The sequence below is a fragment of the Eumetopias jubatus genome, unplaced genomic scaffold (assembly GCF_037043125.1).
Source record: "Eumetopias jubatus isolate StellerSeaLion01/CBP00866 unplaced genomic scaffold, mEumJub1_p1.0 scaffold_10, whole genome shotgun sequence".
In the NCBI taxonomy this organism is placed as follows: domain Eukaryota; kingdom Metazoa; phylum Chordata; class Mammalia; order Carnivora; family Otariidae; genus Eumetopias; species Eumetopias jubatus.
The window spans coordinates 81,779,263-81,909,948 of NW_028274816.1; the positions used below are offsets into that span (position 1 = coordinate 81,779,263).

The 130,686-nt window shown below is 59.8% G+C and overlaps 13 protein-coding genes across 32 annotated transcripts; 10 read left to right on the forward strand and 3 right to left on the reverse strand.

The window, feature by feature from the left end:
• Window positions 1-2,639: 2,639 nt before the first annotated feature.
• MYADML2 (myeloid associated differentiation marker like 2) lies at window positions 2,640-4,781 on the forward strand. Its single transcript, XM_028112713.1, has one exon. It carries the CDS (start codon window positions 2,733-2,735, stop codon window positions 3,654-3,656), a length of 924 nt encoding a protein of 307 aa, XP_027968514.1. The 5' UTR covers window positions 2,640-2,732; the 3' UTR covers window positions 3,657-4,781.
• A 2,616-nt stretch (window positions 4,782-7,397) lies between these two features.
• Window positions 7,398-11,425, forward strand: PYCR1 (pyrroline-5-carboxylate reductase 1). 4 transcript variants are annotated; one of them, XM_028112584.2, is made up of 9 exons: window positions 7,398-7,465; window positions 7,856-7,988; window positions 8,237-8,307; window positions 9,035-9,214; window positions 9,402-9,623; window positions 9,797-9,889; window positions 10,055-10,218; window positions 10,871-10,940; window positions 11,312-11,425. In XM_028112584.2, exons 2-9 carry the CDS (start codon window positions 7,922-7,924, stop codon window positions 11,399-11,401), a joined length of 957 nt encoding a protein of 318 aa, XP_027968385.1. In that variant the 5' UTR covers window positions 7,398-7,465; window positions 7,856-7,921; the 3' UTR covers window positions 11,402-11,425. The 4 variants fall into 4 exon arrangements, with proteins under 4 accessions (XP_027968385.1, XP_027968383.1, XP_027968384.1 ...); XM_028112582.1 differs by having other exon boundaries at window positions 10,871-11,404; XM_028112583.2 differs by having other exon boundaries at window positions 7,410-7,457; window positions 10,871-11,404.
• Window positions 11,426-16,687: 5,262 nt separating this feature from the next.
• Window positions 16,688-25,925, forward strand: MAFG (MAF bZIP transcription factor G). Of its 10 annotated transcripts, none has more exons than XM_028112377.2 (3): window positions 16,688-16,723; window positions 20,900-20,962; window positions 21,067-25,925. In XM_028112377.2, exons 2-3 carry the CDS (start codon window positions 20,927-20,929, stop codon window positions 21,517-21,519), a joined length of 489 nt encoding a protein of 162 aa, XP_027968178.1. In that variant the 5' UTR covers window positions 16,688-16,723; window positions 20,900-20,926; the 3' UTR covers window positions 21,520-25,925. The 10 variants fall into 10 exon arrangements, with proteins under 10 accessions (XP_027968178.1, XP_087884216.1, XP_027968181.1 ...); XM_088028090.1 differs by having other exon boundaries at window positions 16,699-16,719; XM_028112380.2 differs by lacking the exon at window positions 16,688-16,723 and adding an exon at window positions 17,214-17,282.
• A 30-nt stretch (window positions 25,926-25,955) lies between these two features.
• Window positions 25,956-32,269, forward strand: SIRT7 (sirtuin 7). 3 transcript variants are annotated; one of them, XR_003610700.2, is made up of 11 exons: window positions 25,956-26,141; window positions 26,212-26,349; window positions 26,474-26,578; window positions 28,645-28,715; window positions 28,814-28,886; window positions 29,563-29,661; window positions 29,733-29,969; window positions 30,111-30,191; window positions 30,357-30,463; window positions 30,914-30,999; window positions 31,616-31,734. XR_003610700.2 is itself a non-coding variant. In XM_028112373.1 (10 exons), exons 1-10 carry the CDS (start codon window positions 26,049-26,051, stop codon window positions 30,620-30,622), a joined length of 1,056 nt encoding a protein of 351 aa, XP_027968174.1. In that variant the 5' UTR covers window positions 25,956-26,048; the 3' UTR covers window positions 30,623-30,856. The 3 variants fall into 3 exon arrangements, 2 of the variants coding, with proteins under 2 accessions (XP_027968174.1, XP_027968173.1); XM_028112373.1 differs by lacking the exons at window positions 30,914-30,999; window positions 31,616-31,734 and adding an exon at window positions 30,571-30,856; XM_028112372.2 differs by lacking the exon at window positions 30,914-30,999 and having other exon boundaries at window positions 26,000-26,141; window positions 31,616-32,269.
• Window positions 32,270-32,551: 282 nt separating this feature from the next.
• On the forward strand, window positions 32,552-39,344 carry PCYT2 (phosphate cytidylyltransferase 2, ethanolamine). Of its 2 annotated transcripts, none has more exons than XM_028112877.2 (13): window positions 32,552-32,703; window positions 34,474-34,562; window positions 35,085-35,246; window positions 35,495-35,561; window positions 36,148-36,232; window positions 36,423-36,467; window positions 37,074-37,212; window positions 37,382-37,464; window positions 37,712-37,789; window positions 38,012-38,077; window positions 38,161-38,226; window positions 38,503-38,591; window positions 38,686-39,344. In XM_028112877.2, the coding sequence occupies exons 1-13, from the start codon at window positions 32,615-32,617 to the stop codon at window positions 38,795-38,797; spliced, it is 1,170 nt and encodes a 389-aa protein (XP_027968678.1). In that variant the 5' UTR covers window positions 32,552-32,614; the 3' UTR covers window positions 38,798-39,344. The 2 variants fall into 2 exon arrangements, with proteins under 2 accessions (XP_027968678.1, XP_087884217.1); XM_088028091.1 differs by lacking the exon at window positions 32,552-32,703 and adding an exon at window positions 33,422-33,743.
• Window positions 39,345-41,385: 2,041 nt separating this feature from the next.
• Window positions 41,386-41,862, reverse strand: NPB (neuropeptide B). Its single transcript, XM_028112410.1, has 2 exons — window positions 41,620-41,862; window positions 41,386-41,514 (listed from the first exon to the last, which is right to left on the reverse strand). The coding sequence occupies exons 1-2, from the start codon at window positions 41,860-41,862 to the stop codon at window positions 41,386-41,388; spliced, it is 372 nt and encodes a 123-aa protein (XP_027968211.1).
• A 2,776-nt stretch (window positions 41,863-44,638) lies between these two features.
• ANAPC11 (anaphase promoting complex subunit 11) lies at window positions 44,639-50,288 on the reverse strand. Its single transcript, XM_028112776.2, has 3 exons — window positions 50,167-50,288; window positions 49,146-49,265; window positions 44,639-44,956 (listed from the first exon to the last, which is right to left on the reverse strand). The coding sequence occupies exons 2-3, from the start codon at window positions 49,252-49,254 to the stop codon at window positions 44,811-44,813; spliced, it is 255 nt and encodes an 84-aa protein (XP_027968577.1). The 5' UTR covers window positions 49,255-49,265; window positions 50,167-50,288; the 3' UTR covers window positions 44,639-44,810.
• A 90-nt stretch (window positions 50,289-50,378) lies between these two features.
• On the forward strand, window positions 50,379-54,223 carry ALYREF (Aly/REF export factor). The gene is made up of 6 exons (XM_088028092.1): window positions 50,379-50,665; window positions 51,096-51,227; window positions 52,711-52,858; window positions 53,468-53,531; window positions 53,626-53,800; window positions 53,895-54,223. The coding sequence occupies exons 1-6, from the start codon at window positions 50,429-50,431 to the stop codon at window positions 53,907-53,909; spliced, it is 771 nt and encodes a 256-aa protein (XP_087884218.1). The 5' UTR covers window positions 50,379-50,428; the 3' UTR covers window positions 53,910-54,223.
• Window positions 54,224-67,651: 13,428 nt separating this feature from the next.
• ARHGDIA (Rho GDP dissociation inhibitor alpha) lies at window positions 67,652-70,606 on the forward strand. Of its 2 annotated transcripts, none has more exons than XM_028112631.2 (6): window positions 67,652-67,738; window positions 69,222-69,437; window positions 69,540-69,623; window positions 69,878-69,954; window positions 70,039-70,102; window positions 70,309-70,605. In XM_028112631.2, the coding sequence occupies exons 2-6, from the start codon at window positions 69,248-69,250 to the stop codon at window positions 70,506-70,508; spliced, it is 615 nt and encodes a 204-aa protein (XP_027968432.1). In that variant the 5' UTR covers window positions 67,652-67,738; window positions 69,222-69,247; the 3' UTR covers window positions 70,509-70,605. The 2 variants fall into 2 exon arrangements, with proteins under 2 accessions (XP_027968432.1, XP_027968433.1); XM_028112632.2 differs by lacking the exon at window positions 67,652-67,738 and adding an exon at window positions 68,321-69,132 and having other exon boundaries at window positions 70,309-70,606.
• A 6,263-nt stretch (window positions 70,607-76,869) lies between these two features.
• P4HB (prolyl 4-hydroxylase subunit beta) lies at window positions 76,870-87,533 on the forward strand. The gene is made up of 11 exons (XM_028112560.2): window positions 76,870-77,068; window positions 77,915-78,121; window positions 79,895-80,028; window positions 80,200-80,337; window positions 84,376-84,480; window positions 84,664-84,789; window positions 84,943-85,143; window positions 85,416-85,536; window positions 85,645-85,826; window positions 85,901-85,987; window positions 86,620-87,533. The coding sequence occupies exons 1-11, from the start codon at window positions 76,918-76,920 to the stop codon at window positions 86,698-86,700; spliced, it is 1,533 nt and encodes a 510-aa protein (XP_027968361.1). The 5' UTR covers window positions 76,870-76,917; the 3' UTR covers window positions 86,701-87,533.
• Window positions 87,534-92,033: 4,500 nt separating this feature from the next.
• PPP1R27 (protein phosphatase 1 regulatory subunit 27) lies at window positions 92,034-93,230 on the forward strand. Of its 3 annotated transcripts, none has more exons than XM_088027254.1 (3): window positions 92,034-92,297; window positions 92,448-92,598; window positions 92,916-93,230. In XM_088027254.1, the coding sequence occupies exons 1-3, from the start codon at window positions 92,081-92,083 to the stop codon at window positions 93,037-93,039; spliced, it is 492 nt and encodes a 163-aa protein (XP_087883380.1). In that variant the 5' UTR covers window positions 92,034-92,080; the 3' UTR covers window positions 93,040-93,230. The 3 variants fall into 3 exon arrangements, with proteins under 3 accessions (XP_087883380.1, XP_087883381.1, XP_027968564.1); XM_088027255.1 differs by lacking the exon at window positions 92,916-93,230 and adding an exon at window positions 92,746-92,904; XM_028112763.2 differs by having other exon boundaries at window positions 92,070-92,352.
• A 503-nt stretch (window positions 93,231-93,733) lies between these two features.
• On the forward strand, window positions 93,734-102,276 carry MCRIP1 (MAPK regulated corepressor interacting protein 1). Of its 2 annotated transcripts, none has more exons than XM_028112787.1 (5): window positions 93,734-93,782; window positions 100,150-100,205; window positions 100,301-100,419; window positions 101,077-101,178; window positions 101,361-102,276. In XM_028112787.1, the coding sequence occupies exons 2-5, from the start codon at window positions 100,198-100,200 to the stop codon at window positions 101,423-101,425; spliced, it is 294 nt and encodes a 97-aa protein (XP_027968588.1). In that variant the 5' UTR covers window positions 93,734-93,782; window positions 100,150-100,197; the 3' UTR covers window positions 101,426-102,276. The 2 variants fall into 2 exon arrangements, with proteins under 2 accessions (XP_027968588.1, XP_027968587.1); XM_028112786.2 differs by lacking the exon at window positions 93,734-93,782 and adding an exon at window positions 96,108-96,312.
• Window positions 102,277-107,185: 4,909 nt separating this feature from the next.
• On the reverse strand, window positions 107,186-110,627 carry GCGR (glucagon receptor). The gene is made up of 13 exons (XM_088027049.1): window positions 110,571-110,627; window positions 110,389-110,491; window positions 109,874-109,981; window positions 109,670-109,791; window positions 109,473-109,579; window positions 109,236-109,392; window positions 108,988-109,147; window positions 108,857-108,917; window positions 108,501-108,570; window positions 108,117-108,205; window positions 107,855-107,993; window positions 107,736-107,777; window positions 107,186-107,395 (listed from the first exon to the last, which is right to left on the reverse strand). Exons 1-13 carry the CDS (start codon window positions 110,625-110,627, stop codon window positions 107,186-107,188), a joined length of 1,425 nt encoding a protein of 474 aa, XP_087883175.1.
• Between the last annotated feature and the right edge of the window lie 20,059 nt (window positions 110,628-130,686).

The window sequence follows — 130,686 nt, forward strand, 5'->3', positions numbered from 1 at the left end:
TGGACACGTGAAGTGGGGACACCACTCCACGCAGACGGCCCAGCTCCCATGCTCTGGACCCTCCCTGTCACGATTCTCCCGACAGATACCCTGGTTTTCCTGCCGAGAGCATTTAGCAGAATCTAACCGCGGGGGGCGCCTGGGTGGCTCAGTTGGTTAAGCGACTGCCTTCGGCTCAGGTCATGATCCCGGAGTCCTGGGATCGAGTCCCACATCGGGCTCCCGGCTCGGTGGGGAGCCTGCTTCTCCCTCTGACCCTCTTCCCTCTCCTGCTGTTTCCCCCCCCTCTCAAATAAATAAATAAACAAATAAAATCTTAAAAAAAAAAGAATCTAACCGTGGGGAAACAGGCAGACAGACAATACACACTGAAAGACAGCCTATGAAGACACTGGCCTGAAGTCTTCAAAAAGACAGTGTGTATGGGGGCGTTGAGACTATTCTGGAATAAAGGAAACTGAGAGACATGACAGACCGATGCAATGCATACTCCCAATCAGATTCTGATGCAAACGTTTTAAAAGGTATAGAGCGCAGGGCCTCTGGGTAGTTCAGTTGGTTGAGTGTCTGACACTTGATCTCAACTCAGGTCTTGATCTCAGGGTCCTGAGTTCAGGCCCCGCACTTGGCTCCATGCTGGGTGTGGAGCCTACTTAAAAATAATAATAATAAAATTAATTAATTAAATTAATAAAAGTTACAAAGTATATTTTGGGGATAGATTGAGAAAATTGAGTAAGGACCATGTATCAAGTGATCATTCTTTAATTTCCCAATTGTGGGGGCACCTGGGTGGCTCAGTTGGTCTGCCTTTGGCTCAAGTCATGATCTCAAAGTCCTGGGAGAGAGCTGCCCCCCCACCTAGTTGGACACCTTGCTCAGCGGGGAGCCTGCTTCTCCCTCTCCCTCTGCTGCTCCCCCTGCTTGTGCTCTCTCTCTCTCACTCTCTCTGTGTCAAATAAATAAATAAATAAATAAATAATAGAGGCGCCTGGGTGGCTCAGTCGTTAGGCGTCTGCCTTCGGCTCAGGTCACGATCCCAGGGTCCTGGGATCGAGCCCCGCATCAGGCTCCCTGCTCCGCGGGGAAGCCCGCTTCTCCCTCTGCCACTCCCCCTGCTTGTGTTCCCTCTCTCACTGTGTCTCTCTCTCTGTCAAGTGAATAAATAAAATCTTAAAATAAATAAATAAATAAATAAAATCTTTTAAAGAAATTTCCCAACTGTGGGAGAATGGCTTTGTTCTTAAGAGGTGTCTATAGAAGGATCTAGTGGCAAATCATCATATCTGCAGAATTAACTAGTATTTTTTTAACGATTTTATTTATTTATTTACAGAGGGAGACACAGCAAGAGAGGGAACACAAGCAGGGGGAGTGGGAGAGGGAGAAGGAGGCTTCCCGCGGAGCCCGATGCGGGGCTCGATCCCAGGACCCTGGGATCGTGACCTGAGCCAAAGGCAGATGCTTAACCGACTGAGCCACCCAGGTGCCCCCAGAATTAATTAGCATTATTAATTATTAATTGTGTGGGGGAGAGAGAACACAAATAGAGCAAAATATTAATAATTCTTGAATCTACAGTTAATTCTTGACACCTCGGTGGCTCGGTTGGCGAAGCTTCTGCCTTCGGCTCAGGTCACGATCCCGGGGCCCTGGGGTTGAGTCCCGTGTCGGGCTCCCTGCAGGGAGCCTGCTTGTGCGCACTCTCACTCTCTCTCTGACAAATAAATAAATAAAATCTTTAAAAACAATAATAATTTTTGAATCTAGGCAAAAGATATCTGAGTGTTCACTGTATTATCTTGCAACTCTTCTGTAACTTTGAAATTTTTCTAAATGAAAAGTCAAGAGAAATATGCATAAGGCTGTATATTGTACACAGGATGGTCCCAGTGGCTGAGCTGGGCAACAGAAACACAGGGGATTTTTCTTTGTCTTTTCCTGTATTGACAGAACCTTCACATGGACAACCTTTACAGTCAGAAAATTGTTCTTCGTTTTCAAAATCATTTCATATACTGTTAATACTTCAGCCTGAAGAGGGGAGACCTGAATTTTTTCTAGGCGTTATTATAAGTTGAGGAAAGACAAGTGAAGAATTCCATAACGAACCCCCAAATAATAACTAAAGCTCTGTGCCCCGGGGTCAGTCCCAACACCTCCAGGAGATCAGGCTGAGCGAGAGCCCCAGGGACTTGGACGGCAGGGTCCTGAAACCATCCCAGCCCCCACTGCTCCCCCTGGCCTCCCGGACATCGTCCTCCCTCCTCACAGGGGTGACCCTGGAGGCTTCCGAGCCCACCTTCCCTGTCTGCTGCTCTCCCTCCCCGTCCCCTGCAGGCCGTGGAGCCAACTGACCGACAGAGGCAGGTGCTTCGGAGGTGGGCCGGTGCCAGCAGCCAAGGGGTTAATGGTCCTGGCAGGGGCTTCGCGGCGGGACGCGGAGGGGGGCGTCAGATGACCCTGGGGGTTGGGGACAGACACACCCTGCTGCTATTCCGGGGCTCAAATCGTGACCACCTATTTATAGTGCGGGGGGGCGGGGTGCTCGGCCCGCCCCACTCAGGCGGCGGAGAGGCCGCCCTCTGCTGCAATGTCAGGCGGCGTCCTCATCACCGCCACTGCAGGCTGCCGGCACCTGTCTCCGCGGGCACAGTGGAAAGCCGGGCCGCGGCCAGGCCGGGACGCCAGGGCCACCGGGCAGCCAGCGAGGGGAGGACCAGGCCGGCCAGATGGGCAGCACCATGGAGCCCCCCGGGGGTGGGTACCTGCACCTGGGCGCTGTGACGTCCCCCGTGGGCACGGCCCGAGTACTGCAGCTGGCCTTTGGCTGCACCACCTTCAGCTTGGTGGCCCACCGGGGCGGCTTCGCGGGCGTCCAGGGCACCTTCTGCATGGCTGCATGGGGCTTCTGCTTCGCCCTCTCTGGCCTCGTGGTGGCCTGTGAGTTCACCCGGCTGCACAGCTGCCTGCACCTGTCCTGGGGCAACTTCACCGCAGCCTTCGCCATGCTGGCCACACTGCTGTCCGCCACGGCCGCGGTCATCTACCCCCTGTACTTCACCCGGCTGGAGTGCCCCCCCGAGCCCGCGGGCTGCGCAGCCAGGGACTTCCGCCTGGCCGCCAGCGTCTTTGCGGGGCTCCTCTTCCTGGCCTACGCTGCGGAGGTAGCCCTGACACGGGCCCGGCCGGGCCAGGTGGCTAGCTACATGGCCACGGTCTCGGGGCTCCTCAAGATCGTCCAGGCCTTCGTGGCCTGCATCATCTTCGGGGCGCTCGTCCACGACAGCCATTACGGGCGCTACGTGGCCACCCAGTGGTGCGTGGCCGTCTACAGCCTGTGCTTCCTGGCCACGGTGGCCGTGGTGGCCCTGAGCGTGACAGGCCGCACAGGGGGCCTGGGCTGCCCCTTCGACCGTGTGGTGGTGGTGTACACCTTCCTGGCCGTGCTCCTGTACCTCAGCGCAGCTGTGATCTGGCCCGTCTTCTGTTTCGACCCCAAGTACGGTGAGCCTGGGCGGCCCCCCGACTGCCCCCGAGGCAGCTGCTCCTGGGACAGCCAGCTGGTGGTAGCCACCTTCACCTACGTCAACCTGCTCCTCTACATCGCTGACCTCGCCTACTCCCAGAGGATCCGCTTCGTGCCCACCTTGTAGCTGCCTGCCCACCAGGGCTCTCCAGGGGCCGCAGGCACCGTGAGGGCCACCAGGGTGAACCCAGATGCCCAGGGAGCAAGCCCGAGGGAGGCAACCACCAGAGCCACTCCTGGATTTCTGGCCAGGCTGGGGGCGGGGGGAGGGGAGACAGAGGGGCAGAAGGCCCTGAGCAGGACACAGGCAAGCACCCTCCTCCCCCAGGCAGCTCCCAGCCCTTCTCTCTGTCTCTTGGTCTATCTCTCTGTGTATCTCTTATCTCTGTCTGTATCTCTCTCTCTCTCTCTTGCTCCATTTCCTGGCCCTCCCTGGCTCAGTGCTACCCACTGCAACATGAGAAACCTTTGAAGCAGATGCTGTTGTGACCCACTTTATAGATAAGGACATCGAGGCTAGGGTTTGGAGGCAGCCCCGTGTGCCCACCAGTGTCTGGAGACCACATTCAGGCCGTGACCTAAGTAGAGTTGAAAAGGGGACAGCTCCTGGGGGTGTGGGAAGGACAGCGCTCTCAGCAGGGCACTGCTGGGGGGCTCTGTACCAGCTCAAGGAGCAGGAGCCTGGCATGGGGACCCCTCCCTGCCCACCTTGGAGTGGCTGTAAGAAGAACAGGAATCATGGTGTGGTCACACACTGCAGCTTCAGCAGGCTGGAGACAGTGCCAGGGGCCTGCAGGGGCCCACAGGGGGTTGGCAGGACCACAGTGAGCGCAGAATGCCGAGGGGAAGCTGGGTTCCCGCCCGGGGAGGGAGTGCCCACCAGGCACCCACCATCAGCCCCCGTGCAGCAGCTTCTGCAGTGCCTACTGTGGGCCCCAGACAGGCGAGTCTGGGGCAGCCCTGACCCAGGGGGAGAGCTCAGCCTGGGGCAGCCACTGGGTCACAGAGCCTGGGCGCTGGGCACCTCCCTAGTGCTCACAGGCCCACGACCTCCGCTCAAGTATCCTTTCACCTGGCCGCTGGGCACCAGAGCCCACCGGGGCTGCCCCCCGCTGCACTCCAGCCAGCTTCCCCTGCTCAGGAGCCCGGACTGGGCCGCCCCAGATCAAGCTGCTGGCTGCCCCTGAGTACAGCAGCCCTGTGGCCCGTCCTGGGGCCTTGAGCAGGAAATAAAGGCCAATGTTGACACGCATCCTGGCTCTGGTGAGCAGTCTCTGCCCAGGGGGCGATGGCCAGGGGCACCTCCTGGGCCATCCCCCCAGTGTGACCCAGTGTGAGCACGGAGACTGGCCGAGACTGGGCCCGACTGAGGGAGGAGGTGCCCCCTGCGCTGAGGGGCAGCCTCCTGAGGAAGAAACGGGCATTGTCCTCTCCCTCTGTGGGCAATGGGGGTGGGGAGGTGAGGGCGATGCCGAGCTGGTCTCCCCCCTTCCAGTGATGTTCACCAGCACCCCACACTCCTGCAGGGGCTTGCCGGGAGGGGCATAGCCATGGGTTCCATGGGCTCCCTTGTGCTGGCACCATGCAGAGCACGAGGGGGGCGACTCGCCTGCCTGGTAGGGACGGTGCACTGACAGGGGTCCTTTATCTGGAGGGGGGCAGGTGTTATTGGCTCAACAGTCGATCCCCAAAGGGACCAGGAGCCGGTGTGTCCTGAGGTGTCCTGACGGCCCTCACTGGTCGGGGGAGAGTGGAGGCCAGGGGGTCCATCTCCAGGTGACAGATGAGCATACGCGCCGTGTCCTTCCTAACTCACAGGGAGGCCTGCACGCCGACCAGTCTTCCTCCTTTTCTAGCCAAACTTCTGAAATGGTCAGCAGCTCCCCAGTCTCCTCGTTGCCCAGTGGCCTTGTGCCCCCCGTGCTCCACCTACCCTAAATGTTAAAGGGCCTGTGGGGGAGACAAAGGAGGAGGGGACCCAGGGCTCAAGATAAACATGGCAGAAGTCCTCCAGGAGGCTTGCCTTAGGTTGTTCCTGCCCACAGTCACTCCCTGAGTGGGAGGATCTTTTCTTTTTGGAGGAGGGAGTTATTTGTCCTTATCACTGAAAAACAGTACTTTTTAAAGGAAGGGGTTCTGTCTTTTGATTATGTCCAATGAGGCAATACTCAGGGGGGCTGTTGGATTTATGCCTATGCATTTGAGTTTGGACCACTCCCCAGACAGTCCACTTCGGACAAGTAGGGTGGGGTCAGGGGGCAGATGTTGGTGGGCTGGAGTCTCAGGGAGCACTCGGGTCGTGAGGTTTGATGGGCATGGATCCTGGGGGTGCCAACTGGAGAAGGGCCTCTTGCTATGGCCCCTCCCTCAGAAGGTAAGGACTAAATGTTCAGATGCACCCATGTGGTGGATGCCAGGAAATCCACCTTGCATGCACCATCACTACCCACTGCTCTGTTGGTGTTGGTGGCCACCACTGTGTCCACAAGAGCTCACAGCCCTGCTTCTGGGGCACAAACATCAGGGTAATGCTGGATCATGTTTGAGGACAGCTTGTTACCATTTAAGATACAGAACTGAAAACATAAAGCGGGTCACCCCTTCCCCTGGGGCTGGGCGGGGATGGTGGTGGTGGTTGGATTGCCAATGACTATTACTTCTCACTTTGCCCTTAACCCTTCTGCTGACCGGGACCCTGGACTGTCCTAAAACCCAAATAAACTCAACTCACTTGAGCCCTGAGCACATCCTCAGGGAAAAAACGACTTGTTCTCCAAATGCAGGGGCAAAAATTTCCATGGACACTGCAGACAAGATGTCAGGAGACATGGGGGTGCTCCACAGGAGCTGGGGGCACTATGGGATCTCATCTTCTGTTGACTGGTTGATCACTACCCACCCCAAGCACCTCTTTGGGGAGGTTTACATGTAAACCTCCTACGGACTATGGCCTCCGTCATGCCTGAGCCGGGTTGGAGGGGGGGTGGGGGGGGTGAAGACTTGCAGAGAAAACCCCAGTTGGGAAAAAGAGGGTCTGGATCTCAAAGGGATTGACCTAGACCTCCCAGGGGGCCCCCAATTTTGAGATTCTGAAAAGGCTTAGGCTATCCTCTCCAATGTCCAAGCTTCTCGGTACAATAAACACATTTTAAAGTGAGAAAACAGTATCAAAATAGTGTTATATTTGGGCGCCTGGGTGGCTCAGTTGGTTAAGCGACTGCCTTTGGCTCAGGTCATGATCCTGGAGTCCCAGAATCGAGTCCCGCATCGGGTTCCCTGCTCGGTGAGGAGCCTGCTCCTCCCTCTAACTCTCCCGCCTCTCATGTACTCTCTCTCTCTCTCTCTCTCTCATTCTCACTCTCTCAAAATAAATAAGTAAATCTTTAAAAAAAATAGTGTTATATTTTAAAATGTTTCCATTCTGCAAATTGTTTTCAAGCCTCCCACAAAGAAAAAAAAAAAGGAAAAGAAAAAAAAAAAAGAAAAGCAAGCAAGCAAAAATATTATACAGTTTGGGCTTCTCCAAACAGTTTGATCAAGTAACAGCTAGCACGGGCCACGCGATTGAGGACACCACCTGGCGTGCCCGTGTGCGCGTGGCCCACTACCAGGCCCCGCGCGGGCAGCCGCCGCCCCGGCCGCTCCTCGAAGGCCCGCGCCAGCCGCAGCCCCGGCGAGCTCAGTCCCCACGCGCGGTCGCGGGGGCGCGGACCCGGGGCGGGGGCGCAGGGAGGCTGGGCCGGGGCGGCGGGGGCGTGAGCGCCGGGCGAGAGGATGATGCAACCGCCCCGGCGCCTCCCGCGCCCCTCGATTGGCCGGCGCCTGGCGGCCGCGCCGCCCATTGGTTGAACAGGCAGGGGCGGGGCCGACGAGGCTCGGGTGCCGCGTGGCGGGCGCGGCTCCGCGGTTCCCGGGCGACCTGCGCGCAGTGAGTGGGTGAGTGGGCGCCGAGCTGGGGTCAGGTGTGGGTGGGGGCGGTGCACTGGGGGAGGCGCATCCGCACACCGGCTCCGGCCTGGGGGTGAGGTGGGGGGCTCGGACGTGGGGGGGGCCTCCGGGCTCCGAGCCGTCGCCCCCCGCGGCCGTCCGACCCCTTCCGGAGGCCGGCACGCCCCTCCCTGTGTCCTCTGTCCCGGACCGTCGGGGGCAAACTGTGAACGGGGAGACTGGAGTGATTGCCACGTCGGAGCGGGCGGGCGGCGTCAGGGAAAGTTGAACCGGCTGGGATGGCGGTGGGAGCGCGGAGATGGGCGCGGGGCCAGCGGCTAGGCCTGGCGCTGCCCGCCCAGCTTCTTGCTCTGGATCCTGCCCCATCTCGCCCCGCAGCTGCCCCTCCAGCGTCCCCCAGCGCCCGCGCCAGCTGCGAGGGTTGTGGGCGGGGCCCCAGACAGCATGAGCGTGGGCTTTATCGGAGCTGGCCAGCTGGCCTTTGCCTTGGCCAAGGGCTTCACAGCCGCAGGTAGGCCCTGCAGCCGGGAGGCCGTGGAGTGGGCAGGGGTGGGCCATTACCCTTCTACCGGCTGTGGGTGAGGGACGGGTCTGGAAAACTTGCCCTGTTTCAGTCCTGTGGGAAATGGCAGCCTTGGGATGTTTGGGGTGGGGTAGGAACTGCTCTCACTCTGGGTGGCGGGATTTCCACTCTCCGTCCTGGGGCTGTGATGGGGGAGACCAGGAGAGGCCTTGAGGAAGGATCTCTGTTACCCACAGGCATCCTGGCTGCCCACAAGATCATGGCCAGCTCCCCAGACATGGACCTGGCCACCGTTTCTGCCCTCAGGGTAGGTGCAGAGTGGAGGGGGACAGGGAGGCAGTCCCTGAAGGGGCTAGTTGGTGTGTCCGGGGAGAGTGTGTGATAGCCTTGACCCTGAGGGCCCCAGGTGTAAAGGGCCAGTGGGAGACACCATGCGACCCCCCGCCATGAGATGCTGTAGCGTCCTGCAGACCCTGCCTCCTGGCCTGCTGGTGGCTCCCCTTGCTCGGCTCTTGGGCCCCGGGTGACAGGCACACGTGCAGCTGGTGGGGAGGGTGTGCCGGACTGGAGTGGGGTTCCCCGAACGGAGCCTCCACAGGGGCTGTGGGAGCCAGGCAGCTGGGACCACAGTGTCAGGGCCAGGTTGAACACATCTGGGGACTGAATACAGCTTTGGTTTGCCACAGCTGAATCAGGGCTCCAGATGTCAAGCTGGGAACCTGCCACCCATAACACCACTCACCCCTGGAGGACGGTCGCCCATGGTGGGGTGGATCAGGGCCGTGGCATGGATACATACCCCTTTTCTGTTTGCAAAAGGGACGTATTCCGGAGCGGAGAGCTTCTTCCACCTCAGGGTGGGAGGGGTGGCTGGGGGCTGTCAGAGCTCCATGCCCTGAGCCCCCTCTCCTGACTGTGCACGTTCTCAGCAACCTCTGTGCTCTTCTACGTGTGGGGTTCTTAGCTTGGAGAGGATACTAGGGGGGCCAGCCAGCAACGCCGGCAGGCTGAGCCCACGTTGGTGCTCCCTGCAGAAGTTGGGAGTGAACCTGACACCCCACAACAAGGAGACCGTGCGGCACAGTGATGTGCTCTTCCTGGCCGTGAAGCCACACATCATCCCCTTTATCCTGGACGAGATTGGCGCTGACATTGAGGATCGTCACATCGTGGTGTCCTGCGCCGCTGGGGTCACCATCAGCTCCATCGAGAAGGTGAGCACTGTGGGTCCAGGCCAGTATGCTGCACAGTGGTCAGGAGCTCTGGCTGTGAAATGGGCACATTGGCCCAGACCACAGCAAGAAGCCAGGAAATGCTCAGTTGCGCGAGTGCGTTCAGTCATGCCTCACACACTCTGCTGGGCAAGGGGCAGTACAGAGACACAGCTGGTTTCTCCTCCAGAAGCTGACGGCGTTCCAGCCAGCCCCCAAAGTCATCCGCTGCATGACCAACACACCGGTCGTGGTGCGAGAGGGAGCCACCGTGTATGCCACGGGCACCCACGCCCAGGTGGAGGACGGGAGGCTCCTGGAGCAGCTCATGGGTAGCGTGGGCTTCTGCACGGAGGTGGAGGAGGACCTGATTGATGCCGTCACGGGGCTCAGTGGCAGCGGCCCAGCCTACGTGAGGACTGGGGATGGGCGGCCACTGGTGGTGGTGGACAGTTCCCAGGCCCTTGGGGCACATCCTCACCCTGCTCCCTGCTCTGGCCGCTGTGGGCAGAGCTGCTGGACCCACTGTTGCTTGGAGAAGGAGGAAGGGCCTAGGGCCGGGGCTTAGCTGCCTTCTCCCTGCAGGCATTCACAGCCCTGGAGGCCCTGGCTGACGGGGGAGTGAAGATGGGGCTTCCCAGGCGCCTGGCGGTCCGCCTCGGGGCCCAGGCTCTGCTGGTCAGTGTTTTTCCCGGTCCTTTGGTGGGAGCCACTCCTTGCCGGGCCGGATGCTGTTGTAGTGGGGGCGGATGGGTGGAGAATCAGCGGGTGCACGGGGGCTGGGGCTGGGGGCAGTGGCCTGCAGGCCGGAGAGGTACCCTGCAGCTGTTCGCTCGGCTCTAGGGGGCCTCCAAGATGCTACTGGACTCGGAGAAGCACCCAGGCCAGCTCAAGGACAACGTCTGCTCTCCTGGCGGGGCCACCATCCACGCCTTGCATGTCCTGGAGAGTGGGGGTTTCCGCGCCCTCCTCATCAACGCCGTGGAGGCCTCCTGCATCCGCACACGGTGGGCCCCCAGTGCTGCCTCGCACATTCTGCTCAGCCGTTCCCTGAGCAGACGTTTACCGAGGCCTGGCAGGGGCGCCCCCAGGGTCATAGCTTATAGCCCCCCCCCAGCCATTGTCCCATGGGGACGGGCTGCCCTGTGGGCCCACGCTGTGCTTCCCACAGAGTGTCACCCCCTGCAGCCCGCATACCAGGGTGACCATCCAGGCCGGGGAGGCAGGCCAGTGGGAAGCAGAGAGAACCCCTGTGGGCTGGGTCACCCCTTCCTCCCTGCCCTCCTCCTGGGGAGATTCGCCAGTCAGCCGGCAGGAGGCTCCGCTGTGTGCGTGCGCTCGCCCCAGCTCTGGGACAGCAGAAAGGAATTGAAGAGGCCGGTCGGACAGCAGGGTTTGGTGGCTCGGCTTGGAGCCGTCGTCCCGTGAAGGGTTCAGGGGCTGGGGCAGCCAGTAGATTTGGTGGCCCTGAGCTGATCTGAATGAGGTGAGGGGCGGACAGAGGGCCGTGTTGGGGAAGGGTGGCTAGCAGAGGGAGCTGTGGTGGGAGGGACAGCAGAGTAGCACCCAGGCCAGCAGGCGCTCCTCCTTCCCTGGTGGACAGATGGGCCCAGGAGGGAGGCAGAGCCCGGGAGCCAGCCCTCTTCACTGCCTCCCCAGGGAGCTGCAGTCCATGGCTGACCGGGAGAAGGTCTCGCCCGCCTCCATCAAGAAGACCATCCTGGACAAGGTGAAACTGGAGTCCTCTGCAGGGCCCTCACTGACCCCTTCTGGCCACTCCAAGCCAGTCCCCCAAAGCCTGGCCCCAGCAGGCAAGGAGAACTGAGGTGTCCAACATGCTCGCCAGGCTGCTCCCCACCTCCTCCTCCCTGCTGGGCTTGGGACGCTTCTGTGCTGGCCGTCCTTAGCCCCAGGCCACACAGGGTGTCCCCACAGCAGCCCGCTGCCCGCCACGCTGGTCAACTCAGGGGTCAGCAGGGGTTGTAACCAGGGAGGGGCCACATCACTGCCCAGCAGGAATTTGTGCAGTCACTGACTGCTTCCTGGCCCAGAACACAGATGGATTCTCCGACCTCAGCGACCCCCTTTCTCTGCCCCCAGACCAGGTCAGGATCTCTTCTTCTGGAGTTCAGGAGGCCTGGGGGTCTTAACTCCCCATGGTCAGCTGGCTTGGGGCTTGGCCCCTCCTGAGTACAAAGGTCAAGTTTCCCTCCCCTGCCCCCCCCCCCCCCCCGCCAGGAAGGCCAGCCAATGAGGAAACCCCATCCCACCCCGGCCTTTTTTCCAATCTCCACTTGGGGGTATGCCGCCTCAGTGTGAGAAGGACCAGAGGGTCCCAAGTGTCCTGAGTCCGGTGGGCAGGGCCACGGCCGTCAACTCCGCCTTATCCCCGTTTGGCATTTGAGAAAAGGGCTCTTTGGATAGTCTCAACTTCTGAGGTCCATATCTCCCATTCCCCACCCAGCTTACAGAACCTGTCACTTCTCTCCCTAGACTTTTAGATGAAATACATTGGTTTCCAACCCAGTGCCTTGTTTTGAACTTCCATCACCCCGTGTGGAGGGAGGGCCCCAGCGGCCCTAGAGGGTCCTTGTTGAGTGTCATCTTAGACACAGCCAACAGGTCCTAGAGCCCTTTATTGCAAGGCATCCTGGCTGCGGGGGACTGAGTCTCAGTGAGCACAGGTAGAGAGAGCTTCTGGGGAAGAGTGTGGTGCTTTGGGCCTCAGTCACGAGGCGGGACCCGAAGCTGGCTCCGGAGGCTGGGCTTCGCATGCCCTGCTGTGTGAGGGGCCCAGCCTCTGTGCCCTCCACACCTCCAAGCTTAGCGGGGGCAGATGTCCCCTCCACTCCCATGGGCAAGGGCAGGTGAGGAAGGAGCCCCCTAGGGAGGTATATTAGGGCTCTCCAGAGACACAGAACCAGCAGATGTGTATATATCTGGGCCTGGAGGGCCTGTGTCCCCCCTGTGTGTGCAGAAGTGGGCATGAGGGTGGGCAGTGAGCAGCCAGAATCACCCCTCTCGGACAGAGCCTTGGCAGCCTCTCTCTGGGGAAAAAAATGTTCCCAGAAGAGGTCGGGCCACAGGCCTGGCCAGGACCAAGGCTGGCCTCCAGACACCCCGTTCAAGTCAAGGCTAGTCTCGCTGAGCACTCGCTGTTGATAGGACAAGGGGGCATGTGGCCCCCACACGCTCTGGGTCTGAGGGAAGTGAGCAGGTGGATCTGAAGTGTGAAAAAGGCACGTCATGGTGTTGGAGGAAGCACAGGGGTCCAGACAAGCTTTGCAAGGAGGCTTTACTCTGACCCACGAAGAATGTACTGGGTTCCAGCAGACGGGACCTGTGAGCTTTCAAGCTGTGGTTTCAGCTCAAGCCAGAGTTCCACAGGTGGGGAAGCAGGAGAGCCTGATGGAGCCTGAGGAAGGGGAGTGAGCTCGGCAAGAAGGCTGCAGAGGTGAACGAGGCCTGAGTGTCCCACGGGGACAGACATCCAGGGCCGCCACTGTAAGCATGAGCACAGACTGCCCTGTGGGAGGAGCAGGGACCTGTTTCACATGGGTGCAGGGCAGGCTGAGAACAGAGATGGGCCTCAAGGGCCAGGGGCCGCAGGATGCCAGCTGGGAAGCATTGCGATGCGACCATCTAGAGAAGCCACCACAGGGGTCCCAGTGAGGAGGGTCAGTTTGGCATGCCTTCCTGGCTGCCGTCGCTGCCAGTTCTGACACCTACCAAGTGGGGCATGAAGGAACTTCCTGCCCTTTGCCCAGTGGGCCGGGTGAGGCAGGTGGAAGAACCAGCTCCCTCTGCTTGGTCCAGCTTCTGCCTCAGTTTTCTAGTTGGAATTTTGCCCTAGGCTCCTGCCTGCCTGGATGGGACCCTTGCCCTGCTTCTCTCTGCCAGTCCTTTCCTGTACCAGGCTGACCCCTGTCCTGTGGCCCTCATGAGAGCTGGGCTCAGGCTCTGGAACAAACAGGTCGGCAGCCCTTGGCCAGACAGAGAAGGGAAAAGTCCATCCTAGGGGGACCCTGGCATGGGCCTCTCTCTGCCTGGACCCCTGTGGGAGTAAGGCTAGTCAGTCCGTTTGGACACCAACCACATCCCCTTGTGCCCTGAGCCTCCTTGCGATGTCAGTTTGGGGGCTGGCTGAACTCCAGGAGAAGCCAGCGGGGCCCCCAGATCTGCCCGTGGAGGGTGCAAGCTGAAGAGGGACATCTGGGAGGTGCCAGCAGGAGGGCAGTGGCCAGCTGCAGTGGGAAGCAGTGCACTGGAGGCCCAGGGAAGGCCAGGCCGGACCAGAAAGCCAGGTCTTGGTGTCTCCTCCCAAGAGGCAGCTCAGAAGCTGGTCATGGTGATGCTGCATGGACCAGCAGGGATGCTGAAACCTGTGGGCCTCTTTCCTTGCAGTATCACTCCCAAGCAAGGCTGCAGTGCTGTTCCTGGGTGGGGGCCAGCCAGACTTAGGGCAGGTGAGACCAACCACGGACTCTCTTGGGCTCTCCAGCTGGACCCAGAGACAGATGCCGGAGGCTTGGCTATCTTGGGTGTTTCAACATGGCACGTCCTCTTTCCTGATGGCCTCCCCCAGACATGCCAACAAACCAGCTACCTGTTACTCTGCAGGTGATCAGGACCCTGTTCACATACTCTTCCCATGCCTCTGAAGAAGAGTCTGGGGTGATGGGGCAGCAAAGGAGCCTGGGTGGTCTGGAACATTGCCCTCCCCACAGGTCCCAGAGATTAGAAGGTGGGCAGCCCTGCACCCCCATCACATGTCTGGAGGGCTGACCTTAGGGCCCAGGGCCATCTGTTTGTAGGAGGCAGCCCTCACACCCACACAGTGTCACTGGCCTCCAGGTGAGTTGGGCCCTAATTCACTTCCCACAGACCTCTCTGGTGGCCCTGGGTGGGCGCAGCCTCACGCCTGCCTGTCCCCTCTTCCAAGATGGAAGAAGTGGCCGGGTGTGTACCCCGTGGGGGGGAGGAGAACAGCAGCCTGACATAAATCAGCCTCTCAGTCACCTCCCATGTATGAGTGGCAGCCAGACCCCATCCTGTGAGGGTTGAGGAGTTAGGGGTGTTGGGGGCATGAGGGGACTAGCCAGTGAGCTTCCACCCATGGTGGCTCCCAGCCCCAGGGCCAATCACCTATGTTTCCTGATGGCGGTGTGGTTCCGGCCTGAGCTGGGTAGCACCAAGTCAACCCCATGTGGCCTGCCAGGGTCCTGCTGTGTGGAGCGGCTCTTGAGGCCCAGCAGTAGCTCAGGCCCTACATCCCTATCAAGTGTGATCAGGAGAACAGAGCTGGTGGTGCTGGTGAGGAGGCTGGAGAAGCTGGAGCCCACAGGACTGCATTTTTGTCCTCGGGCAAGCCTCTGTAGTTCTTTATATTTGGTTGACTTTAAAAGTCATGCCCCTGGGGCACCTGGCTGGCTCAGTGGGTACAGCATGCAACCTTGAGGTTGTGAGCTCAAGCCCCACCTTGGTTATAAAGATTACTTACAAATAAAATCTTTATTTTTTTATTTTTATTTTTTTAAAAGATTTTATTTATTTGATAGAGACACAGTGAGAGAGGGAACACAAGCAGGCAGTGGGAGAGGGAGAAGCAGGCCTCCTGCTGAGTGGGGAGCCTGATGCGGGGCTCCATCCCAGGACCCCGGGACCATGACCTGAGCTGAAGACAGACGCCTTACGACTGAGCCACCCAGGCGCCCAAATATTTATTTTTTTATAGCTTTTATTTATTTGAGAGAGAGAATGAGCGAGCGAGAGAGAGAGTGAGCACAGGCAGGGGGAGTGGCAAAGGGAGAAGCAGACTCCCTACTGAGCAGAGAGTCCAATGTGGGGCTCTATCCCAGGACCTGGGATCATGACCTGAGCGGAAGGCAGACGTGTCACCGACTAAGCCACCCAGGTGCCCCTACAAATAAAATCTTTTTTTTTTTTTTAAGATTTTATTTATTTGACAGAGAGAGACACAGCAAAATAGGGAACACAAGCAGGGGGAGTGGGAGAGGGAGAAGCAGGCCCTCCAGCAGAGCAGAGACCCCGATGCGGGGCTCGATCCCAGGAACCTGGGATCATGACCCGAGCCGAAGGCAAACGCTTAACGACTGAGCCACCCAGGCGTCCCCCTACAAATAAAATCTTAAAAAAAAAAAAGTCATGCCCCAGATATATTAAGGCCCTGGAGTACAATGTCATGCCCTGCCCTTAAAGAGCACCTTGGGATAGACAACCACACACAACCCTACAAAGCAGGGTACAAGGCACGGTGGGATGGAGAGGGACGTTCCTGGAGGCAGGCAGCGGGTCCTGCCGGGGCCCTTATGCCCCTGGCTTTGGGGGCCTCCGTGGATGGCCTTCATCAGTCAGTGGCACTGAATTCCCACAAAGACCCGGCCGCCGCCTGTCCCTCACTGCTCCCTCTGCCAGCTCACCTTGAGTCACACTGCCCTGCCTCGCGGGGTGACACCCTTCCTGGCTCTACACCGGAGAAGGGAAGTCCAGGACTTGGGAGTGGGAATGGGATAGCTCCAGTGCCCCCATCTCCCCCTGGTTGCCTCTGTCTCTGGGAATTTTGAGTAGCATCCAGAAGTCCTTACAGAAGGGGCGGGAGCAGACGCGGGCTCGTGGGAACGGAGTCCCAGACAGATGTGGATGAAACAGGAAAGGTGCGGCGGACACATCAACTATTCAACAGATGTTTATGGTGCAGTCCCTTGCGCTGCCCCAGGGCTCATCACTAACGTGAGGTCTCGGGGCGGTGGGGAGGACACACCCCAGTCCTCGCAGGACCTTGGCGGTGGCCCTGGCCAGACCGCACTCTGAATCCTGGACAAGGCTGTCGGGTCCTCTGTGAACCAGGCCACGGCTGCCCGGTAGGGCCGAGGTCGGCTGGGCAATTACGCGAGGTAACGCGCGCAGTGCCCGCCATGCGGCATCGGAAGCACCTCGAGGACCCTCTCCGCGATGCGCGGGGACCTCAGGGCCGCACCGGTCCCGTGGGTCAGGAAAGCGGGACACGCGCCCCCGGGACCCCCGGAGCCCCCGTCTCGCGGCCCGGAGCGTGGCCTGCCGAGGAGCGCGCGCCCGGGGCCAGTCCCGCGAGACCCCGCTAGGGCAGGGCGCGGCGCGCGGTGCCCGGGCCACGGCTCCGGGCGCGCAGGCGCAGTGCGGGCGCGCCGCGCCGCCGCCACCGCGGCCGCCGCCGCCGCCGCCGCCGCCGCCGCTCCTTCCCCTTTAAGCCCCGGCCGGCCGCGTCGCCGCTTCATGAATGGAACCCACGTGACCAAACATCATGTGACGTCTGTGGAGCGGCGGCGGCGGCGGCGGCGGCGGCGGCGGCTGCGGCGGCGGTTCCCGAGCCTGGTCCGGCCCGGCCTTCCCAGCGCGCTCGGCCCGGCCCGCGCAGGCGGCGAGCCCCCACCCCGGGCCCGGAGCCCCCGCGCGGCCTCGGAGCGCCCGCCCGCCCGCCCCGGCCTCGGCCCGCCCGGGCCCGCAGTGTGGTGGGTGAGTGCGGCGGCGGGCCGGGCGGGCGGCGGGCAGGGGGGCTCTGGGCCCGGGGGGGGGGGCGGGCGGGGCCGCGGCTCCTCCTGGCGGGCCGGGGAGGGGCGCGGGCTGCGCGCTCCTGGCTTTGGGTTTGCCCTGCGCCCTCCTGGCGGCCCGTGCCTCGGTTTCCCCGCGGGTCAGGAGCAGCTCCTGGCCCTTGCGCCGGAGACGCTGGGGGTGGGTCGCGGGGGACGGAGGAGGGCGGGGCGGGGCGTACGCGGGGCTCTCTCGGCGGAGCCCCGGGCATCCTGGTGGGAGGGGCGGCCGTGGTGGCGGGAGGAAAGGGTGGGGTCGAGCGGGGCGCCTAGGGCTCCGCGGAAGAGCCTCGGGGCCCCGGCTCTAGCTGCTGATTCATCAGGTGTCTGTGTCCGCCTCCCCGGGCGCAGGGGTCCTCGGCGGGCCTGGGGGGGGGGGAGGGGGCGGCACGTGGCGGGGCCCGGAAGACCCTGCTCGCGCCGGCTTCGCTCCGACACACGCGTGCCAGAGCCCAGAAGGAGACTTGCTGAGTCATCAGCATGAGGTCACTCGATGCTCATTCTGATGTCTGGGGCGGGGGGATTTGAGCTAGGGGCCTGGGGTCCGAAAGGCCGGGAGATAAGAGTAGGAGGGAAACTGAGGAAGGGGCCAGGCCCAGGGACTGGGGCAGAGGTTCAAGTTTGGGCTGGTATGTGAGTTGAAGGCAGGGTGGGTGAGGAGAAGGTGGAGGGGCCTTGGTGCAGGTTTTCTTTCCGGGCAGAATGTGAAGCCCCTGGCCTGCCCGTCCCGTCCCAGGCATGTCTTCTTAGGCAGTGGGTCCCTGACCAGCGTCTGGGACAGTTCCCCAAACTGGGAAATAGTTCTCTGAGTGAGAGGAGGGGAGGAGCTTAGGGAGGCCGTGCTTGCCAGACTGGGAAGCAGGCTTTCCCTGTGACTGGTCTGGTTGGCTAGGCTGGGCAGCCCCTGGGCGGGGAAGAGAGGGATACACCCCGGCCAGAGAGGGAGTCAGTGGGAGAAAAAGGGGTGCCTGTACTCAAGTCCTGGAGGACAGTGGACAGGGCAGGGGAAGCAGGTGCAGCTCTACCAGGAAACTGCCAATGAGCCGAAGCAGCAGGACTTTGACATCTGGGGAGTGAGGTGTCTGGTGAGCAGGCCCTGCCCCTTTTGCCGCCTGGCCTTGGGGTATGGGGCAAAGCTGTAGGTGGCGGTGGCTTTGAGGGTGCCTGGCCTTTGGGGCATGGCTGGTGGGCTGGTGTGGAAGGCATGGAGCAGAATAATGCAGTTCGCAATCACCCTAGAGTTGTCCCACTTGAGGTTGGGGCTCTGTGCTGTGTGGGTGTTAGCAAGGACTGTGGCCTTGGTGGGTGTCGGGCCTCTCGGGGGTGACAGCCTGAGGGTGGTGTGGCCTGAGCTACCTTTCCTGAATGTGTGGGTGGTTCCTGGACTCCAGGAGTAGGGTGTTTTGTCTCGACCAGAGCTGACCATTCTTGCCTAGGGGTTCGTGGCTAGGTCAGGCTGGCCTTGTGGTTTGCCTTCGGGGGCACCCCTTCCCCCCAGCACACACACGCTCTCATAGATACTTAGCCTTGGGCTTGTAGATGCCAGATGTTTAACACTTCAGCTGATCTTTTGGCTGGAATTTTATATCTTAGGAAAGTGCAGATTCCTGAAGGGGGTACTTGTTTAAGTCTTCTCATTTATTCTTAGGTGGAAATTAAGTTTTCGACTTTTTTCAGAACGGCTTTCCGTGGCTGAGGGATTTTGCAGGAGGTGGTTCTGAAGGGCAGGGTGGGAGGAAGGTCAGGCTAGGTTGGGGCTATGCTGTTTGGGAGGTTTGGCCGCTAGAGTTTGCAGGCCAGGAGAAGGAGCAGGGGCTGACTGTCTTGCCTCTTGCCAAGTGTCCACAGCCTAGAGTCTGGGCCCAGGTTAGGGGATGGAGCTGTCCGAACCTGTTTTCCCTTCCCAGCTGGCTGTCAGCCTGAGGGGGTGGCCCAGGGTACCTTGGTGATTTCAGGCCCGTGGGGCTGTCCATGCCTTCTCTACTAGTGTGGCTCAGCCTCTGGGGAAGGTGAGCGGGAAAGGATGACTGGGCCCCAGCTCTGGACCGGTCTTTGGGACTGCGAGAACAGGAAGCTTTTCCTTAATCCTGCCTCCTGGATACCCTGCTTCTGCCTTCTAGAGGTGCCCTGAGCTGTCTCTCTCAGTCCATCCCCAAAGGCTATCACTGTCACATCTGTGTGTGTTCCCAGGTGGGCAGAGGCCAGGTCAGGAGGCTGAAGCCCTGGCTCTGCTGAGCCCTGCCCCCCCCCCCCGCATGCACGCGCGCCCACGCACACACACACTCACACACACTCACACTACACCTTTGATTAGGAGGCGAGTGGCTGCACTTGTGCTGAGTTCAGGCCTTCTGCAGAGGGTGAAATCTGTCGAGGAGGCACTTTTCAGCTCCCAGCCGCCACGCTCGGCACTTTTGTGTGTGATCTCTTCAGGAAGTCGCCGTTGTGCTCAGCATTCAGGGATGGAGGAGGGAGGATGGCTGGCGGGCAGAGCTGGTGCCAGGACTTCTCCTTTGGGCTGACAATGGAAGGACCCATAGGAGTGTCCCTGCACCCCGACTCAGACTCGAGGCTGGGGCGCCCCTCCAGCTCGGCCGCGAAATCCTGGCCCCCAGGGTGCATTTGGGGCCCTGAGGATCTTCTGATCTCCAGCTACTGTCTTCTCCACCCTCTGCTCCGGAACAGCCATGGGACTCCAGCCTCAGGGCCTGCATGAGAGCCTTGGGTGACCTGGCTGGCTGTGGTGAGGCGCCTCCGGGGCGAGGCTAGGTCAAGTGGCGGCTCTACCCTGGAGCCACCTTGCACCTCCACCTCCCTAACCCGTGCTTTATCTCCCCAGTGAGGGTCAGAAGGCCCCCCAGCCCAGAATTGCCTGCAGCGCTTATGACCTCCTGCAGCAGGGAGGCCGTGGTCCGACTTTTCCTCCAGCCATTTACCTTTCTGCGCCTAACCTGGAAAGTAGGGGGCTGAAAGGGAGTGTCCTTGCCTAAGGGTTTGGTGGGGGCTGGCTGAGTCAGAATTGCAGGATTAGGTGCGCAGAAATGCCCGTGGCAGGGCTTGAGAAAGCAGACAGTGAGGGCCCGGTGTGGGAAGGGCAACTGAATGGGTGTGAGGGGGCCCTTTGGTCCACCCCTCCCCAGGCCCTTTTGTTGCTGTTCCCTGCGCTGTGGGCAGTGACCCCTGGCTGGGGCCGGGGGCGCGGGGGGGGACAGGATGGGGCTGAGCAGGCCCCCTGGGTGGCCAACCCGGCACTCTTAGGAAATAGCGTGGATGGGGTGGGGCAGGGGCACAAAATGCCGCAATCCAAAGCCACAGGAAGGTTGCTCCATCAGCCACGGAGGTGGGCTGAGCCTGGCCTCTGCTGGGGTGCCTGCTACCTTGGGGGTGGGGCTTCCACCAATGCTGAAAACAGTTGAGCTCTTCAAAGTGAAAAGTTTGTGGGAGAATCAGGACTCTCCTGCATCCTCCTCTTGGCCTGAGTCCCCACTGGCCCCTAAGCCTTCGTGGGGACAGGGCCAGCTAAGGGGAGGTGGCCATAGGAGGTAGGGCCCTGGAGTAGGCAGGTGCAGGCTCACTGGCCCCAGCCCTCACCTGCTGTTGGCCAGGCCGGCCTTCCTGGCCCTAGCAGTGCTCTGTTTAGGCTGTGGGTCCCCTGGGGCTGTGTTGGCTGGCAGCCTTGGGGAGTGCCAGGCCAGGCTGGTGAGGGAGCGGGAGCGGGAGCAATGTGCTGAGTCAGCGTGACTCGCCAGGAACAGCCATGCTCCGGGGCGCACACTGGGGTTATTTTTAAAGCTCCCAGCTTCCTTCTAGGCTGGCCCTTCCTGCATCCCTCTCATCCCTTCCCAAGGCCCTTTTCTGGTCTCTGCCTTTCTAACAGCCCTTCCGTTCCCCTTCCCCCCTCAGACCCACTGGGTTCCCTAGGGACAGGCGGACAGGGAGCAGCCTAGCCGAAGGGTGGCAGGTGGTCCTCAGGGCCAGGTATTGGGAATGGTGAGATGAGAGGCGAGGCTGGGGGCTGGGCCCCTTCCCCAGGCTCTTTGTGGCCTGTAGAGGGAGAGGGGAGTGGTCTCCAGGGTCCTGACCTCTGCTCCCTGTCTCGCAGAGTGCCTGCTTGCTGTGCCCCCGGGTTATGACGACCCCCAATAAAGGAAACAAGGCCTTGAAGGTGAGCGGCCGGAGTGGGCGGCGCCTTGAGGGGTGGGGCGGGCGGCGGGCCACAAGGTGGGCAGTCCCCCCGAGCCTTGACCTCGTGCACTGTCCTACCCGCAGGTGAAGCGGGAGCCGGGCGAGAATGGCACCAGCCTGACTGATGAGGAGCTGGTGACCATGTCGGTGCGGGAGCTGAACCAGCACCTGCGGGGCTTGTCCAAGGAGGAGATCATCCAGCTGAAGCAGCGGCGGCGCACGCTCAAGAACCGCGGCTACGCCGCCAGCTGCCGCGTCAAGCGGGTGACGCAAAAAGAGGAGCTGGAGAAGCAGAAGGCGGAGCTGCAGCAGGAGGTGGAGAAGCTCGCCTCGGAGAACGCGAGCATGAAGCTGGAGCTCGACGCGCTGCGCTCCAAGTACGAGGCCCTGCAGAACTTCGCCAGGACCGTGGCCCGCAGCCCCGTGGCGCCGGCTCGGGGCCCCCTCGCTGCCGGCTTGGGGCCCCTCGTCCCTGGCAAGGTGGCCGCCACCAGCGTCATCACAATAGTAAAGTCCAAGACGGACGCCCGGTCGTAGGGACGCGCGCTTGCCTGGGCGGGTCTGCAAGGGGCCGTTAGGCGCATGGCGAGTTTGGCAGCCCTGTCCCCTTCTTTCTCCTCTCCTCTTCTTCCTCTCCTGCCTCCTCCCTTCCCTGCAAAGCACAACCTGCACCCCAGGGGCGCTGGGCTGAGCCCCTTTGATCTCGTCGTTGTCATCGTGTTTTGTACGTTGGGATTGGTCAGTTCGGCGGTGACGTGCGGTTGCCCCAGTCCCCCTTGTACTAAGGCCGTGCGGGCTTGGCGTCCAGAGTTGGCCCTGTGGGAACAGAGAAAGACCGAGCGAGCGCGGGGGGCGCGTGTGTCGGAGCAGGGAGGGCTGCGGGGCAGGAGGGGCTGCTGTCCGCCCCCAGGTGGCCCCCAGGCCCTGACAGCTGCTGGCTGGCAGCGGGCTGTGGTTCAGTGCGGCCAGCGGGCGTAGATGGGCTCTGCTCCGACGAGTAGGGTGTCCTCGAGGGCCCGGGATGGGCGGGCCGCCAGCCTGGGCGCTACAGGCGCTGGGAGGGATGGGGCGTTCCGTGGCTTTGGGCCAGGGGCCGCGGCGCTCGAGCCCGACGCATTGCACTGAACAAGACCAAATCACAGGTTGTGAGCATACGTGAAGGGTGTGTCCAGTGTCCTGCGATGGGTCCCGTGTCACTGTTTACATGACCTGTTTGTGTGGTTACATAGCCCTTTATTTAAAAGAGAGGAGTTCCTTTTACGAAGTTATTAAATTATATGTTTAAAAGCTAAAGAAAAAAGAGCTGCAGAGTATTTATAAAACTGTCTTTTTAAAAAAAAAAAAAGCAAGCAAGAACATTTGACCGTATGTATGGACGAGGAAAGAAAGTATAATAGAAACTTTGCTAGTTTAACAAAAGAAAAAAGCAAACAAACAAAAAAATCCCTTTCTTGTAAACTTATGGACAAGTCTTTGTGGCTGTTGGAGTTTAGTTTTTATATACACAGAGTTATCAGACGTTATTTATAAAACTTAGTTTTAAAAAAGACAAAAAAAAAAAAAAAAAAAGCCAAGCCGTGAGCGACCACAGGGCGCGTCCCGGCGCCCTTTGCTATCTCTTTTGCAATTGTACCGAAAGTGACTTACTCCTTTGCCCTTCCTGCTTCCGTCTCTTGCCGGTGCCGTGGTGTCGTCTGTGCCTGGTCTTGTGCCGCGTCACGTGCTGGTGCTTCTGGTGACCTTTGACCTGTGGGTGTCACTTCTTGTGTCTGTTAATCCCGTGTTCGTTTTTTGGATTTGGCTGTGTTTTTGCTTCTGCTGGCTTGCTGGGCCTGGACTGGGGTGCTGGGCAGCGCCTGCTCCAGCAGAGCTTGGGGGTCTGCCCAACAGCCCAGCCCCTTCTGCCTCGGTGCCTGACCCAGGACCCCAGAGGATCAGATAACGGGGCTCTGCCGCTCTCACCTCTGCACAGCCTTGGCTTCGCATGTCTGTGTAAGGCTTGGGCTGATCCAGTGGCAGGGCAGGTGAAACGAGGGGCCATCCCAGAGCACCGCCCCCCCCCCCCCACTGCTTCCGTGCCCACGGCCTCTGGCCATGGCTGGCAGACTTGCAGGGACCACAGAGTCACTAGGTGCCCCCAGGTGTCTTCCTTTTGGCCTCTAGTCAACACGTGTGGGCTCTGGCCGCTGACCCCAGCTTTGTTCCTATGGGCTTCACGTGGGCCTCATCAGGGGAACCCCAAGGCCCATGTGGGAGTTTCCAGGCCTGCTGCCCACTTACCCCAGCAGTGCTTCCATGCCGTGAAGGAATGCTTCCCAAGCAAAGCCAGGTGGTTTTGGGGCGCGTCTGGGGTGGCCCCTTCTCCCTTCCTGAGGGCCGGGGTGGGGGGTCTCCACCAGTGCCAAACAAAGGCTGTGGTCTACAGGGCCAGGTCCTGTCCCTCACCTTGCCCTGAACATGCTCCACCTCTTGGCTTTGGGCCTCCTGTCGCCTCCCTTTGGGATCTGTGTCTTCCAGGGATACACTGCTCAGCTCGTGGAGGTGCTTCTCTCCACGGCTGAGCCCACCTCCCCAGGGCCCCTCGGCAGAGGCAGCTAGTCTTCCAGACTTGGCTCCGGAAGCTCCTCCTAGGCATGAGACAGGAGCTGCCTGCAGTGCCAGCCCTCAAGAGGCTACTGCCCTGTCTCTGGCCACATGGGCCTCAGCCTCCAGACCTTCTCCTGGAGGTCGCTGGTTGGCTTCTCTGGGGGCCCTGAACCCTGTAAAGCACAGACGTGTGGGCTGGTGAAAAGAAACTCAGTGCGGCCTGGCAGGGTATAACTTCGTGGGCAGCGGGGTTTTCATCTCCAGGGTACCCATGGGATAGGAGCGGGGACATGCTCCTGTCATGTGGATGGCTTCTCTTGGCCCTAGATGCCCCGTCGTTCCTGGTTGTGCCGGGTCAGCCTGCAGTGGAGATTTTGACCGTTGACTCTCAATACTTAGTGGCTTCCTGCCCCTCCCTGCTGTGTGGCTTTGTCTACCTAGGGTCTAGATGAAAGTTGTTGATGTTGGTTGTAGCAGCACTGAGTTGGAATCGCATTGTAAGAATCTCTGAAGAGGGGGAGAAGCCCGTGCCCTCCGTATCCATTAATTATGGTCCCCACTTTGGTGCTGGCTGGGAGGTAGTCGGCCATCTGCCAGGCTGGAGACCTGGAGAGCAGAGGAAGGAGGCAGGTTTGGAAGGTGAGAGGCGAGTTGGAGGGTGGGCACAGGTAGAAGAGAAATTGCAGGTCTGGCTGAGGTAATAGAAGAAGCTTCTGGAGTTAGTGAGGCCATGCTTCCTTTCAAGGTCTTTGGATTTGGAGCAGCTGTTCCTTGGGTTTGGGGGAACATCCCGTTCCCATCAAGCCGGCCCCACGGGGCCGCTCTGCACTCTGCCCCTTTCCCCCTTCACCTTGGTTTCTTGACAGTAGAGCCTGTGTCCACACGTGACTGGTTTGGTGTCTTTCTGATTCTTGTTAATTCAGTTTTCCTACTGTGAGGGTGTTGTGTTCTTTTTCTCCTCGGCTTTTCTGACACAGTAAATCGAGGGCTTTGGCTGAAGCCAAGTCTCCCAAACTTGCCCGCTAAGTAAACCGTGGTGTGCACCTTCCTTCCCATCTCGCCCTTGCCCTCCACTCCTCCCTTATCCCAACACGGACACTCAGATTTCAGAGGAGAACCCTGTGGGAGCAGGTCAGCTCCTGCCCTGAGTATGACCCCAGGGAGACTTCGCTGAGGCCCTGGCTGCTGCCACTCTCGGTGGCACTGCTGTTTGTACAGGTGAGAAGACACGGCTGCTCAGCTGTGTGGGGTGCTGGTTTCTGCCGGATGCCGGGTCTCCCCTGGAGGCTCTTCTGCTCTTGGTCCGCGCTTCTGGTCTGTGTGTGCAACTCTGACCGTCAGCAGCAGCCCCTGTGGTCGGTGCCTGAGCCCACGGCTCTGATCGGCTGCAGCCTGCTTTGGGACAGGTGGTCAAGCCCCCTCCTGTCCCCGTTGCCTCCCTCTCTGAGGTGGCCAGTTGGCTAAAGCTCCCGTCCACAGCTGGGAAGCCCAAGCCACAGCCTCTGCAGCACCATTTCCGCTCCGGGATCTTGTAAGTTACTTTTTTAGGCTGTGGTTTGGTGAAAGGAACCAACACAGTAACGATTTTTTTCCCCCCAGAAGCCACTGACTAATTCTTTTTGGCGCGTTATTGCGTTCCTGTTGGCTGTCTAGTTTGGGAGCAGGTGGGGAGAGGTGGAAGACACACAGAGGCAGGGGTATGGCCTGTCCCGCTTCGGGCCTGTGTGTTTTGAGCGTGTGCCGTACCTTTGGGCCAGTCACGCACGTTTCCACCCCAGGCTGGAGCAGCGCCTTGGTGCGTGGGTGTCTGGCGAGCCCGAGCTGGAGTGTAGGAGAGTGTGCCCCCGATGAACTGCGAGGGGACAGCCCCTCCAGCAACCTTGTGTCCCAGCCCCTCCCTTCTCCCCATCCCCTCAGTTTGCTACTCCCTGAAGCCTTTAACCAAACGGGAGTGGGTACAGAAAGCCTTCTCCTGGCATCTTAGGGCAACAGGACAAGGGCTGTCCAGTGTGTCCAGCTCTGGTGCTCTCCTGGCGCTGAGCGGCTGGGTCCAAGCAGAGTTGATCAGACCCTGCCTGTCCTGCCTAGGGCTGAAACCAGGGGGATGTGGCGGTTCCCTGGGACCTGCCGGGGCTGTGGCAGGGGTTGATGAAGATCCAGGTGAGGAGGGGCCTCCCTGGGGCGGGCCTCGGCCTCAGTGCCCACCCTGCCCTGTGCAGTATTTATTGCTAAATTATTGTCCAGGGGGGCGGCACTGGGCCGGACCCCGGGTATTTATTGCTGTACATAGTGTATGTTTGTGATATATAAGGTTTTCTTTATTTTGTATATGATCAATAAACACCTTTTAAAGAGACTGTCAGGTGCTTCCTTTGCGCGCTGCGCAGGCGGGGCCGGAAGGGCGGGGCGGGCCTCGCGCGCATGCGCTGGTGCGCGGCCTGCCGGGAGGCGGAAGCGGAAGCGCGGATCTCCCGGGAGCGATGGCAGCCGGGGGTCCCAGCCGCTCGGAGCGCAAGGCGGCGGAGCGGGTCCGGAGGCTGCGGGAGGAGCAGCAGCGGGAGCGCCTCCGCCAGGTACGCCGCCGCCCGCCCCGCGCCGCGCCCCCGGCCCGCGCGGCCCTCACCGCCCGCCCCGCGCCCGCAGGTGTCGCGCATCCTGAGGAAAGCGGCGGCCGAGCGCAGCGCCGAGGAGGGCCGGCTCCTGGCCGAGAGCGAGGACCTGGTGACCGAGCTGCAGGGCCGGAGCAGGCGGCGCGAGGGCCTGAAGCGGCGGCAGGAGGAGGCGAGTCTTGCGGCGCGCCCAGGGCTCGGTCGGTGCGGGGCTCGGTCCGCGGACCCCCGGGGCCGGGCCTCTCGCCGGGCGGGGGCGGGGGCGGGGCTTAGGACCGGCCTCGGCGTCTCGGCAGGTGTGCGACGACCCGGAGGAGCTGCGGAGGAAAGTCCGGGAGCTGGCCGGCGCTGTCCGAAACGCCAAGTACCTGGTGGTCTACACCGGCGCAGGGATCAGCACGGTAGGGCGGCCGCGCCCCCGGCTCGGCTCCCCGGCGGACCGCGGGCGCAAGGGGCGGGTGTGGGGCGCCCCCTTCTGGGTGACTCGCCCCAGGACCGAGCGGAGCCTTCTGTCAGTACTGACTCGCAAAAAACTGCCTTTACAAACAGTCCTGATGTTCTTTCTGCAAGTTAATTTATTTTTAAAAGTCATTTCTGCAGCCGATGTGGGGCTGGAACTCACGACCCTGAGACCGAGAGTCTCACGCTCTTCCGGCTGACCCGGCCAGGCGCCCCGCTGGTCTAATCGTCTCTTTTTTTTTTTTTTCTTTTCTTCTCTCTTCTCTTTTTAAGACTTATTTATTTATTAGAGAGACAGAGTGCGTGCACGGAGCACACTCTCAAGCAGACTGCCCGCTGAGTGCGGGGCCCCACGCCAGGCGGGGCTCGATCCCACCACCCTGAGATCAGGACCTCAGCTGAAACCGAGAGTCTGAGGCTTAACGGACCCGGCCACCCAGGCGCCCTCCCCCGCCCCCAAATATTCTTTCTTAGAGAAACTCGAAATGACTCCGCTGGAAACTTCGGTGGGGTTTGAAACTGCCAACTTTTTAAATGTTTGCAGTTTTTGTGATACATATTTAGAAACAAGAAAGGAAGAGGGATAAAACAGGACATAATACCTCAGTGTTCGTGGGCACCTCCTCATTTGAAGTCAAAACGGTTCATCACTATCCCAAGATTATGTGGGCAGAGCTAAGCGCAGAACTGTCTCCTGATTCCTCATTCGTTGTGTTTTCTAAACGTTGAAAGAAAGTAAGTAGAAAGCAAGGCAGTAAGAAGTAGAGTACACCCGGTGAAGGAGAGAAATGCGTTGGGTTTGGGCACGTTTTATTGAGAGGCTGTCTTGGACCATGGAATATGGTCAGCTTTGAGAGTGCCATTTGTCTGCTCATTGAGTGCGTGTTGAGTGCGACTCACACGTAGGCCAGCAGAGGTGAACCCTGAGGATTTCTGTCCTCAGGAAGCCCGTCAGTGATGAGGATATGGCATGTCAGCAGATAGCTAAGGTAAAGCTGGCTGTGCTAGGTTGCTAGAGGGGAGATGCGCGCACACCCCCTCAGAGCTGTGAAAGCCATCCAGTTGCTTGTTGTGCAAAGCAGCATTGAGGCCAGGCCTTGAAAGCTGAGTAAGGTTTTATAGGCAAGGGTGAGAGTAAGACCCTCCAAACAGGGATGAGCTCAGAGGCCCAGCAGTGAGATTGTGTAAGGGGCACTGACTACCCTGACTTGCAGACCCTGGAGCCCTGGTAGTGGGGTCTCCTTCTTGCAGTCACATGTGTGTTCCTGTCATCTGTGGGAGTGCTGCTCTGTAGTTTGCTCTGAGCATTACCGTTCTCATTTCTGACATTCCTCTTCAATGTGATTCAGAACCACACTGTCCAGGGTGGGCATTTTTCTGAGCTTAAGCTACGGGGAGGAGACAGGGCTCCCCAGAAGGCAGGTCACTCACAGCCTGGGGAACACAAGACTCCTTGATCCTGGCACACCTTCTGTCTTCTCTCATGGTGACTTTATTTCACTGGGTTGAGAACTAGAGAAATTCGTTGGTATTTATCTTTGTGAAGGCAGGGCAGGAAACACTATCCAGATGTAAGAATCGGGACGGATGAGTGCTCCTACCTGGGGTTTCACCATCTACTAAACTTTCCCGGAGCACTGGCTAGGCCCTGGAGACCCACAGATGAGCCTGACCGGTCCTCTCCCTCGGTTTAGAGGACAGGTGTGGCTGCAGAGCCCAGGTTGTACTCTGTGCTGGAGAGGTTCCCAGAGGCGTTAGGACTCCTTGGAACCTGGAGGGATGAGCTAGACCAGGTGGGAGCAGGGGTCTGAGCAGAGGGAAGGAGCCGCCCTGTGTGGGTTTAGGCAGGTTGCACTAGGAAGCGCTGGGTCTCTGGAATGAATAGAGGCCAGTGCACAGACAAGCCTGGAACACGTTAAGAGAAAAGTTTGCTTTTCACTCTTGCGAATTTTGCCAGTTCCTACAGTGATGCATTGTCACTGGGTTTATTTTCTTTCTGAATGTGCAGGCAGCCTCTATTCCAGATTACCGGGGCCCTAATGGAGTGTGGACACTGCTTCAGAAAGGGAGAAGCGTTAGGTAAGCAGCCCAGGGCAGCCTTCCCACTCAGTCGAGCAGAGGCAGCATGGGCCTGCCCTCACAGCTCCCCACACCTGTGCTTCCCTTCCACCTGGCAGTGCTGCTGACCTGAGTGAGGCTGAGCCAACCCTCACCCACATGAGCATCGCCCGCCTACACGAGCAAAAGCTGGTAAGAACCTGGTGCAGCTAGCAAGTATGTGGCTAGCAAGTATACTTGCTGGGTGCCTGATGCAGAACCTGGAGGGCCACCTTCGTGCCCAAATAGCAACTGCATCGTGTCTCTGTCAGCCATTGGACCCGTGGGATGAGCGCTTACCCAGTGTTTTAGACTCCTGGCTTGAGTGTCTTTCAGGAATCATGTATAGGGTCTGCCTCAGGCCCAGAGCTGCTGGTGGCTCTTTCTCCCCTGTGTTTCTATCACATTGTCCACACAGATCTCAGAAGCCACCTAGATAAAGGGGAAGCTCATGGGAAACCTTTGGGGACCCTCTGCTGAGTACTTTCAGCCAAGTGGGGAAGGATCCATCCTCCCGGTCCTTCGGTGACTTGAAACCTAATGAGCCAAGAGAGTGTCAGTCTGGGCCCTTCCCAGCTGAGAGCAAACACCTGCCCTCCTAGCTCACCAAGTGCTTCAGAGCTGTTGTGGGCAGCCTGGGGCCCTTCCCACCGAGGGCCCTCCCAAGTTGTGCTGGGGCCGGCCTGCCTCTCTCGTTTTGCCTTTTAGGCTTCATGCAGGGTTGGAGTTGCCCCTGACTTGGGGGCTCTGGGCGGGGTTAAGGATGGTGTCCCTGCTGAACACAGTCCCCCACAGCCCCCTTGCTGCCTTGCTCTTGTCTCCCGTCCAGGTGCAGCATGTGGTGTCTCAGAACTGCGATGGCCTCCACCTGCGGAGTGGTCTGCCTCGCACGGCCATCTCCGAGCTCCATGGGAACATGTACATTGAAGTGAGCGGTCCCGCTGGGATTCGGGGGCCTGTGCGGGCCATCGGCTCCTGCTCACAGTGCTCTCTCCTCAGGTCTGTACAGCCTGCACTCCCAACAGGGAGTACGTGAGGGTGTTTGACGTGACCGAGCGCACCGCCCTGCACCGGCACCAGACGGGCCGGGCCTGCCACAAGTGCGGGGCCCAGCTCCGGGACACCATTGTGCACTTTGGGGAGAGGGGGACGCTGGGGCAGCCTCTGAACTGGGAGGCAGCCACTCAGGCTGCCAGCAAAGCCGACACGATCCTATGTTTAGGTTCCAGTTTAAAGGTACGTGAACAGCACCACGGATGGAATGGGAGGGGAGTGAGCCTGCCAGCCCCTTGCCAGTTCAGTGTTAGACCCTAGCTTCCTAGAGCTTCATTCCCCATTGTGTGTGTGGTGTTTTTGTCTGTCCGTCCATTCCTACAGGTTCTGAAGAAGTATCCTCGTCTCTGGTGCATGACCAAGCCCCCCAGCCGGCGGCCCAAGCTCTACATTGTGAACTTGCAGGTGAGTTGCGCACCGGGAGATACCTCTTTAGATCTGGACCTTAGAACAGGAGAAACAGAGTTCCTGGGACGTTGGTGTCCTGAACTCATGGGCCACAGAGGTCTGGCTGAGAAAGGGCCATTGGGAGGAAGTGAGGTGTCCTCACTCGCCTTCCCCTGTCCCCAGTGGACCCCAAAGGATGACTGGGCTGCCCTGAAGCTTCACGGGAAGTGTGATGACGTCATGCAGCTCCTCATGGATGAGCTGGGCCTGGAGATTCCCCCCTATAGCAGGTGAGGGGGGCACGGGTGCATCCCCCCCTTTTCCTGCCCCTGTGTGGATGGGCCATGTCTGTCTTTTCTCGTGAACTGAGCATAGAGAATGCTCTGAGTTGTTGCAGATGGTGTCTGAGGTGTGACTGCAGCCTGGTGGCCCCCGCAGGGAGCGGCTGAGGCATCAGCTAGGGCGCCCTGGCTGGTGTGACTCCCTGCAGGGAGAGGGGATGTGCCAGTGTGCACCTGGAGAGTCCCCCTTCTACCTCAAGACAGCCTGGACGGGAAGGTGCCTTGAAGGGACGTGGTCTCGGCAACTTCAGTCAGACAGAATCTTGGTGCACTTGGTTTGGGGAGCTGGCATACTTTGGGGAAGCTTAAACTGTACCTTAATACAGAATTTGTGATAATTTAGACGTGGTATATGTATTGAGTAAAAAGTTTACACTTTCTTTCTCTGTGAATTTTCAGGGTCTTATAGGGGAAATCAATAACTTCTTTTAATCAAAGGGTTCAAGAATTAAGGATCCCTTCACCTTCTGGGCCTGGCAATTCTTGTATGTTATGTTTGTGGTGTTCTGTAATGTGGGCCTATTGTGTACTGTACTTTTTTTTTTTTTTACATAGCTCATTTTCTTTATCAGTGCTTATCTGTATCTTAAGTTTATAATATGTGGTTCTACATCTCAGTCAGACACATGATCTCTTCATGGTGTAGTCTATAGGCCACACCTCCCTAGTCAGCTGGCCTTCCCCCCCCCCCCCCCCCGCCCCCATCAAGTCTTGCAGTCTGGGAAGAGGGAGAGGGTCTGGTCCACCTGCCCCTGGCCATACAAGTGAAAGGTGGGGTCCAGCGTTACTAGTGATTCACCCCTCTTGGGGCTACTGCTGCCCCATCCTGGGTGTGCACGCCCTGCTCCATCACCAGCAAGGACACTGAGTTCTGCAGAGGCTGAGCTAGTGTGAGTGCTGACCTTTGAGTTACTCGGGGAGCTTACCCCTCTTGTAGCTGTTCTGTAGCTCAGGAACAGTGGATCTGCCACTAAGCAAAGCCTGGCCACAGTTAAGACAAGGGGGAGGGAAGCAGGGCGACCTCAGTCAGCTTTCCCGCCCTGGGGCAGGTTGCGCCAGAGGCTCCCAGGCATGCCTGACCTAGCTTTCCCTTTTCGGTAGGTGGCAGGACCCCATCTTCTCCCTGGCGACTCCCCTACGTGCAGGTGAAGAAGGGAGCCACACACGGAAATCGCTGTGCAGAAGCCGGGAAGAGCCCCCGCCTGGAGACCGGGGTGCACCACTTAGCTCAGCCCCCGTCCTAGGTGGCTGGTTTGGCAAGGGCTGCACTAAACGCACAAAAAGAAAGAAAACGTAACCTGGTGCTGGACAAGAACAATTGGCACTTTGCAGATGATGGAACTCTGATTCAGGGGCAAGGCCAGGACTGCCCCCTGGTCCTGTGAGCATCCTCCCGGGAGGACTGCTTAGCCCTTGGTCCTAGCGGGAGCCCCTTGCACTGTTGTGGCCGCCTCGAGCATGGGCCTTCGGAGGACACCTGGCCTGTCCAGCCTCTTCTTAGAGAGGTGGCAGCCATGCCTTTGTGCGAGAACAGAACTCGGGTTATTTCACAACTGGCCAGTCAGGAGGAAGCACACGGCTGCCTTTCCTCCTTCACCGGGCTAGTCTCAGGGGCCTCAAGCCTATTTCTACTGCTGCTTACTAAAACACGGTGACTTTATAGCAACTTTTTCTGAATTGGGCTTGCGGCAGAGGGGTGGTTTTGAGCCTGGGCTCTCAGCAGGCCTTTTTGTTATTAAACGTCTTTGCACTGTCTCGCGCGTGTCCTCGAATGACTGCCCTGCGGGGGCGGAGACGGACGCGGGCGCTCCTCGGGGGAAGCGGTTGGAGCCCCACGTGGTCTTGCCCCGCCCCCTCGGCAAGGTGCGCGCAAGCTATTGGCCCAGCGCGGCGGAGGGCGGGGTCTCCGGGGCCCGCGGTAGGCTGCCAGGCGGGGCGGGGCTCGGCTCCGGCGGCTCACGCCATTGGCCCAGCGCGGCGGGTGAGGCCCGCGTGACGGCGCGTGCGCCGGGCGGGGCGGGCCGAGGCGTGCTCGGGGCCGGCGGGCGGCGGCCGCTGGGAGTCGCGGAGCCGGCCGCACCGGGCCGCCGCTGCGGGGCCATGATCCGGAACGGGCACGGGGCGGCCGGCGGTGCACAGCCGCCGGGTCCGGAAGGCAGGCGCGCCGTGCGAGTGTGGTGCGACGGCTGGTGAGCGCGGCGGCGGCGGCGGCGGGCGGGCCGGGGGCGGGGACGGCCGGGCCCGGAGCCCTGGGGCGGCCGTGCGTAGCGAGCGGCAGGCGGAGGCGGCCCGGGCCTACGGCTCCCGGTCCCGGCGCCCTCCTGGGGACGCGGGCGCTCCTGCTCCGGGGTCCGCCGCTGAGCCGCCCGCCTGGCCGCCTGAGTCTGGCCGGTGGTGGCGCGAGTCGAGTGTGTCCGGTCCCGATGAGCGGGATCACTTCATACCCGGGGAGCCGTGCGCCCGGAGCGTCTTCGCGGCGGTCTCCGTGCCCGGCTCTCCAGCCTGCCTGCCGCAAAGTCGGAGGGATTCTCCCGGGTGTCTGGGCAAGCGTCGGGGCAGGAATTGCCTGTGTCCACGACCCCCAGTGAAGCCCCTGGGTTCCGGGGCCCCTCCCAGGAGGGCCACAGTGCCCATCCGTTCTCTCCTCTGGCCGGCCGAGACCTGGAGTAGTTTCCAGATAAGTTTGGGGCTGTCAGCGGATAAGAGGAAAACTGACCTCTACTGATAGCTTGTCTGTTGTGATGCTTGCTCATACCCTTCACCTGATGGAATCAGAGAAAGAACAGTTGATGGTTTCAGAGGAGAGCGAGGGTGTGGGGGGGGGTGGCTGTCATACCTTTGCAGCTGTGCCTGAGTCACCTTGGGTAGAGGGAGCATGGCTTCATGTTGGTGGACTCTGACCTTGGCCCTGGTCTGACCAGGCCCCTGCCGCGGCAGGCCACCCATGGCCACTAGGACACACCCCAGACCCAGCACCACCCTGCATTCCGAACTGTGCACCCCCAGCCCAGCCTGTCCAGTGAGCTCAGGGGCCAGCCAGGCTGCTGGATTTGGAATCTCCTTTTCTCTCACCCCAGGGCCAGAATCGTGTGACCCCACAGGCTTGTGTGCTGGGACCTGGTGTGCTGTGGTGGGAGTAACAGGTGTCAGGGAGCGGAAGAGCTCTGTGCACCGGGTGGCCTGAGTCACCTGGAGAAGCAGGGACACTGTCACCTACTCAGGAGACAACGTGAGGCTTTGGAAGGAAACAGAGCTGGTGTGGGGCCAACTGGGGGTCCTCCGCAGCACACACGGAGCAAGTGGGCCTCTAGCTGAGAAGTCACTCCTTAATCAGGCGCAGATTTGAGGATAAGAGCTCTAGAACCAGTTGGTAGGGAGGTGGTTGTTGGCCCCAGAGAGCAAAGCCTCGCTGAGTCTCTGGAGGCCACGGGAGAGTGAGCAGGATTTCCAAAACTAGCAATAGCCTTCACCCATTTGTCAGATTTTGTTTCGTGTTGGTCCCGAAGACTGTCCACTTGCCTCAGGGTAGTACAGAGTCCAGCCCAGTTTAAATTAATGTCAGTTTACAGATTAAAGGGCCTGCCCCCCATTGTTTGCATTTGGTGAGAGGAGGGGCTGAGGGCAGAGGGCAGGGCTCTGTGGCACCTGTGAGGAGCTGAGGCTGTTCTGTGTGCTCACCAGCCCTGGGGACCAGCAGGCCTTGTTCCTGGGCACAGCCCAGCCCCTGCTGTGCTTGTTAAGTCTGGGCCAGGGACCAGTGGTGTGGGGAGCTGAGTGCCCACCTCCCCTCTGAAAGCCCAGGCTTGGCCAGACCCTGGAGCAATTCCCAGTGGCAGCTGCTCAAAGGCCTTCCTGAGGAAGCCCCAGAGGAGCAAGGCTGCACCCCCCCACACACACCCACTCCCAGCTGCTCAATCCCCCCCTCTGCACAGGGACTCACCATTTTGTCCTCTTCACAGCTATGACATGGTGCATTACGGTCACTCTAACCAGCTGCGCCAGGCACGGGCCATGGGCGACTACCTCATCGTGGGTGTGCACACCGATGGTAAGCTGGGGCTGCTGCCTTTGAGCTTACAGGGCCCTGTAAGGGGTCAGGCCAGGCCCAAGGCCATCCTTGCGAAGAGCACAGCCCAGCAGCTTCATGCCACCTGCAGCCCCAGGCTGAGCCCACTCAGGGCTTTCCACCTTGCAGCTCAGCTGGTCGGTTGAGCAGTGCAGCCAAGGGATCACATTTCTGGCCCTGCTGCCCACTTCCCCTCCCCGCACAACCTGGTTCCCGGGACCCTGGAGAACGGAGCGCCTGGTTGTCTAAGGACTTCGTCTGGAACTCTGGTTGGGTGAGGGAACCACGCAGTTATCCAGCAAACACATCCTGAGCACTTGTAGTGGCCCCTAGAGACAGGGTGGCGTCCTGCCCTTGTGACAGGCTGAGGGTCCGGGGAGAGAGCTGCCTGCTATGAGCTCACATGTGGTTACAGACTCTGCTTGGTGCTGGGAGGGGGCTCCCGAGGCCAGCAAGCCTGTGGCCCAGCCCTGCAGAGATCATCTGTCTTGTCTCTGGCTCTAGAGGAGATCTCCAAGCACAAGGGGCCCCCGGTGTTCACTCAGGAGGAGAGGTACAAAATGGTGCAGGCCATCAAGTGGGTGGACGAGGTGGTGCCGGCGGCTCCCTACGTTACCACGCTGGAGACACTGGACAAGTACAGCTGCGACTTCTGTGTCCATGGCAGTGAGTGGGTGGGGCTGGGGCCCAGAGTGCCGGGGCCTCTGGGCGGGCCGGAGGGCAGCCGGGGGCTGGGGCCTCCCCACGCTTTGGGGAGCAGCACCGAGCCTTTCGAGGATCCGAGACGGCCTCGGGTCCTTTCCCAGAAAGAACCCGTGCACACCGGGGCCGGCCTGGGATGAGGGTTGAGGGTCCTGTAGGCCCACGGGGTCTGGGTTGAGAATCCTCGTTCTCACACGTGTGATGCTCCTTAGATGACATCACGCTGACTGTAGATGGCCGTGACACCTACGAGGAAGTGAAGCAGGCTGGGAGGTACAGGTGAGTCCCGGTGAGGGCCCCACCTCGTCAGGAATGGGGCTCGAAGCTCCCCCCAGGCTCTTTCTGCCTGCGAGGAAAATGGCCAGGACCGGAACAGGGTGGACATGCTGCCTAGTGGGGCTTCGAGTGTCGTGGACCTGTGCCGTCCCGTGTGGTGCCGTGTAGTCACAGGGTGGCTGGCCAGCAGTAAGAATGGGGGCTGTGGCCGGGGAGCGGGTTTTTTTCGTTACCTAACTCAGAAAGCCATGGTGGCCGGTGGCTTCTGCCCCAGCAGCGCGGCCTGGAGTTCCCCCGGCCTTGCTGGACATGGGTGTGGTGGGCACCTGCCCGCCCAGCCCTGCACACTTGGGACTTAGCCACGCTTCTGCTCTGTCATTTCCTTCAGTGGATGAAAGCGTAGCGGCCTTCCCCGCGCTCCTGGTCCCGGTTTCTGTCGCGGCCCGAGAGCAGCGCGGAGCTGCCTGGTCCACACTCAGCGTGGTGGGGGGCTGGGCCACAGCAGGGCCGCCCTCAGGTGGGGTGAGCTGCAGGTGGGGACTTTGGAGCATGTCCAGGATGCGAGCCCTGACCCCACCTCTGTCCCCAGAGAGTGCCGGCGCACCCAGGGCGTGTCCACCACGGACCTCGTGGGCCGCATGTTGCTGGTGACCAAGGCCCATCACAGTGGTCACGTGAGTCTGGGGGGGCCGGGGGCGGGATCCCCGAGGTCCCAGGGCTGAGGACGCTGCTGGGAGGGAGGGAACACCTGACCTGCCCTGTCCTTGCTTCTCTGTGGGCTCCAGGACAGCAAGTTGTGAGGCCCTGGGGTTGACCATGGCTCGGGGGGTAAGGCTCCTCAACGTCCCCCATCCTTCCATTCAGGAGATATCCTCTGAGTACCGGGAATATGCAGACAGCTTTGGTAAGGTGAGTGTTGCCCATACCAGCCAGGCCAGTACCTGGTGCCCCCCAGGCTGCCCCCGGGGGAGGGCTGGCCGGGACGCTCACCGAGCTTCCTGCCTTCCAGGCACTGCCTGGGTACTGGCCCCCGGAGGAGGAGCAAGGACTGCCTCCGAGCAGGTGGCCTCTAACCAGGCGGCCTGGTCTTCTCTCCCGTTGTAGTCCCCTCACCTGACCCCTGCCAGGGAGACACTCTCAGGAGGCTCCTCCCAGGTGACCAGAAGGTGGCTCAGGGCACTGGGTCCCCACAAGGGCAGTGTCCACCCCTGGGCCACACGTCCCGCTGGTCACCGGGGTCTTCTCCAGCCTGGCCTTGGTGTGGGCTCGGCACTGCTGGCTAGCCCACGGTGTCCTGCCAGAGGTGTGTGCCTGCTAAGAGCACACATGTGACCGAGTGAGCTGGCAGGCTGAGCTAGGGCTTTGGAGTTCTGGGCTGTCGCCCCCATACCTGCTCCCAGACAGACAGGCAGGTGCAGGCGGCCCCGGCCGCAGGAGAGGGGCTGTGGGGTGGGAACAGATCAAGGACGTGCCTGCAAGGCATCGGTCACTGACCAGAGTGCTCTCGGCTTCCAGTGCCCTGGGGGGCGGAACCCCTGGACAGGGGTGTCGCAGTTTCTGCAGACATCTCAGAAGATCATCCAGTTTGCTTCCGGGAAGGAACCTCAGCCAGGGGAGACGGTCATCTACGTGGCCGGCGCCTTCGACCTGTTCCGTATCCTCTGGGACCAAGTGGGAGGGCAGCCCCGCCCTGGCCCTGTGTGCACCCCTGGGTCGTGGGATGGCCCCCAGACTGGGGCAGAGCTCGAAGGAACCTGCTGGAGCCCCTGGTCCTGCGGGCAGCTGCTCCTTTCCCTGTTACTTGCTTCTTAATCTGGGCACAGACATCGGCCATGTGGACTTCCTGGAGAAGGTGCACGGCCTGGCAGAGAGGCCATACGTCATCGCCGGCTTGCACTTTGACCAGGTCTCGCTCCCTGGCCAGCTGATAGGGTGTGGGGGCCCTTGAGGGGCTCCTGGGGTTGAGGTTGGGTGCAGGCGGCCCACAGGGGTGAGGCTTGGGGTGCTGATAGAGGCAGAGGAGACACACCGGGGCCTTTTCCTGGGGACTGGGGCTTCCCCACACTAGCGAGCGCCCGTGAGGGGCTGCCGGGGAGATTCCAGCCCCCGCCTGCCCGAGGCTGCCCGCTCACCTGAGCTCACTCTGGCTCTAGGAGGTCAACCACTACAAGGGGAAGAACTACCCCATCATGAACCTGCATGAGCGGACCCTGAGCGTGCTGGCCTGCCGGGTATGTGCCAAGGCGGGTGCACTGGGTGGGGTCTCCTGCCCAAGCCGGTGGGGAGGAGGGGGCAGTGAGGGCATCCAGGAGCCTCAGGCTTCCGGCCAGCCAGCCCCACCATGCTGCGCCCCTCCCCCCCAGTCCCTGCTTCCTTACCATTGAGCGCCCTCTCCCACCACTCTCTGACCTAGCAGCGTCCGAGCTAACCGTCTGTGTTCTCTGTCCCCATAGTATGTGTCAGAAGTGGTGATCGGGGCCCCCTATGCGGTCACAGCAGAGCTCCTGGACCACTTCAAGGTGAGGCTCCTAGTGGGCCGGGTCCCAGGGAGGGCCCTCTGAGTGCAGGGCGCCAGTCTCCCTGAGCCCCGTCCCCTCCCCAGGTGGACCTGGTATGTCACGGGAAGACGGAAATCGTGCCTGACAAGGACGGCTCAGATCCTTACCAGGTGGGTTGTGCTGGGCACGAGGTGGATGTTGTGTGATGTCCCCAGCCTCCTGCCCCCTCACCCCCCGGGCTCACAGTGCCTGTCTGGGAGCTTGGCTGGGGGTTAACTGCCAAGCGGCCTCCCGGGATGAGGAGGCGGGTTGCTAAGCAGCGGGAATAACCCTACCGATGTCCTGGTCCTCCTGGGCTGAGGACCCTCCAGGCCCAGGCAGCTGGGCAGTCTCCTCGGGGTCCAGAGGAGGGCCCTCATCTCCTTTCCCTACCCTCTGGCCTCCAGGAGCCTAAGAGAAGGGGCATCTTCTGTCAGATCGACAGCGGGAATGACCTTACCACGGATCTCATCGTCCAGCGCATCATCAAGAACAGGTGAGGGAGAGGTCCTGGCTGAGCCCGGTGGGGGCGCAGCCAGCCACTGAGGCCCCAGGCCTGGGCACACAGCTCACCACAGCCCGGCCCCCAGGCTAGAGTACGAGGCCCGGAACCAGAAGAAAGAGGCCAAGGAGCTGGCTTTCCTGGAGGCCAGGAGGCGGCAGGAGGTGCAGCGCGAGAGGGAGAGCGACTGTGACTTCTGAGCAGAGGGTGGTCACGCAGCGTGCCCACGGGCCAGCCCCCTCCCTGCTCTGCTTCCCATGCCTTGAGGGTTTGGTTTCCACAGTTTTCAGCAAGGCTGCAGTGTTCCCTCTCCACCTGGCCTCCTCTTGGAGGATGCTGCCCCCCTCCGCACCAGCACGGGGGAGCGGCCCAGTGGGCGGGATGAGCACGGGCACCTTCAGCCAGAGGGGTGCCACCCTGTGTGCCAGTGAAGGCCCAGCTTCTCCCCCCCCCCCCCGCCCCCAAGCCCCTGCAGACCCAGGACACCCCTACCGCCTGGCACTCTTTGCCTTCCTGGCCTCACCGGAAGCCGGCTTCAGGGGAGCAGTGACCTGAAGGGGGCACCCCCTTTCCTCCTCAGGGCACAGACTGTGCCACCTCCTGTGTGGGCTCCCTGGTGCCCTGGGCCTGGCCCTTAGGCACTGTGCCCCCCACTTCCCGGGCCAGCCTTGCTGCTCTCCCCACAGACTGTTCTCGATTTTGTATCTGACTGGCTGGTGAACAACCAAATAAACCTGGTGGGAGGTATTCTGTGTCCGGCTCTTGGCCCTGCTCCCCACCACCCTCCACACGGTGGGGGGCGAGGGGGGGAAGCAGGCAGCCTGGCAGCAAGGCATCCCCCAGTTTAGGACCCCCAGACACCTCAGGTGCCTCCCTTGGAGCATAACGGAGGGAGGGGCAAGAGCCCAGTGGGTGCTTGTTCCCGGAGTCTGTCGCGAGGCCAGTGGGAGGCTGGCTCCCCGTGGTTCTGTGCAGGGCCACGCATCCAGAAAGGAATTGGCTCAGGCTCCCTGACTGGGTCCAGAGAATCTCAGGGTTTCCAAATCAGGGCCCACTGGGAGCAGCCCAGCAGCTGCAGGCTACCGACCCTGGTCACCTCTTCGTTTTGGATGGGGTGGGGGCAATAGTTTGGTTGGTTTTGTTTAAAGGCGAGGACTGTGATGGTGTCTTTTCGGCCCCTTCCCCCAGAAGGGCATCCGTCCTTCAGCTGCTGATCCAGGTGGGGCCCGGCACCTGTAGCCCGGCCCCATGGAAGTGGAGAGCTGGCATCCTTTCCTCTGATCGGTTGGCCTGTCTTTTTCTTCCGATGTAACTACTCACGAGGCCTAACTTAGAACCCCATGCGGGAAATGGAAGGGAAGTGACCGTGGAAGCTCACGTCACCCCCCCGGCTGGGCAGCCGCCACCGGCTTTCCTTCCCTCCCTCCCCAAGTTGGGGTAGTAAGTTGTGAGAGGCACAGGGCCCTCCCTAGACCCCCACCCCATCTGGGCCCCCAGCCTCAGGGGTGCGGTGGTGTTGGGCTTCCCCACACTTCAGACTGCGGGACCCCTGGGCTGCAGGGCTCCCTGAGCAGGGGGGCGAGGAGGGACCAGCCAGTCCTGCATTGACTCGGACGGGTGAGGACCCGGGAGCAACGCCTCTAAGCTGGGGGCTGCGGCAGCCAGGGAGCCCTCTGGGACACGGTTGGCGGAGGCCCAGATCCTGGGGGTCCGGGAAGGCAGTGCCCCCGGAGACACGTCCATTCAGGTGCAGTGGGATTGTGGGACCCCCCCCCAAGAGCCTCTGAATGGAGGGCCAGTCCCCTGGCCTCCCTGAGGCCCAGCTGGCCAGCCGCTCCCCATGGGTGGGGGACACCCCAAGACAAGCTCTGGGCCTCATTTCCCCTTCCTGCCCCCTGGAACCCAGCTCCGAAGGGAACTCAGGGGCAGCTCAGTGGGGCTGGGGGCAGGAATGAACCCAGATTCTGACAAGCAAAGTAGGGAATTAAGCCTGAGTGTGGAGCAAGGGAGGCCACTGCTGGCAGAGCCGTGGTCCCTCGCAGCCACGCGTCAGCACTCACGGCTGTGGGGACCCGCCTGCTTCGCTGTGGGTCAGGGGAGAGGTGAATGCAGAGCCGCCGGCCTCGGGAGAGGCCACGTCCAGCTTTGTCAGTGCTGGGCCGGCCTGTGAGCAGCCCCTTCTCACCCCGGAACTTCGTGTCCAGCCGCCCCCCCGTCCTGCCCTGGCCTAGTCACTCATTCAACACATGCATTCACTGCCCTGTGCCTAGTACTTTGCGGTGTGTTGAGGGGACACCAAGAAAGGAGTGACCTGAGGAGCTGCCCCTCCAGTAAGGAAGAGCTTTGTCCTCGGGAAACCCCGGGAGCAAGGCAGGCCTGGAGTGGGACCCTCCCAGGCAGGAGGGCCACCTGGGGTGGGGTGGTCGGAGGAGGCTGTGAGGGCAAACATGGAACTGGCTCCTGGAGGACACGGGGGGATCCCGGAGCTGTGTGGACAAAGGCGGGGAGACAGCGGGGACGTGGGGTGCCCCTGTGCAGGCTGTTCCGGGGTAGGCTAGTGGCCTGAGAGACCTGTGGGGCGGCGGGTAGGGGGCGCCGGGGGTGTCTGGCGGCAGAGTCGGGGTCTGGGGACTGGCGGGTCCCTGCCCGCCCCGCCCGCGCCCACTCGGAGGCCAGCTGCGCTTCTCGTTTATTCAGGGAGCCGTTCAGCGCGCGGGTGGAGGGGGGCGCTGGGGTGCCCGCGCTGGGCGGCGAGGGCCAAGCGAGGTCCGGGCGCGGGGGTCGGGGCTCACGCGCTGCGACAGTCGGCCGCGCGCAGCGACAGGAAGACGTCCGCCTGGCACTGGAAGGTGGCGCGGCCGTCGGGGAGCCGCTCGCAGCTCCGCAGCTTCGGGGACACGTCCTTGACACACACGGCCTGGGGGCGGGAGGAGGCTGAGGGTCCTCCCCGCGCGCCCCCCGCGTCCCGCGCGCGCGCGCGCCCCCCCCCCCGGCCCCCGCCCGCCCCGCCGGCCGCACTCACCAGGCTCCGCAGGCGGGGACACGGCTCGACGACGGCGCCCGCCCGGCCCGGGGGTCCCGCGCTCGCTGGGGGCTCGGAGCGGCGCGCGTGCGGGGACCTGCGGAAGCCGGACAGCAGCCCCGCCGCGCGGCCCACAGAGTAGGAGCTGGGCCCCGCCGCCGTCTTGTACCACGCGAGGCCGGCTGGCGCCAGCAGCAGGCACAGCGCCAGGGCGGCGGCCACCAGCGTCGCGGGCCGGGCCATGGGGACGCGGGCGGCGGGCGGGCGGCGGGGCTCGGAGCCGCGGCGGCGGCCGCCTTATATCTGCGGAGCGGGGCGCGGGGGCGGGCGCAGAGCGGCCGTCGGGCCCCCCCTCTCGCGGCAAGAAGCCGTGCCTCCCGTGGGGGGGGGGGCAGCGCCTGTGGGGGGGATCCGACGCCCCCATCTTCCCCGCCCCTGCCGGCACCTTCCGGGAGCGGGGGGCGGGGTGGGGAGCGATGCCGCGGCCGCTGCCCAAGGTCCTGCCTGGATAGGGCCTCAGTGCGAGCAGGGGGCAAGTGGGGCAGCAACTGAGCCCCCAGCTAGCCCTAGGGCGCCCCAGCCCTGACAGTTACCACCCCCCACCCCTCCCAGGTCCTCGGTGCTCAGGAGGCTGGGGAGAGACGACTGTGCCCAGGCAACACTTTCCTGCCCTAAAGGGGATCTGATCCCAGGGCCCGGGCTTCTTTTTTTTTTAATTAATTTATTTATTTAAGAGAAAGAATGAGATAGAGCACAAGAGGGGGGTAGGGTCAGAGGGAGAAGCAGGCTCCCCGCCGAGCAGGGAGCCCGATGCGAGACTCGACCCCGGGACTCCAGGATCATGACCTGAGCCGAAGGCAGTCGCTTAACCAACTGAGCCACCCAGGCGCCCGGGCCGGGGCTTCTTGAGGAGACATCAAAGTCTGAGTGGGCCTCGGGGCCACATTGTGTTTCACAGCCACGGGGGAAGCTTCTACTAACAGGGTTACTACTGGTGGGGTCCTTTAGGAGGAGGTGGACAGCAAGGCCAGGCCTGACCCCTGGAAACCGGACCAACGGACAGCTGACAGGAGCCCAGAGGCCCCTCCCACCCAGCTCTGCCCTCGGGGAGGCTGCCCTCGGGGAGGCTGCCCTCGGGGGCCTCAGGCCTTCTCTCCTGAACACCTGTGTTCAACAGGAGATGAATCAGACCCAGTCCCTGACTCAAGCCACAGCCAAACGGGAAAGCACAGCTGGCTGGAGCCGCTCACCAGAGGGGAAAATAAGGGAGCGCTAGGGGTGCCAGAGGGGGGGGTAACGGGGAGCCAGGGGAGTGTTTGCAAAGGCAGGTGGTGTGAGCCTGTGCGTCCTGGGGGAGGGAGAGCGGGCTGAGGTTCTGGAGTCCTGAGAAGACCCTGCAGGGGCCCTGAGCTTCCTGGGAGGAGACAGATGGCTGGACGTGGACAGGACCTGGTGGGCAACTGCACGGCCAGCTTGAGGCCAAGTAGGCCCTGCAGGGACCAGGCTGGAGCCCAGGACACGCAGTGCGGAGGAGTCCAAGTGGCAGGAAAGTAGGCAGTCTACAGGAGGGGCCATGACCTTGAGCAAGTTGACGCCTCTGAGAATGAGGACATCCACCCCAAAGGGCAAGGCCGGAAAGCCTGCGAGGCTGCACTCAGGGTCTGATGCCCCAGGCACACAGTCCGGGGTCACAGGAGAAAAGTCCCAGGCAGGGGAGGTGGGGCAGGGGGTGGGGGGGGCCGGGATAAGGTCAGGAAACTCCAGGATGCCACAGGGCTGCCATGCTGCCCCAAGGGGCCTTCTGCAGGGCCGCAGACCACTCCTAGTGGGCTGTGAACTCCTCCCTGGGACTCCTCGGATCCGAAGACATCGTAGACACAAAGGCTCAAGAATACAGAGTAGCCGCCCAAACCCGGAAGCCAGACCTAAGTTTGTTTGCAGGGCTGCTGGGAGCACCCAGGGGGGCTGAGCCCAGGCCCCAGGGGCACCAGGTGTGGCTGCCAGAGGACGTGGGCCAGTAGGCTTGCTCAGGCACCCCTCCTTCCACTCACACTCCCTAAACACCCTGGACACAATGTGTCTTCCTTTGGGTGTGTCCTCCCAGCACAGATCCCGGCCCCGGGGCCCTGGCAGCTGGGTTTCTGGACACAGGGCATGTGACCTCCAGCTTGGGGAAGGGTGATGGTCCCCAGGGCTTCCTTCCCTCTGGGCACAACATCCAGACAGCAAGTAGGGAGCCCCAGAGGTGACTGACCAGGAGGCCAAAACCGGGGCGCTGAGGACAAGCAGTGTCGGAGTGCTCAGCAGCTGGCCACCCACGAGGCACAGGGCAGTGATCCCCAAGGGGTGTCCCTTGAGAATGGACTGGAAGAAACCAGTGCCGAGTGATTCCTTGCAGCTCACAGGGACATGCAGCCTGCAGCAGTCTGTCCAGTAGTAGCCAAGACTCCCAGGGCTGGGGTCATGGCCCCCAGACGCCACCCAACCTGGAGCTGTGGACTAACAGAGGTGCCCAAAGGAGCTTTCCACAGGCTGTTCTTCTCTAAGTAGAGGACTTCAGACACCTGGAGACACAGATGGCCTTGACATCTGAGTACGTACACAGTACGTCGCAGCCCAGACGCTCAAGCTGGAACAAGGGAGAAAGGACCGAGATCACCAGCACCTGCTCAGGGACGGCCTTTCAGCAGAAGTGACCGCGGGCAGCAGCTGCTATAGCCGTGCCAGGCCAGAGTCGCACGGACCTGTCTGCAAGGCAGTCCCTGGCTTCAAGGTGAGTGGCCTTAGTGCCACTGTTCCGTTTCCCCTGTTGGCACACACGCCTTTGCACCACCAGGCCTTTCAAGCCCCCAGAGCCAGTTACTCTGGCTCCAGGCTCTTCGGGCTGATCCTACGCTCCTTCTCCTGGGATTGTGACTCAGAGCTTTGGTGGCATCTCATCAAGATGTTTATTCATGAGTTTTCCTATCAACGCACGGCGAGGCGGCAACGGGACCAAGAAAACAGGCAACCAGAGGCCTCCAGCAAGGTTCAGGTAATTTAATGAGTTTTACTTATTGGATAAAGTGTCACCATTTGAAGGAAAACAAACACAGCCCCAGTCCTTGTGTCAACCCTGTCACCGCCCAGAGGGGGGCCATCCCAGGGGAGAGCACGGCCGGCCAGTCCACGGCTGGGGGTTGGGGGGTGCCTCACTCCTTGAACTTCCACTCCTGGCGGCACATGGGACAATGCTGCTGCACCTGCTGCGCGTTGAGCCACTTGAGGATGCAGTGCATGTGGAAGCAGTGGGAGCACTGGCCCCACACCAGGGGGCAGTCGTCACCCGGGACCTTGCCTGCGGGAGGGGGCGAGAGCATCACGCCAGTCACACAGGGCGGGGTCAAGCCGGCCGGGGGCCAAGGCCCAGGGCCCAGGGCCTAGGACGTCAGGCGCCTGAGCCAGCCCCCTGCAGCCCAGGGGCGTTGTGTCCAGAGCCTCCCACACCTTGTTCCAGGAAAGATGGAGATCAGGAGTGTGAGCACGCTGTGCAGGACACGCACACACGCATGCACACACGCACACACGCGCGCACACACACGCCTGCAGTGGTGGCCCTGACTCTGCCCTCCCTCCCCTGCGAGGGGGTGCTCGGCTGCAGGGAGGGCTCTGGCCTAGCCCACGGTCCCTGCCGCCCGGGGTCTGGATCCATCTACAGACACACCACAGCTTTGCCACTTCACCTGGGACACCAAGGCTCCAGCACCACCATCTGGGGACACCCCGCTCCCCCGCCATCTGAACAGGGAACTCTTTCTTCTGATCAAGCGTAGGAGAGCTGGCACCTTGGGACTGAGGCTCCTCTTCTAAGCAGCAGGGACTCAGTACAGTGGAAGGAGTGGTGTTTACGGCCCCACCTGTCAGCAGCCGGGAGTGAGCATGCTGCTACCTTCACCTCTTTTTCATTTCGGGGCTGAAAGGGCCCCACCTCCAGGGCCCAGGGCACATGCTGCTAGCACTCCACTCCACATGCATGGAAATGCTACCTCCATGGGTGGGTACAGGGGGGACAGCCACACTGCCCGTAACCAGAAGAGGATAGGGGCCCCTGGGTGGCTCAGTCGTTAAGCGTCTGCCTTCGGCTCGGGTCGTGGTCCCGGGGTCCTGGGATCGAGCCCCGCATCGGGCTCCCTGCTCTGCAGGAAGCCTGCTTCCCCCTCTCCCACTCCCCCTGCTTGTGTTCCCTCTCTCACTGTGTCTCTCTGTCAAATAAATAAAATCTTTAAAGAAAAAAAAAATAGAGGGGTCTCTGATTTCTTCTGATTTCGAGGAGCAAGAAATTCCCATCAAACAGCTGGTGCCAACAGAGCACACTGACCTCCCTCAGGCTGTGTCAGCGTCCCAAGCACTGAAGTGCCGTGGCTTGCTGCCTCCACCCCTCCTGGGGGTGCCATCCCCCCCATCGCTGCCCTGGGGGTCCTCTACACCTATGGAATGCTAACTGTACCCCCAATGTCACTGATGCACAAACACCAGATAGACAAGCCAGGGTCAGACAAATAGGACACCTGGTCCCAGCAGCAGCTCTAAGTCAACACACGTCCTAGATGTGAGCTGGGGGCTCCTCGCAGGACAGAGACTGCCTCTGGACCTCTGTGACCACCATCCTTCCTCAACACCAAACACAGGATGCTCGATCCTGCGAATAATACCACAGACAACACAACGCTCCCACCTGGCACCTGTTCCTCGCTGACCGAGTGGCTGGGAACCTTGTGGTGCTCTCAGCCAACCTAGTCGCACTCGGAAACTTCCACGTCACCCCTCTGGCTGGACAGGAGGCCCGGGCACGCAGTCCATCGGGGCACCTGCCACTTCCAGAGGGCAGCATCCCAGCCACTTGGCTCATGTGGGCGCCAGGTCAGGAACACACGTGGGCTCTTCGGTACCCTTCCACGTCTATTGAAAGCATGCAGCTCCGCAACCCCGAGCAGTCCCTGCCCCGCAGGGGTGCCTGCAGCCCACCAAGTCAGGACAACTACCACTACGTCTTTTTATTCACTTGTTTGGGGTGGTGTTCTTCAATCTTTTAAAAAATCTTTTTTGTAACAAAACATCACTGCCTCTCTGAAACTTTGATGACAAAACAACTAGAAAACTATATACTTGGCTAATACAGAATTACTCAGAATTACTATCCTCACTCTGCTTCCCTAGCCACTGGGGCGGGGGGGGGCCGAGACCCTGTGCCAGGAGAGCCCACTAGGTGTGACACCTGACTGAGGTTACATCCCCCTCACCCCCAGGGCCTTCCTGAGCCCAGCAGAACTCAGCTTGGAATCAGAGTGCCCTGCAAGGAGAGGATACACTGGTGGGGGGCAGGGGATGCCCTGGTGGCCACTAACAGGGGAGTACACAGGCCACACGGTCCATCTGAGGCAAGAGCCATTTCCAGTAATGTCACCAGCAGGCAGCCCGCCTGAGGCATGTGATGAGCACAGGGGCAGTGACGGTGACTCACCCAAGCACTTGCTTGTGTCTTGATGGAAATCCTTCGTCATGAAAACACCTCTCAAAAAGACTTTTACTCCCAAAGATCTCTGGGACTGGGGGCGGATTTATTACAGCCTCAGTCACTCTGGCGTTCTCACAAGAGCTCAATTTTAGCAAGAGAAACCCAGTGTCACCTCATCCGTGTAAAGAGCACCTAGGCTTGTCAGACACTTGGGCACATTACGACTGGCTCTCAAATTTGACCTTGGGTCTGAAGATCAGGCTCTAAACTCCCTACTCCGTGGCCGACAGACCCCCTTCCACAAAACCTGGGCACACTGGCAGGTGCAGAGATGCCAGCCACAGGCCCTGCTGCAACAGCAGCAGCTGGGCGCCCAGGCTCTGCGCCCGTGCCACCCCGACCACACCACTCACTCTCCCACAGCCAGTTTAGGCAGGACTTCTCCAGGTGCCCATCCAGGATCCCACAGCCTTCGCTGTGTCCCTAAGGAACCATTTAAGAGTGATTTAAAGTAGATTCAATAAAACCAGATCCTGAGTTACTACTAAGTAAAACTTAATCAACTAGAACCAGTCAGTGATCTCCTAAGATTACATCCCACCCATCTGAGTAAATCAGGACGGATTAAGTCCTGGGAGATGAGATTTCCTTTCAGCCAAAGCAAATGTGAAGATTAAGCCTAGAATATGGGGCGCCTCGGTGGTTCAGTCGTTAGGTGTCTGCCTTCGACTCAAGTCATGGTCCCAGGGTCCTGGGATCGAGCCCCGCATCGGGCTCCCTGCTCTGCGGGAAGCCTGCTTCTCTCTCTCCCACTCCCCCAGCTTGTGTTCCCCTCTCTCGCTGTGTCTTAAAAAAAAAAAAAAAAAAAAAAAAGATGTAAAGCCCTACTGGGGCGCCTGGGTGGCTCAGTCCTTAGGCATCTGCCTTTGGCTCGGGTCATGATCCCGGGGTCCTGGATCGAGCCCCGTGTTGGGCTCCCTGCTCAGCGGGGAGCCTGCTTCTCCCTCTCCCACTCCCCCTGCTTGTGTTCCCTCTCTCACTCTCTCCCTGATGGATAAATTCTTAAAAAAAAAAAAGTAAAGCCCTATTATTATCCTGGGCACTCACCTGACCCCAGAAAAGAGGCCTCATCATTCACAGGAGAGAGTGGCCCCTCAGTATACCCCATGTCCTGTTTTCTTCTTGGGACTGCCCTTGCCCCCCCAAGAATCAACTTCCTTCTGTTCAAGTTCACTCGGGTTTGGCTAAAAACAAAATTCACTGCTGCAAAAATGTGTTTTTGACTTAAAAATACACTCAAAGCGTTTCTACTTCACAGAACATAATGGGAACAAAGATGAATCAAAAACCACCACAAAGAAAAAATCTGATAAAACCTGGTCAGACACCTTGAAAAAGTTGCGAGCGGAGTGGAAGGGCTTGTTCTATGTTAATATTGAACAGCCAGGGCAGAGCAAAGCAAGCAATCGTGGATCCTGCTCACACCACGCAGAGAAGAGACATCTACGGACAACAGGAAGAATCTAAGCAAGGACTAGGAATGGGGGTGACTCTAGGGGCTCATCGTCACGTCACCTCTGATGTGACAGCACTCCCCGTAAAAAGTCGGGAGTTACTTTTAGAGACTCGGCTGAAGTGGAACCAGGCGTCCTAGTGAGTGGTTACCAAACCCTGAAGCAAAGATGGAAAGGTCCCTTAGCCGCTGTGATCCTGTGTGCCAGGTGAGGGGAGGGGTAGCCCTACCATATCCTGGGTTTTGTTCGATTGAGAATCTTCAAACCCAGAGTTCTAACATATCTTTCTGGCCCATGGACTTTGACATCGCATAAAAGGTGACATCACTTTTTCTTAGAAAACTTTTGATGAGCTCTTTACACAAACGTGGGCCCAAAACACCTGGCTTTCTCGTGTCAACTTTTCTTGAGAAAAGGGACACCCAAACCCAAGCTCTTTGTGCAGGTATCTCTGGGGAGATGGTACCGCCAGGCCGGCAGGCAACGCTCAACAGGGAGGGGACACCGGGTACACTCACAGTCCGGGCAGCATCCATTAAAGGCCATCCGGCAGATGCCACAGTTCTCGTCGTTGGCCACCCAGAGCCAAGTGGCCACACCATTCCAGCACTTAATCTTCACCTTCATGACCGCGGAGTCTACAGGCGGAGGGAAAGAGGTCAGGGGGCTACACTTAGTCTGCACAGCTACAGCATCTAGGCCCCAAAGGGGCGCGGCTCTGAGCCCAAGGTTCAGCATGGGCTGGGACTGCTGCCAGAGCCCTGAGAAATCCGGACGGACAAGCACAAATTCGTCAGCACGGACGGCGCGGACAGGGCCCGGGTGCCCCTGGGGGGAGAGAGCGCCCCAAGAGGGAGGCTCCCTACACATTCAGGGTGTCTACAAAGACTGCACGGTCTGCCCTGCGTCCACGAAACGGAGCATGGGCTTTCACCAATAATTGCAAAAACGTACCGTACGGTGCTTTTCAAAGGGTTATGACTAACTTAGGGTTCACAGAGAGACCCCAACCCAGCCGACTACGAGTTCACACCACGGAGCAACCACCCAGCACGCTCAGCCTGCGGCCCCGGTCAGCGAAGATCTGGTGGGCGAACGCCGCCGCCGCCGCCACCAGACAAGAGTGCGGAGGACGGGGATGCGGGTCGGGACCAGGGCGCGGGGGGAGGGCCAAGTGCCGGGAAGGGGTGGGGTGCGGGGAAGGCACGGGAGCGCGGGGGGAGGGGAGGGGAGGGGGCGGGGCGCGGGTTAGGAGAGACGGTGCGGGGTGGCGGGGAGTCGCGAGAGCGCGGGGAAGGGGTGAGGTGTAGGACGGCGCAGGGGCGCGGGGAAAGAGGGTGAGGGCGAAGGCGCGGGAGCGCGAGGAGAGGGTGGGGCGCGGGACCGGGCGCAGGCTCCGTCTTGGGGAGAGGGTGGGTGCGCGGGGGAGAAGCGCAGGTTCAAGGCACCGGGTGGGCAAGGGCGGGGGAGGGGCGGCGCGCCCGTCCCGCCCCAACGGCCGCGCTCCGCCCCGCGCTCTCGCACCCCCGCCGGCTTAACCTCGCGCTGCCCCGCCCGCCTTCCGTTGGCAGCGCCCGCGCGGGAAGGTATAAAAACGACCGGCCACTGCCCGGCACCTTCACAGCAGCGCTCGCCTAACTCAGTCCCTAGCGCGCACGCGCCGCCCTGCCCTCACCGCCCACTCGCAGCCAATCCCGGGGCTCTCCAAGGACTCGGCACCGGAAGACAGCGCGCGGCTCCGGAAGTGACGCGCCGGCGTGCTGACGCGCGGGCTCGAGCCGAGGCCGATTCCGCGCCCGCCATGGCCGACAAAATGGACATGTCTCTGGACGACATCATTAAGCTGAACCGGAGCCAGCGAGGCGGCCGCGGCGGAGGCCGGGGCCGCGGCAGGGCCGGCTCCCAGGGCGGCCGTGGCGGCGGAGCGCAGGCCGCCGCGCGAGTGAACCGAGGCGGCGGGCCCATTCGGAACCGGCCGGCCATCGCCCGCGGCGCGGCGGGCGGCGGCGGCAGGAACCGGCCGGCGCCCTACAGCAGGGTGAGTGCGGAGGCGGCGGGCCGCGGCGGGCGGCGGGCCGGAGGGGCGGCGCGCGGCGGGTAGGATGGCGGGCTGCGCCGGGCCGGTGGGCGCGGGCGCCGGCCGGGCGGGCAGGTCGCGCGCGGGCCGGGCCCGGGAGGCGGAGACCCTCCCGGCCTTTGTCTCGGCTGGGCGCCGGGCCTCGTGGCGGCGGCGGCCGAGGGGACGTTGGGCGCGGCCGCGCGGGCGGCGGGAAGTTGGTTGGAGGGAACGGAGGAGCTGCGGGACCGTGGGGTCCCGCTGGGTCGGCGTGGGCGGGAAGGGGCGCGCTGCCCGTCTCGGCGTTTCCCCCCCGGCCCGGCGGGGAGAGCGTTGGCTGTGAGGGCGAGGGGGAGTCTTGAAGAGACCCTCACGGGTCTGTGTCTGCTCTTGTGTCTTCTTTCTTCTGCAGCCGAAACAACTTCCTGACAAGTGGCAGCATGACCTTTTCGACAGCGGCTTTGGGGGTGGCGCAGGCGTGGAGACTGGTGGGAAACTGCTGGTGTCAAATCTGGATTTTGGAGTGTCCGACGCCGATATTCAGGTAAGGGACGGGAGTTTCCCGGTGAGCGCTTGACCCTCGCCGCATTGGTCCTGTCCGGGATGTGGTCTTGAATCCCCTCCCACCTTAGGACGGTGAGCCCTCCCGGGCACCCAAGGGCCAGCCCCTGGCCCCTCTCAGGGGCGCAGGAGTGCAAGCAGAGGTCGCACTGTAGTTGAAAGTCCGACAAGTAGGTCAGTGTGTTGGAAGACGGGAGCCCAGCTTAGCGTGAGCAGCTGCTGCTCTTCCTAAGATGCGTTCTGCCGGAGCTTTCCGTTCCTAGCGCGGAAGATTGGCCTACTGTGAGCGTTCCCTGTGTTACTGACTCACCTGGGATGTTCGGCTTTTGTTTATTTTGTACTTGTTTTAATGATTTGTTGGGAGGAGAAAGGTCTTTTTCTGTGGAAATTTAGAAGCAAAGCACAGAAGCAGGATGGTGCTGGGCATCTTTCCTGCTCCATTTGCCTTGAGCCCCAAGCTCCGTGTCTTACGGAACTTGTGCCTTGTTTTTCCCGTGGTCTTTTTAGTGGCATGATTCTCAAACCCAACTTTGGTTGAAGCTTCTTTTTTTGTTGTTTTGTTTGGGGTTTTTTTGTTTTCTGTTTTTCGGGGGGGGTGTTTCTGTTTTTGTTTTTGTAGTTCTTTTGTTTGAATTCCAAAGGCATATAAACTCGTTTTCTGATTAAGTAAAGACATTTTGGGGATCAGTCCCAGAGATGGCTGGGTCAGGGTGCTGGGCCTTCCTGGTTCAATTTCCCAGAGCCCAGCTGTTTGTTTGACTACCGTGGGAGGGCAGAGCAAGGCCGGTGAGCACTCACGGTGTCTCAACACTTTTTTTAAGGTGGTTTCTGGCATCCACTGGAAACCGCTTTTGGTGAACTCCTCTTCCCGCTGTGTGCCTGCGGCCGGAGTAGCCCCACACCCCGGGTTCCCTCTCCAACTCCCAGCCTGCCTGAGGTCAGGGCGGTTTCCATGGCAGCGCTTGACTTCAGCCTTTGCGGCAGGCTTGAGTAGGAGGAGAGGGAAAGGTGAGCCAGAACCTGCCCTGGGGGAGGGGCTGGGTCAGGGCTCCTGAACCGCCGGGCCCTGGGAGCTGGTCCACGTGTCGGATAGCATCCCTTGCTCTGCAGTCTTGGCCTTTGCTGTTTCTTGGTACAGTCCTTGGGTGTGTTGTCAATTTTCCGCTGTTAGAGGAGATAGCGACTTACTCTTGTTCCCTTCACTGGTGGGCTCTGTGGCCCTTTACCTGCATCCTGGGGCAGATGTAAGGTCCCCGCACTGGCAGGAGCCCTCAGGCCCAGCTGCTCCAGGAAGTTGCTGTCCCATCTGCCCCTCCCTTCCCCTGGTTTCCACCACCACTGCCCTGTCCCCATATGTGTCTGCCTCCCAGGGAAATGACCCCAAAGCAGCTCACACTGCCAGGGAACTGCCCTGGGCCACCAGAAGGGAAGCCCCTTCACTAATAGTTGCTCTTTCCGGCCTCCAGGAGCTCTTCGCTGAATTCGGGACTCTGAAGAAGGCGGCTGTGCATTACGACCGCTCCGGGCGCAGTTTAGGAACAGCTGACGTGCACTTTGAACGGAAGGCAGACGCCCTGAAAGCTATGAAACAGTACAACGGCGTCCCCCTGGATGGTGCGTCTGAGGTTGGACCCAGGATGATGGCGGGGCTGCGTCTCGTTTGTGGATTCTGGGGCTGGCAGCCATCCGTGCAGGAGTATGGCTTATCCTGTGGCTGAGGACACTTTGCATTCGCCCCTTTGTCTCTCTCTTCCATTCTGCCACCTCTCATGCTGCCCCACACATCTGGACCAACCTCTTGTGAACCCCCATCCAGCAAGCTACATCCCTCCCCTCCTTCAGCTCCTTCCGGAAGACTCACTTCTGTGAAGCCTTCTCAGAACCGCCATAGTACACCTCTGAGTGCGGGGCTGTAGTCGTAAAGACAAAGGTACCGGTTCTTCTTCCGTCAGGCCACCCACACCTTTCCACCCATGAGCACCCCGGACACCTGGCCAGACACCCGCCTAGTCCGGACCGAGAAGGAGCGAGGAGGTTTCCGGTGGGGTTGTCACTGGCAGCACCTCGTTCTCCCACCGGTATCGCTCGGCCGCTCCCCTTGTTGGGAGCCTTGGAGACACACAGAGCCCCTTTCCGGTGCTTGCATGGAGACCGGGGTGTGGCACCCCCTTGGTGCGTCTCAGAGCCCCCTAACTGGGGCACCTCTTGTATTCTCTGCCGCAGGCCGCCCCATGAACATTCAGCTCGTCACGTCACAGATTGACACGCAGCGGAGACCCACGCAGAGGTGAGTTCTGGGGCTGGGGGGCCGCGTGGGCCTGGGGGCGCTCGTCCTGCAGGCCCTTCCGCAGCACGTGAGCGGGTTCCCTCTTCCCTGCTAGTGTAAACAGAGGCGGGATGACTAGAAGCCGTGGCTCCGGGGCTTTCGGCGGCGGCGGCACCCGGAGAGGCACTCGTGGAGGAAGCCGGGGCCGAGGCAGAGGCACCGGCCGGAGTTCAAAGCAGCAGCTTTCTGCAGAGGAGTTGGATGCGCAGCTGGATGCTTACAACGCGAGAGTAAGTCCCGGGCCAGGGGCGCCGGGGGGGTGGACGGGGCCCGACCGGAAGCGTGGGCCTCCTCTTGAGTGAGCGGTTTTCATGTGCGTTTCAGATGGACACCAGTTAAGGAGAGCAGCAGACCCTCGAGTGGAGCAGGACCCAGATGTCTCCTCCGTGCTCCCTGGTGGGAGGGGCCCGTGGACTGGGGCTGTGCAGCCAATGATGGATTTGTTTCTTTTGTGTTTTAAAATAGGATTTAAAAACTCATGTAAAGGTTTTTTTTTTCTTTCCTTTTTTTTTTTTTTTTTTTTTTTTTTAAATTCTGAAGCAGCCCTGTTTTGTACCGAGTTATTTTTGGGATAAATGTTACCGGTTGCTGTTGTGGGGAAGGTGGTGTTTTCACCTTTGCCATAATAAAACAGAGACGTGTGTGGAACTGGAGCCATGTGACTTGTGCCCTGCCACAGTCCTCGCTTGGGCCTGACGGGAGCATGGGGAACAGTCCTGCCCGTCTCTGCTCTACCCTTCCCGCCCCCATTACCTGCCGCTTGTGCGGAGTGAGAGGTGGGTTGTGGCACCCCGTGTTGTTGCCAGATTTCAGGTGGCCAGGTTGGGCTGTCCCTCTCCTCCTGGTGCTCTGCTTCTCAGAAATGGATCAGCAGCCCTGACTTTGCAGCATAACCCTCTCCTGTTTCTCTCTCTCACATCAAAGCAGGAGCAAGCCAGCAAGTGTGCCCTTGTTTGTGTCCGGTGAAATGCTAGGGGGAGCTGTGGCAGAGTCGAGTGACGCGCACAGACCTGGAGGGGCTGGTAGACAGCTGCCCCATCTGGACTCCCTCTGGGACCGAAGAGAGCAGGCCAGAGATGTCCCTTGATCACTTGCCCTGCCGTGCTGCTCGGAAGCAGCTGAGATCCCCGTGGGGGGACGGGCAGGAAGACCCCACTGAAGTCCTCAGGGTTCCCCTCCCCGCTCTGGAGGTGGTGCCAGCTGTGCCTAAAAGCCAGCGAGACCTAGGGGCCCCGGATCCGCGGCCCACAGGCACAGTGTAGGGTGCAGCGGTGGGTGGAAGGTGGTGGTGGCTGTGGAGCAGAGAGCTCTGGGAAGGCCGGTGGGCCGTGGAGCACAGAGCTTCGTGGCAGGACGGCGGGGACGTGCCCTGCAGCTCAGGCTGCTCCCAGGGCGATTTCCACGTTGCTGGCGGTGCCTTTAACTGCCAGTCCTCCACTGTTGCTGCGGAGCCAGTGGCTGTCGCTTGAACGGCCTGCTTCACACTAGGCACTGGATGGAAAGGTGACTGGCATGATCTGGCTCAGCCCTGGAGGAGCCCAGTGTCACGGAAAGGGATCGGCATGTGCCCGGCCTTGGCTGCTGTGGCTGCAAGGGAGGGACGGGCTTGAGGTCAGATGATCCGGGCACAGTGGGGCGGTGTCCCTGGGAGGTGGTGTCTGGCTGAGCAGCCACGCGCTGGGTGGGGGGCTGCCTGAAGAGGACACCTGCTGGAGGGGGACAGTGGGCCCAGGCCAGAGGCCACAGGCACTCAGACTGACAGCCACTGGAATGGGGGGGCTGGGGTGGCGGCTCAGAGGCGCTAGAGCCATGGCTGAGGGTGCCAGGCGTGGGGAGAAAGGCCCAAGAGGAAAGCAGGGGAAGTGGCGACGCCCAGTGTGGGATCTAGGAGGCAGGCAGAGACCCCAGACGCGGATAGGTGTCCCATGAGTGCTTGGCGCCGGACGTCGTCAGTTTAGCAGCTGGACACGTGGACACTAACAAAGCGGCAGGTGGTGTGGCCCAGGGAGGTTTGGAGGTGACAGGAGAAACTGGAGGGGGTGACATCACAGGAGCTGGGGAGACCACGGACGGGGGGGGAAATGACCTTGTGACTTCATGAGTCCAGGGGGGTGGATGGAGCCGGATGCCACGCAGCCTCGTTAGGAGCCGGGAGCGGCCTCGATTGCCTTGAACTTTTTAACTCCTTATTTGTGAAACGGGAAACCTCATTTTATTTCAGGAGTTGGAGGACCCTATAACTCTGTCTATGCTGGGATGCTCCTGAGAGGGAGAAGGGGGGCTGTTGTGTATGCAGAGACGGCATCCGTGATCCAAGGCAAACTGGGCATCTGGCCACCAAAAGGACAGTGTCAGGTGTCCCTGCAAAGGTCAGCACTCTTCGTCCCCCAAAGTAACAGTTAAATGAGGGAAAGATGAGATAATATTTGGTGGTTTTACATGTTTTTCTCCTGCGCATTCTCTGCTCAGAGGCTGAACTGCAATTGTCCAGCGCCCCTCACAGCCACCCCGGTGGACTGGGCTGCCTCCTTAGCCTGGACTTGGGACGCTGTCCGGCCCTCTTCCTGGCCGGCGGTCCGCGTGGAAGCTCAGTGGTGGGTCCAGGAGTGGGTACGTGATCCACTTGGCCTGTCCGAGTTACTCTTCACGTGATGAGCGGGAAGCCAGCCCCGGGGAGGAGCGGCAGGATGCCTGCAGCAATGGGAGCCCCTGGGCCTGACTTGTCATCAGATGGCTCGTGAGGAGAGGGGCCAGTCAGCTGCTGAGCACATTCTTGGCTGTTCCTTAGTTGAGCAAAGATGCATGTGGTCACGGAGCAATCTGGAATGAGAAGCAGCAGGCCTCTCCACCTGAGGACTGTAGGAGACAGCGGAGCCAGGGCGCTGGATTCAATGAGCCATGGTTGCCCTCGTCCGACGCCCTCGGGGCCCCCTAATCTACTGTGTGTCTGTGAACACCCCCGGAATGAGCACGGTTGGGGTCTTGCCTTCAGGGAGCTGAGCATCTAACGGGAGACGAAAGTGAGAAATTGTGATACGGTCCAGGAAGTGTGGGAACATAGCCTCAGAGCATCTCTTTTGTCCCCACAGCTACTAGCCGTCGAAGGTCCGTGCCTCCCGCACTGCCGGGCCTTCCGTGCACATCTCGTTCATCCTCCCAGGAACCTAGTGAAGGGATCTTCCTATTTTTGGAGTTTAAAGAAAAAAAATTGTTTACTCATCCAGCAAATACATGCGTGCCTGCCACGCGCCAGGCGCCATCCCCTTGTGCTGGAAACAGAAATCCCTGCCCTCACAGATGTCCGCTCTGATGGGGGCCAGACTGGCGGCAGGGAGGGGAATACAGGATGTCAGGGGTGCCCGGCCAGGTCCATCGGCGGAGTGTGTGACTCTTGATCTTGGGGTCATGGATTTGAGCCCCACGTTAGGGATAGAGTCACTTAAAAAATAGGGACACCTGGGTGGCTCAGTCGGTTGGGCATCTATCTGCCTTTTGCTCAGCTCGTGACCCCAGGGTCCTGGGATCGAGCCCTGCATGGGGCTCCCGGCTCAGCAGGAGAGTCTGCTTCTCCTTCTGCCCCTCCCCCTTCTTGTGTGCGCGCTTGCTCGCTCTCTCAAATAAAATAAAATCTTAAAAAGAAGAAAGATACGCTTAAAAAAATAACATATTCCATCAACACAGAGGGTGATGGCACCAACAGAACTGATTCCCCAGTGCTCTCCAGACCTTGTTACTGTAGGCGCTCTGTTTTACTTATTTATTTTTATTATTTTTTTGTCACCTCGACTCCCAACGTGGGGCTCAAACTTGCAACCCTGGGATCGAGAGTCACATGCTCTACACTGAGCCAACCAGATGCCCCTACAGGGCTTTTTTTTAAAGGACAGCTTTAGTGAGACATAATTGACATACCATAAAGTTTCCCCATTTGGAAGGTAGAATTTTAATTTTACAGTGACTTTATGGTATTCACAGGCTCATAATCCAGCACCACATTCAAATTCCAGAATATTTTCATCACCCCAAAAAGAAACGCACTAGCAGTGACCCCCTACTCCTCCCCCAGTCCCTGGCGTGCACGAGCCTGTTTTCTGTCTGCGGATTTGCCGATCTGAGAGGTGGCACGTAAACGGAATCGTACCACACGTAACCTTCTGTGTCAGGCTCCTCTCACTTGGCGTCACGTTTTCAAAGTTGACCCGTTTGCTAGCACGGATCGACACTTAAGTGTTTTTCTTGCCTGACCCTCCGTGACAATGGACGGCTTTGTTGCCCGCACTGTGCGGTGGACCTGCCTTTGGGCTGTTGCCACCGGGCGTGGGGGGGTGCTGGGTCTTCCGTGAACACGTGTCTCTAGGACAGGAGTTGCTGGGTCGGAGGGCTGCTCCGGCACACGCTTGCCCGCCGGCCAGGCGCGGGGTTCCCAGCTCGCCCTGTCTGCCTTATCTTAGCCAAACGTCAGGTGCGAAGAGGGATCTCCCCGTGGTTTCGCTTGCACTTTCTTTTCTTTATTATTCTTATCCTTTAAAAAATAAAATCTGGATCGAATAATCGTGATCACGGATAAGATGCGCCTCCCTGGACTCCACCTGGGAGCACTGGAGGCCGGAGTGGAGCTCAGTGTCCTGTTAGCAGCGTGCACCACGCTCGACAGAGTCACTAAAGGTTGGTTTTGTTGGATGTGACGAAGCACATCTCTTGGCAGTGCCTCGTGTTACGTAAATTTTACGGAAATAGTCTCAGACATGTTAAGCTCTTCCTGAAGTTGATATAGCTACCAATTTCTGTTCGGTCTTAGCCTTATCATTTCTAGTAATGTCAGCCTATTTCTCTGTTCAGCTGTTAATGTCCTTAGGTGTTACTTTGTAGTGTTGATGCTCGGATTTATAGGAAAGAAGTGAGAACAGTATGGGGTGTTCCCGCGGGCTTCTCACCCAGATTCCCCAAATGCTGGCATTTTCCACTTTTTTAATCTGAACTGATGGGAGAGTGAGTGCAGCATGAGGCCACTTTACCCCAAATCCTTCTGTGTCTATTTCCTTAAAAACAAGGATATTCAGAAAATAAAAAATAGGGCAACCCTGTTGGGACCCCTCTCACTCTTGAGAGCTGTTTCTGTATCTTCACTTAATAAACTTCTATCGCTTTACCCAAAACAATTAATTAAAAAATAAAAACAAGGATATTCTTGGGGGCCCTGTGTGGCTCCATCGGTGAAGCATCTGACTCTTGGTTTCGGCTCAGGTCGTCATCTCAGGGTCGTGAGATCGAGCCCCGTGTTGGGCTCTGCGCTCGGCACGGAGTCAGCTTGAGATTCTCTCTCTCTCCCTCTGCCCTTCTCCCACGCCCTCTCTTAAAAAACAAAACAAAAACCACAAGGATATTCTTTCACATAATCAGACACTGTGACACAATGCCATTATCTGAACTGCAGATCTGCTTCAGTTTAGCCAGTTGGCCTGTGTCCTACATGCTTTTCCTGTCCACAGGGAAAGGAGTGCCCTGTCCGCTGACCTCAAGGCGTCTGTGGTTGTCTTCAGCCTTGCCTTCTCTTTTGTGACACTTTTGAAGTTTGACCCCATCAGGGATTGTCTCGCTTTTTTATGAATAGACCAGGGTTATGCATTCCTGTTAAGAATACCACAGATGCGCTGTTCCCAGCACATCCTATGGGGTCCGGGATGGCGGTCTGTCTAGTTATCGGTGAGGTGGTCTTGCTCACTGGTCCAGGTAGGAGCTGCCCTGGGTGTCTACTACAGAGTGACTGCTCTCCACTTGGTGACCCACAATTATCTTGAGGGAGACAGTGTGAGATTAAGTGAATACCTGTTTCTCCAAGTTCTGCCCAGTATTCTTAGCATCCTGTTGGGCAAACATTGTCACCATACTGTCTCATGGTGTCTTTACATTCCCCTCATTCCTTCAACTTTTTTTCTAAAAGATTTTATTCATTCATTTGAGAGAGAGCACACACACACACACACACACACACACACACGAGCAGGGGGAGTGGCAGAGGGAGAAGCAGACTTCCTGCGGAGCAGGGAGTCCGACGCGGGGCTCGATCCCAGGACCTGAGATCATGACCTGAGCCGAAGGCAGATGCTTCACTGACTCAGCCACCCAGGCGCCCCCTTCAACTTTAATTGGAATTCTTTCCTAAGCAAGACCATTTCTAACCACTTATTTGGTTATTTATATCAGCATAGACTCAAGGATATTTATTTGATTCTATGAGTCATAACCTGGGAGCTGTTACTTTGTTGCTCAGACTGTTTTAGCTTCAGCCATCAGGAACCTACTGTGGGGGCGCCTGGGTGGCTCAGTCCTTAAGCGTCTGCCTTCAGCTCAGGTCATGATCCCAGGGTCCTGGGATCGAGTCCCGCATGGGGCTCCCTGCTCAGCGGGAAGCCTGCTTCTCCCTCTCCCTCTGCTGCTCCTCCGGCTTGTGCTCTCTCTCTATTTCTGTCTCAAATGAATAAATAAAAATCTTTAAAAAAAAATGAGTGTTTACCTAATTTAGTTTCAGAACTGCTAACCGAGAACACTGCGAGACACGATCACTGACCAGGGTACGCAAGGTATTGAGTTCTGTTACTTTTGTGTTGAGCTATGGAGTATCTAGTAAAAAAGTACTGTTTTCCAAAGCTGTTCGGTGAGTCCTTTTCTTCTCTGCCCCTTAGGTGTAATTGGTACTATAGTTAGGTTCATTGGTTACACTTTGTATTCCACTGTGGCTTACCCACATATCCTGGGGGATTTTTGGGGGGGGTAACTTAAATATATTAGTTGTTGCAGAATTATACATGGTTGTGTAGGGGCGCCTGGGTGGCTCAGTCATTAAGCGGCTGCCTTCGGCTCAGGTCATGATCCCGGGGTCCTGGGATCGAGCCCCGCATCGGGCTCCCTGCTCGGCGGGAAGCCTGCTTCTCCCTCTGCCACGCCCCCTGCTTGTGTTCCCTCTCTCGCTGTGTCTCTCTCAGTCAAATAAATAAAAATCTTTAAAAAAAATAAAAAAATAAAAATAAAAATAAACCCAGATCTACATGGTTGTGTAATGTTCATAAATGTTTATCTGACTTACACTAATTGGCTGTTATTATCAATGACTCACTCTGGGATCAACCCACCATTGGAGGAAAACAGCAATAAATAATATGTAGTTAAAGATTTTAATGCAAAAATAAAACCATCAGAGTACCAGGAAATAAGCTCATTAATTTAAAATATATCAATTTGTCCGTGATCATTTAGCCTAAGCTAGGCCAGAGCCAATTTTTATGTAATCTATGCAAGTTGTAAAAATAAATTATAAAATGTGTTAGCATGCTAATTAATTAACGGGAGCATGCTGGGATTTTTAGTGTACAAATCCATCACAAGTCATTCGAGTTACCATTAATGATTTTATAGACTTTAACATTTCCTTTTGTTATTGGCCCTGTCAAATATATACACATCCAGGTGATTATAATGATACCTTTAAAAAAAAAAAAAAAGATTTATTTATTTATTTTAGAGAGAGAGAGCAAGCCCAAGCTGGGGGAGAGGCAGAAGCAGACTCCTCGGTGAGCAGGGATGCCAACATGGGGCCTGATCCCAGGACCCTGAGATCATGACCTGAGCCCAAGTCAAGAGTTGGATACTTAACCAGGCGCCCCTTGATACTTAAGAAAAAAAAAATCTAATTTTCATCATTGGAGGTTACTTGGGCTCTAATTTATTCTAAAAATTGGCAGATAAACAGAAAAAAATCAATCTCTTTTTCTATACAAATTGTATTTTGAAGGGATAACATAGCCAGGGAGTCCAGGTTTTTTTAAAAAGAATTCCAGCTAAGAAATGCAGAAGTATTAGAAAATCACCATTTTATGATGCCTAATAAAACAATACTTGTTGAGAACAATCCTTAGAGGCTGCTGAAGCCATTGGATGAAAGGTCGATGTGGCAATTGATGACAGGGGGGCCAGCCTGAGGTCCCAGAGCCGGCTACACCTCACTCCAGGTGGGACGAGCAGAGTGTACCCTGAGGTGAAGAGGTGGGAAGCCGACAGCCCTCTGAAAGCTGACCTGGGGCTCAGCCAGCAAAATGGTAGAGGAACACACCACGCCACCCCTGGAGGGTCTGATCAGGCAGATCCAACCTGAGCCACCCAGGCGTCCCTGGAACAAGAGTTCTGAGACGGAAAAATTGAACACTTAGTATTTGATAATACTAAGAAAGCATTGTTAACTTTGGTAGGTATGTTAATGGTATTGTTATATTGAAAATAAGAATCCCTATTTTTGCAGGTGAAATGGAAAAAAGCAGAAGCTCAAAAAAATTAAAAACTTAGGGCAGGGAGGGCTTCTAAAAACTTATATAAATCAAAAAATTCCAAAAATTTAAGACCAAACATGAATAGGCAATTCACAAAAGAAACAAGAAAATATGCCCTTTTTGGGGTGCCTGGCTGGCTCAGTCAGTGGAGTGTGTGACTCTTGATCTCAGGGTTATGAGTTTGAGCCCCATGTTGGGTACAGAGATTATTTAAAACTAAAATCTTTGGGGCACCTGGGTGGCTCAGTCATTAAATGTCTGCCTTTGGCTCAGGTCATGATCCCGGGGTCCTGGGATCGAGCCCCGTATCAGGCTCCTGCTCCACGGGAAGCCTTCTCCCTCTCCCACTCCCCCTGCTTGTGTTCCCTCTCTCGCTGTGTCTCTCTCTGTCAAATAAATAAATAAAATCTTAAAAAAAAAATTAAAAATAAATTAAGATATAGTACTTAAAAAAAAAAAGAAAGAAAATGAAAGTCAAGGGGCGCCTGGGTGGCTCAGTCGGTTAAGCGTCTGCCTTCGGCTCAGGTCATGATCCCGGGGTCCTGGGATCGAGCCCCGCATCGGGCTCCCTGCTCGGCGGGGAGTCTGCTTCTCCCTCTGACCCTACCCCTCCCACCCCGCCCCACTTGTGGTCTCTCTCTCTCTCTCAAATAAATAATAAATAGAATTAAAAAAGAAAGAAAAGAAAATGAAAGTCAAGCCATAGAAAATATTTCAAATCAGGGCTGCCTGGCTGGCTCAGTAGGCGGAGCATGTGACTCTTGATCTCAGGGTTGTGAGTTCAAGCCCCATGTTGGGTGTAGAGATGACGTAAAAATAAAATCTTAAAAATATATATACTTCCGGGGCGCCTGAGTGGCTCAGACGTTAAGTGTCTGCCTTCGGCTCAGGTCATGATCCTGGAGTCCCGGGATCGAGTCCTGCATCGGGCTCCCTGCTCAGCGGGGAGTTGCTTCTCCCTCTGACCCTCCCCACCATGTGCTCTCTTTCTCTCATGTAAATAAATAAAATGTAAAAAAAAAAAAACGATATTATAAAATATATATATATCTGTATTTCCAAATCATACACCTGGTAAAAGATATCCAGAACATATAAATACTATTACACCTGAATAAGACAACCCAATTTAATACTGGACAAGAGCCTTGAGTAGATGTTCCAAGGAAGACTCTTCATCAGGGAAATGCAAGTCAAACCCACGAGACACCACATCACACTGGGCTTTAATCAAAAAGACAGACAATGCCAAGTATCATCAAGGGTGTGCCTGACTGGAAACTTCTTATATCGTCAGCAGGATTGTAAAATGGTACCTCCGCCTTGGAAAACACGGGGAATTCCACTTTTGGGAATCTACCCGAGAGAAATGAACATATGTTCACACAAGGACAAATGCAAATGTTCACAATCGACAAAAGAAAACAAAAAGTCCATCAATTGGCAAATGAGTAAAAGACAATGTGCTATTACTTATACAATAAACAGGACAAAGTACACATTCTGGGCCAACATCACTCCAGGGGGACCACAAGACAGCCTAAGACTGTTGGTTGTAGGACTCCACATTTATAGGTACAGAAAGGACAGCGGTTGCCAGGGTCTGGGAGAGAGGGGCTGCTGGGAACAGGCAACAAGGACAAATAGCTCAACAAAAAAGTTTGGAGTCATGTTTCTACGACTCTACACAGTTACTAAAAAATAATTGAATTATAAACTTTGGATGGATGGATTTTGTAAATTATACCTTGATAAAGCTGTAAAAAAAAGTAGTTTGTCTATGTCATTTACTATTTTATTTGAATGCTGTGGAAAGTTTTAATTCACAGGGTTTTTTTAAGTACTGTGCATTAACATTTATTAATTACCTCGTAGATATTCCTGTGACATGGGAGAGCACGGGGCCCCTCGGTGGTCTGTCCCGAGGCTGTTGCACGCTTTTCAGGTGCATCTGAGGAAAATGTTTGATGCCGTAAAAATGCTGCAGTAAACCTTGTCACCAAACCCCTGCTCCCATCCATGGTGATTTCCTCAGGGTACGTTTGTAAACGGGTCCTTGCTGAGACACGCCATCTGAACACTGTTACACTGTAAGGTGTCTGTTCACGGCGTGCTCCCAGCCCCACGAGCCACCCCCGTGTCAGGTAAGGCCATGCTGTTATCTGCACGCTCACCTCTCTTAGGTTCTTTGCTAATTTGATAAAAAGTTCAAAATAGTGTCACGGCCCCCTTGTGACGGTGCAAACACTAAAGGAAGCACCACACCACATTCCCCACGGGCTGGTTCCCACAGGTCCGCTCTCCACCCCCACAGAAAGGACAGGGGACAGGAATGGCTCAGTGCTGGGCTGGGGTGCTGCCCCCAGGGTCTCAGCCGTGGGGGGCTCTACAGGACCCCAGGGCCCTTCAACAGGACACTACATGGAGCAGAGAGGATGATTCTATGGATTAAGACACAGGCACACATCTAACTGTAACGCGTGCAGTTTAACTTGATTCCGATTCCACCAAAAAGTGAAAGAACCTTCACAAGGCAATCAAGGAAAATACTGTTTGGATCTCTAATGATGCTTAGGACTGTTGAGACTTTTCCTGGTTGGTATTCCAGATGCTGACCACTCCGTAAGAAATTACCCAAAACCCAGTGGGAAGCAAATGCGTTTCTCTATCACCCTCACAGATGGTGCAGTTCAGGCAGGGGGATGGGATGGTTTATCTGGTGCTGTGGGGCAGGGCTTCTGGGTTGTGAGCCCCAATTTTCAGATTAAGAAAAGCCACACCCCTGCCTCTCTCTCACCTGCGCCCTGAGCAGAGGCCAAAACAGGAGGAGATCTTTGGGGGTCCTGGGAGGCATTGTGTTTACAGAAGGGGAATGTGCGGGCCACATGTTCTTTGCTTTTCTTCCCTTCGAAAGAGGTGGACTCTAACTCCCTGCCCTTAAACCTGGGCCGGCTCAAGTTCTGGGCTTCACCAGTGAAAAGCTGCAGGAGTTTGGCTCCTGGCACTTCCTCGTGGGTTCACATGGAGGCTTGTGAACAGGCCTCTCAGAACATGGGCTCTTGGGCGCCTGGGTGCCTCAGATGGTTAAGTGTCTGCCTTCGGCTCAGGTCATGATCCCAGGGTCCTGGGATCGAGTCCCGCATCGGGCTCCCTGCTCCTTGCGAGCCTGCTTTTCCCTCTGCCTCTCTCTCTCTCATGAATAAATAAATAAATAAATCTTTAAAAAAAAAAGAACATGGGGCGCCTGGGTGGCTCAGTTGGTTAAGCGACTGCCTTCGGCTCAGGTCATGATCCTGGAGTCCCGGGATCGAGTCCCGCATCGGGCTCCCTGCTCAGCAGGGCATCTGCTTCTCCCTCTGACCCTCCTCCCTCTCATGCTCTCTCTCTCTCATTCTCTCTCTCAAATAAATAAATAAAATCTTTAAAAAAAAAAAAGAACATGGGTTCTTGGAATCTGGCTGCCAAAATTGCACAGGAGTTGTGCGGAAGGGCCTCGGGTTGGGGCCCCAGTGTGGACCTGATGTGACTGCAGCTACACTCAGCCCAAGAACAGCAGAGAGTTGTGACTCCCTGCTCCAAGCCCCTGCATTCTGGAGTGGTCTCTCACACAGCAGTGGATGCGTGAACAGAGTGGATGACGGTACTGTGGTTGTTGCTTCTCCCCAGAAAGGATCCCCTTCCTTTGAGATAGATACGCGCTCAAATAGTGACGGTGGAAATACCCTCTGATGTTTGCTTCAAACCGGCTGCATGTATGGGGAGGAGGGAGGGCACAGTGGAACCAGACAGGTCCCAGGCTGGTAACTGCTGAAGCTAGGCGGCAGGTGCACGGGCTCGTAACACCGTTCTTTCTACTTTGGTGCTGTGGTGGGCCACCTCCAAGAGAGGCCCAACGCCTCGCCTGCCGGTATTCATCCCTGCGGCCCCTCCTACACCGTCCTAGGGCAGGTCGGTGTGGCCAGAAGAGTGCAGGAGGGACCCTGCTTCTGAGATTCAGGTTACTAGAGACAGCACGGCTTCGTCTTGAGTGCTTGCTGTTTCCCTGGCTCTTGTTCTCTGTCCACCTCCCTCTGAGGCCTCCTCACCTGGGGGAAGCCAGCTACCCTGCTGTGCGCAGCCCTCTGGAGAGGCCAGGAGTTGTAGGTGCCAGGGCACTAAATCACTCCAGCCCACAAAGAACTGAGCCTCCTGCTCACAGCATTTGCAAGAGCTTGGCATTCCAGCAGACCTTAGGGGCGACCGCTCTGGCCAACAGCTTGCTGCAACCTCTGGAGACCAGGAGCCAGGACCGCCTGCCGAGCAGCTCCCTGATCCTCAGGAACTGTAGAGTAACTGTGGTTTTAAGCCGCTAAATGAAGGGTGCATGTTTTTACACAGTAACAGATTCCGAATAAAATCCATGTTTGAAACTTTCTACGACAGGATTGATTTCTGTCTCACTTTTTTTAAAAGCACTTAAGGAGGGGCGGCGGGGCGCCTGGGTGGCTCGGTGGGTTAAGCGACCGCCTTCGGCTCAGCTCATGATCCTGGAGTCCCGGGATCGAGTCCCGCGTCGGGCTCCCTGCTCGGCGGGGAGTCTGCTTCTCCCTCTGACCCTCTTCCCTCTTGTGCTCTCTCTCATTCTCTCTCTCTAATAAATAAATAAAATCTTTAAAAAAAATTAAAAAAAAAAGGAGGGGCGGCGCCTGGGCGGCTCTGATGGCTAAGCGGCTGCCTTCGGCTCAGGTCGGGATCCCAGGTCCCAGAGGGAAACCCGCATCCGGCTGCCTGCTCAGCGGGGCGTCTGCTTCTCCCGCTCCCGCTCCCCCTGCTTGTGCGCTCTCGGATGAATAAATAAAATCTTAGTAAATAAATAAATAAATAAAAAGCAAGTAAATAAATAAAAGCCCCTGCGTTATGTGAAAGCGACTTTTCCTCTACCTGCAATTCGCGGGCTGTGGGTTCCGGGTTTACGACAGGAAGCCTCCCAAGCAACACATGGAACCGTGCCGCACAGTAAGCGCACGGCGCGACTGCTAAGTTACCCAAAATCCGCAATATTCCTCAAATACCAAAAAATCTCCCAAAGATAGCCAGGTTCCCATTTTGCATTCAGTTCGTGGCCGAACACGCCCTCCACACCATGAATGGGCCGTGCGCCGGCCCGTGCCGGCCGCGATCCCCGCCACGCCCCGCGGGTCGGACCGAGGCCGAGGGCAGCGGCGCAGGTGGGCAGGCGCCCCGGGACCTGCTGGGGGCTCGAGTGGCCCTCGGTGTGCGCGCGGCACAGGTCGGACACCGGCCGCAGCCGCGGGCTTCTTTCGCGCACGGGGAACAGCGGACGGAAGCGACCGGGGCCACCCGCGCCGGGGAGCCTCCGAGGTCGCGCGGCGACGAGCGCCTCGGGCACAGGCTCCCCCCTCGCCGCGCCGGGAGCCCAGGGCGGCCGGTGAGCAGTCGGGCGACAGAGACCGCCGGTCCCCGCGCTTCACAGACGCGCGTCAGGGCTCCTCGGGGCCAGGTCATGACGTACGGGGGACGCACGCGAGGCCGTGACACTGCCCCATGCCCTCGGCTGGCGGCCGAGCCCCGAGGACGCCCAGGGCCAGAAAACAATGGCAGCAGGGCGCGGAAAGCCCCAGCCCGGCCCGACCTCGCGGGACGCGCCCACGAGGTCGCCTCCACAAGATGGTGGCGGCGCGCTCCCGGCAGCCCGCGCGCGCGCGCGCATGCGCCCTCCGCCGCCCGCCCGGCGCGAGCGGAAGTCGCGTGACCCCGGAAGTGGCCGGCCGGGCGCGCGCGGGCGGGGCGGCGACGTTCGTCATTCCGTGCGGGAGGGAGCGCGAGAGCGGCGCGGTCGACCCTCCGGTGAGCGGCGGCGGCGGCGGCGGCGGCGGCGGCGGGCAGGGTGGGGTGGAGTGGGGCGGGGCGGGGCGGGGCCGGGGAGGGGGACGCCTTGGGGCTGGGGGCGCCGCGCCTTTGTTCGCGCCGCTCGCCGGGGGTGGGCGCGGGCCTCCTTAGGGGCCGCCGCCCGTGCCTCGCGGCGCCCGCGCCCGCGCAGATGCGCGCCGGCCGGACCCAGGCCTGGCGCCCCCTCCCCGGGGATGCGGGCGCGGCGCCCGGCCCGAGCGGCGTGGTCCCCGAGCACCCCGCCCCGCGCGGTGCGCCCGCCCGCCCAGATTGCGGAGCCTTGCGGAAGGAAGTGTGGGCCGCGGCCATCGCACTCGGAGGAGCCTGTCGCCTGCGGACACACTTGGGTGGCGTCAGGGCGTGCGCCTCGTAGAGGAATTCCAGAGGAAGCGGCCGGGAGGCCTGGAGAAGCGGGCGGGCCCCACCCCACCTGTGGCGGCCGGCCGGCCGGCTCGCGCTCCCGGCGGCCCTTTGTGAGGTCTGGTGCTCGGGCAGCTCCAGGCAGCCAGCGCGGCCCCGTGGGGAGAGGCGTTGCTCGTCTTTCCGGGGCAAGCTGAGGTCTAGCGTGGCCTGGGCTCTGGGCCGCTCCTGTGCCGGCCAGAGGGTCTGAGTGGGCTTCAGCTGTTCCTCAGCGATTCTGGCGGGGGGTGCGGCGGGGATCCTTAACCTTAGGGAGCCCAGGGGGCTGTGCCCTGCGCTGCCCCTTGCTCCCCCAGCGCTGTCCCGAGCTCTTCTGGGCCAGGATCCAGGAGGAGAGGGTCCTGAGACCAGGTGGGCATTGCAGCACTTCCCAAATTCTAGGTCACATACTCTCACAAATTGGAAAGAAGGTTGGCAGATGGTTAGAGTTCCTCATGCCCGTCTGGGACCCACCTGTGGGGCTCAGGCTGGCGCGGTCATCTGAGCTCCAGGAGAGCCCTGCGTTTGCAGGGTGGGGCCTTGCTTCACTGTAGGACAGAGCCCAGTGAGTGTGTTTGGTCAGGGAGACCCAGGAGGAGGTGTTCCTCGGCAGCGGGCCTGGGCAGCTTCGAAAGAATCGCAGGACTTTCGCGGTGACCCCACCCTGTCAGTGGGGGCTGGGGGTGCTGTCTCCTCCCCCAGGTGTGGGCGATGTATGCTGGGTCTTCTTGGGGAGCAGGGCTGAGCAGGTCCTACTTGGGGATGCTCTACCAGGACTTCCAGCGGGGTCCCCGAGGTGGGCAAGGCAAGGAGTGAGGCCCTCTCTGGGCTTCAGGAGCCTGTGCTGGGACTTGTGCAAAGCTCTGTGTGCGGTAGCTTTCCCCCAAAAGGCATATGTTCCCTTGGACCGGAATACGGGGTCCGGTTACCCTCGGAGGGTCTGTCAGTACATGGTACGTGTGCCGGCGGTGGGCTCGCTGAGGGGCCGGGGAGGGAAGCGCTGCGTCCCTTCAGGCTGCCACAGCCCTGTCCTTGCCCACAGGTGTCTCCGACCAGCGAGAGGTGAGCATGGCTGAGCAGGAGCCCACGGCTGAGCAGCTGGCACAGATTGCAGCTGAGAATGAGGAGGACGAGCACTCGGTCAACTATAAGCCCCCCGCCCAGAAGAGCATCCAGGAGATCCAGGAGCTGGACAAGGACGACGAGAGTCTGCGCAAGTACAAGGAGGCCCTGCTGGGCCGCGTAACTGTGTCTGCAGGTAAGCGGACTGACCCGTCACCTCTGGGTTTCTGCTGCCAGCCCCCCTGCCCGCCAGCGGCAGGTCGGGTGGGATGGAGCTCTGACCTGCCCTTGTCCGCAGACCCCAGCGTCCCCAATGTTGTTGTGACCCGCTTGACCCTGGTGTGTAGCACAGCCCCCGGCCCCCTGGAGCTGGACCTGACAGGTGAGTGGCATCGCTGAGGTCCTTGGCGGCTGGCACCCTGCTGTTTCTCAGAACGCGGGTGCCCTCTTGTGGGGGGCGGAGGAAGTGCAACCAGGAAGTCGGCCCGCTCTGGCTTTGGAGCGGCCTGGGTCCTGGGTGGGGCCTTGTGGGTGAGGGCGGGAAGGAAGGAGCGCGTGCGCCTGCAGATGGGGGGTGCTGGGGTGAGCAGCTTCCTGTAGCTGAGCCTTTTAGTGTAGTTTTTTTCTCGGGCGCAGGCGACCTGGAGAGCTTCAAGAAGCAGTCCTTTGTACTGAAGGAGGGCGTGGAGTACCGGATAAAAATCTCTTTCCGAGTAAGGCAGACGCTGTGGGAGGTGCTGGGAGGCCTTGGGCCTGGAGGGCCCCCACCGAGCTCTGCCTGGGCTCTCTCCCTGCAGGTGAACCGGGAGATCGTGTCCGGCATGAAGTACATCCAGCACACGTACAGGAAAGGCGTCAAGAGTGAGTGGGGGGGCGGGGGGCAGCGGTGCTTGACCCCTGCCTCCAAGATGCAGTGGCTGCCCCTTGGCTGGCCTGTGGGAAGGGGCAAGGTGGAGGTGGCCGCCCAAGGGCTCTGGGATCAGGAGAGAGAGGAAGAAGGCAGTGTGTGCCCTCGGCCCTGGGTGGGGTCAGGCAGCTCTGGTGACCAGCTTGTCTCCTGCACACAGTTGACAAGACCGACTACATGGTGGGGAGCTACGGGCCCCGGGCAGAGGAATATGAGTTTCTGACCCCCACGGAGGAGGCGCCCAAGGGTATGTTGGCTCGAGGCAGCTACAACATCAAGTCCCGGTTCACAGACGACGACAAGACTGACCACCTGTCCTGGGAGTGGAACCTTACCATCAAAAAGGAATGGAAGGACTGAGCCCTGGCCCGGGAAGCGGGCAGGCCTTCGGACAGACAGACGGACCTGTCTGACGCGCCCCACCCCTACCACCCCCACCCCATCCCAACCCCTTACCAAAGTGCTGACGGGTCTGCCCCCCCTGGCCGACCCTACCCGTCCCTCCTGGCCCTGCCCCGCAGGCCCCAGCCTCCTCGGTGGTCTTCGCCTTGCTGCTTCTGCCTGTGCTGGGGGGGTAGCGGGGGGAGGGAGCCTCCAGGCCAGGCCTCCACCTCCCCTTCCGTACCCCTTCGGGTTCCCCCACCTGTCCTGACCTGAGGCCCTGGCTTTTCCGAGGGAATCTCATGGGGTGCTCAGGTCCCTGTGGGCCTTTGCAGTTGCCCTGAATCCTGTTCTTTCTTTTCTTCCGGGGTGGGGGTGGGGTGGGGTGCATGATTCGAGGCCTCTTGGGGGCCAGCCACCCTCCTGCTTTCACCTGTCCCCGGTCAGTTCCTCCATCGCTGTCAGTAACTGTCTAACCATGATGCCTTAACATGTGGAACGTGTGCTGTGGGGGCCGTCACTAACCTCTAACCCCCCCATGTCTGCATGAGCATGTGGTCCCCCTGGTCCTTGCCCCATCTGCAGTCCCCGTGGCCCGGGGAGGTGTGGGGTGTGCTGCTCTTCCCCCCCCCCGCCCGTCAGGGCCTGGCCAGCCCCCTCCCCCGGCCAGGGCTGTGCAGACGGCTCCAGGGGCTGGGGGAAAGCCAAATTGCCAAAACTGAAGTTGCCTCCGTTCCCATCTGGGAGGCCAGGTGTCCTCATGCCTCTGCCTTCTTTGTCCCAGTGGGCAGTGCTGGAGCCCGCGGCCCCAGCAGCCAGCCCTCGGCGGACAAAGCCGGCGGCCGAGCCTTACTTGTCCCACCGGGGCCTGCCGGCCTGGAGTCGCGTGCCTGGCCTGTCAGTATTTATTGCCTCCATATGTGCCGTCCTCTGGGCCCCCTGGCCTGCCACCTCTGCCCCCAGGCTCGGTGCCACCACCCCCGGCAGGCCCTCCCCGGACCCAGCCAGGACAACTGCGGGACCAAGCGCGCACAGTCGGAGCCCTCCCCTGTGCCTCCCCTCCCCTTGCCTTCCTTGTTGGGCCCGGGCCTAGAATGTTCAGGAGCCTGACCCTGCTTCTCTTTTTCTGACCGGGAAATAAACTCCCCCAAAGGAGCCAGGGTGTCTGCTGCTTGTCTCTGGAGGGGGGTGGGGGGCGACTGGGGTGCATGGGGTGGTACTGGGGCTTCCCCCTGGGCCACAGCCACTGCACTTGTGGCTGTGGAAGAGTGAATGGAAGGCTTTCGTACCAGTTTCATCTGGCCGGTGCTTCACTGGGTGTAGGCCTGACGTCTCCCCAAATTGCCCAAGTTACCCCGTTCTCGGCCAGTGTGGGGTGGGTGCACAGGTCTGTCTGGGAGTCTGGAGCACGGGCTCCATGAAGGAAATGCCGCAACCCTGAGGAAGGGGAAGCTTGCTGGAGATGAGACCTGTGCCAGAGGCAGTCCGTGGAGGGAGGGGGTGAGGGGGTCCCTGCATGGTGTGGCCGGGCTGCCCTGCGGTGGGGGCAGGAGGGCGCCGGGAGGTCGGTGCTGTGGGCGGCAGGGCTCTGGAGGGCCCCACGGGATCAGGGGTCCAAAGGTGGAACGGGTGAGGTGGGGTAGCCGGGAGGAGACTGGGGGACCCTCACTGCTTCGAGGTGCAGAAGGGCAGCAAGAGGGACCCCTGAAGGACAGCCAGTCCCATTGCCAACAAGGCCTCTATTGGACCCTGGGGGTGTGGGGGGGGAAGGATGACACTGGCCCCCCCACCACCCGAGGGCGTTAGCAACTATGTGCCCCCTCCCCAGCCCCAGGACGGAAAAAGGGCAGATGGGGAACCTAAGCTCCAGAAACCCTCTCGTCTGGCCTGAGGCCTGTTGTGAAACCTGTCTCCCCGCCGTCTGAGTGGGTTAGCAAAGTGGTTTTGTGCCACACTTGGTGGGGACGGGAAGCTGCTCTCTTAGAGGCTGCTGGCCACACCCCTCCTCCCAGTGCTTACCAGCAGGGTGTGCTCTGCCAGCAGCTTGTCGCCGGCTGGGGCTGGGGTGGACGGGCCGCTTCCGCGGGCTGGCCACCGCCTCGGCCCCGCTCGCCAGCGCCCCCTGCTGGATGACAAGGGAAGTGGCGCTTCTTGCCCAAACACAGGTCCGAGAGCCGCCGCAGCAAGCAGCCGAGGCCCGGGCTCTTGATTCCACATGCCACAGAGGTGCAGAGCGGGCCTGCCCCAAGTCAGGTGGCACAGGCTCGAACAGGAAGAGCCAGTGGGGCTACACCGTTCCGGGCTCTGGGTCTGGGCGCCTTTTCCACTGAACTCGGACCAGCTACCTATGAAACTCCCCCCTGCCCCCAGAGGTGTAGCCAGGCAGCAGCTCGCAGCTCCGTGGGCCCATTGCAGCTCTGGGGCCGGCCACGGCCACACCTCTCCCAGCACATCTCCTCAAGGGTCCAGTGAAAATCTAAATCCAGGGCGCCTGGGTGGCTCAGCCGTTAAGCGTCTGCCTCCGGCTCAGGTCATGGTCCCAGGGTCCTGGGATCGAGCCCCGCATCGGGCTCCCTGCTCGGCAGGAGGCCTGCTTCTCCCTCCCCACTCCCCCGCCTGTGTTCCCTCTCTCGCTGTGTCTCTGTCTCTGTCAAATAAATACATAAAATCTTTAAAAAAAAAAAATCTAAATCCAGGGTCATCGTGCCGTCAGCAGCTCAGTGGGCCAGGGCCTTCTGAGGCTCTGTCAGGCCATGGACTTTCCCAGCTTTAGTCACACATGTGAACTCAGACCCTAAGTGCTGAGTTGTACGGGCACCTTGCCAAGAGCCAGGACTTTGCTCCGGCCCCTCCCCAGGTGAAGGGCCACATAGGGCGGTGTCCGCAGGACTTGCGAGACGTGTCCCCTGGGTCCCAAGTCTAAACCGATCCTCCTGGTTTCGCTTTGAACCTGTCTGTACAGCCTGGGGCCTGTGCCTGTGGTCCTCTCCCACCCCGCCCTCTGTCCATGTCCCCTAGGAAGCCCCAAGCTGCCCCCTCCTCACCTACCCCCAGATGGGCCCTTCTTCCACCAAGCAGGTGCCGGTGGACGCCAGGTCAGGACCTCTGATGTGACTGATTAATCACCAATTACTGTGATTTATAATAAACTTCATGCCCCACACTGTCCCACTCCATAATCAGGACCCCCTTCCGCGCCCTCCCCCAGGGCCACAGCTCCCCACTGCGCCGCAGCATGCACGTGTGCGGGGCTGTGCGGTCCTGCCCGGCAGTGGGACACTGTGGCCCAGCTGTCCTTCAGTAGCCCAGCGTGTCCATGAGCCTGCTGTTGACTCCCTCAACACCTCCTCTCCTATCACAGATTGGAAAGTTTTATTCTGAGAACTCTATTTAAAAAACAAGAAAAGATTTTATCTATTTGAGAGAGAACAAGCGTGAGCAGGAGGGCAGAGGGAGAGGGAGAAGCCAACTCCAGGATCATGACCTGAGCCAAAGGCAGACGCTTCACTGACTGAGCCACCTAAGCAACCCGAGAACTCCATTTTTGAGAATAGTATTTATCAAAACATCTTATCACTTAGTAAGTAGTTCACAGGAGATTTAATGGGCACCTCCTCAGAGAATGAGAGATGCCTGGAGGGTGCCGTGAAGCAGTGGTTCTGGTCCCCGAGACCCCAGCGCCACAGTCACAGGGGCGGGGCGGGGCGGGGGCTGACCTCCCAGGGCACATTCCAGCTCAGGGCCCAGGGTACAAGGTGAACATAGCCCCATGGCCTCTCTCTGGAGCTGCTTTCGTAAGGTATGTGAGGGGGTCTTAGGGAGGAGGTGGATGCCAGCTCTCCCCTCAAAGCTGAGGCCTGCAGAGGTGTTCAGTAAACCCCCCTGTGTTCTGGGACCAACCTCACAGCAACTGGGGATCTCAGACCTTCCCCAAAATAGCCCTCCTTCCAGCTGAGAACCCCACTTTGCTGCTCCTTCACAGGTTGGTACATGAGGCCAATTGAAGATGAGCAGGCACCTTGAGAAGGCACTTCAGTGCAACCAAGATACCAAGACACCGTGCCCCGTTCAGGCCAGAGCCTTGCTTGGGCCCCGCTGTGGCCACCCGGGCTGCACGGTCATCACCTGCGTCAAGATGCGCCCACCACGCTCAGCTGCAGCCATGGAGGTACAGACTCAAAAGAGAGTAAGGCTCATTCACAGCCACAACTGGATCTTTGTCTGGTCTGTTCTCCCCTTGATCCCAAAGTTCTCATCTTTTGTCAAGACTGTATGCTCTGGGGTGAAGCTACTCCAAACCATCATGAACTAATGAACATCATGGTATCTTAAATCTCTTCACTCTGTCCCCATCAGCAGAAAAAACTCAAGCCCCAATATGCAGGCATCTATAAACACTGGTCCCATGAGCGCCTCTGAAATCTAGACAAGATACAAACATCCCTTACATCAGGCCCCAAATTGTGGTCTGTAAAATAAGGGTCATGGCAATTACAAAAACACTGGCGTTAAGACAGCAGCCATGAAGCAACTGCCCCCCATTCCCCAGAGAGCAAAGGGGACTTTGCTTGCAATTATTAGTTATGAAGAACTGTCATTCATCCATTGACCCACCAGGCCAGGGCCCCTCGGAAGCTGGGGTGGAGGCCAGCACCTGCCAGGCACATGTTCATAGCCTTTCTGTGCCAAAAGTCCCAGCTCCCGTCAAGTCATCCCTGCGAAGACATATCACAACGGATATAACCACCTTTGCTGACCCTTGCTCTACCGGCACTGGGGGAAGGACACAGAGAAACTGGTCTTGACCTTAAGGAATTCATATTCTAGCTGAGGGAGCCCCACATAGGAGATGAGAAAACACACCCTCAAATGCAACGTATCAAATGCAAACTCTCAAAAGTACGAAAGCATTTTTTTCTATGTCGTACCATTTCTGAAATGAGGATGTTACTACAGCCCAACGTGTACATTTAACGTGGGTGTTTCTTTTCTTCCTGCCAAGTTATTAAATTGATGATGAGTCCTAAAACTAGTGGTGGTGGCCTTTCATAACAAAGGAAGTGAATACAAATAAAGAGGAAGGTTTTTCTGGAGAAAAACGGACTGTTCAAGAAGGGGGGTGGGGAGGGCAGCCAGGGGAAGGCGGAGGTGGTGCAGAGGCTTTGAGCAGTGAGGGAAAGGGACAAGCTGATCGGCCTAGAGCAGTGCCAACAAAAATAAAATCTGAGCCACACTCGTTATTTTAAATTTTCTAGAAGCTATGTTAAAAAAAAAAAAAAAGACATGGCTAAAGTTGAGTACTTTCATTTAACCCAACGCATTCGAACATCAATGCAACGTATCCATATAAAAAAATTACGGGAATTCCCGTGCTCAGTGAACCAAGCCCCGGCCCGTGCTCAGCAATCTCGGGGGCAGCGCGCGGGGGCCATCAGACAGCTGCGAGGGGCGGCGGCACCTACAAGGCCCCGCGTCGCGCTCCGGAGCCTTCCACCGGCCGGACGCCGAGCAGCGCTCCGGGGCCGCGTCCCCGTTTCCGGATAAACAGGTGGAACGGCCAAACCTCCCCCTCTTCCTGCGCCCGCTCCGGGAGGGTTCCTCGCCCGCCTTCCAGCCCCAGCACGTTCGGCCCCGGTCATCCCCACGCCACCCGCGCGCCTCCTCGGCGCCCCGACCCGGCGTCGTGGTCGCCGCCGCCGCCGCCAGGCCCGCCCCGGCCCGCCGAGCCCGGAGCGCCGCCGTCCACGCCCCTAGCCAGGACCCTCGGCAGCGACCGCCCGAGCCTCACGCGCACCGGAAATTGCGTTACACCAACTTCCGGCTCGCGGAGCCGGGGGGCGGTGTCAGTTACGGACAAGCCGTCCAATCAGAATGCAACACGAGGGGTTTCAGAGGCGCAGGCGCAGCTCCGCCCCGCATCTGGGAACTCCGCCCCACTGCCACGTTCGACGAAGGATGGCGCGGGGATGCGCGCATCTCCTGGCCAATCAGGAGCCGCAGAGCCCGGGCCTCCAGAGGCAGCAGCCATTCCAGACCCGCGGAAGGTGTAGGAGAAAGCCACCAGTCACAAGTCGAGGAAGAGAAAGTTCTCCACCGGAAGCCAATGAGAAACCCGGGAAGAGTGCGAGCGCGAGCTCCTCGGCCAATCCCAGGCGAGGGCGAGGGCAGCCTCCACAGCGATTCCGAATCCGGGGTCGGGGGCCCAGTGCGGGTAGCCAATCCGAGCGCTTTGAAGGCGGGCCCCGAAGCCCGCCAGCCAATCGTGCGCGGGTGCGGGCGGGCGCGCGCGCGGCGGCGGTCGGGCTTATAGGGGCGGGGCGGCCGGCGCGCGCTCTCGTGGCCTCGCTGTCCCGGCGGCGCCAACCGAAGCGCCGCGCCCGCTGCCGACATGCTGCGCCGCGCTCTGCTCTGCCTGGCCCTGGCCGCGCTGCCGCGCGCGGGCGCCGCCGCCCCGGAGGAGGAGGACCACGTCCTGGTGCTCCACAAGGGCAACTTCGAGGAGGCGCTCGCGGCCCACAAGTACCTGCTGGTGGAGTTCTGTGAGTGCCGCCGCCCGGGCCGGGCCGCCGCGGGCCGGGGACGGGGGGCTGCGGGGCTGGGGGCTCCAGGGCTCGGGAGGCTCCTCCGCGGGGCCGAGGCAGCCCGCGCAGCTGCTGTCAGCGTCCCGCGGACGCCCCTCCTGCCCGAGCGGACCCTGGGGGTGGCCGCAGGCCCACGGCCAGCCCGTGCCTTCGTGCCCGACGTCCGCATGGCAGGGTCCCTCTGTCAGCCCGGGAGGACGGGGCGGACCCGGGCGAGCCCCGGCGGCAGGCCCCGGACTGCCCCCCGGGCCCCACCCCGGAGCGCCGCGCTCCTGCCCGCGCTGCCTTCCAGCGGCGTGTCGCCCAGCGCGCAGAAGCTTTGTTTGTGTTTGTAAGAGCGGACGCCCCGTCCGGGGCGGAGAGCTGGAGCCCGGGGCGGCTGCCGACCTTAGGCGAGGGGCAGCCCTGCTCCCGCTAAGCGCGAGGCTCGCACACGCTCGACGAGGTTTCGCCGTGTGTACCGGCGCTGCGGCGCTAGCCTCTTAGCCGCCCTGTGTTCCCAGAGGGCAGCCCCAGGGACACGACTGCCCTTGCTGCCTGCCGGTGATAGGAGGGGACCCCTCCTCGGAGCGTGCCCTGTGCGGGCTGTGAGAGCAACAGGGGTGTTGGCGTGGGTTTGTCGTTTGTGCCCTCTGTCCCGATATTGCCTAAGAGCATGGAGCTATCAGCTCAGCTGTGTGTTTTCACAGGGGGTTATCTTTGTGAGTAGATAAGATTTTTATGGAGGGAAGTATGGAGGAGGAGGCGAGGGAAGCCGTGGAACTTGGTCAGTGCCGCCTTTTAGCGCCCCGTTTTCTTTTTCAGATGCCCCTTGGTGTGGCCACTGCAAGGCTCTGGCCCCCGAGTATGCCAAAGCTGCTGGGAAACTGAAGGCAGAAGGTTCGGAGATCAGGCTGGCAAAGGTCGATGCCACGGAAGAGTCTGATCTGGCCCAGCAGTATGGTGTCCGTGGCTACCCTACGATCAAGTTCTTCAAGAACGGAGACACAGCTGCTCCCAGGGAGTACACAGGTGTGACTGCCACGCCGCCCGTAACTGCCTGCAGGCCGTGGAACATACTGAGGGGCGGGGACGGGCACCCGTTCTCAGTCCAGTGCAGCCTCTCAGGCTCTCCTGAGGAGTGTTCTCCCATCCCTGCAGAATCTCGTGGGTGGAGAGGGACAGCCGTCAGGGGTGGATAGCAAGCTGAGGCTTGTCCTAAGGTTGACCAGTGAGGAGAGGAAGGCTGGGGCCCTTGGGACCACACGGAGCAACAAGTGTCGTGACAGCTAACTCAGGTGTGCCAGCCGCCAAGCCGAGTGCTGCCAAGTGACAGGCTGGCATCACTCACCTGTATGGCGGAGCTCTGTGCGGCAGGAGCTCTTGTGGCCGGCCACATCTGGGGCTGCCTCCTGCGGGCTGGGCCCCTCTGTGGCCTGGTAGGTCCTGACGAGAGGAGAGACTTTTGTCTATAGAACCGGTTCTGTGGCTCTCCTGTCAGAATGCTCTGGAGCAGCCTAGTTAATCCTGACGCCAGTGACTCTGGTCTCCTTCCCAGGCTGCTGTTTTATTGTTCCCACGTTCACTTGTGTTCACTTTTGGAACAGGAAGCTCACAGTTCCCATGATCCCATCGCTGACACGTAGCTTTGGCGAATGAGACAGCTACTCTCTTAATTCCACCTGTAACTGTTGACTCAGCTCTGAGCTGCCACTTAGGAGAATCCTTTTTTTTTTTTTTTTTTTTTTTAAGATTTTTTATTTGCTTGACAGAGACACAGTGAGAGAGGGAACACAAGCAGGGGGAGTGGGAGAGGGAGAAGCAGGCTTCCCACCGAGCAGGGAGCCCGATGGGGGGCTCGATCCCAGGACCCTGGGATCATGACCCGAGCCGAAGGCAGATGCTAAACGACTGAGACACCCAGGCGCCCCAAATTTTCTTTTTTTTTTTAAGATTTTATTTATTTATTTGACAGAGAGAGATGCAGCGAGAGCGGGAACACAAGCAGGGGGAGTGGGAGAGGGAGAAGCAGGCTTCCCGCAGAGCAGGGAGCCCGATGCGGGGCTCGATCCCAGGACCCTGGGACCGTGACCTGAGCCAAAGGCAGACACTTAACGACTGAGCCACCCAGGCGCCCCTAGGAGAATCCTTTTAAGTGTGAGCTTCCGCAACTTTCTCGTGTTGGACCAGGTAGCCAAACTGAGGGGGAAAAGTGATTGGCCTCAGTTGCAGGAGGAGCAGACTTCTAGCTTTTCATTTGTCTGCCCTGGGTGGTACACAGGCGCATGATCGCTCTCGTCTGCTAGTCTGGGAGGCTTGTGCGGTAGGCCACCCCACAGACAGGGACACCTGAGTGGCCTGGATGCCCAAGGCCAGCTGGAGCTCAGCCTGTTTTCACAGGGAAAGCTGGTGTTTAGCTGGCTTACTAACCAGCCTTTTTTTTTTTCCTTTTTTTAAAAATTCCATTATATCTTTAATTAAGACGAGTGAGGCCACTGGGGGAAAGTGTGTGTGTGTGTGTGTGTGTGTTTAATGAGTTTAAGTTCAGAGAAATTCATAAAATGCAGAGGGACCGGAGAAAGAAAATGAATTGTCACACTATTGCCCAGAGGTAGCCACTGCCTTTCCCTTGCTCCAAACCCCATCAAAGCTTCTCAGGTGCACAGAACAGGCTTTTTAGCCCTAGGATTTGCACAGGTGTGTGGAAAGAGAAGCGCCTGCTCTGGTTTTGGCAGAGAGCTCAGAGGAGAATGGCGGGGAGGGTGGGCCCTGGTTTTCAGTGGAACCGCATGTGTTTGGGCACAGCCGGCAGAGAGGCCGAGGACATCGTGAACTGGCTGAAGAAGCGCACAGGCCCTGCTGCCACCACGCTGCCCGACGGGGCCGCTGCAGAGGCCTTGCTGGAGTCCAGTGAGGTGACCGTCATTGGCTTCTTCAAGGTAGAGGCTTTGGAATTTCATCTCGGGGCCTCCCCCCTCTCCCTCCCCATCCGCCCGTTGTGGGAGGAGTATTCCCTGTGGCCTGGGCACTGCGGTCTGTCCTGCTGCTGACCCCGGCAGGGATCCTCGGTGTCAGGGTGCATGGCCGCCTCTGCTGCTTCTCCTCTGTAGGACGTGGAGTCGGACTTTGCCAAGCAGTTCTTGCTGGCAGCAGAGGCCATCGATGACATACCTTTTGGGATCACATCCAACAGTGATGTGTTCTCCAAATACCAGCTCGACAAGGATGGGGTTGTACTCTTCAAGAAGGTGAGTGGCCCTCCCGCGGCCCCACCCCGGGTGGTGAGCTGCTGGTGGCGGGGGGATTCTTTCCTTATTGCTCCCAGAGCTTGAGGACCTTGCCCAGGCAGCGCTGGGCCGCCAGCTAGACTTATCAAGGGCCCGTTTTGCAACATCAGACCATAGGAGGCACTTAGACAACGGCCTTCAGACTTTGCGCTGTGGGCTCTTTGTTCTGGGTCGTGTGGCAGCTCCAGGGCCGTGTTTTAAGCACAGCCGCTTTGCAGGGTTAGCTCTTTTCAAAGAAACTGGTAAAACATATATAGCAAACTGTGCTATCTTAACTGGTTTTGAGCATAGGATTGTAAGTCCATGGTGTTAGTTACGTGGACACCGCTGTGTGAAGTGCACTCCTGTTTCCACGAGCTTTTTGCTCACCAGAAATGGACTCGGGAGTGTTGGCTCTTGGGAGAGCGTTCCCAGCGCTGGCCCAGCCCGACCTCCACACTGGGGGGGTCCTGGGCCACGTGCCTTTCGGTTGCCTGCGTGCCTGCACACGTGGCCTGGCTCACGTGTGCAGCATTACCATGGGGTCGCAGGAGTCTCTTGGTTTTTGTTAGCCACTAGACAGCCAGGTGGGCTGGCTGAACCCCCGTGATTTCGGAGTACAGCTGTCCTGCATTGGCCGGTAGCGTGTCCACGCTGTTCTGATGGCACAGGCGGTAGAAAGGGAGAACGAGCTGAGAGAGCGAGGACAGAGGCACGTCCTCGGGGGTGGATATGGGCCCTCTGAGTCCTGGTTAGTTCCCGTGGTAGAGGAGGGCAGATTTAAAGCTCTAGCAAAGCAATACAGCGTGTGGTCAGAAGGGCCGGGTCCTGGGCTGGGGCCACCGCATGTGTGCGCCCCGTGTGGGGGCAGCCGGGCCGCGGTCAACTCTGCTAACTCTCGCCTCTGACACCTTGCCAGGCACCGGCGGGAGGGGCGAGGGTGTCTCAGCCGCATGCCGAAGGACCGCGGACACCCAGGCTCGGGTGGCTTTCTTCCAGTGCCCTCGCCATCCCACTGTGTCTGCGGTCCGTCCTTTCTCAGAAGAACTCCAGACGGGGTCTGCTTTCTCCAAGGGAGCAGCGTGGTTAGATTAGCCAGTAGTCGTCGCTCGGGGGCTCAGGAAATCCCAGTTACATGTGTGCTTGGGGGGGCCCGTGGGAGGCCCTGGGGGTGGTGAGAGTCCTGGGTCCTGAGGTTGAGGCTGACAGAGAAAGGGGTTTCTCTGAGGCCACTGAGACCCATACGGCTTCCTGCGTCCGCACAGTGCTCCCCTATCACCCCGAAGACCCAGAGCACCAGTTTTCATGGAGGACCCTTGGTCCTCACATGTCCCTGAAGGTCTGCGGAGGCTCCACAGGCAGGAGCGCAGCAGGCGGGCTGACCGCCGTGTACTTCCTTCCTGTGGTCCATGCTTGCCGGGCACAGCTGACCCCCTTGGGTCTGATGCCGGTTGGGGGGCAGTCTTGAGCAGAAGCCCGGCAGAGCCTGGGGACTTGGTGCTGTGCAGGTGAGTTGTGGCTACAGCTGCGGTCCCGCGGGCCGCACCGCGGCCGAGAGGGGAGAGGCTCAGGTCCAGCTCCCGAGTTCGTGCCGTGCTGCCTCCCGTCTTCCCACCACCATCCGGTTTGTTTTCCCCAATCTTTGCTTGTCCCCCTTCGTCCAGGCTGTTCAGCCTAGTTCCTCAGAGTGCGCTGGGTCTTCCTGTCTGCCCAGGGCCGTTAGGGGCGGCCTCGCTGAGCTGGGCGCCTCCCCAGCAGGACAGGGCAGGTGGGCTCCCAGGAGTGGCCAGTTGCCACTTACTGGAAGGATGGAGTCTTGGGTTGTGGGTCACTGCCGGTGGACCTTTGGTTTGAGAGCTACTTTCTGTCTTTGTCATGGTGTTTGCGTTTTCTTTTTTATTCTCTGAAGCTGGAGAGTTAGGAGTGGCTGTGGGGCTAGCCCTCTCCTCCACTGCCTGCAGCGTCGAACCTTTTGGGGACGTTTGTCGGTGGAGCCTGAGGGAGCCAGCCTCTGCTGCTGTCCCTAGCTGAGTGAGGGCGGGCTGGCTGCTTTTCCCCAAAGTAGACGTGAACATGGTGGGATGTGGCACCGTCACTGAGAAGATTGTGTCTCGAGACAGATGGCATGCGGCAGGGCTGTTCTTTGGGCCTCGGCGTGAAATTGGGCAGACCACTCACAGCGTGTGGGTGGAGACACAGTTCTGGGGGAGCGGGGGGTACTGTGGCCTGTGCCTCTCATAGGGGCTCACAGCATGCCTGGGCAAGCACGCCTGGTGGAGCCGGGCCTCCTGGCCTTGGCCTCTCTGCCTCCATTCCCTCTCCTCTGCCCCAGGTTTGGGGAGGAGGAAGCAGGCTTCAGCTTCATCTGTGGGGGGGCTCCCAGTGCCCAGCCTTCCATGTGGTCTGACTTAGCCACTGTCATGGTCAGGCTGAAGCTCAGGCTCTAACGGAACGATGGCAGGAGCAGGGAGTGACCACCTGCTCTTCTAGAAGTTCCTTGGGGGAAGCATAGAGGGAAATGACTGGGAAGAAAAGGAGAGTAGTTTCTCTCCCTGGGTCTGATATGACAGTTCAGAGGGAATGACAGAAGGTTCACCTGTACTCTCCCCTGGGCAGGCTCGAGCAGAGCATCAGCCTGTCTGCGTCTGGAGTGGTGTCTGCGCACCCCATCTAGAGCCAGGGCTGTGGCTTGGCTGCAGGGCCCCCCTTGGGCCTCTCTGGGCAACAACCGCAGCCTTCCAGCTTCGGGCCCCAGGACTCCTCAAACTCTTCATGTTATTGGGAATCCCAAAGAGCTTCTGTGGCCGCAGATTATTCCTATTGATTTTTATTGGGTCAGAAATCACAACTGAGAAATTTTTTTTTTCCAAACATTTTATTTATGGGGCGCCTGGTTGGCTCAGTCGGTTAAGCGACTGCCTTCGGTTCAGGTCATGATCCTGGAGTCCCGGGATCGAGTCCCGCATCGGGCTCCCTGCTCGGCGGGGAGTCTGCTTCTCCCTCTGACCCTCCCCTTCTCGTGCTGTCTGTCATTCTCTCTCTCTCACAATAAATAAAAATCCTTTTAAAATTTTATTTGAGAGCGGCAGAGGGAGAAGGAGAAGCAGGCTCCCCGCTGAGCAGGGACCCCAACGTGGGGCTCAATCCCAAGACCCCAGGATCGTGACCTGAGCCAAAGGCAGATGCTTAACTGACTGAGCCACCCAGGCGCCCCTAAGATTAATGTTTTAAACACCTTGTTCATCCAGAGGTGCCTGGCTGGCTCAGTCGGTGGAGGGAGTGACTCTTGACCTCAGGGTCGCGAGTTCCAGTCCCAGGCTGGGCGTGGAGGCAACTTAAACCTCGTTCATTCAAAATAACAGGGCGCCTGGGTGGGTCCGTTGTTAAGCGTCTGCCTTCAGCTCAGGTCATGATCTCTCGGTCCTGGGATCGAGCCCCGCATCGGGCTCCCTGCCCAGCGGGAAGCCTGCTTCTCCCTCTCCCACTCCCCCTGCTTGTGTTCCTACTCTCGCTGTGTCTCTATCAAATAAATAAAATCTTTAAAAAAATAACAGTTATCACAAGTTAACAGTCTTGTGAAAGTTGGTTTTTCCCAGATGATTGCAGCTGAGTGGTGAGTGTTTGGTTTCTGCCAGTCACTAACGTCTGCCTGGTGGAGGGATCCCTGGCTGACCTCCCTCTGTCAGGACATCCCTCATCACTCTGCTTCCATCCAAGGGCACAGCACGCTTGGGAGAGAGCGTGTTCTGAGTGTGAGCAGGAAATTGCAGCCGCTCTGAAAGGCCCCACACTCTCCTCTTGGTGTCACTGTTGCCTGTGGGGCCGGACAGATGCTCTCTGCAGCCCTCCTCTGGCTTTGTTTTGTGGACAGAGGCATGTGGCTTCCTCTCCCCATTGCTCTCAGAAGCCCGGACAGGAAGGTGGCCGTCAGACTGCCAAGCCGGGGCTGCCGGGGGAGGGGGGGAGCTGAGGGAGGCTTTGGGAGCACCAAGGTGCTCATGGCCCTCTCTGCGTCCACAGTTTGATGAAGGCCGCAACAACTTTGAGGGGGACGTCACCAAAGAGAAGCTGCTGGACTTCATCAAACACAACCAGCTGCCGCTGGTCATCGAGTTCACGGAGCAGGTGTGGCTCTCCTGTGGGTCCTGCACCCTGAGGGGGGGTGGCACGGGAGAGCCCCGAGGTCTCCGCTCCGGGACCCCCCACATACAGAACGTTGCATCGGTGGCCTTGTAGCTGTTGAGAGAATATCCTGTGTTCACGGCTCAGCTCATGGCTCACACCCAGTAATCTATGCTTATGACATAGACAGCCCCAAAGATCTTCGGAGGTGAAATCAAGACCCACATCCTGCTGTTCCTGCCCAAGAGCGTATCTGACTATGACAGTAAACTGAGCAACTTCAAGAAGGCCGCTGAGCGCTTCAAAGGGAAGGTGAGCAGCTCGCATGCCTGCCGCAGGCTGCAGGGCGGCCCAAGGGTCCCTCTGGCTCTCAGGACTGTCCCGGAGGGGACCTGGTGAAGTGGGGACCAGAAACTGCCTTCAGCCCTCAGCCTACCCTGCTTACCCTGCCTCTTCTCCCCCCAGATCCTGTTCATCTTTATCGACAGCGATCACACTGACAACCAGCGCATCCTAGAGTTCTTCGGCCTCAAGAAGGAGGAGTGCCCCGCTGTGCGCCTCATCACCCTAGAGGAGGAGATGACCAAGTACAAGCCGGAGTCGGACGAGCTGACAGCAGAGCGGATCGAGGAGTTCTGCCTCCGCTTCCTGGAGGGCAAGATCAAGGTGCGGGAGCCGCATCCTGGCGTGGGGCTGGGCCCTCGGTCCCAGGCTTCCTGCGGCCACAGGTGGAGGGTGTCTGCGCCTGAGTGGAGACCCCTGAGGATGGGGCCCCCTCTTGGTCCCCCTGCTTGGGGAGCACGGAGCAGCCCCGACCTCGCGGGCACGGCCCTCTCCCGAGGCTCCGTGAGCAGGTCTTGTCCTCTAAGGACAGCTGGGGGCCCCAAGGGCCAGCGGGGGCCCCGGGCATCCGTGACCCTGCCCTGCCTGCCCTCCAGCCCCACCTCATGAGCCAGGAGCTGCCTGAAGACTGGGACAAACAGCCCGTCAAGGTGTTGGTCGGGAAAAACTTCGAAGAAGTTGCCTTTGACGAGAAAAAGAATGTCTTTGTGGAATTCTGTGAGTGAAGCCCCTCCAGCTTCCCGGGTCTGGCCTATGAGGGCGTGTGCACTGGGGGCGGGCGGAAAGCGGCACTGGGCTCTGCGCCTCAACACGGCTCTCTTTCAGATGCCCCATGGTGTGGGCACTGCAAACAGCTGGCTCCCATTTGGGATAAGTTGGGAGAGACGTACAAGGACCATGAAAACATCGTCATCGCCAAGATGGACTCGACGGCTAACGAGGTGGAGGCTGTCAAAGTGCACAGCTTCCCCACGCTGAAGTTCTTCCCCGCGAGCACGGACAAGACGGTGCGCTGCCGGCTCTGGGGGGGGGGGTGCCGCCGCGCAGCTTCCTGCCTGACCCTCCCTCTCCCTCTCCACAGGTCATTGATTACAACGGGGAGCGGACGCTCGACGGTTTTAAGAAGTTTTTGGAGAGCGGTGGTCAGGACGGGGCCGGGGATGATGATGTGAGTGGGGGTCGGTGGGCGCCCTGGAGGGGCATGTGTACCTGGGCCGGGTAAAGCCGCTCTTCCTGAGGAACACTCCGGATGGAGGCCTTTAGAAGGGTCTTGAAATGTTGACGTTTGCTTGGGGCACTGTAGACTCGTCCCATAAGGCTCCCTGCTAGCCGGGACTCAGAAGCTCCTCCCCAGCCGCTTGGCTGAGGTGCCCCGCCATGCAGCAGCTTAGGCCTGTCCAGTCAGCCTTGGGCAGCCGGGGCGACGCAGTGGGTTGTCCAGGCCAGAGCGTCTGCTGGGGGTGGGGCAGGGGCTGCCCGGAAGCGGCAGCAGGCCTGCCGACGGAGTGTGCGCTGAAGCTGGCGGGGTGGACCAGCACGTGCTGCAGGGTCCTGGGGCTGTCGCTGGCCCCACAGACCCTGGAGGCTGGGGTCCTGGGCTCCCCTCCTACCCTGTGTTGTCTGCAGAAGCTCCCCTGCACGTCTGCTCTTCGAGACCAGGGTTAGCTGCTTCCATCCGAATGGCCGGCTGGGTCCTGCTGTGCAGGGTGTGGGTGACGGGGCTGGGCTGTGCCACTGGCCCGACCGTGCCCCTGCACGGCCCTTCCTGACGGGTTCCGTGTCCTCCCTCCCCCACCCCAGGATCTGGAAGATCTGGAAGAAGCAGAAGAGCCTGACCTGGAGGAGGAGGAAGATCAGAAAGCTGTAAGAGATGAGCTGTGACCTGGGCACCCCAGACACGACACCCCCGCGGGCGGCGTGCCCTGGCAGCGCGGCCTCCGAAAGCCCGGGGACCTGCACAGGCAGGAGGGAACACCGACCGGAAATGCAGGGAATTTTTCTGAAGCAACACTTCATCCTAACACGTGTAAATTTAGACCCATCTCTTCTGCTTTTCAATTTTTGGAAAGGGATTTCTCTCCAGGCCAGCTCACCTTGGTGGGCCGTTTTTTTTTTTTTTTTTTTAAATTGTGATGTACTTTTTCGTACATGATTTTGTCCAAAGCGCTCGTTAAAATGTCCTGGAATCTCATGCGGGTGAAGTCTCCTTCCTATTAGGTTTATACTATCACTTTAAAAAATTCCACTTGTGGGATTTTGAGACATTTTTGGACGTCAGGGTGTCTGTCCCACTGTGGCCGGGCCTCCCTGGAGACTCCTGTCCCCTGCGTGGGGAGGGGCCGGGCCAGGCTGGACGGCTCCCTCTCACCTCGTGCCGGTGTCGCCGTGACGGAGCGTGGCTCTCATGTTGTTGGCTTAAATGGAGACGCTGGGTCTCTGTCACGGGGGCCTTTTACGACTGCAGGGGGTGGTGGGTGCCGGCTGAGCCCAGGACAGACCTGGGCAGCTCCCCTGCCTCCCCAAGCCAGGCTCCCCGGTGCTCTGACTTCCAGTGCCACCTGAGGCCTGCGGCAGGCAGAACCAGAACCCTCCATTTCCAGGCTAGGAAACGGCCAAGGGTGCTTGAGCCGAACCACGTGTGGGCCGTTCTTCAGCCATTTCTACCACGATATTGGAATTGAACACATTGGCCAAATAAAGTTGAAATTTTACTACCTCTTGTTGTCGCTGCTGTATGAGCTCTCCAGGCCACAGGGAATGGGCTGGGGTCAGGCCTCTCCTCGTCGGCGCACCTTTCTTGGAGCACGGTGCTTCCACGGGAGCTACAAGCATGTCACAGGTCACCAAGCGCACACGGCCAGGCTGCTTCGGCTTTATAGGGATGGGTGTCCCGGTGCTGTCCTGGGGCATCTAGCGGCCACTACATGAGTGCTGCTCCACGTGGAGCCCACCCAGCCAGCGCCTTGTCTTCCTGCCACCACAGGGCCTGACGAGAAGTTGGCTGCGTGAGCTCAGAGATGGGTGAACTGATAGCATTGCTGCGCTTACCACCGAGCCTGCACAAATCAGGGTCCGTGTTAAATCACACAGGTTTTAAAACGTAATTTGATTTCTAGAACCTCAGCTTGCTTGTAGTTCACGCTGAGAAAAGAACAATTGGAATTGGTTTTCCTACAGACAGGAAGCCTAGCTGTCGGGCTGGGCAGACGGCACTTGTGAGCCTGACTTGGTGACTCCTGGGGGTCCTGGGGAGCTTGATGGCACCTGTCGGCCCCTCTCGAGAGCAGGACCGCACGGGGGCTGGCAGGACTCCCATGGTTGCCCGGCCATCGCCACCTGGGGCTTTGCATCTGTTGGTCTCTGAGCATGTCTACAGTGGCAGGTGGGACCGGAGGGCCACCTGCTGACACCCTGGCAGGGAATGGACGTGGACATACACAGTCCACCTTAGGTCAGGGACAGAGCACACAAAGCTAGGTTTCCAAGGAGCCCTGCCTGCCACTGCACGAGTCCCACCAAACCCTCCAGCCCCGACTTGCCCCCAGAATAGGAAGGACACATGCATTGCTCGATCCCCGGCCCCCCAGCTCTGATGCCCGTGAACGGGTCGGGGCTTCCCGGGGCCGGTGCGCAGCAGGAGACACGTGCCCGGAAGATGTGCTGTGAACGTGGTTCTCCCAATGTTCTCCGCCTACTCTCCCGGCCAGAGGCCCATGTGCCTGCCCTTGCCCTCCCTGCTGCCAGCAGCCCAGGTGAGCGGTCCACAGCCAGTGTGCCTGGAGGACCCAGCGTGAGCACCCTGGGCGGCGCCAGCCAGGCCTTCTGCCCCTCCTCCAGCTCAGCGGCCCTGGTCCTTGGGTGGCCTGTGCCGGCGCTGGCTTCCAGCTCGTCCACTCCAGGGTTCATGCGTGTGGTGCCGACACAATGAGACACGTCTCCAAGGAAAGGCGAGCTTGGGCACTTTAGCTTCTGTAGGAGGAGGGTGGCAGCCCTGCCCTCCAAAACGTGAGCTGTTCCCCCAGGGGGACACATGGACTCCCGCGGAGGAAACCAGCACAGAACAAGGCCATCAGAAGTCACAGCTGGGGTGGGAGGCTGAGCCCAATCCTGTGCCCCCTGCCCCAGCGATGGGTGTGAGTGACCCTGAGGACCCAGAGAGGGGGGGCCAGGCGCAGCTGCCCAGCACTGCTGTCATGTGTTCCGGGCGGGGCGGGGGGGGGGGGGAGGCAGTGAGTCACCCATACCTTCCCTCTTTCTCAGAGGCAGCTGATTAGCACATTCCAGGGCCTGGATCTGCTGGGAGGCTGTGGGGTGGAGTCCAAAACCTAGCAGGGCTGGTGGATTAGCAGGCAACTTTGCACGCTTAGGGTGGTCAGTTAAGGCTTAACAGCCCGGGACATCCCAAACCTCCCTGTCTTCCTCCCCCCGCCCCCTTCTCTCCTGCTCTCTCCAGGTGCTTAGAAGCTTCAGTCCCGGAAGTGCACCAGCCCCTGGAGGTCCTCCGGCCTCAAAGCCTGCTGGCAGGGAAGGGGCCTGCTTGGGGGCCTGCACCCATTCTCCAACAGGCCCTCCAGCTCCTGGCTTCTGCCGGACGCAAAGCCTGACCAGTTGTGTTCCTCGGACTCTTCAGAGTGAGCTTTTTGGATTCATTGTCTTACTTTGCTTTAGTCCTCTACAAGGCAGAAGCCCAACATTGTACAAGCCAGATCACTCCACGAGTCCATGTGTGCGTCAGGGACCAAACTGGATCAAAACAGGTTTGGTTCTACTGTGGTCGCATGAGAGATAGACTTTGCGAACAATCTCAGGTCAGATGCTCACCGCTGCTTCTGACGGAAGGTTTCCAAATGAGATGCCTCAGGTCATGCCCGTGGTTTAGAGGACAGTCCCATGTCCTCGCTAGAATAAAAAAACACATTAAGGGACGCCTGGGTGGCTCAGTTGGTTGAGCAACTGCCTTCGGCTCGGGTCATGATCCTGGAGTCCCGGGATCGAGTCCCACATCGGGTGCCCTGCTCAGCGGGGGGTCTGCTTCTCCCTCTGACCCTCCCCCCTCTCATGTGCTCTCTCTCTCTCATTCTCGCTCTCTCAAATAAATAAAATCTTAAAAAAAAAAAACCACATTAAGTACCTTTCAGGGGATCTGTTGTGACTGGGGGGCTCTGGGCACCCGTCCCTTCTCTGATCCAAATGGAAACGCCAAAACCACAAACCCCCAAGCTCTCAGCTCACCTTAGTTGGGTGGACCAAGGGGTGCATCATCGGGGTTGCCAACAGGCTGGCGCTTGGCCTGTCTCTAGCCCAAAGCCGGGTCACTCTCAGGAAGGGCTGCACCTTTGGCAGCCTCATCCAGGGTTCTGCGAGGGCAGACAGAAATTCCCATGACACCAGAATAGGCAATCTTCACATCAAAGGAAAGTTCTGTCTCCTGGAAACCAGCCGAAGCTACACTGACTCCGCCCAAGTGACCAGGAGTTAGGATCACCTGGCACCATCCTCTGAGCCCTGGAGTACAGGGACACTGGGCACCAGGCCTGTATGGGGGCCCTGGCAGGGCCTGGGCTGAGGGGGGGGGTTCCCGTGGGGCTGGACCGGCCAGCAGCGGGTGGGGGCTCTGAGGCAGGCTGGGGAACCCTTGTCAGGGCAGGGAGTCTGTCTTAGGCAGTGCCCTGTTTCTCCACAGCATTTGGCCCAAGGCTTTGCACCTAGAGGGTGTTAAATACATTTGTTGATTCAGTTTTGTTGGATCAAAACCAGCCTAGTGACGCAAGGCTGCTGGTAAGCAGGCTGCCTGCCCCTCCCAGTGCCCGTCAATCTGGGCTGTGTCCTCGTTCAGGACTTGGGTGACCACCCAGGGGGATCTCACCAATGTCACGGGTTGAGCTGCATCCCTCCAATATTCCTGTGTTGAGGTGTTAACCCCCAGAACCTCAGACGGTGATCCTATTTGGAAATACAGTGGTCACAGATGTGATCAGTCAGGATGAGGTCATGCTGGCATAAGGGGACCCTAATCCGATGACTGGTGTCCTTATAATAGGTGAAATTTGGACACATACATGCACACGGGGAGAAGATGATGTGGACGTGAAGGCCGAGATGGTGCGATGTGTCTACGAGCCAGAGAACACCAAGGACCACCACCAGAAGCCAGGACACGGGCCTGGAACAGATTCTCCCTGCGAAGGAACCAAGCTGCTGACACCGTGATCTTGGACTTGTGGCCTCTGGAACCACAAGAAAATAAAATTTGTTTAAGTCCCCAGTCTGGTACTTTGTAACACCAGCCCTAACACGTGCTGCAAGGGCTGTCCCCAACCCCACGGGCGTGCTCCTGGGTGTGTGCGCCCATGTCTCCTGCCGCTTCCCTCCACTGAAGCCGAAGCCGCTTCCAGACGGTGGCTACAGCAGGGAGACAGCGACTGCTGGCTCAGTCTGCTGGGCATCTCCGTAGCACCCCACCGGTTACACTCTTGCAGGCATCTGGGTCAGCAGAGCATGCCCCCACGGGATATGATGGCCCATCTGGGGAGCAGACTGGATGCTCTCTTAAGTGGGAGCACATGTGCCCTTGGCAGAAAGTGGCAGGAGCCTGGAAGCAGGGGAAGGGTGGGCGGCAGGGACATGGGGCTGGAGGGAAACAGGGGCATTGTGGGGAGGGCTTCCTGGTGGGCAGCATGGGCTGGGCAGGTGGGACCGGAGGCATTTATTTAGATTCTAACCCGGGAAATTTCTGAGGAGGAGGGCAGAGTGGCGCAGGCCCGACGGAAGGTGACAAGTGACCAGGAGGGATACAGGTAGGGCAGGGCCTTCTCTGGCATGGTCAGCCCCCTTGCTTTCCAGGAGGTGGAAGCAGCCACCCTCACCAGGCATCGTGGCCTTTTCCCTGAGTTTCCAGGCCTTGGGGAGATGCCTGGGCCCTCCCCACGACCTTGGTACCCACTCGCCTTCCCCATGGGTCCTGTCTTTCTAGTGCTTTCTCCTGCCCTCTGTAAGGCACCTTCTAGGCCCAGCTGTGGGGCAGACAGCAGTGGCCAGGAAGGATCTGACCCCTTTGGCCGGGGCACAGCGACAGGTGGGCTGAAAGATGAGCCACTAAACATGATCCTGAGCGCAGGGCCGGAGCTGCTCCGTTTCAGCCCCTCCCAGCGTGAGCATGACTGCGCAGCTTTAGCTTTATATAGCGCTGTGGGTCCTATATAAGGGGGAAGTGCCCGGTCACGGGGAGCACAGGGGCGGCGGCGGCGCTGGAGGAGACTGCATGCGCTGTCCGATCCAAGCCGGACACGTCCCTTCCCCGAGCAGCAGGGTCCCCACGAGGCGGACCCGCCACAGCACCCAGGATGCCCAGCAGGACCAGCCGCTACGCCCGATACAGCCCACGGCAGCGGCGCAGGCGGCTGCTAGCCGATCGCAGCGTGCGCTTCCCGAACGACGTCCTGTTCTTAGACCACATCCGCCAAGGGGACCTGGAGCAGGTAGGCCGCTTTATCCGGGCTCGGAAAGTCGCCCTGGACACCATCCACCCCTCAGGTGAGTGCCTGTGGGGCCAGCGCAGTGTCTACGGGGTGTCAGGGGAAGGTCTCAGCCTTGACCCCTCCTGCCCTGCTCTGCCTTGCCCTGTGCAGGCCTGGCCGCCCTGCACGAGGCTGTGCTCTCTGGAAACCTGGAGTGTGTGAAGCTGCTGGTCAAATACGGGGCTGACATCCACCAGCGGGACGAGACTGGCTGGACACCCCTGCACATCGCCTGCAGCGACGGATACCCAGACATAGCCAGGTGAGAGGCTTAGGCCAGGGGCTTTGTCCGAAATGCTCTGGCCTCAAGGGGCCTCCAGGATGTGGTCTCCCAAAAGATGGCCCTGGGAGTACAGCTAAGAAAGAACCCTAAGAGCTTCTAGAATCTCCTTTCTGTCCTCTTCCCTAGAGCAAAGTGGAAAAGTCAGCCATTGTTTCTGGAGGATCAGATTTCCTCCTCTTCACCCCTCCTGGAAAATTTTTAAAAAAGGTGTACCTCCGGACTCCAGCCTGCAACCCTGGGGTTGGGGTGAGAGCACCCTCCGGGCCACCTCCCCACTGCCAACCTTTGCACCCCAGGTACCTCATTTCCCTGGGGGCCGACAGAGACGCAGCCAACGACAATGGAGACCTGCCCTCAGACCTCATCGACCCAGACTTCAAGGACCTGGTGGAGCTCTTCCAAGGGACCAAGATGGACTGAGCCCAGCCCTGCCCTCCCAGGGCTCTGGCCCTCCCTAGAGAAGTTGGGTGCCCACCTCCCCCAGGCGCTTGCACCTGCCCTATCGGTCCGGCCAGGACCCCCGTACCTGGGCACAACCCCCACCCCGCACACTTCTGGCCTGGCTTTTTCTTCAGGTGAATTTTTTATTGTAACACTTTTTACTTTTTCAATAAACGTCATTCCCTAGCCCCTGGTGGTAGCCTGATTACTGGGGACGGGACGGTGCCAGTTCCCCCGCTTCCGGTGGTCAGCAGGCCCTGCTATCCATGCCAGGCTTGGGGGTCCAGGGGACAGCGCCAGCGCAGCGAGCCAGAATCTCGGGGCTCCCGGCTCTGAGGTCTCCGACCGCGCCAGCCCCGGACCCCCAGGACCCCGCCGTCCCCAGGCCCTCAGCTGCGCTCCCCGGGGCTCCGCAACCCCAGACACCGCCGCTTCCGGACCCCACCCCGCTGCCCCCGCGCCCCCTGCCCCCGGGCTGCTCGGACCCCGCCGGCCCGGCCCCCTCCCTACTCCGCGTCACGCCGGCCCAGCGCAACCCGGGGCGCGGGCACCGCAACCCACCCCACCGGCCTCGGGCCCCGCCCCCCGAGACCCCGCCCCCGCCGGCATGCGCGCGCCGGCCGTCACGTGGCCCTCACGCTCCCCGCGCCTGCGCCCGCTGCGGTGACGTCACTTCCGGCCGGGCCCCTGCTGGCGGCGGCGGCGGTGGCAGAGCGGGCGAGGTGAGGCGAGCGCGGGGGCGGGGGCGGGGGCGGGGGCGAGGGCGGGGGCGGGGCGGGCGCGGCCGGGATCCGCCCTGGCGCGGCGGCGGGCGAGGGGAGGGCCCGGGCGGGGTCGCGGAGGGCCGGGGGCGTGCGACCCGCTCGGTCCGCCGCGCCCGAGCCCCTGGGCCTGCTGCGGGGCGCGCATCCCGCCGCGGAGGGTGCGGCGAGGAGGGGGCGTGGGGACGTGGCGGGGCCGGTCCGCGCCGGGCCTGGGGACCGGGCGCCCCATGTCCCCCGGGGCGTTGGGCTGGGAAGGAGCAACGAGGGGCCCGCCCTTTTCAGTCTCTGAAGCAGCCGCCGCGGAGGTGGACAAATGTCCTGCGTTCCCCGTTTTCCAAAGGGAACGTTCCTGGGGCTGCTTCTTGGCTCTTGGAATGCAGCTGGCCAGGCCCCCCCCCCCCCGCAGTTTTTCCTTCTTTCCGTTATCCAGCCTTTCCCACAGTCCCCGGCCCCGCAGGCCAGGTGGTGCGGGGCTAGGTGCAGGGTGGAAAGGGGGTAAGATGGGCCCGGCCCTCAGGGAGCTAGCTCACTGGGCTGCAGGACCTGATTCCGCCCACGGGCGCTGCCACCGTTGGTGGTGGACAGAGTGCCACCAAGGCGTGCAGGGCCGACGGGGTGGAAGCCGCGCGCGCGCGCGCGCGTGTGTGTGTGTGTGTGTGTGTGTGTGTTCTGTTTCTAATTACAAAAGCAACCTGGGTTGTGACAAAGTTCAGGGGGTATGGAGGGGTGCACGTCCTGTCCTCGGGCCAGCCCCAGGTCGGCTTTCAAGAACAGGTGGTCTTTTAGCTGAATCCCAAGGATGAGTAAGACCCTACTGGGCGGAGCGGACACCTTGAGCAAGGGCCCCTGAGTGGGCAGTGGGGAGCGGCGAATGAGTTCTGGGTAGGGAGCTTTTAGAGAGGGGTGGGGGTGGGGAGGAAAAGTACAGGAGCCCTGTCCGGCAGGACATAAGCTTGAATCGGGGTGAGCTGAGGGGATGGTGAGCTTTCTGGGCCCGGTGGTGACGGGTGCGCGCGCTCAGGGCTGTTGCTTGGAATGGGAGCTGCTGCCGTCAGCCAGGAAGGAGGGAGAGGGTGCAGGGCTTAGAGGTTTTGCCCCGGGGGTCTTCAGGGGAATGCCCCTGTTGGGTATCCAGTACTGCAGTATTCTGGCACCTGCTTGGATAGTAGATTATTTTCTAGAAGTCTTAATGGCTGAAACTGTTGAGTACCACAAAGACACAGAGTATCATGGGAAAGTGGAATCTAAGAAAACATGAGTATCAGAGATTCCAAAGGAATGCAGAATGACCGCCATTTGCATCATTGATTCTACCTCCAGAATACTCATTGTCACTTTTCTGAACAAGAGTGTCCTTTCCTCTCCTGTTCTTAGGCATATGGCTGTGTGTTGGGAAAGAGTCTGAGACTGGGGGATTGACGGCTGGGCTTCGGGTCCTCCCATGCCCTGCCTCCCCCCAGGAGGTCTCGGAAAGTCCTCGGTTCCCGTGCAAGAGCAAGGTTCAAACCTTATCCATCCCGAGAGACTGCCTCCTTGTCTTAGCAGAACCACATTGATGTCAGGGCTGTCCAGGGACCTGCCAAAGGGTGCCAGCAAGGGCATCGGTGGGCTCTGGGGTGCTCAGGTCAGCTGAGCTGTCTGGGCCTGGCCCTGCCTGCTGTGGCCCTGGAGGCCCAGATCCTGGGAGTCACTGGGGCTTCAGACCCTCCTTTGCTGGATGGCAACTGCTTGCTGGTGGCACTGCTGCCTTTTCACACGTCCTGGACATTCCTGGGCCTCCACCTCCATGTGAATGGGCTGCCTGTGCATTTGGGGTGCCCAGCACTGTCCTAGACCGTGCTTCTCCCAGAAGTGCCCAGTGAGCGTTCTTGGGGGGCACCTTTGGCTTAGGTGAGTACTCTGAGGCCCAGAGAGGGAAGGAATTTCCCTGGGGGCAGCAGAGCAAGGATGGATGACCTCCAGCCACAGAATGGTTCTGGACCCTGCCGTGTGCCTAGCACGTAGCCACCAGCTGCTGTGAGCTCGATAGCCGTGGACAAGGGTCAAGCCCTGCAGAGTGCACAGCACGAGGGCAGCAAGTGGTTCTCTGTGGTGACAGCAGCTGGCAGAGGTGGTTCTGATTCAGAGTGTTTGGGGGTGGGCTGCGGCCCAGCAGTCAGACACACCTGAAGGGATAGATTGGGCCAGACTGAGGGCTTGATTGCATTAGAGGGTCCAGGGTGTGCAGAGCGGGGGAATTACTTGGGGAGGGGTGTCAGGACTGGGGTAGGGGGATGGTGGTCGGACAGGGGGTGGCTGGAAATGGGAAGAGGTAGCTGGAGAGCACATTGGAGGCTCTGGGAAGGATGGCCCTGGGCTTGCCGACGGTGGGATCGTGGGCTGAGGGGAGACCGTCGTTGCGTCATTAGACCTGAGGCACCAGTGACTGAGCTGCCCTTCACATCATGGTCACCAAGACTGGAAAGATGTTGCAAACGTCAACATGCTGGTAATTGCCAGATGCGAACCTATTACTTTTTTTTTTCTTTTTAAGATTTTATTTATTTATTTGACAGAGACCCAGCGAGAGAGGGAACACAGGTAGGGGGAGCAGCAGAGGGAGAAGCAGGCTTCCCGTCGGGCAGGGAGCCCGATGCGGGGCTCGATCCCAGGACCCCGGGATCATGACCTGAGCCGAAGGCAGACGCCCAACGACTGAGCCACCCAGGCGCCCCAGAGCTGAGGAAATAATTGTGCCTCTAGTCCTTGTGAACAGAAGAGGGAAAGCAAATGAGAGAAAGAAGGGAGGTGGTTTAGGAAGTGGGGAAGGCCAAGTACTCTTTGACTGGGGCCTCCTGCCTGCCCTCCCCTAGGCTGCTGCCCCTGCCCCTCGTCTGTGCACCAGGTCGCCGTCCTGCTGGAACTGGAGGCTCCGTGGTCCTCCATGGCTCGGCCTGTCTTGCTAGGTGTCCGTGGCCCTGCTCAGCACTTTCCCCCGGCAGTAAACATGCTCAGATGTGCCTCTGCTTCGGCAGACGTGCCCCGTGGTCAGCCCGGCCTCATGCCTCCCTCCACAGCTGCTCCTCCCAGACAGGCAGAGCTTGGCTGACTGCCCCCTTCCTCCCTTTCCTCCACCGACACCCTTCCTGCCGAGGTCAGTGGAAGTTTTGTCACGTTGGTCCAGTGGCCGCTCAGGTCCCCTTAGATTTCTCCCGTTGGAGCCTCTGTGGTTGGTCTTCTGCTGGGGTTTGCTCCCAGTGCACCTGTGCCCCCAGCTTCCATCCTCTGTCCTTTCGGGTCCGCTCCTTTTGCTCAGCCTCGGTGCTGTGATTCGCCTGTTCTTGCCGTGGCTCGTGCTCCCAGCTGAGTTGTCTTCGGTGGCAGGAGCGGGCTCGACATACACCCCCTTCTTTAGCGGCTCTTCCTTTGGGGGCTCCTCTGGCCACTCCCGCTCCCCTCCCAGTGGCTGCATGGCTCTTGTCTCGGGCACGTACCCGGGACTGGGATGGCTGTCACTGTCGGGGGGTGCGTATGGATTGCTTTTTTTTTTTTTTTTAAAGATTTTATTTATTCATTTGAGACAAAGAGATAGAGAGAGAGAGAGAGAGAGCACGAGCAGGGAGAGAGGCAGAGGGAGAGGGAGAAGCAGGCCCCCCACTGAGCCAGGAGCCTGATGTGGGGCTCGATCCCAGGACCCCGGGATCATGACCTGGGCCGAAGGCAGACGCTTAACCATCTGAGCCACCCAGGTGCCCCTGGATTGCTTTTTTTAATGGAAACTTTTTTTGGCCTCAGGATTTTGGAGTCCCAATCACCATAGGAGGTGAGGAGGGTGAGTGAGTGGCAGGTCACTGTCCCTTCTGTCAAGCAGCAGGCCTCTGGCCTCTCAGGAGGCTTCTTCAGGAGAAGTTCCTGGTGCCGCCGAGTCCTGCCAGGTGGTGGGGTCTCGTGGGGGTGGGGCCGGCACAAGATGTTGGAGATAAAGGCCCAGGGGAGCGAGGCTGAGCGGACCGTTTTCTCCAGTCTGGGAAGACAGGTTGGTAGGACACAGGCCATAGCAGTCGGCCTGGTGCGGTATGACCTTCTGCTGGGAAAGGAGGCAGAAGGTGGCTCCTTTTCAAAATGTCATTTTATTTGTTCTTCAGGCCCCCAGGCTGTGAAAAGCTGCTGAATGTGTGATGTGAAGTCGCTTCCCTGTCCAGTTTGTCCAGGGTACCAGAAACCTTTACTGAAGTAGGATGTCCATACGGGAGGGCCTTTGTTGACACATGCACAGGCCTGGGACAGGGACTTCATCATGCTGCTGGTTTAGGCAGGAAGCCCCGTGGGCAGCGGGTCTGGGTCCTCCGTGTGGGGACCGAGTGCTCTCTGGGTCCGGGGCTTAGGTCACAGGCACGGCTCCTGCAGGCTGGCTACTCTGGGGCCAGCCCAGGTTAGGCCTTGGGTCTGCAGAGACAGAGAGGAGAAGGTGAGGTGTCCATGTGTGTGCAGGCAGGGTGACGGGAGCCGAGAAGGGGTGAACACCTGAGTCAGCCAGAGAGGATGAGCGGGGGACCCTAAGACGAGGCCACGTGCCCACAAAGGCCGGGTGATGCCCGGAGGCTGCCCTGAGGGGAGAGGCCCACAGCAGGGCGGGTGAGGTGGGGAGGGCAGGTGCCCTGCAGCAGGGGCCTCTGGATTGAGGAAGACAAACTGCAGGAGGACTAAGAGCACCTGGGCAGGAGGAGAGGCAGGCCTGGCTGAGGGCAGGCGAGGGCTGGCCGGTCCTCCTGGTTCCTCCAGCCTGTCACGTGTCACGTAACTGGAGCTTTCTACCTTGCCCCACTGCTGACAGCCCTTTGAGTTTCCCAGGGTGTCCTTAGGCCTTTCCCCTGCCTGAGTTTTCGGGGGGCTGACGTCTGGGAAAGAGGACCATGGGCAGTGAGACCCCTGAGTCCAAGGAAAGAGAAGTCCCTTTGTGAGGGGCTGGGCTTCTGCAGGGTGGGGTGGGGTGAGACATGGGCTGCTGTGTGTCTTCCAGGAAGCTGGTTTTATGCTCTTCTGTGCTTCTCGTCTTGCTGCCTGGGCTTGTGTTTACCTGTGCAGGTGTTCAAAGGCTGGATCCCTGATGACATGACTGAATAAACCAGAGAGCAAGGACCCACAGCAGCCCACCCTTCTGGCCCTCTGGGAAGGGCTGCACCTTCATGCTCTGGGTTCCAGGAGGGAGGGGGAAAGAGACTCTTGTGCTCAAGACGTCTCTCCCACTGCCCCCAGTACCTGGGGTCGTCTGTTCTGGGGCCAGGCCAGGCGTGGGATTGGCCCCATGTAGGCGGCTTCCTTACTCTGTGCTCTCTTGTTAGCCAGAGAGAGGGGACACCGTTCCCTAGCTGGTTTGAGACTGAGCCTAAAAATACCGACCCCCAGGACACCTGGGTGGCTCCGTTTTTATGCGTCTGCCTTCAACTCAGGTCATGATCCCAGAGTCCTGGGATCAAGCCCCACATCAAGCTCTCTGCTTAATGGGGAGCCTGCTTCTCCCTCTCCCTTTGCCTGCCACTCTTCCTGCTTCTGCTCTTTTTCTGACAAGTAAGTAAATAAATAAAATCTTAAAATGAAAAAAAAAATTCTGACCCCCCCCCCCCCAAGGGCTACAAAATCTGAGCTGACAGAGAGGCTGTAAACAGGCAGCACCCTGAGGTCTTGGTGCCTGGGTCAGGCCCAGGAGCTTCTTCCAGGCTCACACTTTTCGCTAGCCTCCTGCCCTGTTGGGTCCTATCCAGGGCCCTGACTCGCTTGTGCCCTGGCCTCTGGGACCAGGAAGCTGGGCAGGTTCCCTGCACCCCCTGGGCCTCATGCTCTTTTGGGCTCCTGACCATGAAGCCCATCCCTGTTTTACAGATGGGAACCAGGCTCAGTGGAGACAGCACGCCAGGCCCTGCAGGCAGGAAGGGCAGAGTCAGCGTTCACTGGGGTCGCTGCAGCTCTCCCCTGCAGACCCAGACTTCCCTGAGAGGTGTTCATGGCTCTGGAAAGGGAATCTGGGCATTGCTGCTGGCGCCATCCCAAGCCACCTGACTTGGGGGGAAAGGGGCTCCCTGGGTGGCGGTGGTCCAGGGGCTGGGGGCTGCCTGGAACGAAGGTGCTCTGAGTTCAGGGGCAGGTTGCTGGCCCCCAGCCTCCATCTGGTTGACTGCCCGGATTGTGGCTGGGCCTCACCCCCGAGGGGATCCCGGGTAGGCAGTGAGCCCACAGCAGTTTGGCATCAGCCTGTGGGAGCAGGTGGGCCCCACACCCCTTCCCACTCTGAAGCCCCCACGGAGAGGGTGACTCTGTCACACTCCCAGGGTCTGGGCTTCCCTTTTAGAGGCCGAGGGGACCCGCCAGTGGAGCGCAAGGACCAGACACTCCCGCAATGACCAGGTGGGTCTTGGGCGGTGGAGTGGCCTCCCCCGGGGGGCAGGGGGTGGGCCCCACTCTGTCCCCAGCCCTTCCTTACCTGCTGGGCCCCCTCCCAGTTCCCCTGTCTCCAGAGTCGTCTACAACGGCAAGAGGAACAGTAGCCCTCGCTCTCCCCCCAGCAGCAGTGAGATCTTCACCCCGGCCCATGAGGAGAATGTGCGCTTCATTTACGAAGGTACGTGGGGCACCCCCAGGCAAGACTGGGGCTCCGAGAAACTCCCCGGAGCCCCCTTCCTGCCGTTCCAGGGTATAGGCTCTCCCCCCACCTTTAGGGGCTGTGTCTGGTGAGGAGGCCCGGTTCTGGTCATGGGGGGCAGGCAGGTCCGAGGGGAGGAAGCATCGGAGCGGGTCAGGTTGACTCCAGGGCGGGGAACCGCTGTGGAAGACGGGACGGTGATGCGCTCCGGGAGGGCCCGGGCGTGTCGAGAGGTGGCGTGGCCGGTGGGCTGCGTGAGCACGCGTGCACCCTTGTCCGCGAGTGACACGTGTGCCCGGAGGTGGGAAGGGTGGGGCGCCTGAGCAGAGGATCGAGAGCTGATGGGTCCCGTGTGTTTCTGTGAGTGCAGCCCTGGTCATCGTACAGACGAGGGCAGGCCTGCTGGGAGCCAAGTTGGGGGGGCAGAGAGCAGACATGGCTTGCCCTGAGGACAGCCTCAGGTCAGGAGCAGGCCGGGTGGGGGCTGAAAGCCGTGAAGGAGGGGGCTGGGGCCAGGGGGAGGGGCTACCGGGACGCTCTGAGGGCTGGGGCGGGGTGAGGGCACTGACCCCTCGGACTCTGCCCGGCTACCCAGCCGTGCTGGGGGCTCTGAGGCCACCCCCTTGTTTTTCGCAGCCTGGCAGGGCGTGGAGCGAGATCTGCGGAGCCAGATGTCAGGCAGCGAGCGGGGCCTGGTGGAGGAGTATGTGGAGAAGGTCCCTAACCCCAGTCTGAAGAGTGAGTAGAGGAGATGACTTAGGAGGGAGGGGCTGGCCGGGGGGGGGGGGGGGGGTGGAGGGCTGGAAGGCAGTGTGGCAGATTGGATCAGGTCCCAGGGCTTCCTGGGGCAGGTGCGGGACGGGGGGCCCAGACCTTGCCTCTCCATCCATGCCACCACTGACCGCTCTGTCCCCTGACAGCCTTCAAGCCCATCGACCTGAGTGATCTGAAGCGCCGGAACACGCCGGACGCCAAGAAGTCCTGAAGCGTGTGGTGTCCCTCCCCTGGCCTCTGGGAGACCCAGGCGCCGCCTGATGTTGGTCTCCTGCGGGTTTGGCTCCTGGGAGGGGGAGGGGCTGTAAACCCCAGGACCAGGAGGGGCATGATTGATGGCCAGGGCCTGCCCTTCCTCCCCGAGCCCCCTCCTTTCTTCTCAGGGGGTCTCAAGCTGCCCTGTCACTGGGGGTAGGGGGGCCTGGGCCCTACCAGCCCCTGCTCCCCCCCCGGAGTTGCATCTCTGGAGCACCTGCTCTGCCTGCCCCCACCCCAGGGCCTTGACTGACTCCTTTCCACTTCCCACCACCTTCCATTGCCTCCCCCCCAGCCCCTGACCCCCCCCCCAGCCACTTCCAAGGTCAGGAGGGAGACAAGGGAGCCTCTGCTGTCTCCCAGGCTGGTGGCACTGGGCTTGTCCGTGAGGTGGCCAGGAGGCAGGACGAGGGTGGCCCCTCTCATACCTGTTGTGTATCCCCCACCAAGCCTTGCTGCTTTTCTGGGCTGGACACCTTGGGGAGCATCTAATCCTTCACCCCGTTGTCCAGCCTGGCCCCTTCCTTCCCTGCATCAGCTTCGGGATGGCACCAGCTCTCCAGGCCTGGGATGCCACTGAGCACCCCCTCACAAAGGGTCTTGGGCAACCAGGCCTAGCCCCTTGCTCTCTGCGGCCCTGTGGCCACAGCAGTCCCCTCGGGCGGGGGCATGAGGCCGACCCTGGCCCTGTACCATGTGCTGGGATGGTCACCAGGGTCCCCTTTCCTTCCCGTGCCCTCTAAAACGCAAGTGTCTGTGACTGGAGCCCAAGGACCAGTGAATAAAGGCAGGTGGTGTTGGATTGGCCCCTTGGTCTTTCAGGCCTCTGTCCCGGCAGCCTACACGGGGCTGAAGATCCAAGGTCAGACCCCTGAACCCAGAAATTCCGTCAGATCCCTGGGTTCCTGGAGCGGGGCTCAGGCCTTGGGGTGGGGGGTGCAGTGGGAGGTGGAGTTGGGGGTTTCTGGAGGAGAGAGGCTGAGGTGGCTCTCCTTTAGGGGACCATTGCCTTAGGGGTGGGGGCCCTGGAGGCAGTAGCCTCCCTCTGCAGCCCTGGACCTACACACTGAACCGGGGGGGGGGGGGGTCGTGGCTTCTCCGCCGTTCAGATGAAGGGGTGGCCGCTGGGCCCTGGGAGAGACCCGAGTGCACTTGACCTTCAAACCTGGAAAGCCCTGGTAGGCCAGGCCCAGAGACGCCAAACTGGAATTTATTTTGGGAACATCCTTTCCTGGAAGAGTATTCTGGGGCTTACAGGTGACTTCAGGAGGCGTCTTCCTCTGGGGGGTGCTCCCCAGGAACAGGGCACGGGAAGGACAGGTCAGGTAATAAGCAGCCGCCTTGGCTCGCTGCCAGCGGGTGCTGGTGATGGCAAGGCCCTGAGCCAAGTCTCTAATCACGTGGCCTTATTTGCTCCCCGGGGACCTGCGGCGTGTTTTGCCGAGGCGTTTGAATGCCCCCAGCTACCCTCCCTCTCCCCCTGCACTAGCGGTGACACCCGTGGACCTGTCCACCCAGCCACCGCTGTGGGTGGACCACAGGAGATCCCTCAAAGGGTTTTCACTCAGTGTCCCGCCAACTTAGCTTTTGTGTGAAATGGAGGCCCTTGGCTTGTGGTCTTTCTGGTCTTTCTGCCGAGACCACCTGGGGGGGTGGGAATGTGGTGAAGAGGCCACCTGCTAGGAGGGAGGGTGGAGCTCAGATGGCACTGGAGGTGGAGGCTCTGGGAGCAGGAAATGAGCGGGGCTGGGGGTGGATGGAGCCATGCTGGCTGGGCAGGGAGCCGTTCCTTCCCTAATTTGGGGTCCATGTGTCCCATTTGGAGATTTTGCCTAGTGGGTGAGGACTCTGAGCGGTCATAAAGGGGGTCTCGGGCCAGGGGGAGGGGGCAGAAATGGGATTGGGGGATGCTAGCTAGTAGGGGGGTCCTTCCGGTTGCTCTGGCCCAGCTCTCAGATGGGCGTGGGCCCTCTGGTCTGAGCCCCAGCTGTGCTGCCTGCCCCTCCCCATCCGAGGCCCTGGGGATCTTCCTACAAGTGGCTGGAGACCCCTTACCTCTGCTACAGTGAGGGCAGTGAGCATCTTGATGGAACAGGGATGCTTCCATTACTCCATCACATTGTAGTCTGCACATGTGCACATCCCTAGTTCATTCAGTGTCGGTAACTCTGTGGGGCAAGTTTTATTACCCTACATTTACCTCTTTTCGGAGGCTGGCCTTATTCAAATTTTAGGCTTTTAATTTTATCAAAATTTTGATTTAGTAAATACCACGCACTCTGAGCATGTTTATGTGTATTGAGCATGAGCAGTAATCTCCAAACTTTTAATACCCAGCCCATGTTCCCCTTAACATCTGATTATATGCTATGTGGGTTGTGGACTCAGGATGGGAAGGCAGAGTGTATCTGCTGCGCCTGTGTGACCTGTCCCTTAAGTCTTACTTCCCTTCCCCCCATTTATGTATTGAAGACCCCTTGGGTGCTTCAAGATGGAGTTTCCTGCATTCTGGATTTGGCTGGTCACTTCCTTCTGTTAGCAGGCTCCTCTGTCCCCTACATTTCGTTAAGCTGAAGTGAGATACGGAGGCTGGATGGGATGTAAAATGATTGCTCTGGCTACTGGTTTGGGAACAGGCTGCAGGCAGATGCAGGGTAGAAAGCAGACCTATGGGGCTACCTCAGTGAACTCTAGGAAGCTCAGTGGGGGGCATGTAAGGAGCTCTATGTGGACGTGTGGAATTGGAGGGGTTGCACGGGAAGATGAGTCTAAAGCATGGGTTTGGGAGGGCCACAGGGGCCGGAGATAAGACTGGGAAGTCACCTAAGATATTGATAGTTTTCACCTCCCGATAAGGGAGGGGGGGGCCTGATCCCTGGGCGCTGCAGTCAAGGAGGGGAGGAGGTAGCAGGAAAAAAGGGGCTGAGCAGTGGAAAGTGAGGTCAGAGAAAAAGCAAGCAGGGGGCTGGGGGGAGGGGGACCTGGGGCTGAGGGCTGCCAAGGTGTCCAGGAAGAGGTGGAGGTCAGAGTGGACCACCTCGGTGGTCGTCTCCTAGCCCCACCTACAGACAACTGTTTTCAACTGTATTTCTGTTTCTTAGCGTACACACACTGTTCCTTCTTGATTTTTCTATTTCATTCTGCTCTTCCCCACTGCCACCCCTCATCCACCACCCTCCCTGGACAGGTCTGTCCTCTGACTTTGGTTATGTCATTGTTGAGTATTTACACTGTGATGTCTATATTTGTATTTAGAGTTGAGCCATGTGGTAAATTGTGATTGTTTTTTTCTGCCCAACTTTTTGTTTTCCTCAAAGTTACTAATGGCCTTTTTTCATTTGCTTAGTTTTCTATGTATTAATACTAATTAAGTCTTGAACGCTCCACCAGGTCATCTCAATTTCGCCTCGGTGTGTTTAGTCACTTTGGTCCCCTTGAGGGTGTCTCTCCTGTAACTTTCTGCCCGAGCTCCCCTCCCCCCAGTGATGCACTCTGCCTGGCACGCGGCGGCCATCTGGGGGATGACCTCGCCTCTCTCCTCGGCTCGGTCCTTGTTTACTGTAGTCCAGGTTTTCCTCTTTCTTTTTCTTCACACTCATTTTAGTAGCACGTATGTTCACACGCCCGCATGTGCACACATGCAGGGCAGTACTCGTATTTGGGGGGGGGGAGGGCCTGAGGTCAAGGACGCAGTGGAGATGGGGAAGAGGCAGAGGGCTGGAGTGTTCGGGCTCCTGGACAGAGGATGTGTGGGTGCTGGGCTGTGAGAAAGTGGGTTCCCCCGCCTAGCTCCTCTCCTCCGCACCCGCAGGGCTGCCTGCTCCGTCAGTGTTTTTTGGCTGGGCAAGTCCAGCCCTTGCCAGGCCTCTGCTTCCACCCTCAGCTCTGCCGGTGTGCTCCAGTTCCCTTGGGGCCGGGGACAGGGGTGAAGGGGAAGGGCAGAGGGAGTCAGGATAGGGAGGGCTGTCAGGAGGCCACTAGGTGAGCGGCACTCCCCCCAAGGCAGTCACCAACCCTGAGCTCAGCTGGCGTGAAGGAGAACTCTCCCTGCACTCACTTGTGCCCCACATAGGCTTCCAGGCCTCAGGGGCTGGCGGGGCTGCCCTGTGGGCAGGGGCTTGGAGGGCCTGGGAGAAGAGGGAGCCTGAAGCCTCAAGGTCGGGGCCTCAGCCTTCCGCCTGCGTGGCCGGTACTGCCTCCCTGCTCTGCAGACTCTGTCCATCCCAGTCACGCTGGCCACCCGCCTGGGCCGCAAGAGAGCTCCGTCCCCCGTAACTAGCCGCCTCCTTCTCCCGTCCCTCCTTGCCACGTCTGGGCCTGCGGCGGGTGTGGGCAGCGCAGGGTGAAGACCGCCTCAGGAGGGCCCTGGTGCCTGACGGGTGAGTAATTTTATTTACCTTTCCTGAGAGGCCTTCTGTTCTCTCATTTTCTCCAATTAGCCTGGCTCTGCCTGAGCAACTCCAGCCCACGTGGCCTGTGGCGGCTGTGGGCACCCCACACCCCAGAGCTCCGTGGTCACCTCCTGCCGGCTCCCTGAAGCAGGGATACCTGGCAGGCCACTGTAGCTTGTGCTCTCTGTTCCGGCTCCTTCGTCCTCTGACGGCGTCCTCCCCCCGCCCATGCACACCCCGACAGGCCCGACAGCGCCAGTCCCCACGCCGGTCCTGCTCCTGCGCTTAGCTCCAGCCTCTGCGTCAGACGTGCTCTCCCCGAGATGGCAGCTCGGGCTTCAGGGTGCATCCCCAGACAGTTGGGTTCCCCACCCCAGGGCACTGCCCGGTTCTTCCTCTAGGGGACCCTCTCTTTCCTGCTGAGCACCGGCCCTCGCTGCCCGCCACGCAGGGTGCCCACCGCTGCACACCAGTGTCCTGCCGCACGCTGCAGTGGGGTGTCGTGGGTCGGGCCGCTCTGCTAAGTGATCACGTCAGGACCACGCAGAGGCCTTGGGAAAACTGCTGCCGTCGCTCAGGTCATTTCAGTTTGGGGGTTGGTTTCTCCCCATTTTATCTGCTCCGCGGTCGGCAAGCCGTGGCTAGAGCCAGATCGGGTAGAGGCCGGGAGAAGACATCCAGTTCGGGGTCATCTGGCGATGCCCTCGCCGGGCCCGAGGCAGAGAGGTCGCGGTACTCTCGAGGGGCTGGTGGCTTCCCTCAGCCGCCACCCACCCCATTCGTGTGCCTGTGCTGCGGGTGGGGGCCGGAACCAATGGGGGGCCATCCACTCTGGCCCAGGGTATGTTGAACCCCCCCTAAACCAGCGTGGGTGGCCAGAAACTGCTCCAGCGGGGGCGGGAGGTGCACTGCCAGGCACCGCGCATGCTGTCCGACCCTCTGCGGGGCTCTGGCCCCGATTCATCTGTAAAGTGGGGGCTCCCAGCGGGAGCAGCGCTGGGCCCAGCCTGTGCCTCTCCTTCAGCTCAGCTCTCCAGGGTGTGCAAGGCAGGCACTGCTCAAACTCTTTATTGTCGGAGAATACACCTGTCCTTAACCGGGGGCCCGCCACATGCGTTCGCAGAACAGCTGCTCGCCGCACCCCGTCCGGAGTAGCACAGAGCCGCCGTCCCCCAGACCTCCGCACCGTGTGGACAGGTGGACGGGGAAGCCCCCGTGGTGCCCCTCCAGCCTCCGTCGGGCATCAGGTTCTGGGTTGTCCAGCAGCACCCTCTCTCAGTACCTTTGTCCAGCCCCAGCCGGGGCTCCCAGGGGCTCCCCGGGCTTTAGAAGGGGCTCTCGGCCAACGCGGGGAGGCTGCCGAGCAGGCTGGGGTCTGCAGAGGGGCCCCGGCCGGCCCCGGACAGCAGCGGCTGCTCGCTGGGGGGGCCACCGGGGGGCCGGGCTGAGGCCGCGGGCCTGCTGACGTGGCGCTGCTCCCGCAGCGAGGTACCCGCGCGCCAGCGATGCCAGCACCGCCGCAGCTCCGACTGCACCTGGGGCGGGGGCGGGGTGGGTTGGGCCAGTCCCAGGGTCCCCGGCCTCCCAGGCTCCAAGGACTACCAGGCGCCCTGGGTGTAGAGCAAGGCAGGCTCTAGCATGGAACACGGCGGGGGGGGGCTTCGGTGTCCGGGCTCCCCCTTCACCGTGTGCTCCCTGAGGACCAGGCTAAGGCTGATCATCGCGGGGGGTGGGGGCAGCACCCAGCGTCATGGTGACCGCGGCCAGTTAATGCAGATGGACACGAAGGGCTCACCCCCCTGCACGGGTGAGGCCAGGGAGCCTGTGCTCCCCTCCGACCCCAGCTGCACGCCTGGACCGGACCTCCCCACCTACCTCCTTATTGAGGAAACAGTAGAGAACAGCGACCAGCAGGCCCTGGAGAGTGGGGGCAGTCAGGGCAGCACCCAGGCCGGGGGTGGGGGGGCAGGTGGCTATAGGGGGCAGGGCGGCACCTGGAAGGAGCTGAGGAAGAGGTCAAAGAAGAGCTTGGCAGAGCGCAGGGTCCCCTGGGCATGCTCGTCCGTCACGAAGGCAAACACCACTTCATGGACTCCCAGCAGGGGGATGAGGGTCAGTGTGGACTTCGCCAGCCTGTGGGTGGAAGCCTGAGCTGCCAGGGCCTAGCCCTGCCTCCTGGGGCCCCGGTGTCCTGCCCCCCGCCCACCCGTCCTGGCCCCTGCAGGGTCTCTGGGTCTGTGCCCTGCCTGCACCCACCGGAACTTGTAGTCGGTGTAGCGCATCTGGCGGGCTTGCAGCTTGGCCATGAGGATGAGAAGGATGCGGATGAAGATGAAGAAGTTGATCTGTGTGTGGAGAGCACGGCTCAGGGCAACCCCCAGGTCCCCGCTTGACCCTCCTGGCTCCCACGGCCCCGTGGCTGCTGGGCACCCAGCCAGGGATGGGCAGCCGAGCCCGAGGCCCAGGGCACCGTCTAGTGTAGCGGCTGAGGGCCAGGGCCTCCCTCCTCGTCTGCCCAGGCAGGATGTCATCTGTCTCCTCAGGCCCCACGGGCCAACAAGGAAGGAGGGGACTGGCGGGCAGACCCCGCCAGCCTCTATACCCCTGTCTGCGGGGCCAGCGGGTGCCTTGTTTCCTCACCAGGATCGCCAGGAAGACAGGGAAGCGCAGGATCCACCAGAAACCCATGTTGTCATTGCTGGTCCAGCACCTGCGGGGCGGGGCCTGCTCACGTCCTGCCAGCCCCCAGCCTCCCACCCCCTGACATCCTGGAGATCTAATCAGTGCCTTGGGAAAGGAAGGCAGATGGTCATCGACGACCCCCACCCTGGGGCAGTCTTGCTTCCCCACCCACCACTACCTCTGGCTGGAGGGTGCCCCCCGCACCCGCCCCGTGCTGTCCGGCTGCTCCCCATACACCCAGCCCAGCACCTTGTGCCCAGGACGGGTGAGCCCCTGGCTGCCTCAAGTCCACCCTCTGGTCCGCTCATACTCACTGGATGTTCTCAAACAGACACTTGACCACGGCCCAGGGGATGACAAAGAGCATGGGGGCGCCTGCAGGGAGGGGGCAGCTGTGGTCCGGCGGCCCCAGCCAGCCTGCCCCCCACCGCGCCAGCCTACTCACCCCAGCCGATGCCCAAGTAGAGGGCGAGGAAGCTCCTCTCTGGGAAGGCGGCGAGGCCCAGCAGGCCGTGCAGGTACACGCCCTCCACCAGCAGCCAGCAGTAGTTGGCCACGACGCCGTACTGCATGAACACGGCGGCCACCCGGCAGCCGGCCACGGCCTGGCCGCAAGGGCAGCATGAGCTCAGGCCACACGGCCCCCTGCCGCCCTGGGGCCGGGGGGCCCGGAGGCCAGGTGTGGGTGCTCACCCCGTCACTCAGCCAGACGCTCACGCTGAGGTCGTCACCGATCTTCTGGCTGTAGCGCATCCTGAGCAGCGTGTCGATGACCAGCACGGAGCTGGCCTTGAGCACGAAGGACGCAAACAGGTTCACGTGGATGTAGTTCCGCGTGCAGTGCAGTTTGCTGCAGGGACGGGGAGTCAGGGCCTGCCCGCCGCGGGGGTGGGGTGGGGTGGGGGGCGTGCATTGGGTGGGTGGCCATACCTGAGGCCGAGCAGGATAGCGAGGGCCAGGAGCAGGGCCCCCAGGGACAGAGAGTACCCCACTGTGTACATCACCTGGAAGCTGCTGTACATCTTGGCCACCTCCTTCTACGAAGTGCGGTATAGCTGGTCAGGGCCGGGGTGCCACTGGCCCCGTCCCCCAACCCCCGGCTCCGGCTGCACCTGCCGCGGGCTGACCTGGACCTCGATCTCCTTCTCGTCCATCTGGCACTGAGAAGCGTCGCGCCACGACTGCCCCCGGGGCCCGCGCACCCACTGCCCATCAGGCCCACACTTCTTGAAGACAAGGCGCTGCTGCACTGGAGGGCCGGGCTCCGGTCAGCACCCGACCCCTGGCCTGGGCCCCCTCAGCCACCCCCCACTTCCATCTTCTGTGCTTACCTTTGTGGTGCCAGGGCAAGTACCAGGGGCAGGACATGTTGGCCGTGGTGTTGGGAGGGGTGTCCGGCCAACAGGAGTACTTGTCGAAGGTTCTATTACAGACTAGCTCTGTGAGGCGGGGCAGGCGGGAGGCGCCCCTCAGATCTCCCTGGATCCCCACCAGCCGCTTACCCTTGCACACCTCACATCTCCAACGGGCCCCAGACCCACCTGGGCTTGCCCCTCTTCCCAGGGCCCCCCCTTGCAGTGCCTCCTTTTCTGGGGGCGGAAACCCCTATCTGTTGGCTTCCTTCCAGGGTCCAGCACAAACTCTGTGGCCCAAAGCCCCTCCTTCCCTCTGCCCAGCACAGGCCCCCTCCCTCGATCGGACATGGCTCTCGGCCTCCTGGCAGCTACTTCTATCCTCATCTCTTGCTGCACCCTAAGTGACCCTCAGAACTTGTACAGAAGGGGGTGCCCCTGTCCCTGCTTGAGCCCTCCTGGGGACGGTCCGTCTCCCTCCCCTGGGGGCTCACCAGTGGGGGGGGGCAGCAGGCTCAGGTTGTAGAGACACTGGTCCCCGTACAGCTTCCACTTCTCGAACAGGAAGTCCATCACCTGGGCAGAAGGGGCCCAAGGCTGGGGGGACAGATGAAGGGGCAGGTGGGGCAGAGCCGCGTCAGCAGCGGGCCGGATGGGGAGCGGGCATAGCGCTCACCTGGCAGGCTAGCAGCAGCAGCAGGAGCTGGGGACAGTGTGGCCGGGTGGGGGGCATGCCTCTGAGCGGCCACCCCCCACATCTGGCTGGGGCTACACAGCTGGGGCAGAGGGGTCCTTGTGGGCACGCACGCTCCTCTGGGGACTTCCGGTCAGAGCAGCAGGGTCTGTGGAGGGACCCCCCCCCCAAGTGAGGAGGCCCCGCTGGGCTCAGCTGTGACCGCCCCTCTGAGCCTCGGGTCCTATTGATAGGAAGTGGGAGCTGGGAGAGAAGACGCCAGAAGTGGTCTCTCTTCGCCAGTGATGGGGCTGGGGTCTGGCCCTGTGCTGGGAGGTGCCGCCCAGGGTCCTGGAGGCCTCGCGTCTCCCTGGGTGGAGCTGGGTTTCCCACGGCCCACGGCTCGCTTGCTCACACTCTCTCTCTGCTCTGACAGCCCCGGAGCCCCACCCCTGCGTGCAGCTCTTACCATCCTGCCTGCTGGAGGAAGCAGCCTCCCTAGCGACCCACCTCCTCCCTTCGGCCCTTGCCGTCCCCCCCACCTATTCTTAGCCCCTGGGAAAGGCAGCCTGCCAGGCTGGGGCGGGATGCCAGGGCCATCCATCACCGCAGCGTGGTTATCAAGGTGGCCCCAGGCCAGCTCCCAGCCTTGCCCAGGGGACCAGGAGTGCGGGCACATGCTCAGGATGGTCCCTGTCACACACAGGCCCCCTTCTGAGGACCGGAGTATCTAGGGGCACCCTCTGGGCCCCATGCAAGGCTCAGGCCTAGCTTCCTGGGTCCCCCAGGGCACGTCGCGCAGGGTGGCTGGCAGCACACTGCTTTGAGACGAGTGCAGGCTGCCAGGGGCCCAGGTGCAGGCCCCCTGCCCTGGTGGTGCTGGTGGGAGGGCTGCCTTGGGCCTGGCACCAGGTCTGAGTGGAGATTTGGGGCAGTAGAGCCCTATCAATTCTCCTTTCTTGCTTTCTCTGACTCCGACTGAATTCCATGGGGCTGCAGGGAGGGGCCCTTTAGGGCCTGGGTGTGAGCCCTCTAGGAGGGACTTGTGTGAGCCCTCCAGGCCTGTGGATGGGCCCTTCTCTGGGCCACCCTGGCAAGCGGTGAGCAAGGGATGGACGGGTGGACGGATGGACAACCAGTAGGCTGGAAGACAGTGAGTGGCCAGGGGTAAGGGGCGGGGCAGTACGAGGTGAAGGCAAGTGGAGGGTTTCAGCCTCCTCCCACCAGAGTCCAGCTGGGCCTTTGTGGGGCCAGCTCAACCTAGGGCTCCCCTGAGATTCACAACTCACCCCTAAGGGGACCCTGAGACACTACCACGCAGGGTGAGAGCTCAGTGATCCGGGGTGGGCACCCCGATCACAGCCTGTGGTGGGGTTCCTGACCCGGCCCTTGGTCATGGGTGCAGGCCAGGCCTGGTGGAGGCCTCACCCAAGAGTCACTGGCCCCGAGTCCCTGGGCCAGGTGAGCAATCACCCAGGCTGCGGGCTCAGGAGAGGAGCCCCAGGACGGAGGGCTCTTCTGGCAGAGAAGGTGTAGGCAGGTGGAGAATGAGGGGTGGCTCAGCTATCTCCAGCTCTGGGGTCACCCAAGGGGCTTTACCTCCCGATTCTGATCAGACAGCTCTGTCTGCACCCCTGAGCTCGCTGCTTTCCACCTTGTTACCCTTGCCGGAGCCAGTGCGGTGGGGCGTGGCCCTGCGGGGACCAGGCGGCCCGCTCCCCCCTGGGTCCTGGACTATCCCAACACAAGTATCAGCTCCGGGTCGGGTATGTGGGCAGGGGTTCAAGTGGAGAGTCAGAGTCAGGGGTCTCCTGGAGGTTTCCGGGCTAGGAACCCGAGTGGTGTTCCCCAGCCCCCAGCTCATCTCCTGTCACCTCTTTCCCAGGACCCCCCACCCCCCACCCCCAACGCTATCCCCAGCTTCACCCGGCCCACCCCCCACCTGCTGGGCAGGCAGTTGCCGGGCCCCAAGCCTGGCAGAACACACCACTCCCAGGTGCTCAGGGTCCCACCAGCGGCCCACCAATTTCCTGAATTGGGAACGGAGAGCTGAGGGACTCCCAGACCTGGAGCTGGAGGAGCGGCCCCCGGAATGGGTGGATAGCCCATCAAACAGGCCAGGCTGCAATGGTTACCCCCTGCTTGCCCCAGGGTGGGGTTGAGGGTTCCCAGCCTCAGAAGGGTCTGAGCTGGGGTGGGGGTGGGGGGCTGTTTTTGTGAAACCAGAGCAAGTAGCAGGAAGGTCATGGCCCCGGGGCAGGGGCAGGGGCCAAAGGCTGTTGACAGAGCCTGGTTCCTGCTTCCTCCCCCCGTGGGGCGGGGCTGACCTGGAAGGCTGCCTGGGTGCGACTCCCCACCAACCCTCATCCCCCAGCACAGAAGGACTGAGAGACAGCCAGGGCCAGTCCTCAGAAGATGCGGGTGCCCAGACGTCAGGGGGTCAGTCGGTTCAGGGTGGGGACAGATAAGCCCGCGGCCCAGAAGTAGGAGTGAGGCCGCTGGAGAGGTGAGAGCGGGCAGGGCAGTGACCCACCCTCCCTGCGGATCCAAGTGACAAGTGTGGGCCCCGCAGAGGAGCAGACCAGAGCCACTCGCCCCCTCCCCGGGACACGCAGGTGGAAGGGATGCCGCTGGGGGAGTCCTGGGGAGCTGGGACCCTCCAAGGGGACAAGCAGGGCTGCCGAGGCCCCCACGTCTCTGGGGTGTCTCCGCAAGGCTGCATGAGCGCCCCTTGGGGAGGGGCCATCGGAGTGGGTGCGCAGCGAGGATCGCACAGCTGACTGGGGCAGCAAGACAGAGTGCCTGCCGCCAGCCGCCTTCCCCAGCGAGGGGAAGGCCGGGGAAGCGAGACCCTGGCCTGCCCCACCGTGCCGGACCTGGTTGACCCTCCGAGCTGGAAAGGCTCATCTGGGGATTGGGAACAGAGGAGTCCGACGGGGCGGAGGAGGGCGACACCCCAGGCCCTGAGACCGCCCGGCCCACGACAGGGGGTCCCCGCCGGCCATTTCGGTGCTGCCTATTCCCCGGGCCCTGGCCGCGCCCGCCCGTCTGTCCCGACCGGCGGCCGGGTCGGCTCTGGGGACGTCCCCTCGGGGCCGGGCCCAGGTGCTCACCGTGTGCCGCTCCGGCCCCCGCTCCGGCCCCGGCTCCTCGCTGCCCTCCGCGCGCTCAGGTCGGCGCCGGCTCCGCGCCCGCGCCCGCGCCAGCCGCGCGCAAACTTTCCGGCGGTGACGCTGGGTGGCGGTGGCGGTGGCAGGGGCGGCGGGGGCGGAGGGGCGGAGGGGCGGAGGGGCGGAGGCTGGAGTGGCGGGGGGTGGGTAGGGGAGCCGCAGCCGAGGGTCCCCGCCCGCCCCTCTGCGCAGCACTCCCGGATGCGCCCCGGAGCCCCGGTCCCCACATTCCTGCCTGCAGATTCTGACCCCGCGGCCCTCAGCCCCGCAGACCCCCACCCCTCGAGCTCGCTATGCAGACCCCCCTCGGGTCGACCCCCACCCCTCAGAACAGGCTGCAGACAGGATCACGACAGGTCCGCCGCTCCCCGCGGGGACAGGAGACGCATGGTGGGGGGAATGTGGGGGGCGCGTGGCCAGGGGCGGGAGGTGAGGGCTGTGAATGGACGCCCCCTCCTCTAGCTCCCCCCCCACCGCCTGTGGGGATCCTCGCGGCTTCTTTCCCGGGTGCGAGCTGATTTCCTACAAGGACTGGCTCCCCACTTAGACCCACCGCGGCTCCTAGGTGACATTTCCTTTCCGCCGCAGAGCAGGCCGGACTGGGTGTGGGAGGGCAGAGCAGGTGGGGAAGGGGGCCCCCTGGGGTGTCCCTTTAACCCTGGGTGTCCGGGGGCCCCCTCCAGCACCACTCACTCAACAGCCCCAGGGGTGGGACGCCTGTCCCCGGCCGGCTGCTGCTGCTCCTCCAAGGCTGCCCTGTTGCCAGGGGCTCGCGCAGCTCCTTCTACTCCTCCTTCCCAGACCTCTGCCCCACTCCCCCTCCCGAGGATGTCCTCTCCTCCCCTATTTCCCTCCCCGCAGATCTGAAGCCTGAATCCCAGCCCTTGCTCGGGGCCCAATGACTTCAGGGTCACCAAGCCCCGTGGACACTTTGGGGCCTCATCTTTCCTGGCCGTTCAGCATCCTGGGACCCTGACGGTCATGTCCTCCTCGAAAGCTATCCTGTGGCTGTGGCTCCCTGGGTGGCACTCCCCCTTCCTCCTCTTCGGCACTCCCCTCCGCTCTCCGCTCTCTCACGCAGCTCCTAGGGCCCCACCTGGAGCCCTGTCCCCTGGGCTGCTCTCTGCTCCCGGATGCACCTCCTCCACCCACTTGCCTCCCGACACCTGGCCCTTGGTTTCCTGCCCATCAGGAGGAGGGAAAACCCAGGAAGGTCTCCGTCCATCAGCAAACCTTGATTCTCCTTCCTGTGTTTCTCTGGAACCCGCCTGGGCCTCCTCTGGGCTCTCAACCCCTGTCCGGCCACCCACTGTCACCCAGGAGGCCCTCCCTGGCCCAGCAGGTCAGCTCCTTTGTAAGATGCTGTCCTTTGTCTTTGGAGCCCTTAACCCGACTCTACTTCTGTTTTAGGGGGACGTCAGTACCCATGGGCCTCCCTTTCCCCTGGCCCCCCCATTCCTGCAGCCCCTGGAGCAGAGCTAACGCTGGTCCCGCTGCCCTGGGAGAGATCCATAGACAGTTGGTCTTTAGCGCATCTCTGCCCAGCCTCCGTCTGAAGACTCATGGGGAAGGGCTCCCAGGGGTGTGTGTGTGTGTGTGTGTGTGTGTGTGTGCGCGCGCGCGTGTGTGTGCGTGTGTGCGTGTGTCCCCACACTTCCCCTCCGGACCCCTGTTGTTACCAGCCCACCTGAGACCCTGCCCCCAGAGTGAGATTTCTGTTTTGGTTCTGGGAATGGGCAGAAGGCAAAGGTCAGAGGCAAAGGTCAGAAATTCTGGCTGTGCCTGCATAGGGGCTGCCCTGGCAGAGGGTGCAGGTGCTGGGGGAGGGGAGGCTTCCTAGCTTTGTGCCCAAAGACTCCCCTTCCCTCTGCCTCCGCCCTCCCCCACACCCTTCCTCCAGCTCTGCACCCCTTTCTGGGGTTGTGGCACCTGTGTGGGCTGGCATGGATCTGGGGGGCACCCCCTTCCATCCCCAGGGGAAACCATGCCCTGCAGCCTTGGGTCCTAGCCTAAAGAGATGAGTTAGAATAAATGCAGAGTGCACAGAGTGGGGTGGGGATGGGGGGCAACACCTGAACAGGTGACACAGTGGGGAGCACAAGGGGGATGGACAGATGGGGGTTCCACCCCCACCCCCACCCCCCACCCCCGGGGCTGGGCCACCTCTGTTTACAGAACTGATTCCTAAGACCTGAACAGCAGGAGCTGAGAATGGAGGGGGCTGGGCCTTCCCACATAGCCGTAGCCGCCTGGGGGCCTGAGCGAGAAGGAGGGCGCCTGCCTGCTGCTGGGTCCCCTAGGGTCCTGATGGGGCTGGCGTGTCCCAGGAGGCATGTGGGCCCCTGTGTTCTGGGAAAGGCTGGGATGGGGACTGCCCTCCCCCTGCTTCTCCTCCCTCGCCCCTGGAATGCATGCTCCCTCTGTCTGCACTGTGGGTTCTGGAGAGAACACCAGCAGTGCTTAATTCAGGTGCTTGACCCAGCGTTAGGGAGCCTTAGGGACCCATGGGGCCCAGCACCTGCTTGCTTGTCTGGGAGAACCAGACAGACACCCGCTCTCATGTTCTGGGGGGATGCAGCAGAGAAAGGGGTGTCCAGACTGGGCAGTGGTGGACAGAAACCCAGTGCAGAGGGACCCCGGGTCTGGGAGGATGCATCAGGGCTCTGAGAAGGTGGAGGGAAGGGGGTGGTGGGTGGTGGCCGTCCCCGGCCAGACAGAGCCGCTGTCGGTGGCCTGGGCGGTTACTCCCGGGCATCTCCATGGGCCACCGATGCCTGACTTTGGATATAGTTTTATACCACAGCCTGTCGAGCTTGGGCGCTCCGAAACCATTCGCAGGCCGCAGGAATCAGAGTGGATGACCCAAAGCAGGCGCAAGTGGGCCCCGGGCCGCGTCCTGGCGCCTCACTCTTAGAGGGGGGCGGGAAGCCAAGGGCCAACAGCCCCCCTGGCTGGACCGAGAACCCAGGGCAAGGGGGGCGCTGGAGGAAGCAGAATGCGACGCCGAAACTGTGGGCCCGCGGATTCCTTGGCAGTGACGGCAACAGGCCAGGTCGGAGAACAGAAGAAAGGCCCAGGTGGATTAAAAATATCATATCGGAAATTCTCAAAATCTAATAGAAGGATTGAAAGGGCCAGTCACAGAAGACAGAACCAAACCCCACAAGACAGACGGTGAGACCTGGCCACGAGGAGGCCCCGCACCTGAGTGACAGGCCGCGCTCGGCCGCGGCAGCTTCGGATGGGTGCGGGGTGAGGGCGCCACGTGGACGCCGTGCCCAGTTTACATATTTCCTTTTAAAAATATGTGAGACGTTTCAAATAAAAAAGGTACTGAAAACATCAGTTGCCCGAGGAAATAAAACGTTAGGGGCGCTACACGTGGGGCTCTGGATCTCAGCCTTGTGAGTTCGAGCCCCACGTAGGGCATAGAGATGACTCACAAAAACTGAGAAAGAAGGAAAGAAAATGTCAAAGGTGCCTTTGAAGTGCCCACTGTCCCCCTCCTCTGCCCGCCGCCTGCAGAGAGCCCCCTCCACCACGCTCTGTGTCCGATTACGTGGGTGCGCGTGTCCAGGTGAGTGTCCATGATACCGGGGGGCGTGGACTGCAGGGCACGGGGTGGCCAAGGCGACTGGCCCCTCTGTCCCACGCCACGTGTCCGAGGCCGTCGTGTTGGTCCGCCCGGCTGCCTGGCGGTGGGAGGCAAAACCCTGCTCCTGTGCGTATGTGCGCCAGAGCCCCTCTGGTTCTCTGCCACTCCTCTCCTCTCTCCTTCCTGGCCCTGCACCAGCCTCCCCGCCACGGCCCGCGTGCGCCCGGGCTCTGCTCCTCCCCTCAGCAGCCGTGCCGACACCTGATTGCTTCCAGCTTGGGCACTGGGATGCCCGCTGCCTGGCGGGGGCAGTGCCGGTCCCTGTGTGGACGTGTCGTCGAGGAAGCACCTAGGAGCAGGGTGTGGGCTCACAGGGCGGCGTGTGCTTCACTTTAAGAGAAACTGCCCGGGCGCCTGGGTGGCTCAGTCGGTTGAGTGTCTGCCTTCAGCTCAGGTCATGATGCCAGGGTCCTGGGTTCGAGTCCACATCAGACTCTCCCTGCTCGGTGGGGAGCCTGCTTCTCCCTCTCCCTCTGCAGCTCCTCCAGCTTATGCTCTCACTGTCAAATAAATAAATAAAATCTTTTTTAAAAATCTATTTTTTATTTTTCTTAAAGTAGGCTCCATGCCCAACATGGGGCTCGAACTCATGACCCTGAGACCAAGAGTCACACACTCCACTGACTAAGCCAGCCAGGTGCCCTTCAATGATAATTTTTTAAAATTTCTGTTTCTGGGGGCACCTGGGTGGCTCAAGTGGTGGAGCGTCCAACTCCTGGTTTCAGCTCAGGTCACAATCTCAGGGTTGTGGGATCGAGCCCCATGTCAGGCTCTGTGCTGGGCATAGAGTCTGCTTAAGATTTCCTCTCCCTCTGCCCCTTCCCCTGCTCATAGGTGCACTCTCTGTCTCTCATAAATAAATAAAAATAAATAAAATTTCCGTTTCTGGTTGTTCATTGCTAGTGCATACAAAATGTAATTGTTGTTCGTATATTGATCTTGTATCCTATGACCTTACTAAACTCACTTATTAGTTTTACTTGTGTTTGTAGATTCTTTGGGTTTTTCTGTGGAGATGAATGTGCAGTCTGAAGAAAGGAGATGCTCCTTATCAATCTGAGAATGTTCCATCCACTCCTAGTTTGCTGGGAGGCTTCTTTCTTTTCTTTCTTTCTTTTTTATCATGAATGGATATTGAATTTTATCAGATGTCTTTTATTTTTTATGAGATGATTTTCTGATTTTTCTCAGTCATTGCTATGGTGAATTACACTGATTTTCAGACGTTGTACCAACTTTGCATTCTGGGATAAATTTCATTTGGTCAGGAAGTATCTTTTTGTATATTTCTGTATTTCATTTGCTAATATTTTGATAAAGATTTTTGCATCAATACTAAATACGGGTATTAGTATGTCGTTTTATTTTTTTGTAATAAGAAAATTGTCTGGGGGCACCTGGGTGGCTCAGTCGTCAACTTTCTGCCTTCGGCTCAGGTCATGATCTCAGGGTCCTGGGATCGAGCCCCGCATCGGGCTCCTGGCTCGGCAGGGGGCCTGCGTCTTCCTCTGCCACTCCCCCTGCTTGTGCTTTCTCTTTCTCTCTCTCTGACAAATAAATTAATAAAATCTTTAAAAAAAAAAAAGAAAATTGGGGGCGCCTGGGTGGCTGGCTCAGTCTGGCTCAGTCATTGAGCGTCTGCCTTCGGCTCAGGTCGTGGTCCCAGGGTCCTGGGATCAAGCCCTGCGTCGGGCTCCCTGCTCCGCGGGAAGCCTGCTTCTCCCTCCCCCACTCCCCCTGCTTGTGCTCCCTCTCTCACTGTGTCTCTCTGTCAAATAAATAAATAAAATCTTTAAAAAAAAAGAAAATTGTCTGGTTTTGGTATCAGGAGAATGCTGACCTCATAAAGTGAGCTGGAATGTGTCCCCTTCTCTCCTATTTTCTGGAAGTTTCTATGGAAGAGGTGTTATTACTTCCTTAGAAATTGGTAGAATTCACTAGTGAAGCCATCTGGGCCTGGAGCTTTCTGTGGGAAGGCATTTATTTATTTATTTATTTATTTTTAAGATTTTATTTTATTTATTTGTTGGAGAGAGAGAGAGCACAAGCAGGTGGAGAGGCAGAGGGAGAAGCAGGCTTCCCACTGAGCAGGGAGCCCGATGCAGGCTCGATCCCAGGACCCTGGGATCATGACCTGAGCCGAAGGCAGACGCTTAACGACTGAGCCACCCAGGTGCCCCGTGGGAATGTTTTTAACAAATTCAATTTCTGTAATAGATAGAGTGCTGTTTTCCTAGATATTACCACATTGCTATTTAACATTATTGTGCTGATTTTCAGCACCACTTGTAGAATTTAAGAGCTTCCATTGCTACACACCTTCACCGACACAAGACTCTGTTTTGTTTTTAAGTGTGTACATGTAGTATTTTCTTAAAGTAAAGCACCGAGATGCCAGGTCACTGCCCCGGGGAGGGGGGGCGGTGCGTCCAAGGCACTGCAGGTGGGCTGAGGGTAGGTCCCAACCCAAGGTTCCCTCCTTCAGGAGCCTCTGCCAGTTCTGATTCTGCCAGAGCCAGAGATTTAAAACACCTTCAGGGGACCTCACTCCTAGTGGGGCTCTTCAGCTGTGCAAATGTTAGCCAAGGCTCCAGGAACAGTGCCTGGGGCGCCCTGGCCTGAGCCCCTTCAGTGTGGCCAACCCTGCTCCTGCCCTCGAGAGCTCCTGGCCTTCCCCCAGATCCAGACACCGGGGCTCCTTCGTGTCTGCAGACTTGCTTGTTTGGGCAGAGACTGTGTCTACACGTGTGAGTGGGTGCATGCGTGTGTGTGTTGTGTGTGTGTGTCCCCGTGTGTGGGTGTGTGTCCGTGTGCAGGTGTATGTCCGTGTGTGTCCGTCCATCTGTGTGTGTGTGTGTGTGTGTCCAGGTGTGGGTGGGTGTGTCCGGGTGTGTGTGTGGGGGGGGGTGTCCTTGTGCGGGTGGGTGTGTCCGCGTGTGAGTCCGTGTGCGGGTGGGTGTGTCCGCGTGCGGGTGGGTGTGTCCGCGTGTGAGTCCATGTGCGGGTGGGTGTCTCTGGGTGTGGGTGGGTGTGTCTGGGTGTGTGTCCATGTGTGTGTCCATGTGTGGGTGGGTGGGTCCATGTGCGGGCGTGTGCACATGCACAGGTGGAAGGTCCTGGGGTGCTCACCACCCTGAGTCTCCAGGGAGACGGTCGGGGAGCTGTGAGGCTGCCAAGGAGCCATGGTGAGGCACCACCAATGCACCCCAGGAAGGCCCTGGCTGACCTTCGGCCCTGGGTCAGGCGTGGGGGGCAGTTATCTGTCCCTGTCCATTCACACAGACCTGCACTGTGTAGGAAGGGCCTAAGCCTCAGGTCTGTCTGCTAACAAACAGAAGACTGTGCCACCAGAGAGGTAGGTGGCAGGTGGGAGTCCGGCCACTCGAGGTTGGGAGCAGAAGTGCGGGCTTTGTGCCTATGGCTGGGGTGAAGTGGCCTCCGAGGCCCTGGGGCCCGCCTGGCTGCCGCCGCAGCTGCGGCATGGGCAGGATGGGACGGTTTGGGCCTCGACCCTCCATCCCCCTGCCTCCGGCCTCCTTCCAGTTTTCACCCTCCTGACCGGCCTTCTCCACACCCTCCTCTGATTGTGTTTTTTGGTTATAAAAGAGACACAAGCAGGTGGCCCCATGTGCTGAAGTTCTTCCTGCCCGGCTGCCACAGTTCCTCCAGGCTGGACACTGGCCTGAGCACCGTTTCAGAGAAGGGAAACTGAGGCACAGAGAAATTGAATAATGCAAGGGTGCCCAAGGACCCCCAGGAGGTGGGGGTGGCAGGAGCCCAGAGCCCATGTACTTGACATGTGGGGACTCTGGGCCCCGAGACCAGCCTCTGTGGAGGGCTGTGGTCTCCGCCCCCATCGGGCAGGTGGAGAGCCTGAGGCTTCAGAGGTGAAGTGGCTGGTACAGACTCGCCCACTGCCCCCAGGGCCTTTCCCAGGGGGAAGGGCCCAGGCCCCGGTTGGCAGGAAGGGGCCTGGGCCAAGGAGAGTGGCAACCTCCCTCCATGGCCATTGTTTTCTCCCCGAGTGACCCCCGTCCTCTGGGAGGGCACCTGGGTCCTGGCCTCTGTCTCGCCAGCTGCCTCTCGCTGCAAGCCACCATCCAGGTCATTAGGCTCTGCAGAGTCACATTAGGTGTCATCCACTGCGGCTGGATCGAATCAGGCCACTTAGAGGGCTGGTGGCGGCGGGAAGGGGCCCTGGGGCTGCCAGCCCTGGATGGGGCCAGGTTGAGGTCAGCGACAAAGAAGGGGGGCTGGGGGGTCGGTGCCACTGGCAAGGGAGCCCGGGGGACAGGGGTGCATGGGTTTGGAGGAGGCAGTAGGGCAGGTGGCCCCTAACCCCGGAGCTCAGGGTGTGGTGGGGACAGGCCAGCCACAGGCCCCCCATCTGGGTCATCAGAGCCCAGGCAATTAGGACGGGAGGAGGGACGGCCCCTGGGCTCCTGCAGAGTGAGCCAGGCCAAGCGGCGTGGGTGAGCGGGGAGGCAGGGAGGGGTGAGGACCAGGGAAGCCATCAGAGTGATCAAGGCTGGCCGTGCCCTGGCCTGGGCTCGCCAGAGCCACACACACACACACACACACACACACACACACACACAGGCCTAACCTGTGGGTCGGCCCCACTGCCCCCAGTGCACCATGGGGCTTACAACTTACCATGGCTCCCTGGGCCCTGGGCCCAGCTCCCCCCAGCGGGACACAGACTGGCCCCTGCCTCCCTCTCTTGTCTCAGAAAGGTGAATCGGTGCAACCCTGGGGCTGGGGAAGGAAGCTGGGGGTTACCTGCCACTCCCGTCCCTGGTGGGTTGTGGGCCTTGAGGTGGGGACAGCTGCTCACCTGGCATGGACACGGCCTGGGTCACAGGTGGGCGGGAACACACCGGCCACGCCTCTCCAACATTTGAGAGGTTCGGGGGCGAAGGTAATTTCAAGGGTTGGGCATGAGCCAGCGGGAAGCCCTGAAGTCAGCGAGTGGGAATTCAGGGCAGCAAGACCCGGAGGTGCCCTGTTAGTGCCAAGCTGAGTCCCCCCAGATTTGTGTGTGGAAGTCTTAACCGCCAGTACCTCAGGGCGTGACTGCAATTAAGGTAATTAAGGTAAAATGAGGTCATAGGGTGGGCCCTGACCCAATAGGACCACGTCCTTCTAAAAAGGGATCAGAACACAGACTCACGCAGAGGGACGACCACGTGAGGCCCTGGGGGATGAGCCCCCTGGAGCCGAGGGGAGAGGCCTCGGGAGGAGCCAGCCTGGACGGCAGACCCGGGCTCTAGACGGAGAGACACGTGTCTGCTGTGGGAGCCCCAGCCGGTGGTGCCTTGGCGGCCCGGGGACACCCAGGCAGACACCATGGCAGGTGCCCGGTGTGCACTCCTCAAGCCAGGGAGCAGGTCGTACTGGAAATCACACCAAAGATTTGATTGAGGGTGGGGGGGCCACAAAGGAGCTGGTGCTTACACCTTCATCCACCTCCCATGCTGACGTCGGGGCCCCGAGCGCAGGGGAGACCCCCACGGCCCAGTGGTACAGCTGCCAGAGCACTTGAGACCCGGGAGCTCTGATTCCGCAAAGCCTGCGGGCAGGCAGAGCTGCCCACGTGCCCTTGCCGAGGAGACCAGCCTCCCACGTCCCCGGCCCTGCGCACCCCTCACCTGAGCCAGTGTCCTTCTCAAGACCTCCCCGCCTCCCCTCGCAGCTGCGGCCAGTAACGAGGGGCGAGTCTTGCTTGGCCTGAGCAGAGAGCCCTGTGCCTGCCACAGGCGGGGATGGATTACTTTACGAGGAGCCGCACGCCAGGCAGTATGGACCAGCAGCCCCCAGGAGAACGCATGAAAGTGAATTTCGAGGATGCTGGAGAAGTGGGAGGAATTAGGAATTAGTTCAAGTCCTTGCAGGCTGCTGGCCAGGGACGACGGTTCCTTCCTCGGTGGCCTCCCCAGTAGGCAGCAAGCAAGACGGCAGCCGGCTCCCTGAGGAGCATGTGGGGAGAGGGAGGGGCAGGACCACAGCCAGTCCTTTTATAACTAATCAGGGAAGGGACATCCTGTCACTTCTGCCACCTCCTGTGCTCAGAGGCAAGTCCAGTGCACACTCCAGGGGAGGACGCTTCACAGGGCATGGACGCCCGGGTGGAGGCATGGAGCAGCTTAGAGGCTGCACTCCAGGGAGAGAGATGGGTACCGCTTGGCCTCTGCATCCCCAAAAGCCAAGAGTGGGTGACCCCCACCAGTATTTAAGACCCGAGCCTGGCCTCGGGTAGCGGCACGCTGGGAAGTGGTGGCCACACAGGCCTTTCGAGGACTGCTGATGAGGGTCTGCGCCAGCCCGGGAGCGGGACACCCAAAGGACCCCGGGGCTTCCCTGCTGGGAGGGGGACTCTGCCGACACGGAGACCGGTGTCCCCCTCAAAGACGCAAGACGTGGGCAGGCTCCTCAAAAAGGCAAACCTGGAACGCCTCGCGGGTGTCCCCAGAAGATAGGAGAGCAGGGACGCAAACATTCACAGCGGGACGACTCACGATCGCCAAGAGCGGGAGCAGCCCAAGTGTCCGCTGGTGGACGGATGGATAAAGGGGGCTCCACCCACGCAATGGAATATTACTCAGTCGTAAAAAAAGGACATCTGGCACCTGCTACAACGTAGATGGACCTTGAGGACATGCTCAGGAACCTCAGCCCATCACAGGAGAATACTGCGTGATTCCACTCTATGAGGTCCCCAGAGGGCTCACACGCATAGAGACAGAAAGGATGGGGGGTCCCAGGGCTAGGGAGTCAATGTGTATGGGGACAGAGTTCCAGTTCGGGAAGTTGAGAAGGTTCAGGAGGTGGGCGGCGGTGGTGGCGGCATAAGAATGTGAATGTGCCCAGGGCCACACGGCACGTTTCCTGGTACGTGTCTTTTACCATGCTATGATTTTTTAAAGACTCACAATGCGGGGTGGTGGTACGTGTCCTGCCCATGCACGGAACCAGCTGGATCGTGGACCGCCACACAGTCCAGCGGAGCAGATGCCCCTGGATGTCCGGCACGACCTCCAGCTTCAGGGAGGGACCTGGGGTGTGCTCTTCTGTCCTCACCGCTAGTGAAGCAGGTCCCGCTCACCAGTAGCAGGACCGCCTTCACATTCACTGCTCCTGCTGTCGCAAGCAATCCTAGCATTTGAGAATGTGCCACATCAGTGAAGGTATTTCTGGTTTGAGGTCATTGAAAACTCAGGCTGGCTGGAAGAATAAATGGATCACACTGAATGACTGAGGGTCCAGCTTCAGGAGAGGCTTGATCAGGGCTGGGGTTCCGTGTCTCTGGGACTGCCTGTTCTGCCCGCTCCATGTGTTGGGCTTCATCCTTGAGCTGCTGCACCAGTCTTGCCATCTGACCCACACGCCACGCACACACCCAGAAAATGTGGGCGCCTCGGTGGGGACCAAGCTGCTCTTCTGGTGTCTGGTCCCACGCGACTTCAGCTCTGACTCACCCTGGGGAAGGAGCAAGCTGCCTGGGCAGAGCCCAGACCTCCCCGGAACCACTCTTCGCCCAGAAGAGCAGAGCCATGCCCTGACGGCATGGGGAGCTCGCTAGGGAACTCTGAGCCTTCCAGGGGCAGACAGCGGGCCCTGCAGTCCTGCCTGACCCTGCTCCCCCAGGAGGGAATGGCCCACAGAGCCCACAGAGGCCAGGCCTCCAGGACCCACAGGGGTCTGGGGCCAAGCCTGGGCGCCGGGACCTGTCACGGGAGGTGGGGCCATGTTGGGGCTCCGGTGTCCCCAAGAACGAATCTGCCTTGTGTCTGCCGCCAGGTGTGGCCCCTGCAGTGGCCTTTGGGGGCAAAGCAGGCCATAGTGGCTGGTCCTTCAGTTCCCTTCACAGGGGCCCTTGGTATAGGGTGCTGGGGAGAGAGGGAGCCCTATGGTGGTCTTGGTCTCTCCGGTAAGCCTCGTGGGGTTCGCAGCCGTCACTTGGAACAAGAAGCTGCACTCAGCTGGCTCCCCGAGAGTCTCACACAGGGCAGGAGGGGGGTGGTGCCGAGACCCAAGGGGCCCACACTGGAAACAGCCAGGTCTCTCTCTGCACCCCTCCACCGCACCTGCCCCCAAGGCCTGCGATTACGTGGTCCCCTGCACCCTCTCCCTCTGGCCCCGCATCCCACTGGAACCCAGGAACACATTCCCCAAACCATCCACCCAAAGCAGCCGAACCTTCCTCCACACTCCACTCCAAACTCGGGGGTCTCCCTCCTGCTGCACGCTTCCCACTGTCTCCAGTTGCAGTCTGGAGGGACAGACACACTCCTGGCTGGACAGACTGGCTGTGTGGTCCAGCATGTCCCCTTCCTTCTTCCCCCTAGGGGACCCAGGCCACCCAAATGTCGCTCGCCCCCCCTGTTCCCCCTGTCAGGCGGCCCCTCTGTGGTCTGGGGCTGGCGTCTGTGTGGGAGGCACAGAGGGGCCCCAGGGTTGGAGCCCCTGCCCAGCACGGGCTGCTGGCCATGCGGGTGGGCTGGGGGCGGGGGGCCGCTCCGACCCTCTCCCACGCTCTCCCTGAGGCTGCGGGCACAGGAAGCACGTCCCACCTGGGCCCCGCCACCCCCTCCGAAGGCCTGGCCGCTGGAACCGCCACTGAGCCCCGGGGTTTGCTGGTTTGTGTTTTCCAGACCACTACTGTTCCCAGGCAAACCCGGGGATCATTTCTGCCGACTGTTCCTCTGTCTGCTCGTCTTCCACCCCGGGAGGCCGCGTCCTCAGCAGCCGGCCTGGCACGAGGAGCCCCGGCCTGGGCCCCGCCGGGCAGCACCTCGCCCCAACCCGCCCGCCGCACCCCTCTGGGTCACCTCCCGGGCCCTGGCCGGCTCCCGCTCCTGGGCCCTCCTGGCCATGGGCGCCACGTGGCTGCCACCCAGCGGCCACTCAGGGGGTGACAGGCTTTCCCCACGGCCGCGGGCCTGCTGCGTGACCCGCTCAGCCCCAGTTCCTGCTCCCAGCACTGACTCGCTGACCTAGCAGTGACGGGGACTCTGCCCCGCCGGGCGGGCAGGCCGCATGGCTGGGGGGACACAGGCAGAGGAAGCACTTGGTCCTCCTGCGTGGGGGACGCTCGTTCCAGCAGGACGCAGAGCAGAGGCGTAAACTAGCACCACTGGGCAACTGACAGGTGGCTGTGGGGACAGGTCCTCCCTGACTCCCTGCTGTGGGGGTGGTGGACTCCCCAGACGGGAGTGGTCGGAGGCGCGGGCGGACGCAGCTCTCCTTCAGGGGCACCTGCCCCAGCCGTCCCTCTGTCCTTCGTGCAGCCGCCAGCGTGTCTTTTTGCTCTTTTTTCTAAGTCCTATATGAAATTTTATGTTTTATTTTCTTATTTTTAGATTTTTTAATTATTAACCTATAATGTATTATTTGTTTCAGGCGTACAGATCTGTGATTCAACAGTCTTGCACAATTCACAGCGCTCACCGTAGCACATACCCTCCCCAATGTCTATCACCCAGCCACCCCCTCCCTCCCACCCCCAACCACTCCAGCAACCCTCAGTTTGTTTCCCGAGATTAAGAGGCTTTTATGGTTTGTCTCTCTCTCTGGTTTCATTTGTTTCATTTTTTCCTCCCTTTCCCTATGGTCCTCTGCCTTGTTTCTCAAATTTCTCATATCAGTGAGATCATATAATTGTCTTTCTCTGATTGACTTATTTCACTCAGCATAACACCCTCCAGTTCCATCCACGTCGTTGCAAATGGCAAGATCCCATTCCTTTTGATGGCTGCATAATATTCCATTGTGTATATAGACCACCTCTTCTTTATCCATTCATCTGTTGATGGGCATCTTGGCTCTTTCCACAGTTTGGCTATTGTGGACATTGCTGCTGTAAACACTGGGGTGCACGTACCCCTTCGGGTCCCTACGTTTGTATCTTTGGGGTAAATACCCAGTAGTGCAATTGCTGGATCGAATGGTAGCTCTAATTTCAACTGTTTGAGGAACCTCCATACTGTTTTCCAGAGTGGCTGCACCAGCTTGCATTCCCACCAACAGTGTAGGAGGGTTCCCCTTTCTCCACATCCCCGCCAACATCTGTCGTTTCCTGACTTGTTAATTTTAGCCATTCTGACGGGTGTGAGGTGGTATCTCACTGAGGTTTTGATTTGGATTTCCCTGATGCCGAGCGATGTGGAGCACTTTTTCATGTGCCTCTTGGCCATTTGGATGTCTTCTTTGTAGAAATGTCTGTTCATGTCTTCTGCCCATTTCTTGATTGGATCATTTGTTCTTTGGGTGTTGAGTTTGATAAGTTCTTTATAGATTTTGGATACTAGCCCTTTATCTGATAGGTCATTTGCAAATATCTTCTCCTATTCTGTCGGTTGTCTTTTGGTTTTGTCGACTATTTCCTTTGCTGTGCAGAAGCTTTTTATCTTGATGAAGTCCAAATAGTTCATTTTTGGCTCTTTTTCTTTTTTAACAGCATTGTCGACACACCGTCCATTCACGCATTTGAGGCGCACAGTCGGTGGATTTAGGACAGCCCCGGGGATGCGCAGCCGCCACGTGGTCATATTCAGGACCCACCTGCCCAGGCCCCGCCGCCCCGTCCCTCTTCCCAGCCCTGGGCACACTGCACACGTTCAGTCCCCGGGCACCTGTCAGAGGGATCGCACACAGTTTGCCCTCCTGCGTCTGGCTCATCCCAGAGGGGGATGTCTTCCCTGTCCACCCCTGCTGTTGTGCGGGTCAGGATGTCCTTCCTCTGGACAGATGACCACATGTGTGTATCCATTCATCTCAGGAGCGCGTGGGTCGCCTCCTCCTTTGGGCGACGGTGAGTAAGGGGACCGCGAGCCCATGGGGAGAGTTTCCCGTGGGGGCACTCGCCTCATCTCTCCAGGACGGCCCTGGAGGAGAGGGGCTGTGGGTCAGATGGCAGCCCGGTGTCCACGCAAGGGCAGCCTCGTGCGCCCCGCACCTGACCGAGCCCACGGCCTCATCAGGTCCTCCGGCAGCGCCTGACCACGGTGCCCCGGCCCGGCCTTTGTGCAATCAGTTCACTAGCGTCCAGGAGGGTGAGGGCTCTGTCTTTTTTTCCCCTTAATTTTTATTTGTTTATTTGAGAGAGAGACAGAGACAGACACAGAGTGAGCAGGAGTGGAGGGAGGGGCAGAGGGAAGAGCAGATTCCCCACCGAGTTTGGAGCCTGAGATCGCGACCTGAGCCAAAATCACGGGTCCGGAGCCGCCCAGGCGCCCCCAGCGCCCTGTGTCCTGATGCTCACGTCACTAGTCGCTCAGAGGGAGAACAAATTCTCCGAGGACAGGATCCAGAGCTGTTTTAATTTCCCTTTTTCTTTCTTTCTTTCTTCTTTCTTTCTTTCTTTCTTTCCTTCCTTCCTTCCTTCTTTCTTTCTTTCTTTCTTTCTTTCTTTCTTTCTTTCTTTCTTTCTTTCTTTCTTTCTTTCTCTTTCCTTCTTTCCTTCTTTCCTTCTTTCTTTCTTTCTTTCTTTTTCTTTTTTTCTTTCTTTCTTTCTTTCTTTCTTTCTTTCTTTTTCTTTCTTTCTTTTTTTCCTTCTTTCTTTCTTTCTTTCTTTCTTTCTTTCTTTCTTTCTTTCTTTCTTTCTTTCTTTCCTTCCTTCCTTCCTTCCTTCCTTCCTTCCTTCCTTCCTTCCTTCCTTCTTTCTTTCTTTCTTTTTCTTTCTTTCTTTCTTTCTTTCTTTCTTTCTTTCTTTCTTTCTTTCTTTCTTTCTTTGTAGTTTCAAGTTTTTATTTAAGTTCCAGTTAGTTAAGGTCCGGTGTAAGACTAGACGTGGGGGTCTGATACAGTGACTCCACGCTTCCAGGCGTCAGCCGCTGCTCGTCCCGACAAGCGCCCTCCCGAAGCCCTGTCACCTGCCCCCCCACCTCCCCTCTGTAGCCGTCAGGTGCTCTCCGTAGCGAGCAGTCTGTTTCTTGGTTTGTCTCTTTTCCCCTTTGCTCGTTTGTTTCTTAAACTCCACTATGAGTAAGATCATATGGTAATTGTCTTTCTGGGACTGACTTCTTTCACTCAGCATAATATCCTCCAGCCCCGTCCCCGTCGTTGCAAATGGCAGGATTTCATTCTAGGGGTGGCTGAGTAACATTGCACTGCTGTTTTATTTTATTTTATTTTTTTAAAGATTTTATTTATTTATTTGACAGAGGGAAACACAGCGAGAGAGGGAACACAAGCAGGGGGAGTGGGAGAGGGAGAAGCAGGCTCCCCGCTGAGCAGGGAGCCCGATGCGGGGCTCGATCCCAGGACCCCGGGACCATGACCTGAGCCGAAGGCAGACGCTTAACGACGGAGCCACCCAGGCGCCCCTGTTTTAATTTCTAGATAGGGTTGCGATGGGCAGAGCTTTTGCCTGCAGAACATTGTCCAGTCTCTCCCTACTTTCCTGTGAGCAGCAGCTTGGTGTTCCTTTGGGGGCCATCTCCCCAGTCTTGGGGCTAAGGGAGCCTGGAAACTCGGGCTTGGCTGAGTTGACGCGGGAGGGGTCTGGGAGAGGTCATCCAGGTCCTTGCTCTCCCCTCTCCATGGGGAATCTGACCTGGCGGAATGTGGCCTCCATTTGAGGAGAGGCTGCCTGAGAATGAAGCCATGCAGAGGAAAGCTGGACTGAGGCAGGAGAAGAGGAATGGGTGAAGCACCTGGATCGAGCCATGCCTGAAGGCTGACACCCAGGCTTTTCACTTATGTAAGCCAATACCTTTTCTTTTGTACAAGTCATTTTGAACCTTGTTTCTGTACCATGTGTTCAGAAGACTCCCAATTAATGCAAGGTTTATGGCCCATAAAGATTAACAATCTTAGCCTGTTTTTCTATCAGGTTTCTTAGTATAGTGATTTGTAGGAGCCATTAGTATATTAAGAACTTTTAATCACATGTCTATCCTTTTAAATTTATATTTTAATTTTGCTATATATTTTTAGGGAAATGCCCTTTATCAGATCAAGGAAATGCCTTTCTACTTCTGAGTTGCTAAGAGATTTTTAGAAAATGGCAAATGAGTATTAAAATGTATCAGTGCTCTTTGTGCCGTTCCTGAGATAATGGTGCATTCCGCCTCCTCTAATGTGTAATGAGGAATGTGCCCATCGGTTTCCTGACACTGAAATCCTGCTGTAAGCCCAGTGAGGTCATGAGGGCTAACATTTTTGTTATGTAGGTGATTTCAATTTATTAACTGTCTGTTTAGGCTCTCTGCACTACAGTAGTGAAGTAGATTGGTCTACTAATGTTCATTTTGGAGTTGAGCTCATGCTAGCCTTCTGTGAAAATTTTAAG

Excerpts from the sequence above, each read along its gene's own strand:
- MYADML2 (XM_028112713.1), top strand. The coding sequence starts at position 2,733 with ATGGGCAGCACCATGGAGCCCCCCGGGGGTGGGTACCTGCACCTGGGC.
- PYCR1 (XM_028112582.1), top strand. The coding sequence starts at position 7,922 with ATGAGCGTGGGCTTTATCGGAGCTGGCCAGCTGGCCTTTGCCTTGGCC. Across the intron at positions 9,215-9,401 it reads CCATCAGCTCCATCGAGAAG|AAGCTGACGGCGTTCCAGCC; the intron begins GTGAGCACTGTG and ends TTTCTCCTCCAG. Across the intron at positions 9,890-10,054 it reads TCGGGGCCCAGGCTCTGCTG|GGGGCCTCCAAGATGCTACT; the intron begins GTCAGTGTTTTT and ends GCTCGGCTCTAG.
- MAFG (XM_028112375.2), top strand. Across the intron at positions 20,963-21,066 it reads AAGGAAACAAGGCCTTGAAG|GTGAAGCGGGAGCCGGGCGA; the intron begins GTGAGCGGCCGG and ends TCCTACCCGCAG.
- SIRT7 (XM_028112372.2), top strand. The coding sequence starts at position 26,049 with ATGGCAGCCGGGGGTCCCAGCCGCTCGGAGCGCAAGGCGGCGGAGCGG. Across the intron at positions 26,350-26,473 it reads TGAAGCGGCGGCAGGAGGAG|GTGTGCGACGACCCGGAGGA; the intron begins GCGAGTCTTGCG and ends GCGTCTCGGCAG. Across the intron at positions 29,662-29,732 it reads ATGGGAACATGTACATTGAA|GTCTGTACAGCCTGCACTCC; the intron begins GTGAGCGGTCCC and ends CTCTCTCCTCAG.
- PCYT2 (XM_028112877.2), top strand. The coding sequence starts at position 32,615 with ATGATCCGGAACGGGCACGGGGCGGCCGGCGGTGCACAGCCGCCGGGT. Across the intron at positions 35,562-36,147 it reads AAGCAGGCTGGGAGGTACAG|AGAGTGCCGGCGCACCCAGG; the intron begins GTGAGTCCCGGT and ends CTCTGTCCCCAG. Across the intron at positions 37,213-37,381 it reads CGGCGCCTTCGACCTGTTCC|ACATCGGCCATGTGGACTTC; the intron begins GTATCCTCTGGG and ends ATCTGGGCACAG.
- NPB (XM_028112410.1), bottom strand. The coding sequence starts at position 41,862 with ATGGCCCGGCCCGCGACGCTGGTGGCCGCCGCCCTGGCGCTGTGCCTG. Across the intron at positions 41,515-41,619 it reads GTCCCCGCCTGCGGAGCCTG|GCCGTGTGTGTCAAGGACGT; the intron begins GTGAGTGCGGCC and ends TCCCGCCCCCAG.
- ANAPC11 (XM_028112776.2), bottom strand. The coding sequence starts at position 49,254 with ATGAAGGTGAAGATTAAGTGCTGGAATGGTGTGGCCACTTGGCTCTGG. Across the intron at positions 44,957-49,145 it reads TAATGGATGCTGCCCGGACT|GCAAGGTCCCGGGTGACGAC; the intron begins GTGAGTGTACCC and ends CCCCTCCCGCAG.
- ALYREF (XM_088028092.1), top strand. The coding sequence starts at position 50,429 with ATGGCCGACAAAATGGACATGTCTCTGGACGACATCATTAAGCTGAAC. Across the intron at positions 52,859-53,467 it reads CAACGGCGTCCCCCTGGATG|GCCGCCCCATGAACATTCAG; the intron begins GTGCGTCTGAGG and ends TCTCTGCCGCAG. Across the intron at positions 53,532-53,625 it reads CAGCGGAGACCCACGCAGAG|TGTAAACAGAGGCGGGATGA; the intron begins GTGAGTTCTGGG and ends CTTCCCTGCTAG.
- ARHGDIA (XM_028112631.2), top strand. The coding sequence starts at position 69,248 with ATGGCTGAGCAGGAGCCCACGGCTGAGCAGCTGGCACAGATTGCAGCT. Across the intron at positions 69,438-69,539 it reads CCGCGTAACTGTGTCTGCAG|ACCCCAGCGTCCCCAATGTT; the intron begins GTAAGCGGACTG and ends CCTTGTCCGCAG. Across the intron at positions 70,103-70,308 it reads GTACAGGAAAGGCGTCAAGA|TTGACAAGACCGACTACATG; the intron begins GTGAGTGGGGGG and ends TCCTGCACACAG.
- P4HB (XM_028112560.2), top strand. The coding sequence starts at position 76,918 with ATGCTGCGCCGCGCTCTGCTCTGCCTGGCCCTGGCCGCGCTGCCGCGC. Across the intron at positions 80,029-80,199 it reads CCGTCATTGGCTTCTTCAAG|GACGTGGAGTCGGACTTTGC; the intron begins GTAGAGGCTTTG and ends TCTCCTCTGTAG. Across the intron at positions 80,338-84,375 it reads GGGTTGTACTCTTCAAGAAG|TTTGATGAAGGCCGCAACAA; the intron begins GTGAGTGGCCCT and ends CTGCGTCCACAG.
- PPP1R27 (XM_088027254.1), top strand. The coding sequence starts at position 92,081 with ATGCGCTGTCCGATCCAAGCCGGACACGTCCCTTCCCCGAGCAGCAGG. Across the intron at positions 92,298-92,447 it reads GCCAAGGGGACCTGGAGCAG|GCCTGGCCGCCCTGCACGAG; the intron begins GTAGGCCGCTTT and ends TGCCCTGTGCAG. Across the intron at positions 92,599-92,915 it reads GGATACCCAGACATAGCCAG|GTACCTCATTTCCCTGGGGG; the intron begins GTGAGAGGCTTA and ends TTTGCACCCCAG.
- MCRIP1 (XM_028112786.2), top strand. Across the intron at positions 100,420-101,076 it reads TGTGCGCTTCATTTACGAAG|CCTGGCAGGGCGTGGAGCGA; the intron begins GTACGTGGGGCA and ends TGTTTTTCGCAG. Across the intron at positions 101,179-101,360 it reads CCCTAACCCCAGTCTGAAGA|CCTTCAAGCCCATCGACCTG; the intron begins GTGAGTAGAGGA and ends GTCCCCTGACAG.
- GCGR (XM_088027049.1), bottom strand. The coding sequence starts at position 110,627 with ATGCCCCCCACCCGGCCACACTGTCCCCAGCTCCTGCTGCTGCTGCTA. Across the intron at positions 108,206-108,500 it reads CTGTCTTCCTGGCGATCCTG|ATCAACTTCTTCATCTTCAT; the intron begins GTGAGGAAACAA and ends CTCCACACACAG. Across the intron at positions 107,396-107,735 it reads ACTGTTTCCTCAATAAGGAG|GTGCAGTCGGAGCTGCGGCG; the intron begins GTAGGTGGGGAG and ends CCCCCGCCCCAG.